This window comes from Panicum hallii, chromosome 4 (assembly GCF_002211085.1).
Source record: "Panicum hallii strain FIL2 chromosome 4, PHallii_v3.1, whole genome shotgun sequence".
Classification (NCBI taxonomy): domain Eukaryota; kingdom Viridiplantae; phylum Streptophyta; class Magnoliopsida; order Poales; family Poaceae; genus Panicum; species Panicum hallii.
In genome coordinates, this window is record NC_038045.1 from 5,436,434 (window position 1) to 5,577,088 (window position 140,655).

Consider the following 140,655-nt stretch of genomic DNA (forward strand, 5'->3'; position numbering starts at 1 on the left):
CTTTATTTCTTGGATGCCAGTGCAGCAGGATGTGTACCAGAAGTTATACTAAGGTTCCCCACAATGTACCTGATGCTATGAAGATTACGCCATGCCACCTTTGCCGATGCCGTCAAACGCTAGCACACAGTGTCAGCATCAATGCCAAGTTCATGTGGGACCGACTCGTCAGGCTTAGAACCACGCCTTCCGCAGTTCCGCATCTGCTCCCTTCGTGCCAGAACCTGACTGTGAAATATTACTTTATTTGGTCAGCACCGATGCATTGCAGATTGCTCTTGATTCCAACATCGGCCCCTGCAGTGGCATGCATTGATGAATTGCAGCTCACAGTAGGTTGTCTAATGGTTTCTCGTAATCATATCATTACATACCTAAATTATATAAGAATAACAACAACATCGGTTGCAGCCATGATCCATTTCTCATAATTTTAGCATGTGTAGTTTAAGAATGAGGATGACGACAACATCACTTGCATCCATGTTAGTCTAGCGGTTTCTCGTAATTCTAGCATATGTAGTTCAGGGATGAGGATGATGACAACTTCGGTTGCATCCATATTGTATGTAGTCTAGCGGTTTCTCGTAATTCTAGCATGTGTAGCCCAGGGACGAGGATGGCGACAATATCCCAGTTGCATCCATGCTGTGAGTAGTCTAACGGTTTCTCGTAATTCTAACGTGTGTAGCCTAGGGATGAGGATGACGATAATAGCGGTTGCATCCATGCTGTGAATAGTCTAGCGGTGTTTCGTAATTCTAGCATGTGTAAACCAGGGATGAGAATGACGACAACATTGGTTGCATCCATGTTGTGAGTAAGGTGCTGTTCGGATCCAAGAGCAAATGGCAAAAGGGCAAATAGCAAAATTTTTACTCCTGTCACATCATATGTTTGGACGCTAATTAGAAGTATTAAATATAGTTTAATTAAAAAACTAATTACATAGATGAGGACTAAATGGCGAGACGAATCTATTAAGCCTAATTAATCCATAATTAGCAAAATTACGGTAGCATTTGCCCTTTTGCACTTTGGGGTGTTTGGATCCAAAAGTGCGAAAAAAGTGCAAAAGAGCAAAAGTTTTGCACTTTCTCTTTCTCTTTCCATTGGATCCGAACAGGCCCTAATACAACGGTTTCTCATAATTTTAGCATGTGTAGCTCAGAGATGAGGATGATAACAACATCGGTTGCATCCATATTGAGAGTAATCTAGTGTTTTTTTTTCGTAATTCTAGTATGCTGAGTCGTAGAGGATGAGGACGACGAGGAGGAGTGTGTTCCCTCGTGCTCACAAGACAGGGTGCATGCCCACAGGATCCCCTCCTCCAGTGCTGTACGCGTGTACCCAGTTTGGGCCAGCAATCCACACCACCTCACCGTCACACCGTGTCTTTCCAGTGAGCACCTGTAGCTGGCTGGCACAACCTTTTGTCAATTGCAACAGCTCAGTATCTTCCAAGCAATGTTTCGTATTATCACTAAACAAATGCACCAGACTTGTAAGCAAACTCCAAAGCTGAGACACTTTGTCTGAACCAGCCGATGGATCCGTGGCCTTCCTATATACATCGACGAGTGGCTTCAATCGATGGATCTCTCGAGTTGTACTTAATAAAACTGTTGCATCTGTAGCTGTGCTCATTCCCCAAAACAAAGCACCTGCAGCCGATATCTCGTTGCCATCACTCATCAGTATCTATAGGAGATCCATACTACTAAAAAAATAAAATCAATAGTCTTAAGACAGAGACATCGCCGCCGCCGCCGTAACTCTTGCGTAGCGCAGCAATGGCCACGGCGATGACGGTGTGCGTGATCGGCGCGGGGGGGTTCGTGGGCTCGTGGCTCGTCGAGCGCCTCCTCGCCGCCGGCCGGTACACGGTCCACGGCACCGTCCGCGATCCCGGTAACTTTTCTTGATACGCACAAGCCTGGATAAATCGAGCAGTCTGCTCATGAATTCTCGTTCTTGTGAACATGCTGCTTGAATGAGTGACCGCATGTGACGATGACCGATTCGATCTGTGCGCAGGCGACGCCAAGAACGCGCACCTGGCGGCGCTGGACGGCGCCGGCGAGCGGCTGCGGCTGTTCAGGGCCAACCTGCTGGACTACGGCAGCTTGGCGAAGGCCATCGCCGGCTGCGACGGCGTTTTCCACGTGCCGTGCCCCGTCCCCGACTACCCCCTCGCCGACCCAGAGGCACCTCATCACGCCACCCTTCTCTTTTCTCGGCTAATTCTCTACGCCTTGCTGCTTCGTGTGCGATCTCGATTTCTCATCATCAAACGCCGGACATGCCGATGCGTTGTCGTTGCAGGTCGAGCTGCTCGCCCCCGCCGTGTCGGGCACCATGAACGTCCTCAAGGCGTGCTCCCAGGCCGTGGTCAAGAGGGTCGTCGTGGTCTCGTCCCTCTCCGCCGTGATGGTGAACCCCGAGTGGGGTGACAAGGCCATGGACGAAGGCTGCTGGTCTGACGTCGACCTCTGCAGAACCACCGAGGTGAGGCCGACGTCACCCATGCTCCACTTACATGAAGGGACACTGGCTTGACTGACATGTAGGTGGTGGATGGATCTCAGTGCAAATCTCTCTCTGTCCATTGATGAAACTCTACTGTTCCGCAGCACGTGGCACACGTGTTCAATTGGAAGGGATCTTTCATGTCTGAGAGAGAGAGAGAGAGAGAGAGGAGTCCACCTATATTTCTTTTTTCATCCACTCTAATTGTGTTTCCTGCCATTTTCACTCTGCTAGAACTGGTACTGCCTTTCCAAGACCCTGGCAGAGCTCGAGGCATTCGCCCACGCTAAGAGAACTGGGCTGGACGTGGTGTCTCTCTGCCCATCCCTGGTGATCGGGCCCTTGCTGCAGTCCACAGTGAACGCAAGCAGCTCGGTCCTGGTTGATTTCCTGAAAGGTTACACTGCTTTCCTCTGCACTACAATCCATTTAATTGATTCGAACCCTGATGTGGTTTGTATTGTCTTTGCGCATCAGGAGAACATTTGGTGAAAATGAAGCTCAGGAATTTTGTGGACGTTCGTGACGTCGCTGATGCTCTCCTCCTGGTGTACGAGACGCCGGAGGCGTCCGGGAGGTTCGTCTGCAATTCGCATCCAAGGCGGGTGTCTGATGTCATCGAGCTACTCAAGACCTGGTACCCGGCTTACAAATATGCCACCAAGTCTGTTCTTGATGCTTAGCTACTTCCAGTGTTACATGTCTTATAAATCCATAAGTTGTTGGGTGCCAAAAACGCTTCATGTGCCTCACGAAATAGTTGTTTCATGTAGCCCTACATTGAGGGATGAGTCTCCTCTGCAGTACTGCGGAGGGACTCACCTGCTGACTCGTAGATCCGAGTGCAGTGGGGCCCACATGTCAGTGAGAGAGAGTTCCTCTGTAGTACTGCAGAGGAACTGCTTCCACATTGAGAGGGCCGAACTCTTCAACGTACTTTGGAGTGACTTTGAGTCACTGATCTATGCACCCTATATGTCATAGACCCTATGGCCATAAAGGTGTGTCATTAAAGTCGCTCTAACATACACCAAAGAAATTATGCCCCTCATGCAGAAGGACTCTTACAATGTTTTTGATAGTTCTATTGGGAAAAGATAACATAAAAGTATTGCTTTCTATCTTATGGTATAGGTATATATTTTGTGATGTGCATGTCTGATAAAATTTGTACATCAAAGTTGGTGAGGCCAAACAGCTTCCACGGAAATAGTGTTCCTCTCTAGGGCATCCTTTTTGTTATTTGCTTTTCATTTAGAAACAGGCATTTGTAAGGATCTTATCAACGCCATGTATTTGAAATCCTATATCTCAAACTGCTAAATTAGCAAAATTCGGTGATGTCATAGTATGAACTAAAGTTCGTGTTTTTACATCAGACCTTCATTTCTTTTGGTGCATTGAGAATTTGAAATAGCATGGCATTATCACTTGTGACCTGATGTATTTCGATCTGTTCCAAAACCGATGGCAGGTTCGTCCTAGTGAGCGATGAGCCTTCATTCAGTTCCAAGAAGTTGCAGGCGCTGGGCTGGAGATCCAAGACCCTGGAGGAGACCCTCAAGGACAGCGTTGAGTCCTTCAAGAAGGCAGGCGTCCTGGATTGACCAACCAAACGGTGCCCTTCATCACATTTTGAAAAATCAAAGTGTGTTGTTCGTTTAATAGGCGGCAACAAGTATATGCACGACTTTCTATGAAGAAGACATGCTATGGTTTGAAACTTTGAATGTCAAGAATTGAGATATGATCGCATCACAAATACAATTTGTGAATTAGGCTGAGAGAAGTTTGATGATGATCGGAGTCGGTAGATAAGGCTGGATACTGTTGGCCGCCCATCCGGTTCGTTAACTACTCTAAACACTGCGATAAAACACTGCGATAAGGATATAAACGGCTCGCATACGGTCGGATATCTATGGACACGAATACAGGTAGGTATTTTTTTTCGAAATCGAATCGGGTATGGATAGCGTGGAAATGCGGACACCACCGTGTGCATTGTTGCCGCCAAAGTGCTGTGCGCATAGGATCCGCTCCAGTTCTCTACCCAAAGTGCAAGACGTCAACACTAGCGCCTCATTGTCAACTGCCACAATTTGCACGAGCTCAATATCCTCCAATCACCCGTGTTTATTAACTCGAGATCTTCTGGAGAGATCCGAATCAGTCTACGGCGGCAAAGACTAGGCCATCGTCGTGGTACCGTACCAATGGAGGAAGGCGCCGCGGGGAGGACGAGGACGGCGGCGGTGTGCGTGACCGGCGCGGGGGGATTCGTGGGCTCCTGGCTCGTCCAGCGCCTCCTCGCCGGCGGCCGGTACATGGTCCATGGCACCGTCCGCGATCCCGGTAACTTCTTGATCCATATGCAGCTCAGCTGCTCAATAGAATTTGAAGCCTGGAGGAGTGCATGTGACGAATCGCGATCCGTGCGCAGGCGGCGCCAAGAACGCGCACCTGGCGGCGCTGGGCGGCGCCGCGGAGCGGCTGCGGCTGTTCAGGGCCGACGTGCTGGACTACGGCGCCGTGGCGGCGGCCGTCGCCGGCTGCGACGGCGTCTTCCACGTCGCCTCCCCGGTCCCCTCCCACGCCATCGCTGACCCCGAGGCACGGGCACCTCACGTCACCCTTCCTTTCCTCGGCGTCGCCATGCCTTCGTTCATCAATCTTCACCCGACACCAACGACTTGCTCTGCTGCAGGTCGAGCTGCTCGCTCCCGCCGTGACGGGCACCGCGAACGTCCTCAAGGCGTGCTCCGAGGCCAAGGTCAGGAGGGTCGTCGTGGTGTCGTCGCTCTCGGCCGTGATGGTGAACCCTGCCTGGCCGCAGAGCCAGGTCATGGACGAAGCCTGCTGGTCTGACGTCGAGTTCTGCAGATCCACTCAGGTGACTCCAAAAAAAAAAAGCTTCGCACCCTGTTCCCCTCAAGCAAATTCGATGATGAGAAATGCCACCAGCGTTTCTCTGAAATGTAGGACCAATTTTGTCCCTGACATGTAGGCCAGTGCAGGCGCCAATTAGATTCGTGTTGATCTTAACCCTCTCCCTCTCGACAAAGTACAGACAAATCGCACAAAAAAGCCATGTCCCCATTGCTGTCGAGCAACAGAAGGCGACATGGTTGGTAACTCAGGCTGGACCTTGGTAGCTGGTAGCGACGCTGTCAGAGTAGCATTTTCTCCAGCTTTGCAAACCTAATCATGAGAAAATTCCAACTTTGATTTCTGTCTCCAACCTTCACTCTGCCAGAACTGGTATTGCCTGTCCAAGACACTGTCAGAGCTCGAGGCGTTCGACCACGCCGAGAGGTCCGGGCTGGACGTGGTGTCACTCTGCCCGTCCCTGGTGATCGGCCCCCTGCTGCAACCTACACTGAACGCGAGCAGCTCCGTCATCGTCGATTGCTTGAAAGGTAGCTCGAGCTCTTGCCTCACTCGCTTTCCTCCTGTGCTCCGATCAGAACTGAAGAAGCCTGGACTGAAACCTCTCTCTGCAGGGGATCGCGAGGTGAAGCTGAAGCTAAGGAACTTCGTGGACGTCCGCGACGTCGCCGACGCTCTGCTCCTGGTGTACGAGACTCCGGAGGCGTCGGGGAGGTACATCTGCGATGCGTACGCAAGTCAGATGTCCGACGTCGTGGAGATGCTGAAGAGCTGGTATCCGACTTACAAGAATGCCACCAAGTAAGCCTGCTCTTACTGAGTTACTGAACATTTACTTGCTGTGTCATGTATGCTTGTACTGGTAGATCAGGTTATCAGTGCCTGAAACTTGAATTGAAGCTGCATCTTGATCCAAACCAAATTGCAGATTCGTGCGAGTGAGCGACGAGCCTTTGTTCAGCTCCAAGAAGCTGGAGGCGCTGGGCTGGAAATTCAGGCCGTTTGAGGAGACCCTCAGGGACAGCGTCGAGTCCTTCAGGGCGGCAGGTGTCCTGGATTGAACAAACAGCGCCCAGTCCTGTACGCGTATTAGCTTCATCAAAGTTGTTTGTGCTTCTGCATCCTTTGACTTGAGAATTGGAATGGGGGAAATGTATAAAAATCAAAGGGACAAAGTTTGTCGGTGTAATGTGGCGCTACAGTTACTCACAATGCTCTTAGTTTCAGAGTTTATAAAAACTCGGCCGGGTGGGCTATGATGGCCCCAACTATTTTTCACTAAGAGAAAGCAACCAGCTCGTCGGTTGAGAAAATCTCCTGAACCCTGGCCGCGCTTGCGAGGAGAATTTTTTTTATCCTTAGCCTAAAATTCACTCTCACGAGGAGTTGAACTCAGGGACCTGAGAAGTCGCAGTTTCAGAATTTATAATACTTATTACTTTTAGTACTGATGAAAATGCATGGTTTGAATATCGAGAATAGAACTTTTTTAGACGAATCGGGACTAAAACTTAAAACTCATGTTTGCCGAGTGGAGATGTAACTGTCAACTCGGCAGTACACTAGTACTAGGCTCGACTCTGTTTTACTTTCCAGGCTTCAAACCCGTTGGTATAAAGCCCAACTATCCAACCCAACCAAACAACCTTCTCGTTTCCTTCACTCTGGCCCCAGAAGCCCATCAGCGCGGCAGCCTCCCCACCGCCGCCAGCCTCCTCCGCTGCAGCAATGGGCCCGGATCCGGGCCATGGCTGGAGGTGCGACCGCCTAGGGCCAGGTCGCGAGGTGATCAAATCAAATACGTGCAGGTCCTTGCGTAAAAATTCAAGGCCCACCGGCCACTGGCCCAGGCCCACCGGCCACTGGCCCAGGCGATTGCAGCCGTTCACATGAGTGCGGCATGAGTGTAAACTGGGATGGTAAACCGAAACCCGATAGATTTTACGGGTATGGAATTTGGGTCAACCTTTTTATCCGTGAATTTATTAATGTACATGAAGTTCTGGCTGTTGTTGGGTTTATGGGCACGAATTTGTTACTAAATCCGAATCCATAAACCTATGAGTTTTTAAACCTGTCCAATCTAGTGTTATTGTCATTTTATTTTATATATTTATAATAAATTTAATATCCTTTCTCCATCACTTCTTATTTTGGTAAACCCTGAATATTTTGGTGGCTGGTAGAGATGGTGTTGCTATTGTAATGTTTGTGTATGTATATGCTGAATTTTTGACATTGTATGGTGTCATGATCACTTGAATATAGGACTTGTTATTTATACTTTTATTCCCTCTAGTAATATTAAGTGAACATGAACTTCTTGCCTATCATATATTATGTGCACTATAAATTTGATGTTTATTAATATTAAACCCCGTGGATAACCGTTAACCCGACGGGTATGAGTTTGGGCAAAATTTGAAACCCGCTATGGGTGTGGGTTTTTAATGGGTTTTGAAATTTTTCATGGATTTGGATTTGGGACGGCAAAATCCAGTGGGCGCTTCCGCTTCCGCATACGACACCTCGAGTGGGGATGGCGAAGGGTACCCGAAATCCGATACTCAATGGATTTTTATTCTATTAGGGATACGAGCGTTGGTCAATTTTTGTATTTTTGTACCTGTGGGTTTATTAATAGACACAAGTTCTACCCGTCGGATTTATGAGTACATAGTATAAATTTGTTCCTATAATATTCGAACCTATCTCCTCTACAAAGGAATTAGTATTCCTAAGTCTACCATCCCTTAGGGAGGCCCATGGTCCATGCTTGTGCCCGACAACCATAGGGAGGCCATGGTCCATGCTACTACGAAATCATTGTAGATAAAGCCATGACGAGGAGGTTGTGTTGCTGCCAAGGAGAAGATGGGTTGATTGGGCCGTTGCACGGGCCTACCGTGGGCTGAGCATGGGAGGCCTCAGTACCAATCCTATACATCCTCCGGAAGGTGGGAAGCCCACCCACCTTCCAATATTTGAAATTTGTGTAGTCCACGGGGCCTGCACAATCTCCTCCTCCTCTCAGCGTGCCACCGGCTGCTTTGGTCACTAGGTTAGAGTTTCAGGTTAGGGGTGCACAGGGGCAGGCAGGAGGTGGGGGAAGCTGCCGGCGGCAAGGTCGCCACCGGCCAGGGTGGTGGTCGAAGCCGGCGGCTAGGTTAGGGTTCCGAAGTTGCCGAGGCACGGGAGCTCCAACGGTCGGCGGCGTTAGAAGATAAGGTGGGGGGAGGGATCGACAGGCGGTGGGCTGTGTGTGGGCGGGCGACAAGGCGGCTGAGCGTCGCCGGGCGGGGTGGTGGTTGCTGGTGGCCGGACCAGGTCCTGGGTAGGGGCGTGATGTCGGAGAGCTTAGGGAGGGTGGGGATGTGCCAGCATCAAGTGGACGGAGGGCGCGATCGAGATGAGCAGAGCGGCGGCGGTGGTTGGGGCGAACGGCGAAGGGAAGGAGAAGGAAGGAGGGAGGGCGAGCCTCGCCGGCGCCAGGGACGGTGCCAGCAAGGCAGAGGGTGGTGGCGCGTGATGGGTGGGCGGGCGCCGCCGGCCTAGGAGGAGGACGGAGGTGGTGGGCCTGTTGGGCCTTACCCCGGCCTCAGGCGGGGAGTATGCAAGCAACGGGTCCCCCCACACGGCCTCCATGCCGCACGAGTGGCGACTGGCGGCGAGGCGTGTGTGTCTGGCTCTGCACGGGAACCACGCTCCACTTGTCAGGGCCACTGGGCCACGTGCGGCGGCACGCACGCCAGGCGCAGCCACCTGCCGGCGCGCTGTTATATAGCTGGACAAGAGGCGGCGTGTACGCTGGCGAGGGCCGAGGTGCAGATAGAGATCGAGGAGGCCATGGACGACGGCGGCGCGGGGAAGACGACGACGACGAAGACGGTGTGCGTGACGGGCGCCGGGGGCTTCATCGCCTCCTGGCTCGTGCAGCTCCTGCTCTCCAGGGGCGGTTACGTCGTGCATGGCACTGTTCGCGACCCGAGTAAGCTTCTGATCTGATCTGTGATCTGGTCCCCTCTCGATCGATTCAGGGCGGCGCGTGTTCTGCCCATCGGTCGATCCGCTGCAGTAAATCGGGCCAAACAATTTGCGATGTCTGCCGCAGGTGATCCCAAGAACGGCCACCTGATGGCGCTGGACGGCGCCGGGGAGCGGCTGCGGCTGTTCAAGGCCGATCTGCTGGATTACGACAGCGTGGCGGCCGCAGTCGCGGGCTGCGAGGGCGTCTTCCACGTCGCCAGCCCCGTCCCGGCCGTCAACCCGACGAACCCCGATGTACGCAAGAGCTAGCTAGCAGTTCAAATGCAAGCAAAAATCACAGATTCGTCGGCCTCTGATCCGTGCGTGCCATGCGTGCAGGCGGAGATCCTGGCGCCGGCGGTGACCGGCACGCGGAACGTGCTCAAGGCCAGCCACGCGGCCGACGCCCGCCGCGTCGTGGTGATGTCGTCGGTCGGCGCGGTGATCATGAACCCTAAGATCCCCGATTGCGCCGTCGTCGACGAGGACAGCTGGTCCGACGAGGACTACTGCAGAGCCACCGAGGTGCGGCGGTGGTCAGAGCCTTAATTGGCATTCGATCCAAAAATATTTCTGCAACCGTAAAAATCGCTGCTTTCCTCGGCACACGTTCAGCAACCGCACGAACATCAATGTTGACTCGCTTCTGACTTTGGGGGCTCGTCGCCGCTTCTGTCAGAATTGGTACTGCCTCTCCAAGACGCAGGCCGAGCGCGAGGCGCTGGCGTACGGCGAGAAGGCCGGGACGACGACGATGGACGTGGTCACCGTCTGCCCGCCGTGGGTCCTGGGGCCGCTGCTGCAGCCCACGGTGAACACCACCAGCATGCGCCTCGTCGCTTACCTGACAGGTAGCTCGATCTCTACTAGCTTACTAGCAGCTGATGAACATCTAGATAGTCAGGCAGGCGGAGGCAATAGCATGATCAGAGCTGATGAGTATGCAGGCGAAAACACCGACGAGAAGATGAGGAACATGGTGGACGTGCGCGACGTCGTGGCGGCCCTCGTCCTGGCGCTCGAGACCCCGGAGGCGTCCGGCCGGCGGCTCATCTGCAGCGCGCACGCGATGAAGGTGTCTGAAACGGTCGGCCTCGTCCGGAGCCTGCACCCGGACCTGAAGCTGGACTACCCCAGGAAGTGAGAACCTGATCGATGCGCCCATGAATTAGTACCATCAAGGCAGCATGTATTGCAGTTTGCATGTACTCACTATTTAACGATGATGGATGGCTTTGCAGGTTTGTTCAGGTGGAAGACGAGAAGAGGGTCAGCTCCAAGAGGCTGCAGGCGCTGGGGTGGAAGTTCAGGGCGGCGGAGGAGACTCTCAGGGAAACCATCGACTCGTACAAGGCTGCTGGAATCCTGAACTGACGGCTGATGAGTGATGACTAGGAGACGTGCAGATTGGACTTGAGTGTAGCAAACAAAATGAAGGGGAAAGTGGTGATGATGGCATAATACAGCCACCAGAATGGAAACGCCTTTTCTTAGAATAAAAATACTCCCTCCGTTTCAAATTGTAGATTGTTTTGGCAGATCTAGATATATATCTTTTGCTATGAACTAGATATACGATATGTGTAGATACATATCACAAACTATTTATCTAGATTTATTAAAATGATCTACAATTTGAAACGGATGGAGTAGCCCACTTATGCCACCAGCATCTGTCACTTATTCACTGATAAAATTACAGATCAAATAACGGGGACAATTAAACAAAAGAAAAAGGGATAGGTGTCTCAAGAATACGGACTTCAGGGGGAGAGAGAGAGAAGCCCGTTTCGGACCAGTTGCGTAAAAAAAGTGCCCAAATACTGCATCTTTGGTGCTCTTCTCCAAAATCTTGCATGCATAAATCAGCATTACGCCATGATCCCCAGCAGGGAAACAACAATGTGTCAATGTCACCGTACCGGTGGGTCCCGCTCCGGCAGCTTCAGTTCGATGCAGGTGCACCACGGAGGCATCGTGCGAGTTTTTATAAAAAAAAAGATAAAAAATTAAATTTGAAAAGGGTACCGCTTTGAAAATTTTCGAAAAATGGGTGCCTCCACCTGTTGATCGGGCGGGAGCCGATCTCCTACCCATCCAACGGGCGGGAGGTCCGAAAATTTTTCCCAGGCCCCTCCCGAGGGTCTCTTCGCGAATAAGAAACTTTTTCTTATTCGCGAAGAGACCCCTGAAGCATCCCCAACAGGCGGGGAGTTCCCATTTTCTCAGTTTCTTATTTTCTGTTCGAATTCTTATTTTACATACTATTTTAAATTCATACTTTTTCAAATACAAGATTTATTCACCGTACTCTTTTGTATACATATTAAATTTTAATTCAATTTTACGAAGAAGATTTCTATATCTAAAACTCGTATGAAGATGGTTAAACGATAATGTTTTGCAACGTAGAATACAAATATTACGATAATACGATACATCAACCCATTAAAAATAAAATAGTATTATACAAAAACAGTTTAAATATATAGAGTCCACCGAATCAGGAGTATCTACCCCACCTGTTCCGGACCTCGCGCTCTCTTCATCCTCCCCCCTAGTCCTAGGCCGTCGGCGTATGTGGTCCTCCGAGTACGTGAATGCATCTGGAGCACGGTGAGGACGAGGCGGAGGAGGTGCTGGCGTGAACGGGTCATCCTGGGACTGTGCACTTGGAGCATCATACGTTTGGGAGGGACCAATGATGTCAGGCCTAGCGCCGCCGCCCACCAACTCTGACCAAGTGACGGAGCCGCCCTCCCAGTCGTCCCAGTCCGGCATACCGAATAGACGACCGTGTGCAGAAGCTCCCATCGACCATGCATGCTGAGTATAGCCCTGAGAGTACGGAGCAGCTGGCGTCGAACTCGACGGGAGAGACGTTCCTGGAGCATAGTCGCCAAACGTCTGAGGCTCCATTCTTGCAGAAGGAGGTCCCATTGCCGTCGAGTGCATGACTATAAAAACAAACGAAATTAATCGTGTAAATCAAAGTTGATCGAAATGGCAATTATAAAGGACTTACAGCTGCAACTGGCGGCAGTACCACTGGACGCTGCGTGCGGTGCAGCAGAGATCAACAGGCCAGCTGTGTACACGTGGGCGGACGCATAAGATGAACTGGAGGCCCCCACGTCGTCTCTGCCGTGACACGTCAGTGCACGTAACGCTCGCGTCAAGTTGTCTTGAATCTTACGAAAGCTGTCTTTGTACTGTGCCTCCGGTACACGTACTCCACGTTCAAGCAACGTGATATGAGATGTAGCTTCGACCTCCGCGCAGTTGATCAGATCGATCTGCATACGTAATGGGAAGCAGAGTAATATTGTTATCGATCTTTTATAAAAAAAGATTTAATAATTGAAGTTGCGAAAGACGTACCACGCCACGCTGCGCCTGATCACGGTACAAGGGATATGTGTCCGAGATGGTCGGCTGGTGCTGATGCTCCGCGTCATCAATACGTGAAAGAGTGACGTACGGACGCGTGCAAGTGAGGTACCAACGGAGGTATGCGCCGTAAGACGCCTCCGTGTGTGGCTGTGGCTCGTCCCACACATCGTCAGGTGCGTCTAGCCACCCTCCTACGTACTTCTGCAGCTTGACAACCTAGTTGACCTCGTTGGCATGATATCCCCTGTGCGAATATCTGTTGCAAACATTTGAAAGACAATATTATTTCATGATAACGATTATATAATTAATACAAAATGAGTTATCACAAACTTACTCGTGTACGGTGCGCGGCACGGCCTGGAACGCTCGAGGTAGGAGAGGAAAGTGTTGTCGTCACCCAAACTGCCTCATCAATCGCTCGACGCAGTACGGCTCCACGACAATATCGAACACTAGGTTTGGACAACCCGTGCGGCGCACGTGTTTGGACAGCCGCAGCGGTGTACGGGGTCCAGATGACATCCTGTGGCCGCATCCGATCAAATTCGGACACAAACTGCGGGTATGCTTTTCGGACCTGCCGATGTGCCCAGCTCATCTGCAAAATTACACAACTACGTCGGTACTTTGCATGTACAAAAATGTACACCAGTAAATTAAAGAGCTTACCCGTCGATCGGTCCAAAGCGAACCCATCGTGGGGCTATCCTCAGGCCACATCCCATACATCTCGGGCGGATAAGGCTCCTCGCTGATTAGGAGGCGTGCTATGGCGAATCGCTCGTACGACCATAGCTGCAGCAGAAGTGGACAGGCTGTGATGACGGCGGTCCTCTCCGTCTTGAAACAGGCCTGGCAAAGGCCTCGGTACGTGGCAGCAAGCACTGCCGATCCCCAGCTCCACCCAGGTACCTGGCCCGGCTCCGCATCGGCAATCGCGCGCGCGTACTGGATGAGAATCTTGTCCACATAATTGCCACTAGAGTTGCAGAAAAGACTCCAGCCGAACAACCACAACAGATATGCCTCCAGACAGCGCGACACCTCGTACTACCCAGCCAGAGGTGTCAGACCCGGGGCCATCGGGCTGGGTACGTAACGTAGTTTAAAGTGGTCTAAGAGATTAAGTCCGTCTTATCTCTTATTCATCTGGTTTATCTCTTATTTATCCCGTTTAAATAGGAGATAGAGCTAACCAACACGGAGAGGATCTACTCGAGATATGCTCCGGCATGATCCCTTGACGGAGGTTGGTTAGCATTTTTGTAACTCTAACCTCTCGGATATATAAGGGAGGTCAGGGACCCCCCTCAAAACAGAAGATCATTAGGTCATTCTACATCAAAGGCAATACAAACCATACAGGACGTAGGGTGTTACGCTCCGTGCGGCCCGAACCTGTCTAAGTCTTGTGTTCGTTGCACCTTCGAGTTCCTGATCTCGGCGTCTCCTCACCCAAAACTTACCACCTTGGGCATATCCCTCGGTGGGCAGCCGGTTAAACACCGACAACTGGCGCGCCTCCAGTGCCGCCTCCAGAGTTCTACCCGCACCAGCCGTTCTATCCACCGCCTCCTCCTCCACCGCCGATGGATTGATCCTTTTGGAAATTGATGCCAAAGGGGGAGAAGGAGCTTTGGAGTGCCTTGATCTAGGGGGAGCTCATGGATTTCTCATGGAACTCATTCGCTTTTGCTTCCGCTTGCCACTAATATTTTAATTTGTGTTGAACCTTATTGGATGGACTTATGTTTTATATCTTGCATGGATTTGGCTTGTCATTTGTGATGAACTATGTTGATGTACGCTACTTCTATTTACTTATGATCATCTTGTGGTTGTGAGGCTATGGTAATCAAGCTAAAATTCATGTCATATATATTGTGTATCTTGTATGCCTCGATTTCCACTTGTAGGGAAAACTCCGTCAAAATGCTCATATATAAATATGTGTGCTCTGGATATTCATTCTAATTTACATGCACATATCAAGGGGGAGTTCTCTCTACTCATCGAACTTGGTGAACTTATTCGTACAATATTCTGAAATTTTCAAGAAAAATGAGTAAGTTTTTTCCAAAGTTCAATTTCAAGTTCACCTTATGCCTAGCGTATGAAGTTGACTTGAACACTTTTATCACTCCAAAACTTAGTGTTGTCATCAATTACCAAAAAGGGGGAGATTGAAAGCATCTAGGCCCCTAATTCGTGTTTTGGTAATTAATGACAACGGTTTGTGGATTAACAATTCTTTTTGAGAAAATGAGTATAGGTTGATCCACGGATGAATGAGAGTTATTTGCGAACGTGTGGATTTTTGGAGACGATGAGAAAAGTTTGGGCTCAAGGCGAAGGTATAAAATAGGGTCTTTTGAATTTTACCGGTCACAAGGTGTTTAGTGGATGATAAGTGACCGGATTTGTTGGATAGATAGCCGTACTATTAAGAGGGGTCATGTACTCGTGCTTGACAGGTCTCTAGTGCCATTTTGCTCAAAATATCTAAGTGCATGCATGAGGGCTAACTACGTTTTGCCGGGTTTTGAAAAAGAACATGTTTGAGTGCTGACTGCTCAAGCGCGGACGGTCCGCCACTTGGGTGCGGACGGTCCGCTACCGTTTCAGAAGGCTTAGTGGAAATATCGTGTGGCTGGCGGACGGTCCGGCTCTCCTGGGCGGACGGTCCGCCACTCTAACTCTTTTTCGTTCCAGAAAGGATGTTCTCTGGTCTGTCTGAATTGTGTGGCCCGCGGACGGTCCGCTTCTGTGGTGCGGACGGTCCGCGGGCTCTCTGATAACTTGATCTAGAAACATTGCTGTTTCTGCCTGTTCATCTAGGATGAACGGCGGACGGTCCGCCCTTTGGTGGCGGACGGTCCGCAGGCTAATTTCATGTTTGTTCCAGAGACTCTTATGTCTCTGGAGTTGTGGAACTCTTAACTGCGGACGGTCCGCTGGTTGGGTGCGGACGGTCCGCCAGGGCTGTAACGGCTAGTTCTGACACGCATTAAATGCTCTCTGACTCTCTGGTTTATAACGGCGGACGGTCCGGTTTTTAAAACCGGACGGTCCGCGATCTCGCAGAAAAGACTGTAACGGCTAGTTTTTGATGGGATGTCTATATATACCCAATGCCCGGCCTTTGGGTCTCTCTTTTGGCCATTTGGACTGCATTCTTGACCCTCTAGAGCTAAGACATCTCTCTTTCACACACACTTGCTAAGGATTTGCATTTTTGAGAGTGAGAGTGCTTCCTAGTGCATTGCATCAAGAGTTTGAGCTTTGTGGCACTAGGGAATCTTCAAGCAAGGATTATTGGCTTGTTACTCTTGGGAGTTGCCGCTCCCTAGACGGCTTGGAGAAGGTGATTTCGTGGAGCTTCTTGAAGGAGATTGTTGAGAAGTCCCGATTTCGGTTGTGAGAGGTTTTGTGCTCACCTCACCGGAGTGGTGAAGAGCAACTCTAGTGAAATCGAGGTGTGGAGTGGTTCCTTGTTTTTAGCCGGCTCAAGATCAAGAGGTTCTTGATAGAGGAGCGGTTGATTCTTGGAATCCACCTCAACATGGATTAGGGGTGACCGGCAAGTCATCGATACCACGGGATAAATTTGTGTGTCAAGCTTGGTTATTTCTCTAGCTCTCTTTAATTGTTGTTATTTTGAGAAATTTACTTTACTAGAGCTTGAATTGTATTTTGTCACCCTAGGTTGCAAACCTTTCTAGACATAGTAGTAGCATGACATAGGGATTTCTTTTATTACTAATTAAATTTCTCTAGTGTTGTTGATTTTAGTTTTAAACCGCCTATTCACCCCCCCTCTAGTCGGTGTTCTTGATCCTACAGCCGCAATATCCGCGCGCGGCAGCAACGTGTTCGACTACTTCGACTTCGCGAGGACGATCGGCAGCTCGCCGACGACTACATCAACTACTCGTCTCGACTTGAAAACTAGTCGGAATCGGTTCCAACTAGTCGAGCTTCATCAACAAATCGTCGCAGCTTCATCAACGAGCTCCACGGCTTCGTCGACATTCGTCCACGAATCAAGCTAAGTGATTTATACCTTTTATGACTTGTTCTTCACGAGATCGGCTACCTTTTTTGGTACGCCTCTCAACGGGCATGAAACCCTCGGGGGCTATACCATGATCGATTACTTGTCCATGTACGACTCTCGATGGGCATGAAACCCTCCAGAGTTACACTTCGCCGACTATCTTTGCGCACTGCGCATCCTCTTTGTCGCATGACGACTTCTTTGTCTTCTCTTAACGGTTGCTAAAGTACTCGGGTAGCACACGTCTTAATCCGTGAAACCTCGGCTCTTCTATAAGCCTATGCTCCTACGCGTGCATGCGGCTAAGCTCCCTACGCTATGGTCTACGGCCATCAGGGATCAGGTGCTTAAACGTAACAGGCTAACTGACCGGGGAAATTACATGGCCTAGCAAGAGCAAGACGCGAAATTTTTACACCGAATAAATTTTGGTGTATTTATATTATTACTGAGTACTACTCGGTATCTTCGCATTATGCTACATAATGTGTGCATTGTCTTTTTTCAGGTCAAGCTTCAGCAACAACCCTCCAGGCAGCGCGGCGCGCCATCGCAGTTTCGCTAGTTCCCAGGCTCGAGGGCTAGACGATGCGCACTACTCGACATGACTCATTCAACTCTCCTGTCTTGTAAGCTCGGGGGCTGGACGCCGTAAAACTACTCGAAAACGATTCATATGAAGACTGAGAGTGTAGAAGAAACTTTAAGCCACCGCACGGTTAAATAAACCAGCGGGAGGCTTAATTTCACTATGCAGAGGCGAAGAGTTTTTTCAGAATTCCAGAGTAACACCAATGCCACGGTTTTTAGATCCTTATCTCCATATTTGTGGGATTTGGATTTAAGACTCGGGGGCTGCGGGGTACGTGGCATCGACTACTTATTTTTCAAATTTCTTTGAAGGATAAGGAGGATTACAGACTAATGGGACCCTCAGCCTGATTCTCCAATTCAACCTAAGGCTCGGGGGCTACTCCATATGGAGTGCGATTTTTAAATCGCACACCATAATAAAAATTCGGGGCATGAGCACCTCATAGTTTCGATGCAGCCAAGCAAGTACTCGAAGAAGAATTTCAAGACGAAGCTTCAGAAGAAGTTGAAGACTGCTTCAGAAGTATTCGATAAGCCTGCAGTACTCAGCTACGAAGAGCTCGGGGGCTTGTCAGACCCGGGGCCATCGGGCTGGGTACGTAACGTAGTTTGAAGAGGTCTAAGAGATTAAGTCCGTCTTATCTCTTATTTATCTGGTTTATCTCTTATTTATCCCGTTTAAATAGGAGATAGAGCTAACCAACACGGAGAGGATCTACTCGAGATATGCTCTGGCATGATCCCTTGACGGAGGTTGGTTAGTATCTTTGTAACTCTGACCTCTCGGATATATAAGGGAGGTCAGGGACCCCCCTCAAAACAGAAGATCATTAGATCATTCTACATCAAAGGCAATACAAACCATACAGGACGTAGGGTGTTACGCTCCGTGCAGCCCGAACCTGTCTAAGTCTTGTGTTCGTTGCACCTTCGAGTTCCTGATCTCGGCGTCTCCTCACCCAAAACTTACCACCTTGGGCATATCCCTCGGTGGGCAGCCGGTTAAACACCGACAAGAGGGTGGAGATCCTGAGACTATATTTCTTCAATGCTTAGAGGTAGTCACATATGATTCAATTAAATTAATTAAAAATAATTGTACGTACCCTATATTGTATTACCCAACCCTTGGCGGGGCCGGGCGCGTCAGGTACGTCCACAAAATGTGGCGGGTTCACTGGAGCAAACCGCTCCTGAAGCTCCGCCCTCCAGGTAGGTGGCACGGCAACCGGGCTAACAGCTTCACCTGCAATGGGAAGCCCAAGCAGGTACGACATGTCCTGCAACGTGGAGACCATCTCCCCACATGGCAAGTGGAACGTGTGCGTCTCCGGACGCCACCTGTCCGCCAACGCCGCAAGTAGAGAGCGGTCCAGCTGCATCCGCTTCTTGGCGCCACCGTCTTGGCCGTCGCCGGCCTGAAGCATACGTGCGAGTGGCAGCAAACCAGCCTCACGTAACCTGTATATTTTGCATTCTAGTTACAATTGTCGTACAAGCTATACATTCATTCCGTACAAAAATACAAAGTATCACCTGTCAAGCCAGCGGTCATCCAGGTGCAACAACTCCTTTGCTACACGAGGGCGCAACTCGTGAAGCTGCTGACCCTCCACCGCTGCCAGGTACGACCTGTGCCGTTCGTCGGTGTTCGCGTCAAGGAGCTCCGGTGTCTGTGTCATATCTGCATAAAAAATATAAGTACCCTAAGACATATTCCTACAAACAATTGAAAATACTAAAAACTATTCAAAATATAACTACCCTAAGAAATATTTCTAACAACTATTGAAAATACTAAAAACTCCTCAAAATATAACTACCCTAAGAAATATTCCTAAAAACTATTGAAAATACTAAAAACTATTCAAAATATAACTACCCTAAGAAATATTCCTAAAAACTATTAAAATTACTAAAAACTATTCAAAATATAACTACCCTAAGAAATATATCTAAAAACTATTGAATATACTAAAAACTATTTAAAATAGAACTACCCTAACAAATATTTCTAAAAGCTATTGAAAATACTGAAAACTATTTAAAATATATCTACCCTAACAAATATTTCTAAAAACAATTGATAACTATACGACTAGAACGAGAATGTACCTCCAAACGACGTGTGAACAGGGCTTCGCCGCTTCCTCTCCTCTCTTCCTCTCCTCCCTTTCTTTTTTCTTGATTTTTGCTGAATAATATGATAATTTGGGGATGGTTGGGGGCTTAAATAGTCGGGGGGGGGGGGGGGACGTCCCGCGCGTTGGGAGGGCGGGATGCCCCTCCGGGTAATCTCCCGCCCGTTCGAAGGGCGGGATGCCGCGTCAGGGACCTCTTCGCGAATAAAAAACTTTCTTATTTGCGAAGAGGCCCTCAGGAGGGGCCTGAGAAATATTTTTGGACCCCCCGTCCGTTGGATGTGCGAGAGGTCTCCGGCCCCACACCTCCCGCCCGTTGATCGGGCGGGAGGCACCTATTTTTTGAATTTTTCCAAAACGGCACTAGTTTACGGAATTTAATTTTTTTAAACCCCTTTTTTCGGCATTGTGCCGCGGTTCTGGCCCATGTGCTGGCGGGCTGCCGGTGTGGACCGTTTTCTCATTCCGTTCGCCGGTAGTCTTTGCGACTAAGCGAGCCACATGGGTTCTTTCTCGTATTATTAGAAGTTGTAGTTAATGAGGCTCACAAAGTCAAGATGGCCGAGTTGGTCTAAGGCGCCAGTTTCAGGTACTGGTCCGAAAGGGCATGGGTTCGAATCCCATTCTTGACAATATTTTTATGATACCTTTTCCCTTTTTGGTTTATGCTGTCCTGTACAGTACAAGTGCCTCAAAATTGGAGAGATCAGGGGGAGGCGGGAGTAGCTCTTTTATACGTCACCTTGTTCCTCCTCGTTCACCCCGTGTATGTCTTTTCTCCTTCTTTTTTTTTTGTTTATGATGTCCTGTACAAGTGCCTGAAAATTGAATCAAGATTGTCTTTTAAATGTCGCCATGTTACCTCGTTCACCCGTGTATGTTTGCACAATTGCATGGTGATGCGGGTTCTTTTATCCGACTTTTTGTAGCAAATTCACATTGGTCGAGCAGAATTGAATCAGCAAGTGGAAAACTGCTAAGTTCTGTCTTAGCAAAACGGGAAATGAAAACAAGTTTCCATAATATTTCTAGAAACAGTGAACTTGTCAGGTCTTTTATTGGGTGAATAGGTGGCAGATGGGTAGCAGCGGCGTTCGTATCGTGTGCGTGGAGACGAGCATCAAGGGGAACGAGACGGGGTAATAAAAGGAAGAGATGGTTCTTAATTTGCAAGCTGTGATTAGGTGATCGTGGTTGGTCCTGTTGTGTTCCCGCCACGCACACCGTGCTGACATGGGCTTCATCTTCTCCACATGCGTCAACGGCTTCAAGATCATGGCTGTAGTTGTAGCTCATGGGATGCAGAGGGGAGGGACGGAGCCGCGGAGGACCGGGGCCGCAGCGAGGGGCGCGGCGCGGCCGCACGTGGTCGCGGTGAGGTGCGCGGCACCCGCCTGCCTGCCTGCCTGGGCGGCCGGGAAGCGGAGGGACGGGGCTGCAGCGACAGGCGCGCGGTCACCGAGGTGCGCTGCACCCGCCTTCCTGTCTGGGCGGCCGGGAAGTGGAGGGACGGAGCCGCAGAGGACCGGGGCGATGGGGCGGAGTGCCGAATGCGGGCGGCGTTGCCGGTGCTGGCATCCTGGATGGGCGACGAGGGGAGAGTGGGAGACGGGGAATCGAGATTCGAGAGGGAGAGGGGGCTGGCCGGGTGGGTGCTGGGAGTCAGGGTTTCAGTCGTGTATAGACTAGCGGATTGGGCTGGACCGACTGCTATTTCGGGCCGTAGCGTTGGGCTCGATTGGCTCGCGAGCCAGCTCGAGCTGGGTTGATAAAATACCGAGCTAAAATCTTAGCTCCGTTTGGTAATATTTTTCAACGAGCCGAGCGAGTTAGTGAGTCATAATTTTTTTCCAACCTTACTCAAGCCCTCAACCCCCCCCCCCACCCTCTATCTCATGATGCCCATGGAGCCCCGAGGTCCCTCCAACATTTTCCAACAATGAATGAGAAGAGGAAGAAAATAAGAATGAAGAAGAAAACTAGAGGAGAGAGGAGGAAGAAGAAAAAAAATAAGCCCCTAATTTCAAATTTTAAATCCGCCCTTTAGCTAGGGAATAGAATATTGGGGAAACTCACTAATATTTTAGGAAATAGGGTATATGGACCTGTGTTATGGATTTTCTTTATGTCTTCTCTGTCCAAACTGTTATTCCCAAAATTTTCTTACATCTTGCAACCATTTGTTTTGCACCTGTCTTCCTATCGAAAATCTTATTTTTAATCATGTATTTTTCACATCCTTGTGTTGAAAAGGATCGCAAGTTGCTCAAGTTTTCATGTGCATTCTCTATACATTGCTGATAACCCCATCTTTTCATTAACCTATTTTTCTTTGTACATGTCATGTCATCCCTCAACGGTGCATATGTATAGGTGATCTGATATTTATTTAAAGGATAAGTTTGACACTATTCCCTTCATTCATAAATGCAATAACACGGTCACAAATAGGTATTGTATCCATTTATATTTAAAATTGATAGATTGAAAGTTTGTACAACTGCTATATCATCATGACATAAATATCGTACATAAATATTGTACGTACTCCATCCATTTGAACAGTTCAAATATTATTTTCTTAAATTAAAGGTCCAAGATAGTAAGTTTTGACCAAATAGTTATCTAGAATGTCATATGTTTACGAATGGATATATTTCAGGTATTTTTAAGAGGTACGGGTAGAGATGCATTGGCACTTGTATTTTTTCTTTCTTCGAATAGTTTACTCAAATGAGTTTTTGACTGTCCCAATAAGGCAATAGCACTGATAAATCAAAACTTTCCCGATGCGTCTAAGGCCGTGTCCAATGGTTAGAGCCAGCAATAGCTCTAAGCCAGCACCAGCGCAGTAGGACACAGGCTAAACAGATGCCAGGGGAAACGCGCCTGTGAGAGGAAGATGCAAGAAGTGTTAGGCCATCTCCAACCGTCGTTCTCTATATTTTTCTTCTCTGTATCCTTCATTTACAGAATTCTCTATAAGATTCTCTCCTCTATATCTCATTTCTCTCCAACAACATTCTCTAAATCTCGTTATCTATACATTAAATCCTATATTAGAAACGTATTTTATTCCAAATTTTTGTACGTACGTATTTATCATACCTCGAATGCTATGGACATATTTTATTTTTATTTAATTCAGTGTTTAAAACGTAAAGAAAAAATAGGGAATAGGAGGAAACCTGTAGCATTCTCTATTTTAGAGGACCATTTAGAGAACGCTGCTGGAGCAATAGAGAACGGAATCTTCTCTATATATAGCGTAGAGAACGGTTTAGAGGGCACCATTGGAGATAGCCTTAGAGTCAGGCGACGAGCAAAGCACTAACTCGTCAATTTTTCCATATTATATTAATTAAAAAACTCTCTTAGCTGGCTTAGAGGTACCCCGTTGGAGACGGCCTAAGATACCGCGCTGTCTGCGCACCCCTCCCTCCCGCGCTATTTATCAGGCCCAAACCGTTCCAAAGGCAGGCCATCGCCGATCTGAGGTTCCACTCTGACTCTGATGATCCGATCCGATCCGATCATCCGCGGCCCGACATTAGACATAGGGATAAAAATATGAATGTGGATATCTGAAAAATTCGATACCATATCCGCTTAAACATCAATATGGATATCCGTATTCGTATTTGAATTTAATGTGGTAGTAAAGTGGATACCTCTGAATCCGATTTTTATTATTTTTCTCTATTCGACTCTACATCTGTATTCGATAATATCCGACACTATCTATATCCGTTTCAGTAAAATTATTTAAAAAATTATATTTATTTTCCATAACTAATGTTATTAATTTTTATAATAAAATTATAAGAAGACTAAGTTTACTTGTAAATATTCTTGTTTTATGGATGAAATTACTTTTATATTTTTTTATTATATATTAATAAAAATATTTATATATTTATTAAAAATAAAATTTTATTTTCTATATATTTATTTATTAAAATATTTGTTGACCAGCTACCTGAATCGCCCTTCGTCTTCCGTCGTCCGAATTGTCGAAAGCAGAGCGCACGGCGCGAAGTGACGCGACAGCCAGGCCCCCGCACGCGGGCCCCACGGCGCCGTCCGTGCACGCGCCTCGCTTTATCCATTTCTCTTCTCCCGTCCCTTCCCACCAGCCCTGTGACGAGGAGTTTAGTTGACCCATGCCGCGATGGCCTCCACGCCAGAAAGCCCAAAAGCAAGCTTTGGAGCCTTCCAGGTCCCGGCGGCTCTGCTCTTAACAAGCACCTGAAACAACATTTTGGCAAGCGAACCAATCTCTCTCTCTCAGCAAGCTAAAACGTTGCATGGTTTTATGATGCAACATCTTCTGCTCATGTCCTAGGCTCCTAGCCCATTCGGAACACGAGATCAAAAAGAGAATTTATGAAATGACTACTGTGTTCTAAAGCAAAAATTATGAAAAAAAGTTGTGCGATCGGACGTCTCGAACCAGCCCTAAGATTTGTAGAGGTGGGAGAACGATATGCTTGCCTGCTTGGCGAAACAAGGAATAATGATTGAAGCATAAAGCGAGGTGAGTTTGAGCAAAGAAGAAGCTTCAAACTTTTCCACGGATAGATACTGTGGCTCTGGATAAGCATGGAGATGCAACAACTGGGGGGCCACCCAGTGTTTCCTCGCAACAGCATAGCACCCGCCCCTTTTATGGCAAGTAGGGAGGAGTAGGACGATGCCGATGGAAAGGGAGCTCCCTCCCTGACTAACCGGGTAGCTTCGCTTTTTGCCCTTCCGATGAAAACATGGCTGTGGCTTCTCCTGCTACCAGTTTACCACCTGCAGGTCTGATCCGCCACCATGTTCGGGCCGTCGGGCGGCAGGTGCACAAAGTTGAGCTTCTGCATATTAGAATATTCCATGCTACACAATATCATAAGAATTAATCATCAGTTAATCGGCGATCTTCGGTATAATATTCTTTTTAGTTATACAGTACAACTTAGATACTCACAACGTATGCATACTCATATGTATATATGTATGAACACATATATGCAAACCCTATGATCATCGGCAAATCCTCGAGATTGCCGTCGACGGGAACGTCGCCAACCACTGAAAGCATAACGCCATTAAATTTTAGAAAATTTGCTCCCATGGGGAGTCGAACATAGGACCTGAGGTGCTACTGAGGCTCCTGTAACCATTAGCTTACCGGCTCTTTCGCGGGTATAATATTTGCCCATAAATAATCGGTGAGAAAAAATCTTGGAAGCTTGTAGGATGTTATGTTGGGCAACCCATTGAAAGATGAAAAGGCATAATGGATTGAAAAGTTACAATTATTTTCTTTAGACTATATAGGTTGTTGCAGTGACAGTGAGTTTCATTATTGTTCGTCTTTCTCTCTAACTAGTTATACAACTGTGCATATAGATTTCTTTAGATGGTGTCTTTTCTTTACTCCATAATTGATTATGCATTACATAATGTACATAAAAAATTCTGCCGCTGTAAGGTGGATCCTAATTGAGTACAAGTAAATAATTGAGAAAAATCATTGAAACCGTGGTTACATGTAGCTTTATTAGGATCAAAAGTATACAATGTTTACCTTTGTGTTTAATATAGTGTAGGGGTTTATTCATCGATCAACAGTTTACCACAAAAAGCTTTTTAAGTTTTCTTTTTTAATAAGAAGCAATAATGGGTAAGCATTAATCTTCTACACCAAGGTGATGAATCTTTAACTGATACAGCATGTAGTCACCGACAACGACCTCAACGACCCGTACAAATAATAGCGCATAAGTGAAAGGACCACAAACATATATCCAGCTATGATAATATCGATGGATACGCTTGTACCTCCACCCTGCCCTAATGGAATGCACCAAAGCACGTAAACCTGCCTGAACATATGCTTATTACACCTTTTGTGTTTTTATAGACATATTCTTGATACCATATGTTACCAATCAAAAGAAATTAAGCTGGCACCACAATAAAAAAACAATATCAACTAAATTCGTTCCATACTTATGCAAGCACAAACCACCTTTGATTTTTTGGATAGATGGAAAAACTACGGCGGGAACACAAACCTTCCTCGGTTTTTTGATAGACAAAAATCCTATGCTACCACCTTTATTGTTCGAAAAATTGAGCCAGTCACTAAATAAGAAGGGTAAAAAGATAAGCCGACATTAAATATTCTACTTAATCCATGGCTGGTATAATCCTATACTACTTAATCCTATACTACCATGATGACAGAAATATTATTCGCTTTTTACACTTTCATAGATGGAAAGTCCCGTACTCCCAAATACGCCAACACTCGAAAACTTTTTTAATAAAAGTGATGAAAAAAGGCAGGTGCATTCTAGCTTATAGATGGATTATTGTGCAAAATGAAGCACCTCACCCTCATCGCACCTCTCATTGATAATATATGCCAGAATCATTTTGGCGCAGGCCATATCACCTCAAACCACCTTACAGATAAAACCACATGCTTTCAGACGCCGCATTCGATCACTTTCTAGCTCCAGCCGCCGTCGCGGGCTCACGGCTCACAAAGAGTGCTTAGGGGCCACTACAGATAAAACCACATGCTTTTGGATACCGCATATGATCGCTTTCTAGCTCTAGCCGCCATGACAGCTAAAAATAAGTAAGTTAACAATCATTACGTATAAAACCATATACTTTCAGACGCCGCATACGATCATTTTCCAGCTCCAGCCACCGTCACCACTCGCCGAGAGCAGTTTAGCGACCATCGAAACAGAGAAACACAGTGAACTCTAAGTCACAATACGCTAAACCGCTCTTATAATACCAAAACAGCGATCAGCCGCAGATGGTAATATACCCGTTTGGCTATATATAGATAGCCGTGGGGCCGGAGCGAGGAGGCATACCCCAGTTGCAGTGGTGCCCTCTCTCTCCCTTCCCCAGTTCTCCCCGAGCCCCCCCAAGCTCTTACGGTCGTCCCCTCTCCTCCCGTCCGGCCCGTCCCCACTGCTAGTCTCTCTCTCTCTGTGTGTCGCGCGGGTTCTTTCGCGAGCACCCCGCGGTTCCTCACCAACATCCGGCTCCCTTCCTCCCCCCCGCCCCTCTCCCGCGTAATCCAACCGCTAATAATAACCGCTCCTCCGATTAGGGCCATCCCCACCGCTATAATTACGCCCCCCGCCTGCGCGCGCGGGCCTATCAGCCCTAGCTAAGCTAACCCGGCCGCCTCCGCTGCTCGCCTCCTCACTCGCGCGCGTGTCGTGGTCGTGTCTAGTCAGCTGCTAGCTAGGGTTAGGGTTTGCTGCTGCTGCTGCTGCGCGCGCGTGCATGCGCGTGGGCTGGGCGCGGCAGGGATGACGCCGCAGCGGTCGCCGGCGGGGGCCGGAGGAGCCGGAGGAGGAGGAGGAGGAGGGGGAGCGGGAGGTGGCGGCGGGGGCACGCCGGCGCTGCACTACCTGAGCGCGCCGTACGGGGACACCACCTTCACCAAGGTCTTCGTGGGGGGCCTCGCGTGGGAGACGCGCAGCGAGGGGCTGCGCGCGCACTTCGAGGTGTACGGGGACATCCTCGAGGCCGTCGTCATCACCGACCGAACCACGGGCCGCTCCAAGGGCTACGGATTCGTGAGCACGCCTTCCTCCTGTGCTTCTTTTTTTTCTTGTCCGTATCTGCTGTGCTGTCTTGGGGGTGCTTGTCCCGTACGTTTTTTTTCCCTTTTCTGTTGGGGATCAGGGGTTCGGTTCGGTTCTGGAGCTAGAGGATGCTATTCTCGGTGCGAAGATGGAGTGTGTGGGTTGAATTTGGAGGTTCAGTGATCAGCGATTTCTGTGGCCGCTGCTGCAATTGGCCGCGAAGGTCTTAGAATTTGGCAGTTTTGCATTCCGTGCCTGGAAATTTGGTGGATTGTTGACTCAGTAGTGATAGAATCGAGGGGAGGAGTTAGATTCTGTTACAGAGAGGAGTGAAAAGTTCCCCTGTTAAGCATTTCTAGGGTTTATATTGATTTTTTTTTCAAGCACTTGGTTATTTCCCCCTGTGATTCAGGGAACTATTTGTATTTTTGATAGGGGTATGCTGAAATCAGTGCAACCTTTGGGGTTTCGAAATTCAGTTCAGATATTTCGTCTTTTTCCTACTTTTGATTCATCTTAATTATGTTTGGAGGTATGTACAGGTAACCTTCCGGGACCCAGAATCCGCGAGGATGGCCTGCATGGACCCGTACCCGGTTATTGATGGGCGGCGCGCTAATTGCAATCTCGCCATCTTGGGGAGGCCTGGTCCAGCTGTGCCTTTCGGTAGGTCTGCTAACTTTCCCTGTTTTCCTATATTTTTTTCTTGGACACCCTGTTTTCCTAATTGCACAGCTGTCAAATTTACATATGATTCTTTCCAGCTGTTTAAGCTCTTGGTGGAATGTAATTTTTTAATCAATGCCCAATTCCCAATGTATTGGAGTCATCACAATCATACATTTTCAATGATTTCGTAGTTACAAAACTTGATGCGGTTTGTGCACTGCCCCTTCTTTTCAACCACAAACCAATAGTCTTGTCACTAGTTCTAAAAGAAGGAAAAGGACTTGTCAGCAGAGGAGCAGTAGATATTTAATTCCTTGCCTGAACATTCATAGCACCAAAGAAGGCTGTAGGATCTTCTACAAGCTCATGTATAAAGAAGCATTAGCTGTTAAATAAACAAACCAATACAGCCACTAGTCTCCTCTGGCAACTATGTTTGGGCCTTTGCGGTTAGTGTTGGACTTTGAAGGGAATAATTGATAACAGAAAGAGTATGAGCTGGTGGGTGGTAGAAAGGGTTGGCGATCATCACTGTTTTTCGGTACATATTGGCCACTTACATGTCAGACATCTATTTCATAGTCTGCAACTTGGAATGGCAGATATTAATCATCAGAAGTCAATATCTTTGCTTGTGATCGAATGCAAAGCTTTTGCGATGTTTACTGTTTATTTATGGGCCTTCATGGATATTTTGCTATGCACACTGTTACAGAGGGAGAGGGTAGTAAAGTAGCAAAGGTTTCTTAAGTTTAGTAGAAAATTATTGGCTTGCACCTTTTCTCTCAGAAGATTACTGACCAAACCCATCATTAGAAAGTCTAAAGTGCAATGTAACTCCACGATCCATGCACCAACAAGTTTCCCTTATACTTGATACCTCTGCTTAATGTAATGCACACATGTTCACCATTTTAGCATCTGTTTGTGTGTATTCAATTATCATGATAAAATTTCCCCTGCTTTTCTTTTCATTGTGGTAGTAGCACCTGTAAGGCCGGTCATCCCATACAATGGAGGTGTGGCGGTTCCAGGGGGCATGTATGTGCAAAGCCCAACATATCAGCAACCCCCTTACAACTACTCACAGGCCTTTGTATATCCTTCTTATGGGTAGGTTAACAGTTCATTCAATGCATTGTTGGCAAAGATCATGCCCAGCTATGAATTTGATCTCCTGTTAGGCTGTGAATATCTGGCATGATGATTAAAGTTGTAGCTAGCCTGGAACTTATGATTTGCAGGATGTAGTGTAGAAAATTTTCCCACTTGCAAGAATACCTTTTTTTTTAATTTCCAAGTGAACAGCCTAGCTGTTTAAATACTGACCAATTGTTTCTTGATGCAGGCCATCAACATATGGACCTGAATACTTATATCAGCAGGTGGAGAACTCCAGAACCTTTAAACCGTATTTTTTCTTGTATAATATAATAAATTGAAATTGTTGCTCATTTGTTTTATTTTTAGCTTTGTAGAATGCATATGGTCCATATGTTGGACAACAGTATGTTCCAGTTTATGGTGGTCCCAGGACAGTAGGCCCAGCAGTCTACCCGTATGGGCAGTTTGGCCAACCTGTACCAAGTGATCATGCTTATTCTCCTGGTTATGCACCAAGTCATGTTCTCCCACTATCAAATCAGAATGTTAATGCTGCAAATGTTGTGCGCATGCCACCTGTTCAGCAACAATTTCCTCCAGGTATGAAGTCCACTGTTGTGTCTCATCAAGCATACTTGTCCAAGAATATCTGTTCTATTGCTCAGGACCATCTTATCATTCTCTTCATATAATTCGTAAAGTACTTTTGTGAAAACAGGAGGCCCACACCCTCAGCAACAGATTTTGGTCCCTGCTCGTGCACCACCATTCCCACAGAACAACATTTCTGAACAAGCATCGGGCTGACAAGGATGCCAGAAAGTGACAATTTGAGGTGTGTTTACCTCTCAAGTACTCCCACACATGTTCCCATTATTCTGTTGTAACATTCTGTTTCCCTCTGTAGGTATCCTATAGGCTGCAGCAGGACTAAGAACAGCAGAACCGCTAAATTGGGCGGCATGCTTCTTTTTCTTGCAAACTGTTTTCTTTTGCACTCTAAAGGTTAGTTATTGCATTTATCTAACATCTAAAATATGCCCTTCTATTAAAGAAACTAGGGCATCAGAGTATGTTGCATCGTGACTGAATCAATCTATCTGTTTCTCACTATATTCCAGGTTGTCCGTATTCATGGTTACCTGAATTGTTATAATGTGAACGTCTGTGATCTGTCCCGCCGGATGGGGCAGGAAAATGCTGAGAAACTGAAGATGAAGCCACTCTTGCTCAGCTTCTGTCAGTGTCTGTACATTCCCCATCTCCTGCCAGAAATTCTGATAGCTGGTGGTCTGTGCCCGGACCAAGTGGATGCTGGAATTGGAGTCCGGCCTCCAACCTGTGTATAATATAGGTCATGTAGGTCCAAATCGTAGAGCAGGTCCATTCTTTCGAACATCTGGTTGTGTATATACATTCCTCTTTGTCCTTTTCAGTATCTTCAGTGCATGTTTTCATGTCGCATTAGGGTATAGGTCTTTCAGCGTCATTGTATCGTCGGTGGGTCTTAGTACATTATTATCCTGAAACTGTAAAATTATATATCACCTATGTCAACTGTAATCAAATAATGACAGCCCTATCCTGGGAAAGAATGTGATTTGTTGCAAGGATGCAACGACGAAAAAACAGGGGAGTATTTCACTATATTGTCAATCCGTTTCTATGAGTAAAATACAAATATATGACCAATATATGAGCTAGAATGAAAGCCATTCTGGTGACATCTACCTCTAAATTGCACAAAATATTATGAAGTAGCAAGCCAGTAACGTAAAACGATTCCAATTATCTCATGTTATATACACTCGATCTCGGCCACCTGCATTTTGGGTCAAAAATTGCCTAGGTGCAGAACATTGGTTCCATACCCATCAGTCATTCTGTCTGCCCACGGTTCTCATTGAAATGGATGCTACTTAGACTTATCCCAGAATCTGCAGCATTTTTTTTGTAAGCCTCCGAAGCAAGAGAGCTAGCTCAATTGACAATTGACATTCAGATGTTACAACACAGTAAAAGAGCACCTGGAACCAATGAGATATCCAGCTTGTATTCGATCATTCCAAATGTATAACCAGTTGTACCTGGGGTGTGCAGGCCTATTGGCTAATCCCTCGTAGGGTACTGGACTGAACTACAGGGTCAAATGGGTCACAAAACTGTACACTCTGTGTGACAATCTGCCATTATACTCGTATCATGGGGCCTATAACTGATTGGAAGATATTGTAGAGTGCGAGCTGAACTTCTCCCGAGCTATGCTCGCAGCGGATCAGATCAACTAACAATGGGAAAAAGGAGGGCAATATTCTGCCAAAAGAATCCCTCTCCAGATCGCCCAGTAATTTCATGACTTGGAGGACCAGCAAAGTCCTAGCAGCCAGTTCCTCTTTCTTAGTAGCGCTCAGTGGCACTGCACAATTTAAAGATGGATTTCTGTGAGACGATTCATCACATGGTTCGTGTCTTGCGCACTTCAGATAGGTTTGCAGTATTTTCTCGCAGGTATTTAGTACTCGTGATTCTATGTCCATTTCTTCCGACAGGGATGGACAGTCATGTTGCAGAGCTTGTAGAAGTTTAAGGTAACTCTGGTAGGATTCATTCTCAAAATGGACAACAGCTGGCTCAGATACCTCCAAAAGGGAGCATGCTTTATGAAATTTCATCTGCAAGGAAGATTCAGAGCTCACTTCACTTGAATATCTCGCAATATCTGACACCATCTCCAAAAGAATGCTCATATGCTCAGCACAAAGATATTTTCTGTATTCCTCGTATAATTTAGTAATGCTCTGTATGAAAGAAAACAAAACACTGTGATGTTAAAATTGTCTGAAAATTTAGAAACAAAGATTGACACTTCCCTATTACTTATCCATTAGTTAAGAAGTTTTATTGTGTGACCTAAAAATCAAAATCTAGAATCTATGACATACATAGTGGTATCTTAACAGAAACAAACTGCCCCATAGAGGCAACTGGGGAAGGTTCAGTTAAAAAAGTAATCAGGATATGCCAATGGCAATGTTACAGTTGGACTGCATTGCCATCATCACAAAAAGGCCCAGTCAGTCACAGCTGATAGCCTGACAGTCTGAAACCAAGGGCGACTAGGATGTACTCACCGGCTTCAAACAGAAATCTGTTAGTTTTAATTACACTATTCTATCTCCAAAAGTTTGGGTTCTTATTTCTAGATTGACTTTATTAAAGCCAGCCGCTACATAAGGGTATGCCTGGACTTTTGCCAAAAGAAAACAAAAAAAAAAATTCATACCTGAATCACTACAAGCAGTAGGGCCATATGATTCTTCAGTTTGACAATAGCATAAGAAGCCGTCTCCATATTAGCTTCCTCTTCATCATTACTGTACATTTCATGATCCAAATACTGCTCGGTTTCTGAATAAGAATCAAGCCTATCTGGGATTTCAATATCTTGCATCATCCTTAAAATTTTAGAGAATATGACAAAGGTATGTTTCACTGATACTTTGAAGCAGACCAATATCTCTTTCCATTCCTCCTCGGAAAGTTTGTTACCAACCCCCTCCGTTAAATGTATAATTGCAGATACACCAGTGGTAGCACAATGCTTGTAGGGGCTTCTGACAAAATTTGTGACAATGGATGCAGTTCTAGCAAGTTCTGGTCGTACCACATCGAAGAAATTAACAAACAAACCCACCAAGCATTTCATTGCCAATGTTTGTGTTTCAAGATCAGGTAAATTAGATGTTGAAATCTGATCATTGGGTGCGGACATTTCACTGTCAAAAAGAGGATAAACAATACGTTCAAAGATGTCGATCCAAATCGTCTGTGAAAACAAGTGTCCATGGTCCTTTAAAATGTCAAAAAGTACTCCTACAGCACTCTTCTTAATAGTCATTCGTGGATCAGTTGTCAACTTGGCTAAACCTGAAATGGCAAAAAAGGGGGCATTGATTTAAATGTTCATGTGCTTCAGAGTATCATCAACAAGAAGATTCAGCCTGCACGATAAAATAAACCAAATATTATAATTTCGAGGAGAAAAAGAATGCTGTACCTGCAAGGAGAGGCACCCAGAGGGAAACAAAACCATCTTTGTGCACAGTGGCATTTCCAACTGACATGTCTGAATTCCTGGGTTGTTCAGCACCTCTATCTTGACAAACAAATCCTTCCTCAGCAAGTTTAACAGCACAGAATCGGAGAAATGCGATAGCATTGAGATTGGCATCACTGTTAAACTGGCTACTCGTAAATGCAATAAGACAAGTAACACAATCAGTGAATGTTGTTGTCTCTGTTTCAGTTATGTGATGAAAATAATCTCGAATAATTTTTTCTACAGTCTCAAATGCCAATAGAACTGTACTTATTGTATCATCAGCGGCGGCAGAAGTAAAAACCTGTAAGGCGATGAAATTTTAAAAGACAGGACACAGTAGCACTAACTTGCAGATAAATTTGAAAAAAAATCAGAATAAACTAACAAAAATATCAATACGTACCATAAAAACACCTTTCCACCCAGATTTTATGTTATGAACCCGACTCAGAACCATCTGTGAGACACACCTAACAATAAGTTCTCGTACTTCTGGAGCATTACTCCTCTGCATGACAACCACAAAAGGTCTAAGGAATTCATTTTGAAAGTTATAGTTTGCCAATTCCTCCCTTTCTAGAAACTTCATGGCCAGCTGCCTCAGAGAGTCCATCACAAATATAGAGACAGAAAGATTTTCCAACAACCCAACAGAAACAAAAAAGTCTGACAAAACTTTCCAAATACGCGACCACACGAGACGTATGCGGTTCATATTGTAGTGCCTGCACAAACAAAGTTCGGAATTAGAGTAGCCAAAAGGCATCAAGTCATGGCTGCTGTTGCCATAAGTAAAGATATGATCTTGGGTGGGTCTGAGAAATTTCTTACGCGATCTCTACTATTTTTGTAAGGCAGAAGATACGAGGGTCCATTGGAGACTGCAACTCAGTCATTGAGACCTTGCAAAGAGCCTTCACAAAAGCAACAATAGCATCACTGTTTAATCTTTGGCTATGGGCAAAGATATGATTTAACTCAACAATGCCAATCTGATCCAACAAATTTATGTTTGATAGGAAATTATTGATCTGCTCAGGAGTGACCAATGCTGACACACTAGCCTTTGCCACTGTGCTGTCATAAGTGCCTCCTCTAACAGCAGCCATCACAGCAGGATTTTGAAGAGCATTGGTTTTCTTGGAAGATAAAACAGAAGTAGACTTCTGAGTTTTATCTTCTGACTCAAGCAGAGGAACTGTCAGAAATGAAGCATCAGTGGGAACCCCTTCTCCAAGCAGATGTAAATGCTCAAACCGTGATAAACAAGTCAAGACATGCTCCCAAGCTTCCTGCAAGTAATTGCCATCTTCGATTGCGATAGATATCATAGCCTGTTCATGAACATAAGGAAAAATTATCATCCCTGTTAGAGTATATTAGGCAACTCCGGATATGGTTAGTTTAGGATTTATTGTAATCCCGGGATAGCCTTCCTTATCTCTAGGAGAGGCTACTTGCCCTCCAAGCCATGTACTCCTATATATTCGCCCTAGAGGCTCAATGCAATACATCCCACGCATTATACAAAATCTTACATGGTATCACGAGTCTAGGTTCAAGCCCTAGGCCTCCGGCTTCCGCTGCCCTCGCGCCACCCCCGGGGAGATCGGTCTCCGCCGGGGGCAGCGCCCTCGTAGGATCTGCGCGCGGATCCCTCTGATCCGCCGCGCCGTCGTGGTCAGGCAGAGCAGATGGACCTACCTCCCGTGGTGATTCGATCTCGTCGGGCTGCCTCGGTTCCGCTTCCCCTCGTCATCTCCCCCGGCGCATCTGGCCCAGCGATGCCCCTCCCTCCTCCTGCGCTGCTGCTACCGCTGCCTTGTGTGCGACCGCGTGGCTGCGGAGGAAGCACGAGGGGGCGCCAGGCTGCCGCGCCATTGGAGCCGCTGGGATTAAGCCGGGCCGCCGTGCGCCGCCGGTCGATGCTGGCGCCCTCCGTCGGGATCCGCCGCCGGGACGGGTACTCATGGTCTGTATGCTGCTGTTTCTTTTTTTTTCCAATCAGAGATCGGATTGCGTCACCCTGCCGTTCGTCACTGCATCGTCATCGACACTCCCGAGGACGAGGTTGTCGCTGCACCCGCACAGGCTGCAGCGCCGATGCTCGTGATCAGCCACCATTGCCGGTGTTGCCGCCTTTTCAGGTGGTGGCGCCACCCATACTGCCGGTCCTTGTCACGCTGGCTCTCGATCCAAGTCCGCGTCTATTGCTGTATGCTCGCGGACACTGCCGTCCATGTTGCTGAAGGAAGACGAGTCACGCTCTTTAGCTGCACCGTCTACCAGCACCATCCGTGGCTCATCGTCCTAAGAAGCTGCTGATTTTGTGCACTTGTACGCCTTCGTTGACACTTCGGACCTGCGCCCTCCTCCACGGCTTTGTTCACGTCCACCTCGACCTCGGCTACTTCGGCACTAAGGGGCTATCATCTGCATGAGCTACTCCAGTCGAAGCATTTGCACAGGCGTTCCGACTGCGAGGGGATATCTCCATTGTTCTCCAGTCTGCCCGTTCTTGTTGCTACCGCTACGACTGCGGGGGATGTTAGAGTATATTAGGCAACTCCGGATATGGTTAGTTTAGGATTGATTGTAATCCCCGGATAACCTTCCTTATCTATAGGAGAGGCTACTTGCCCTCCAAGCCATGTACTCCTATATATTCGCCCTAGAGGCTCAATGCAATACATCCCATGCATTATACACAATCTTACAATCCCACTACTTTGAAACAGCCAGATCTGCCAAACATATGTGTCAATAAAGTATAGCATAAAAAACTATTGCAGTGGCTCAACTATTCTGTATCAAAAAAAATATTGGATAGATTCTCGCCCAAAACAAAAGGAACCTCAGATAATTATTAGTTTGCCCCTACTTTGAGGCCTAACTATGAGTTTGCCCTCCTTTCTTCACTTTGCCTGATCGCCCCTGCTGTTTCTGAAATGTTTGAACCATTGCCCCTGTGGAAACAGCAGGGACAATGGTGCAAAGTGGAAAAAAGGAGGGCAAATTCATAATTAAGCCTCAAGTTGGGGCAACCATGCAAATGCCCAGAGGAACATTCAATAAGTTCAAGAATCAGCAGATTCATCTTTTTTTTTTCGTTTTAGACATGAATAAGCATATTTGTTGATAGCCATTTGTTACATATTGGAGAAAACATCAGAAAATCCAAAATATCACTTTTTGGATTGTTTGAACCCCCACTGTGCTAGAAAGTAAAGCATCATTATGTTTTGCAACAAGGGCTTACAGGGACAAATAAGACTTAATAAACCTTACTTACTAAAAACAGACTGCTCAGCAACAAATTATCAGTAACCTTTAAATTAGACAAGCGAATATGCTTTGTGTGGCCTCTTACCTTCATAGCATCAACATTTTTTTGCTTCATGTCTGCAGCAGAATGGAGGGATGTGAATTTGGCTATGGATGTTAAGAAAGCATCCCTTTGTGTCTGCATGCACATAACAGAAGTGATATGCACAGAAAATCTTAATCCCTTCAAACACTGTGATGTGGCAGCCTTATCATCACACTGATCCAAGAGGACACTGAATGCAGCCATCATAGGAGCCCAACAGGACTCCATCATGAATCTTAAAATGGTTGCATCAGAAACAACATAAAATGTGGACCTGTATTATGCACAATCTCAAATTAGTAAATGCCACTGAGGGCATAAGTACTCAAACTGACAAAATCATGGTGATCTTACTCTAATTTCCCATGCTTTGCTTTGAATCTTTCCTGTATGTGCTTAATGAGCAAGTCATTGGCTCCTACTGCCTTGTCTTCCGCTGGTCTCCAGTTGACAAAGTTGATAATATTGTCTAAGCCTAGAAGCCTACTTACGCTATTGGATTGCTTGGTTTGTGCAACTGATGAATCAGCACTCATTTTGATTTCATTGTTGACAATCTGGTCATACAGTGCACTCAGATAATCTTCGGGCAAATCCTTCCCATCATCTATTCCTCTGTTGTTGCGCATAAAATCTGCCTTAGACATCTGCACAAGAAAATATACATTACTTCATGAACCATTGCCAGATGCTAGAAAAATTATCATTAACTTACCTTGTTCTTCACCATTGGATTATGAGCATCAGTATTTAGCAAGATCACAGAATAAGCAAGAACATATGCCGTATCTGCACTAGTAAAAGCATTTGGATTGCATTTACAGTAGCATTGAGCAAACTTCTCCATGATCCGATCAATTTTTTGAGCTTCTCCTGGTAATCTGAAACCTTGCAAGAAGAACCTAATTGCCTGACCAAAGTCCATCCCTTCGAAGTTTAATGCATCCACATAAGCATGCATAACTTTGAGGGGAAAGTCATCTCTTTCACCCAAATAGTCGCCTACCATTGTTGCATTTAAGCCAGCAGTATTTCTCAAGAAAGAAGCCACATGTTCTGGAGACTGGCCTATTTTCTTGCTTCGCATGAGAAAATCAATACCTTTCGAAGGTTTTTTATTGAACAAGGCGATTCCTTTCTGCAAAAAGAAACTTTAGACCTATCAGTAATCTCAAAGACAGACATAGTTTAATTGAGGAGAAAACCAAATTCAAGTAAGCAACCACACCTGAAGTTCCATCTTGTAAGCACGTCGCTGCTCAAGCGAGGAAGAGTCAGTTACGTCTGAATTACTAGTGTCAAGCTGCAGTTCATAATCCATCCCACTCCCTTCTTCTCCATTATGGATATTTTGGTTGTCCATTGAATTTAGATTTTCAGAACTGCCAGGAGAAAATTCACCAATTCGAAGTTGTTGGTCCATCCATGCGCTCATCGACTTCATAATAGTTGCAAGGCACTTTACAGACTCAATCCTAAATGTTTGGTCTTGTGCAACAGTTAATGTTGTTGTAGATCCAGCAGGGACACCTAAAGCAGTCTTTAGTAGTCCATTGACAATCCTGTGAAGATCTGATAGAATTAGCATGCTTCACTGTATACTTAGGGAATAGCAACTGGTGCTATAGCAGTACTAGAAGAGAACAACTATGCTCATTGTCAAGTGGTTCGTTATATTTGATAAGAAAATTAACCAGTATACTGGTCACAAAAAATGAAACTGAAGGAGAATGCCCATCTGGAAAAAATAATAACGTACCTTTCAAAAATATTTGGTGCGTCAACATCACAATCAAAGTTCACAAAGATATCAATAATAACCTGAGGTTCTTTACATATCTTCTCCAGAAAGTTTAGAACTGTCATCTTCTGCAGAAAACTAGGCTGGAGGACATTTTCAAGAACTCTTAAGATAAGCATAGGAAAAAACATTCCAATTTCCTCTTTCAAACCAGATCTAAACCTTGATATTAGACTCATAAAAATGGAACACAATAACTGAAAGACACTCATCGCAGACAAGGCACTGTTCTTCAACAAGGATAAGCAAAGGTACTGCTTAACTGCTTCAAGATATCTGCATTAATAGGACAAAAAAAAAGCAGTATCAGTGATCTGTACTCTGTTAGGCCCATAATCAATTTAGCATTTCCATATGAAATGACCAAAACAACTTCCACTTATCCACTACGAATTCTTTCGGGTGCTGCTGCTTGATGTTTACATCCCCACATGACAAAGCGGCTCTATCATACTGTTAGTAGCACTATGATATTTTGCATTAGTGTTACCAATTAGTTATTTCTTCGATTCACTCCACCAGTATCAGTTTAGATCTGCAGATCTGAGAGGGTGTCAACTGTCCATGCATGTACTGTTAGCAAGCATGGGGTATGTACACGGTTGGAAAAATCTACCTGGTTAAATATCCATCAGTACTTGCAGCTCTCATTCTAGTTATATGAGAAAACTAGTTGAGTATCAATAGTTGGGAAGCTTTAGCACATACATGAGTACATCAAGGGTATCTGATATAGACACTAAATCTGTCTTTGGACACACAATCGTTGCTCCTTCACCAGCTACATCCTTGCCAGAACAACCTATATGACAGCTAATTGCACAAAAATGGTGAAAGATAACCTTATTACCTGACCCAGTGACTAAGTGAAAATCATAGACCTTGCTAACGCTCTCATGTGTATGCTGGGAAGGGCTGGGATTCAAATCATAAGGGTTTAGTTCAAATTCAAGTCCTAATTTCCTGGACAATGCATCTCGTTCAAACAGGCCATCAGTGTTGTTATAGATAGCAGTAAAATGTTTCTACATATTCCACTTTACCCTTCCTGGCTTCCACAGTTCTACCCTTATCACTTGCACTGTTCAAGACTTATTGCAGCAATAACACGAAAGAAGATAGTTAATGGAACATCGCTATAAAATAGAAATCGATGATCAGAACCGTCTTGGTATGGTACATACTTTTCATTTGTCTTCCAGAATGGTCCTGCATTGTCAACAACCATCCTAACCAGCTCAAGTGACAAAACCTTCCCCCGCAATAGCATTGGATCATCAGGGCTATCAGGCGTACCAAACTTCATGGATAACTTGCAAATGTTCTTGAACAAAGCCAGGCCATCCTCCCTGATCTTGCTCATTCCACCATCCTCCCCACTGCCTTCTCCCTCAATTGGCGCCGCATCCACAGGGGGTGCCTCCTCTGGCAAGTCGCTCCCCTCCATGGCCTCATTTATGAAAGCCTGCGCCGCCTGGACGACGCTGGAGTCGTTGAGGCTGCGGTCGGAGAGGTCCATCATGTCGGCGGCGGAGACAGTGCGCACGCGCACGTCCATGGCGTCGGCCTCAACGCGCGCGAACACGATGGCCAGCACCTGCGCGATGGCGAGCTTGGCGCAGAGCTGGTTGCCACCGCTGGCGCTCCCGAGGTAGACGTTGTAGCACGCCTTGACCACCTGGCCCAGGCACTCCCCGCTGACGGAGACGGCCGGGCACCGCGCGAACGCGACGAGCACGCGCAGCACGGCGATCTCGAGCGCGTCGTCGCCGCCGCCGCCGAGCGAGACGCAGGAGAGCACCGCGGCGAAGAGCCTGGAGACCGGGGAGGGCGGCGAGGAGGCGGACGGGTCCGCGGCGTCGACGTCGCCATGGAGGAGGCGGAGGGAGAGGAGAGCCGCGACGCACTCGAGCGCGGGCTCGGCCACCTTCGGGGACCCCGGGTCGAGCGCGAGCAGCAGCGCACCGAGGGCGGCGTCGGCGGCGGGCGCGGGGAGGCCCGGGACGGGGGAGGCGGAATCCGAGGGCTCGTCGGGCCCCGGCGCGGGAGCGGAGGAGAGGAGGTCGAGCGCGGACTTGGAGGCGGCCACGAGCGCGGCGTGCCGGCGCCAGGAGGAGTGCTTGATGACCTTGTCGAGGGCGCGGGCGAGCACGCGGGCGGCCTGGGAGGCGCCGCCCGGGGCGCCCTCGGCGTCGGGCTCCGATGACGACATTGGGGCGGTGACTGCGGCGCGACTAGGCGGCGGTGGCGGGTGGAATCATCGGAGGTGGGGGTGGGAGTACGGGAGATCTGGTGTCCGGTGACGCGTTGCTCCGCTCCGCTCTGCTGCTGTCTGGTGCCTTGGTTCTGGAAAGAGCGTGGAAGCGGAAGGGAAGCAGCGGAGGTGACTTGGATCGGATCAACGGAGTACGCTGCGAGTATCGGAACAGTGTCGTGCTGTCCGATCTCTTGTTGACACAGTTTCCTCCAGGTTCATTTTGATCTGCTAGCTTATAATTTGAACGCGGTATATATCTAAATACATTGTAAAAATTACGGATCTAAAAAATTTTAAATAAACTGTAATTTGAAACGAAGGGAGTAGACGAGTAAAGACAAAGGAAAGGCCATGTCGCCCGCTCATATGAAGGAAGCAAGTCAGGATCAGTTCAGTTGATTAGTAAGCACTAAGCAGTAGAAAAATACTAATAGATGCGTGGGTTATTAGCTTATTATGTCGTACTCTAGTCGTTGATCCCGACTCTGAAGCCTGAAGCTACGCCGCCGCCTGCCAACGTACTCAAATTCATCTGATCTTTTCCTTTTTTAAAAGAAAAAATGACGCTCAAGACAAGCTAATGTATTTAAAATAAACTGATTGATTTGCATTAATTATTATATATTTAAATGCAACTAGAGTTCTAATTGATCCGATCTTTACTAAAGGATATAGAGATAGGTTCCAAACAAAAAGAGGAATTTGCAGTCACCTTTTCCTGCTGCTTAAAACAGATTCTAGGCAAGCCGCATGCGGGTGACACGAGCACTAGGCGATCGTTTGCGCAAGGATGCTCGGACATTCTTTTTGGCACTGAGTTTGGATTTTGAAAGTTGAGCGTGTAGACAGCAAAGTTCATTAAATTAGTGGTTGTACCAGTAAATGAGCCAGCAAGTGGAAAGTCCGTAATGAAGACACTCGCGATCAAGGGTCTGTTTGCATCCAACGGAAAGAGAAAGTGCAAAACTTTTGCTCTTTTGCACTTTTGGATCCAAACACCCCAAAGTGCAAAAGGGCAAATGCTACCGTAATTTTGCTAATTATGGATTAATTAGGCTTAATAGATTCGTCTCGTCATTTAGTCCTCATCTATGTAATTAGTTTTTTTAATTAAACTATATTTAATATTTCTAATTAGCGTCCAAACATCTGATGTGACAGGAGCGAAAATTTGCCATTTACCCTTTTGCCATTTAGATGGATCCAAACAGGCTCTAAGCATAAGATTCGATGTGTTTAACCCTTCACCTTACTACCTGTACTTCCCCGTCAAAATATCTGCCTCAGGAAACATCGATATGCTTCTTCCATCGCGCCGCTCCACTGCATCGCCGCATCACCCGTGCGGCCGTGCCCCCGTCTGCTTCCTTCTGAACTTGCAAATCCTTCCACCGCGCCGGCGCTGCACATCGACTCCACTGCCCCCAAAATTGCGCATCCGGGCGCAGCGTCCCGGGCGGACCACATGGCCAGATGGTGGCTGCGGCGGCCACAGCGGCAAGCTGAGGCAAAAGCAGCGTCAGGCTCACAGCAGCAGCAGAAAAGCAGCGGCGGGTTCACAGCAGAAGCAAAATGACGGAGACAAACAATGCAAGCAGCATGATGCGGCGGGGATGTCCATCAGTATCTCGTTGCGGTGACTATGGATGCCCCTCCATCCCACTCTTCTCCCATGAGTCTCACGGGATTTGACACCCAATTCGCAAGCCTTTCAGAATTTGAGTCGCTCCGTGCGTGCGGCTGCAGGGCAACATCGCGCGGCGGCGGCGAGCGAAGACGGCGGCGAGACGCAGGGCGGCGCTTCGTGCTGCGGCGGGCCACCGGTGCAAAGCGGGGGCGGTGCCTCGCGCTGCGGCGAGACGCGGGGCGGCGCTCCGCGGGCGACGGCGGGCCACGGGCGCGGTTCAGGCGGCGGGCGGGGCTGCATCGTGCAGCAATGCCGAGCTGCATCTTGCCGCGCGGGCAGGTAGAGGACGGCAACGAGCGGCGGGCCACCCCAGGGCTTCGATTCAACTAGCGCTGGGTAGCCGGCCAGCAGCAAGCAGTCCTTGCGACTCAGCAACAACGATTCAGGTACGCATATTATTCAGATTTCTAATACATGCTTGCACAACTTTTTATTTATGCATGTAGACAGAGCTCATATGTTATCAGATTTTATGTATTTTAGCTCCTCACATATATCCATATATTTGCAACAAAATGTCAAATTCTATGGGTATAAACCAAAAGAGAGAGATCATGAAGGTTGCAGAATTAAAAACCGAGAAGCAAACTGATGATCAAGCATTGAAGCTTTGATATATATATAATGTAAATACTATCATGTACTCATCTAATGTAAATACAGACATATTTGCAATAACTAGCATCCTGAACTTCATTTTTATCCCTGTTATCATGCTTGGTAATATATGTACAACGATATTTTTTAAAAAAACCTATATTTCTTTTCAAGTTCATTTTCCTTGCGCGCATATATATAGGCGCGCCAACTACTAGTATCATACTACACTAACACTTGCAAAGATTCACGATCACAGGAACCTCAGATCCAGGAACAACAAGATGCCAATGTACAAACACAAAAGCCCATATTTTAAGTACTCTGGAATTTGGATAAGATAGGTGCTATTGAAACCAAGAAGAACAAAAAAAAAGCCAAATAGAAAAGAAAAGGCATTCCGTGGATATCAACTGGCTGCTGCATGACACATATATAGCAGGCATGCTAAGCTTGACAAGTACACTACACACCGCATGTCTGCATGCTTGCAAGAAGCCTACGGAAAGGCTAGCAAACAGCTTCTGCATGAAATGGTAATGTATCTAGTTTGATTTTTGCCCTTGTGCTCTTGCAGCGCCTTCCATGGAGGATGAGTTCCAATATCTCTGGGTTTTCACTGCTTGTCTTTCCGGCTACCATCCCGAGACCTCTTCCGGCGCTGCTTGGAGCAGCTGGACTTCGGTTGGGCAGACCGGGCATCAGGAACAGGCACACGATGCTCACTAGCCAAAGCAGGGAAACCAACGGCAGGGTTTCTGCAAATATGAGATTGTATTAGCATCAGGATAAGAACCAATCTGCATATAGCAAAATTCTAATAAAAATCTGATGGCTCTTGTACTTCCAAAGGTTCCCTTGCTTAGTAATTATCGACTGTGTTTGAGGAAAAATAGTAATCGACTGATCATATCCATGACTCAAGCCAATATGGTAACAATGCAAACATATTCATCTAACCTCAGAGAACGATAAGAGGATGACAGGCTTGATGTGTCTTACCCGTGAGTACGGCAGACTCCTGCATGGCTATGGGAGCACCAATAGGCCTATCCTTCAACAAGCTCTGGCGCAGTACCATGTTCTCAGCTGCATAGCACTGAAGTGCATAGCTGAGGCGGCGGCACTCTGCCTCCAAATACTTGCTCTTCGTCTCCAAGTCCTTTATGTACGTCTTCTTCCTCTCCCTCGACTTCATGGCGGAATCTCTGTTCCTCATTTGCCTGATAAATTCACAAGGCAGATCCCCTTTTATATACGAGATAAATTGCACAACTAGTCTTGGAAAGAAAAAAAATTAAATGAAAAAAGGATCCTTTCCATCTAGTGATCAAATTTCAAACAGTTAACACTTGACAGTGCAACCGAGGCGAGTATTTGTGCAAAAATAGCCCTTTTCCCAATAGGCCATTATCTCTGAAACACTAACATCATCTATCAGTTTTTGGAATTTACACTCAGATGGAAATTTGAATATTTCTAGTGATCAATCGCAGAAATCTCTTTCATTAGGTACAGTTCACAATAAAACCCATATACTAGAAGTTTATCAAGTACTGAAATTTTAAAACCTAATATAATTTATGAATTGGCTTGAACACGATCTCTACGCACAACCTAAGCATATGGTCTACATACAACCTAAGCAATAATCCACACGAACTTATAGCAGACTCCTAAATTTCACAGGAAGCAGGATAAGAAGGATACAAAACATAATCAACATACCTCCTCTTCTTCTTGTTGACGGGATCATCGCCGTCCACCTCCACCGTCTCGGCCTCCGGCGTCCTCATCCCTTCCGGAATCCTCATCCGTGCTTCCACCCGCCTCGCTCTCCTTCCCCTCCCGCCCCTCTCCCCGCCGTCGTACAGCGCGTCGAAGAACTCCTCCACGCTGATCCCCTCGGCCTCCCCGCTCAGCTCCGCCTCCCCCTCCTGCATCAGGAACTTCTCGATCTCCGTAAGCGCCTCCTCCCCGGGCGGCCTCGCCCGGGAGGTCACCGACTGCGGCGACCCCGCCTCCGCATCGCGCGCCGGCGCCAGCGCCGGCGGAGGCGGGGATGGTACGATGAGGTCGGAGACGCCGGCGGGCTCCCCGGAGAAGGAGGCGAGGAGGGCGTCGAGGTCGATGTCGTCCATGGGAAAGCGAGATATTTTGTCGCGGTGATCACAGTTCCGCGGCTTTATAGCGGACTCTCGCATTCAGATGCTTTGCTTCGCAAGGAAGGTGAGGAAGGTTCCTCGCAGTTTAACGGGGTGGGGCCCACGCGGGGTGGTGCCGTGTTCTGGCCAATGGGAGAGGCGGAATGCGAGAGGTCAGCCTGCGGGATCATTTGAGGGGCTGGGTTGGGTTTGTGGAATGGGCTTCCGGCTGATGGGCTGAGGAAGAAGTAGCCACTGCGGCCTATATGAGAAGGCCCATCTTCTAGCGAAAAAGGCCGAAGCTGATCCAATCCAACGTTCACATCTCGCACGGCCTGCTACTGACACCCGGTCCCGCCGTTCAGAGCCGAGACCATGGTCCGCCTGTCAGCAACCTCCTCGGCGCCTACCAGCTCGCACGCCGCCGCTCGCGACGCCAGAGGCGCACGCCGTTCAAACGCCACGGCTCCACACGCACACCCACGGGACGCGCTCGTTCGAATCCCCAATCCAAATTGCATCGCACCCAGCAACCCAACCAGGAGCCTGCCGGATTCAAACGTCCGATTCAAACGACCCTCCCCTGCTGCCTGCGCCTGCGCTTCTGCCACCACTGCCTCCCCTCGCTCTCGCCCGCGCTCGCCGCCGCCGCCGCCGCCGCCGCCGGGCGGCGATGGAAACCCTAATGGTTGACCGCGTCCGCAGCAGCCTGCGCCTCTTCATGCACCGCAACGCCGTCTTCCTCTGCGAGCGCCTCTACGTGCAGTACCCCTCCGAGGTAGCTGCCCCGTCCCCCGCCCCTCAGTTTAGCTAGTGCGGCTAGATTCGGCATGATTGCTGGTGGGAATGGTTCGTGCGGGTTAGATCGGGAGTGTGGTCGGCGTGAGGCCGCGATTTGGCGCGGGGTCTCATCTGCGGCGCTTTGATTTACCGTCCTTTCGTGTGTGTTTTGACGTGGCTAGGATGCATTTGAGCTAAAGCGGTGGGATTTGGGTGTAGGGCATACGGGTGACTTGAATCAAGTGGCTCTCTCTAGCTGTTTCCTAGAGTGGTTTGAGTTGTGAGGAATTGGAGTATTTGTGCGCGATTCGTCTAGGGTATATGGATAATTTTGCTGGAGAATGGAGTGAACCCTGAAATTGGGAGCAGTTTCTCAAGTACCAGCTCTAGTGTTGTTAGTCTGTAATGACTATACGCTCTGCTAGCCGCTGGGTGTGTTAACTTATCTAAATCTTTAGGTGGCCACGATTGAAGCCATTCTAAGGTTTTCAATAGCCTAGGTCCTATGTCGTTACATGAGGTATTGACCCTCTCTTCTATCTTCTTAATCTTATAGTTGCCCGATCCGGGTTTAACTTTTTATTGGGTTCTCGCTGTTGTTCTCGGTAATTCATGAGGGGCGAGGTTAGTGGAACTCTTATCCACTAATTTTGCTGTGTTGAATGTTTTTTTATGTGTGTTTGGTTTCTTAGCAGTCGAGTGCCAATGCTGACTTTCCTGTTATAGGACATTTCTTATACTAGTTTTCCACATTAAGTTAGAGTGTATTTTATTTTGTAAGCCTGTTTACTTCCATGGCTGATACACTAAATGTTATCTTGCTCTGTACCTTCTGTGCAGACCAATGTGCAGTTGCTAGCAACATGTTACCTCCACAACAACCAGCCATATGCTGCATATCATATTTTGAAAGGTAATAGAATCTGCTCTCCATATTACCACTCTGCAGTTCACGCTCCCTACTGTGTAGTAATGTCCTTAAGGTTTGACTGTTTGAGAATCTAAACAATTGGAATATATTTCCCATCTTGTGGGGATATTTCTTATTCTGCATGTTGGACTATTTTTCTCCTTTTATGTTGGCATGAAAGTAGTGTGGATGATTTATGGATTTTGTTTCTAATGTAATATGAAGGGAAGAAGCTGCCGGAGTCCCGGTACTTGTTTGCTATGTCATGCTTTCGGATGAACATCTTGCGGGAAGCAGAAGATACTATATGTCCAGTCAATGAACCAAACATTGAGGTACACAGTGTATTTGTTAAATGATTTGTTTATGTTGTTGCAAATTAATGTATAAAATTTTAGTGTTGTTTTTGTGTAGAGGGTAATGTAGGTATTGTTCATGCAGTACCCTAGCAACTGCGCACTACTCATGTGGGACCCAACTGAACTACTTTAGTTGGAAAATATAGGCATAATTTTTTGTCATTGGGTTTGATTCTCGTTAAACACATGCATTATTTGTATGTATTTCTTAAGTTTATAGATTACTTATAGGGATAGCATAACTTAAATACCCCTCTAGTACTTTTGATACAATTGTAGTTGTAGACAATGAGTTTCACAAAGTAGCTTGTTCTAAGAGAATATTTGCTCGATGATGTTGCGTGGACTTGTTTCTGCAAACCAAAAATTCGCGCAGGACACATATTTCCTATTATGCTTACTAGGGCTGGTTGATCTACCTTGCTTGCTAGGCACATCTACCAATTATGTTCTTAAGTTCAGAATATGTGTATGTACATTCTCCTATTGTGCTTCTATTTTGAGTGTTGTGCCAAAGCCTGAAGGAGCATTAAGCCATTAATAACATCACAAAATTAATGCCTGTCGCTGCATGGATTGGGGAGGCAACTTTTTTTCCTTATAATTTTCTTTTATGGGCCATGACATATTGATATTCATGTGAAGTTGCCTACTGCTATTGATTCCACAGAGGTGAAGTATTAAGTGAGAAAATAAAAGCGATCACATCTTTGTTACTTCTACTGGTTTCATCCTTTATGCAGGTTCCCAGTGGAGCTACAGGACACTACCTCCTTGGAATAATTTACAGGTTTGTTATTCATGGTTACTGAATCTGTGCTGCTGCAAATTCTCATATTGGCAGAGTTCACTACATTTGTCTCATATATGATTGCAGGTGCACGGGCAGAATGTCAGCTGCATCTGAACAATTTACACAAGCGTTGACTCTAGATCCTCTTTTATGGGCAGCATACGAGGAATTGTGTATACTTGGTTGGTTCATTGTACACTCATTTTTGAAGTTCTGTAGTAGGTCTATACTAAATGTGATTTATTACAGTATCAGAAGTACTTAAGTGTCACCTCATCATATTATAACTTTTGAAAGGTTTAGAAGAAGAAATGAAAACAATGGTGATTACAGCTTTAAAAAAAAAATAATGGTGATTTTGTAGGATGTACCTTCCAAAATATGCTACTTCTAGTGAGTCTTATTATTTTCTTTATGTACATCATCTCATAGATGACTGTCTTCTATTTTAACTTTTTTTTAAAAAAGAGAGAGACTCCTCCACTTGAGTGTCACTGTGCTAAATTTTGTGTACAAATGCATTCAAACTTTATCGGCAAGCTTGGTGTTTGTTCTTATTGGTTGATTCCTAGTGTGCTAATTGCAATATGGTCATTTGCCTTTACCTGGCGGTTATACTATATGGCTCAATAATCATGATTCATCCTCATTTAAAGCGTGAAGTCATAAACTTAATTCAAAATGTGTCACCATCTTGTAGGTGTTGCTGAAGATGCAGATGAATGTTTTAGTGAAGCAACTGCTCTACGTCTCCAGCAGGAACACACATCTACATCCGCTCTGGAAAAGTCAAACTTTGCTGATGAAAATCGAATTGTAACTTCCAGTCTTCCCTCAAGCCTCGGGGATCTTATCCCTAAGCAAATGAAACAGCTTCATGCTAACAACACAGCAGAAGTGCCTGGTAATTAGTGTACTGTTTTTAGTTCATGCTTTTAAATTTTTGCTTATGATGATATTAGAGCTGAAGATGTTTTCCAGGTTTATGGAAGGCTTTTTAATCTGAGTAGTGATTCAATGGCTCGAAGAAGGGCAAGGCTTTCTCGAGACATGATAATAAATTCAAATTCAAATTCAAATATCACTCAGTTTGGTAGGAATGGAACAGATCACTCGTCAGGTAAATTGCGAGTAAACTCGTTCACACCATCAAAATTGTGTTCAACAGCCGTACGTTCCGTGCAAGTTAAAGGGAAACCACGAGCTACAGAAAATTTTGATGAAGGTGATTATCATTTCAATGTGGATGATTCATCAAATTATAAAAGTAGAAAAATGTGTTTGATGTGTATGTGTTGTTATGTACCTGTGTGGCTGTGTGATCAAGATCTATCTGCATATTTGCTTGATGTTCTGTTCCATTGAGTTTACATCAGTTATATCTTATGTACTCATATTATTATCGTTTTTGTTTCTTCTGGCCATATCAATACGGTGGCTGTTATCAGAATATTGTTGTCTTTGTTGTTTCTTCTGCCCATATCGATATGGTTGTTGTACTTCTTTTTGAAAATCGTAGTTATGATTCCAAGTTGCAAAACATTATAATTCTGTTTTACTAATAACCGTGCATGAATCTGCTTACTGAATTATAGGGATTTCTCCTAATGTCCCTTCAAATGTTCTAAAAAGCTAGAATAATACTACCACAATTATCTGCTTTCTTTATTTCTTCAAGTATATTCATGTCTTTATATTCTCAATTCCGTTTTTTCATAGCATATGAGCTGCAGGATTACTTGCCATTTTTCTATGATGTGATTTCTTACAAGAAAAAACAATTGAATTTGAAACATATAAGGTGTGGCCCGAAAATTTTATGTTTTCTTGGTTCTATGCTAGTGTGAGCTTACCGTTCATACTTTAAAACATTGCTCTGATTGCTACGATTAAATGTTGATGGCGGTTTCTTTTCACTACAAAATCCTCTCTCAGAAATTCTGGCATTTAGTTTTCTCCTTCACTGGACCATCCCCAATGCTTTCACCTTAGCCTTTGCTATAATACTCCCTCTGATCACAAATATAAGCAATCTAGGACATCAACATGTTCCATAGAGTGAAACTTTGACCATCAATTTGTGTACAAATATATAACTGTTAATTTCACAGAACTACATCTTTTTTTACATTGGGCTAGCATGACTTATAACATCTGGGATCAATTTCACATAGCTACAGCCCTTAGTTTCACAAGCCTACGACATTTTGCATGGACCCGCATATGGACTTGTGTGGCTAACATGTGGGTGCATGCAGAATATTGTAGGTTTGTGAAACTAAGGGTGCAAGTAGTTGTAGGTATGCGAAACTGATCTAAAAAATTGTAGTTCCTTGATAGTTTAGTGCGCATGGTTGTAGTTTTGTGAAATTAATTCAATATTATTTCTTAAATACAAAAATTACTGTTCCTGATGAATAATATCAATCTTAAGTTGCACTGTTTGTTTTTTTTTAGTTATTGATGGTCAAAGTAAAAAAGATTGCTTAGGACAAACCTAAAAGTACCTATATTTCTTATCAGAGGGAGCATTGTTTAGTGGGATTGTATTTTCTAGGTATGATTTTTTGCATTAGCTATTTGCTGTATAGAATAGCATTTTCTGCTCTCCAGGAATGACAAAAGTGATTTCTCAATTTTAGGAAGCAGATACGAAGTTGTTGATGAAATGTGGACAGATAATGTGCTAGCAACCTCATCTTCTGTAAGTACAACTGAGGGAAGATTCTTTGAGCAAGATAAAGCTGAACGAATTATGTCGCAAGACTCCAAAGTTGCAATTGGAATCAGGAAGCTACTGGGACTTTTGCGAACACTTGGGGAAGGTTTTAGGCTTTCTTGCTTGTTTAAGTGCCAGGTATGATATAGGGTGTTCAACTTACAGACGATAACCTTCTATCCAGTGATGTCACTAAACTGATTTTGTTAACTAAATGGTCAGGAAGCATTGGAAGTCTTCTGAAAACTCCCTGAATCGCAATTTAACACTGGATGAGTTCTATGCCAGGTACAACTGATGCAAGATGAGTGGAGACTTACAAAAATGCAATTGATTCTTTTAGTGAAAAAAAAAGTCTTTATGACCTAAAGTAATGGTGTACATCTATCTGCATCCTAATGTGGGAACTTTTGGGGGGACTTTGTTTTCGTCGTTTGTTTTTGACCTTGTAACTGACTCTTAAGTGAACCTTATGATATAATGAGTTCATGACTGAATATTTATTGGAAAATTATAGTCTATGCTGCTTTTTAATTTAATTATCGAGTTAATTTTGGGATTGGCAATGTTAATCGTACATCTCAATAATGAACACGATGAATCCCTTAATGTCCACATATTTTGCCCACTTTGATCAAAAGTGCTCTACTCTTTAAACCCTGTAATTTCTTAAAATTAAAAGATAGTTCTTAAACTTCATTTCTTTTTCTTTTCTTGAAAGGGCAGTAATGAAGCAAGAAGTACCTTTTAATTTTAAGAAATTACAGGGTTTAAAGAGTAGGGCAATTTTGAACAAGTGGGCAAAATATATGGTGACATTAAAATTAGAAAATATTTCTAAACTTCATTTCTTTTGGTACAAAAAAGTTTGTGTTCATTCTGGTCAACCATGCAGGTTGGTAAGGCATATTTTGAATTGGTTGATTATTTGGAAGCTGATCATTACTTTGAGTTAGCGCATCGACTGTCTCCTTGTATATTGGATGGAATGGACATCTACTCCACTGTTCTTTATGTAAGTGAAGTCATTGCAGTTGGACTTTTGGCTACATTAACATTTATCTACAAGCTTGCATGTTTTTGTTATTTTTTACAGCATCTGAACGTGGAAATGAGACTAAGCTACCTTGCTCAAGAGCTTATTTCTATTGATCGACTATCTCCTCAAGCATGGTATGCCTTTGTTCTACTTTGTAAAGAACAAAAGTGTTGCATCATTTTCTTGTCATAGTATCTCAATCTTTTTTTTTCACTCCATCTTGTAATGATGACATTTTTGAACTAGCACAAGGTGTCCTGTTTGTATGAGGGTCGAGGGGTAAGGGGGGTTTGGGGTAAATAAGCCTGTGTTGTTCTTGGCTTGACAATTTCAGATGTAGTCCTGTTGTCATTGCAGTGCAAAACAGGTGGATTAGTCTTTTAAATCTTTAGTGGGATATGCTTTTAAGCTGGCCCCTCTCATTACATTACTATAATGTTACATAGTCTAATATATCTCTCTGAAATGTGCCAACAGGTGTGCAGTGGGCAATTGCTTTGCCTTTAGGAAAGATCATGAGACTGCTTTGAAGAATTTTCAACGTGCGGTACAGCTTGACTCAAGATTTGCCTATGCGCACACTCTATGTGGTCATGAGTATGTTTTTGCTCCCATAATTTTACTTATATTGATTCATATGTCTAGTTAATGCTTGAGTACATCCTCTGTCCCTAAACATAAGGTGTGATCTGACTTGGCAAGGTCTCCAAAATAAGCTTGACTATTAACTCTTCCTATACTACAATGTTTATAGCAACAAAACTATAATAATAATAATAAAATACCTTTAAATGTCATTCTAATGATATTATTTTTTGAAAAATAAAATTTACATCATGTGAGGTTAACTGCTCGTCAAGATTACAAGGTTTGAATCTTGAAATACGTGCACACCTTATATTTTGGGATAGATGGAGTATTTTTTTGAGGTGCAAGTTTGAACTTCATAAAAATCCATGTCTGAGATTTCAAATTTTCTAATCAAACACCATTCCTTGGAACTGTAGGTATTCTGCACTGGAGGATTATGAAAATAGCCTCAAATTCTACAGATGTGCACTTCAGGTAGATGAAGGCACTACAATGCCTGGTATGGCCTTGGAGTGGTCTATCTTCGGCAGGAGAAGTTTGAGTTTGCTGAGCATCATTTCAGGAGGGCATTTCAGATAAATCCTCGCTCTTCTGTTCTTGGGATGGCCTTGCATTCTCTAAAGGTTGATATCATTGATTGACCACAATAAACTACTGCCTCTGGTTCCAAATATAGGTTGTAGTAGCCCTTCTGGAGTGACTCTGGGTAATAGTATAGGAGGTTAAAATGACTTACATTTGGTATCTGATGGAATTGTTTTTGGTTTGCATTTACCCCTGCTAAATCATCTGTGGGCAATGGTTAAATGAAACCTTTTTTTTCTGGATGCAATCTTGTCAGAGGAATGAGGAGGCATTGGAGATGATGGTGAAAGCCATAGCTGCTGATAAGAAGAATGCACTGCCCAAGTATCAGAAGGCTTTAATCCTTTTAGGCCTACAAAAATACACAGAAGCTCTGGAAGAGTTGGAGCGGCTAAAGGAGATTGCACCTCATGAGAGTAGTATGTATGCACTGATGGGAAAGATTTACAAGCAACTCAACATTCTTGACAAAGCTGTTTTTTGCTTTGGCATTGCCCTGGATTTGAAACCCCCTGCTGCTGATCTTGCTATAATTAAGGTATAATACAATCTTATTTCCTTACCTCGCATACCTCCATCTACCTCATTTTCCTATCTTCTTTTCCAACTAATCTCTGCGTCTCTTCCTAGAACGGTCTAGCAACCATTGCTAGTTGATCAGTTATTACCTTATTAGGTGCCACAAAGCGGAATTCACTTGTTATGGTTACTGCAATGCTTGTGTTATGCAGAATTCATTTGAGATTTAATGGCTGACGTTCCTTGTCTTGTATTTGGCAGTCTGCAATGGAGAAAGTACACCTTCCTGATGAACTGATGGACGATGACCTATAAGCACATTGGCAAAGGAACATCTGCCTGTGCTTCAGGACTTCATGGCCAGCTTGTGCTGTCCAAGTGGAACTCGGATGCTCAAGAAGAAAAGGCTTCATGCTGATCAGAATCTGGCGATCCAACAAGACTTCCTTGTGTCATTACTGTACCATTAGCCATCCAGTTTTGTAGCTCTAGTTGCAACCTGTAATCAGAGAACACATGCACGGCAGCTGCAGTAGTTTAGGACTGTGCACAAGCTGAGCGTTGGCGAAACGACTCGCCTGTACCATGGTACAATTCTCAGATTAGCAAAAGGAATCATTGCTGAATAACAGAAAGTTTCAGAGGATCAGGATCCTGCTGACTCAAGCAGATCGCATAGCACGTCGACTGACCTTTCTTAATTTTCAGTTGTTATCTCAAAGGTTGAAACCATTTCCGCGCGAGCTAATCCATTTGGAGCCCGTTCTCTTGCTCGTAGCCTCTATCATTGCTTGCTTGCAGCATATCCAGGCATCGTTAAGAAATTATTCTTAGAGGAAAGTTACAGCGATGAGGCGATTTCTGGAAACTTTTACTTTTGGCATAATGCAATGTGATAACTTGTCTTATTTCGTGGTGACATGGAAATGATCCGGTAGGATCTGTTTTGGTCCCCCCCACCCCAACAACATGGTGGCTCTCGGGTGCACAAAACACGAGGTGTCTCTCCATTATTTTGCATCATGAACTCAACGGGTAGATCCCAACCCATGTTTTTGAGCAATCCACTGGTTTTATTTTCTTCCCTTTTTCTTGTGACCTGATGGAACAGTAAAATTCGGACTTGTGACTGTCAGTTGTTTCTCACCTCTTTACCGTTGGATTCATTTTGGGCAACCTTTCTCCTGGAGAAGCTTAAACCAGTCAGCACTGCCGATCAAACTTTGTGACGTCGTGTCGATCTGCTTATGCACGAGCATGATATGGTCGATATATTGGGCGGCGTCACCATCCATATTGACTTCGCAAAAGGTCTTTCGTATTAATCATATATGTATCAATCTGAGTAAATAACCTAACGAATACACATTGTGCCATCGCTTCCCACCGGCAAGCGGATCTATGTGTGTGTGCTGACAGATAGGAAGGCTGTGAGCAATAACGATTCCGACAACGATGTGGAACAGAAACCACGTCGGCTTGGCCTCTTTCTGCCGGTACGACGCCAGTCCCCATCAGATTTTTGTGTGTGTATTTTTTTTTCCTGTTCTTAGATTAGGTTTCCGTGTTTCTAACGGCATGGTGCGCCTGGTTGGTGAATGCGCCGCCTCCCTGTCCTTCAACTTTCGGTTTTGCCTTTTCTTTCCCCTTAAAATGCCATGCATGGTTCACGTTACGGTGCCGCATCCTCTTCGTTTCGGTGCGCTCTGCGTTGTGCATGTATAATTATATACGCACTCTCCTCATTTGAAATAACAGACGACTTATTTTTCTCTTGTAAGGATGATAAGCCTTTGTCTAATAATTACTCTATCAGTATATAATTATTGATGCAACACTCATATAACAATTATTTGATTATGATTACAGTTTTATATCGCATGAATGGATGCTAATTGAGTAATAATGTCGGTCAAAAGGCTTTGTGCTAACAACATAAAGTACGTCTTGTAAAAGAAACGGAGGAGCATTCTTTTTGTGTAGAAGTACATTCTACGTATTCATGTGGTGATCATTAGTACGGCATGTGGTGGCTATGCCATGCTTTCCCATTCGACAGTTCATGTAGCCATGTGGGCATCTTTGCTTCATTCTGAAGAGTAACCACAGTATGCTTGAAGTAGGAGCCCGTTTGGATGAGGGGATATGAAGCGAGCCTTCATGATCTAACCTGTCACTGATAGTCTGATGGAGCAATGGATCCGATATCACTGCACGATGCATATGATGCAAGCTGCCACTGCACTGTCAGTCTGCCACGTGCAAATATCATCGATCGCTTTCAACGGAAGCGATTTAGACTCACTCCATTTCTGCAGTCCGCCCCCACTTGCCCTTGTCCCCATCTTGCATCCGCTTGGTAGATGATTTCTTCTACAGCGCTCGTCGCCATGAATTCACCCGCTGCATTGCCCTCTAGCAGCTCCTATTTATACCTCACCCCATGCATGGCAGTGATAGGCAACTCAGCGAGCGCGTAGGCGGTCGATCGAGCAGTGAGTGATCGAGCTTGCATTGAGGGTGTGGTGAAGATGGCGGTGCCGGTGAGGAGTAGGAGAGCCCCATGGCTGGGCCTCCTCTTCCTCGCTGCTGGTGCGTTGCTCCTGCGGCTCGCCTTGGCGGAGGAGACGGAGGGAGCTTCTGCGGCGCCGCTTGGGCATGGTGCCGTGGCGCTTAGGAACGACAGCGTCGTGCACAGCGATGTGGTTGAGAAGGATGTGGGCGTTGTTAGTCGTCAGCAGAGGGTATGGGGACGGGGGCCGTGGGGTGGAGGCGGCGGCGGTGGTGGTGGAGGAGGAGGAGGAGGAGGCGGCGGCGGAGGTGGTGGTGGAGGAGGTGGCGGTGGCGGCGGTGGAGGTGGAGGTGGAGGTGGAGGTGGAGGAGGAGGTGGTGGTAGTGGTGGAGGTGGGGAGGACGGCAATAATGGTAATGATGACGGTAACGGAGGAGATGGAGGAGGTAAAGGTAAAGGTCGGGGAAGAGGGATTGGTCATGGTCGAGGTCGAGGAATTGATGGTGGAGGTGACGGTGGCAAAGGAAGAGGTAACCATGGTGGGCATGGCAATGTCGTAATAGGAGGTGGCGGGGGTGGAGGTGGTGGTGGTGGTGGTGGTGGAGATGACGGAGGAGGTGGAGGAGGTGGCGCAGACGGTGGAGGCGGAGGCGGCGGAGAGAATGGTGGCGGTGGCGGCGGCGGCGGAGATGACAGTAGCTATAATGCCAAGCACATCCATGGGCGTCTCCAGGACGGGAAGGAGAAAGGCCACCTCACCACTGCAAATAGAAACCCGGGCACCGGCGGGCGTGGCAGCAGCCGCATCCCAAAAGAGAAGCCTTGAGGATGACAGTTCACGTCGCATGGTAAGCTGGCATGGGGCGTGATCTACGCAGCACTCGGCGAAAAACAGTGTTGCACCAGGAAACAAGCATGTTCTTGTCCCGGTGTCTTCTCGTGTCTGTCGGTTACAACAGCGTATCATGTATGAATAATGGTCGTAGCTCATGTTCAAGTTCAATGCTAGAATGGCTAGCATGTTTTCAATTCAAGACATTTCTGATGGTATGTATTCACAAAAAGTGGGAGCAACAGCTCATTGTTTTACGACTCCGATTTATAGCAAGTACAATAAGTTTGATCTCAGTGATATGGACACGTACTCCTGCAGAACAGAGTTGAAAATTTCAGCAAATAATGTATAGGACCAGACAATCCTCTGCAGCTGCAAGCATCAAAGCATTGTTACAATCTATTCTTACAGAAGCTTAAACCTGTAAAGATATTGTCCTGAAAACAACATATAAACCAACAACCATTGTTCCTCAACAGTCTTCCATGACGCTACCTGTTCAGCTAGTACCGGGGCACACAATGGAGTATAGACTGTTTGACCATACATGTTGAATAGCATTGAGTCAGGCAACAGTTACATACAATGAATCTACCTGTAACATGTCTACATGTTCTGATAACTCAAATACTGAGAACAAGCTACATGCTACATTGCTACAAACAGTACACTTTATGCCGGTTAAATTGAAAAGAAAACATGAACATGTTGGGCATCAGGCTATTAACATTCTAAACTAAAAGGCTTTTAGTAACTTAGCTTTAGCTACAAATCACAGCCAATGGAGACAACCAAATTCAGACAGAACTATGTCAACTAATGAGTTTAATTGATACAGGAGAGATCTAGCAAGGAAGGAGTCTTGAAGCATTAGAATCAGCAAGGAACTAGTTTTCGACGAAGATTAGGGTGAGAACTTCTAAGCTCATGTCACAAGCACATAATCCCACCCATAAGGCAAACCTGCAGGAGAGATGAAAGTTGGTTAGGCATGTGCTAAGTAGGAAACAAGTGCCGAATCCACAGCTAGTTAGACAGGTGTGAACTCATGTGATGGTATTAGTTTAACTGGAGCCTGACAGAAGAAAAAAGAAAAGATACTCTTGTACTCAATACAAACAATAACTCAGAACATGAAATCCATTGCAAATAGTTTTCTATTTCAAGACTAAGGAACAAACAGCAGCAGACGCTTTTAAAGCACCAACACAACCATCTTTTTCTCGAACATACAGGAGAGTTGTGTATCTTTATATTAAGAAGAAAAGGGGGCAGAGAACCCTTACAACACACCCAAGGCCACAAGCATCAACACGACCATCCATATATGCGGATTTTAATTTTACTTAAATCCTGTTTTAGTTTCCATTCTTAATAGATGACAGCTTCAGAGTGAAACAACATAGAATCAATAGCGCATCATTATGAAAAAAATGGGTGCATACTTTGTATTATTGTGCTTCATGTGGCATCATTGTTTTGATTGCTCAAATGGTGCACGCACAAATAGCTGCCCATGGAGAGTGACAACTGCAGAGGTTTGGTGAGGATCAATGCGGGAAGGCAAACTAATGACCTGCAAAGGGTGTGCCAGTTTCAGTCCCAATGAGCGCTCAGGTAACACCCCATGGGTTATACAATTCAAATGGTTAACAGACCTTCTTGAATGGAGTAACACCCCATGGGTTATCTAGTTGCTCAGGTTCTCCAGTAACTATCAAACGACCAGCAGGATCAGACTGAACATGTACCTGCATCAAAACATGCATCAGCATTCTAAAAGCAGCTTCAGCACTCCAACATATTGCAGCACATATGAGAAAATCATGATTAAGGAGCAATAAAAACCAGTAAAAAAACATTTGCATTTACTTACCTCTTCCCGCAGAAGGCCAGGCACCAATGCATAGACTTCATAGCAATCTTTCTGCAAGAAAACAGAAAACCTCTTTCACAAAATGCCCACAAGCAATCAGTGTCACGGATTTCTTCATGACCCATGGTATTTTTTAGAACCTCCATAACAACCACAAGACCAGGTATTTATTCATTTCATGAAGAATAAGCGGTTCAAGTAACACAACTTTTAATGCTGTAAAATGTCCTTTTGGAATTAGTGCAAAAGAGAACTGGGGAGAAAAACAGCAAAGGCGTACCAAACAACATAGAGCAGTAAGATTTAACAGATAAAACTGAGATATAGATACTCACAGTTCTCCTAACGTTTATCTTCACCCAATCAGCAGGAGGGCCCATGTCAATAACCATAGAGTCATTTCTGCCAGATAGCAATAATTCATCCAATCAATTGAAGTCCAAGGAGCAAGAAGGAAAGAGGACTTCGTTCTTATGCAATGCCAGGCATAAATAATTATTCAAGTGGATATTATGCCCCATAGCGCTATCGTTTGCGATGCAAAAGAGCAGAATGTAGCCTTTGCTGTGAAGCAATGTTGCAATTCTTGCTTATTTTTGGCAGCAACAGCAAGGAAAATGAACACAAGGTTTGCGTGAAGATTTATATAAAGAAGTGCACAAGGGATTTACTGTAGCTTATCGGATTTATATGGCACCACCCTGTCATCTTCCAAGGATGGAGTCCTTTTCCTCTTGGCAGAACCTACACAAAATCCAACTATTAGTAAAGAATGGAACTAATGGAAGTTTAATGAAAGATAATGCAGAAGGTACCACTGCTTTTAGGAGTTTTATCCTTCTTCAAGACAATAGTGCCTTTATCCTGGGGAAAAAATAAAGAGTTTATTATACAACAAAATAAAGATTGATTGTGACACTTGACTTGAAAGCAACCAATACCTTAATTATTGGATCAGCAATTTCACCATTTCCTAGTAGACGCTGAGAATGCCAGCCTTGCATAGCACGAGTTGCAGATTCTCTTCTGGCCCTTCCAGAGCCAGATATATGGCTTCCACCCACCTGGAGAAACATATAACGTCAACTTTTAGGCTCCTTCCACATCTCAAAGGCAACATATCCTTCCCATGTTTTACCATAACTAAACGAGCATCCTGTTTGCACTTAGCAGTTCATGGAATGATCATGGATCTTAGATATAAAAAAATAAATTCCATTGCATTTGAAACAACTTTGTGTTAAATTATCTAAAAAGACTCGGCCGGGGGGGGGGGTGGTGGTGGGGGCGGGAACCCCCGAGCATTGAATAAGAGAAGACCTCTCACGTAGGCCAAGAAAACCCCCGAACCCTTGCCCCACCCTTACACGGGTTACCCGTGTGAGTGCGGGCCGGGACCTTCCTTTCATGCTTTGATGTGGTGGCAGGTGAGGGGATATTTTTTAACCCCGGCCTGAAATTCGCTCCCACCGAGAGTTGAACCTAGGACCTAAGGAGTGCTACTGAGGCCACCTAACCAATCCGGCTAGGCACCCGTTCGCTAAATTATCTAAAAAAAGGACTAATTTCTATTTGATTTCCATGTAAAACAACATTTTTCTAGACCAAATAAAACTGTACCTGGCTCTCAGAACCAATTCGATCTGCTAAAGTAGATGAAGCTACTTGGAACTCTCCTGTTTCAATTTTGTGTTTCTCATATTCAAGGAGTGCCTGCAGGAGAGAGATAGAGAATTGAAGATGCCGTAAACAGGGGGGAATCAGTGCTCACTAAATAATTCAAGAACTCTTGAAAAAACTAGCACTACACTTAGCAAAGGTACTGTACTCTCAATTACATCAATTACATCCCTGCTGAGAACAGTCCTTCGTTCTTGGGACAACCTAGGTGGATAAACTAGCAGAATATATTTACATCTTGCCCCAAAATCCTTCCTCTAAATAGAAATCTACAATGTTTTTTGCAGAAAAAAAAGGAAATTCACAATGTAGCCTCAAATTTGATCTGCTCTGAGTCAATTAAGGATATTAACTTAGTTTCAGCTTGGAAAAACTTTCAACGAACAGCATTTTGTGAGAGGGCAAGACTAATTTGATATGATCATGAAGAATGTGCTTAAATGAAAGGTTTTCTATTAAACCAACTGCCATAGCAGCTACCAAACATGGCAACACTAAGTGCTAAGAGAGTCTTGAAACTAGAGAGCTATTACGGCTGATCAGGTAGTCCCACAGACTGGGAAGTGTAAAATACCTTCTCATAGAAGTTACGGAACGTCCATGAAACAGTTGTGCATGTCCTGCATAAAACATGCCGGTCAAATCATGGAAGAGATTGCAGAAATAAGAGTTCATGTCAGCTATGTCCCAGTTTCTGTTATGTATAATGACAGATGATGGCCATCAATTGAGAAGCGATGAATGGAACGATTGCAGACTATTAAATTCGTACTTTGGAGGTTTGAATGACTCCCCCACTTGGCGCCACAGTTTGCATGACGTCACCTGTCGAGTGTCGATGCAACTAGTCAGCAAGCGTACTATTTAAAAAGAAGTATAAAACACGATTACACAATCAAAACCACTCTTAGAGAAACAGGGGAAAGCAATCACAACCAGAAATCAACAGACACATATTTTATAGTCCCACAAAGAAATAAAATAGATTAAATATCACATTTGTAGACAAAAGAAAAAGCAATCATGTCAATCCATTTAGTAGCACAGAGGAAATTTTCCACTTAAGAAACACAGTATTTGCTAGTTTATGTCTGTATATCCCATGGTTACATTTCAGTACTAAATTATGAGTATAGTTATTTACTCTGCAAATGGTGCTTTCTCAAATAGAAATATCCATGCCTATAAAGGTCAAGTTTTTGCAACCAGTTGAGATTTTCACCGCTACATGTAAACAAAAAACAATGCCAAGGAGGTTAATAAGAAGAGGGATGATATATCACCGAACACCTGAGGTGGATAGGAGCACCTAGTGGTTCATAGGCAGGCTACGCAACAGTCTTTTAGAACAGGCACTAGAAGATTTGAACACCACAGAATGCTACCAACAAGGTGAACAGGTTAAGCATATTCCACACCAAACAAAAAATAACAGAATGATGGTTGTGTATATGACTCTGGAAGAGAAAAGAGTGAAATCAGACAAATAGTAGGCCCAAGTCTCTGTGTAGGGTAAGGAAAACCAAGACAATTTGATGGTCAAATAAGACATATGTAAACAACATTGGCAAGCTAGTCAAAATTCTTAACTCCTAATTGAGGTACAAAGTTAAAGAAGAATGATATGCTAAGTACCAACAAAGGAAGCCAAAGGCACATAGGGTGTGGAAATTACTTAGGGCATAAGGGCAAAACTCTAGTAGGAGGCTCATTGCAACACATTTTCAGACACAGCGTGTTTATTACTAGCAGAACAAAAATACTAATGGCTGAGCATGTGCGATGCAAATGAACTCATAACTCAACCATCCCCAGAAAATTAAATCATTTACATTTTCTTCAACGAAAAAGAAAGGCATAAATAATGATGAGTACCTGATCATAGCCACCCAATCCAGTAACTTGTCTCCACAACCTAATGGTAGTAAAGGTACGGTTAATTCATTCAGCATAGTCAGAGGTCAATGAATAATACAAGAAAAAGTGTGTTGTGTGTGTGTGCTTACTTGAGGCAATTCAATCCTTCACCGTAAAACTTCGGGGGCTTGAACTCCATCATCTTCTCCCTGTAGAACCTCTCGAGCTCCTTCATGAAGGCAGCCTGCTCCTCCTCAGTCCCCGAGTCATCACCACCAGTGGAGTAATCGAACATGAAGGAATTATTTGAGATCTTGGACATGGCCAGGTCCTCATCAGCCGGCACCAGCACAATCTGGTTCTCAGCAGCCTGATTCTGACCATCCACGCCCTTATCATCACCGCCATCTGCAGCATCTCCCACCGGCGAGCCTCCCTTCTCCCCGCCCACCGTCACGGGCTCATCCCCGTTCTCCAATTTCTCAGCCTCGCCAACGGAATCCGCCGCTGCGTCACCCTTCAGCTCCTCCCCGTCCCCCTCCGCCGCGCCCGCTGCTTCGGGCTTCACCCAACCCTCCACGGAGTCAAAGGTGCCAGCCGCCCCGTCCGCGCCGCCTTCCCCAGTGACGGGTTCCTCATCATCATCATCATCCACCGCCGCAGCCTCGCCCATGGGGACGTCGGCGGCCGGCGGTGCCTCGCCTTCCGCCTGCGGCCGCGGCGGAGGATCCTCCCCACCTTGATCTTGCGACATCACTGGTCCCGGAGGTGGCAAGGGCGCGGTGTGGGTGAGGAAACCCTAGCCGGAGACGGGGAGACGAAGGGAGAAGGGGAGCGGAGGGAGAGGACAGGAGGAACAGTGGGGAAATGGTTTGAACTGAAAGTCTGAAACCGGTGCTGACGTGGGGGAGAGTGGCGCTCCCAGTTTTACCGTTTTTGTCATGCCACGTGCTTTTCCTCTGTTTTATGTAAATTTTATTATTTAGCTTTAAAATATAATTAGGTTTTATTTTTCAAACAAATAATCTGCTACCCACCACATACTAAGCATTTATGATAACAATTTAGAGATTTAATAAAGAGAACTAAACATATCTATATAGATGAAACCGTCTATGCACTCTTTCTAGCTCTTGATAAATGATCCAATCTTTTTTTTTTCAGGATATCCATCTAGTAGATGATATGGTAGAAATTTAATGAAGAGAGAGAGGACAGAATATCAATATGTATGATATGGTAAAAATTTAATGAAGAAAAAGAAGAAAGCATATCGGATGAAACCATCTCTCCACTTTTTGTAAGGGCATTTCCAACCCTCTATGTAGAATAGTTTTTATATTAATAATTGTACAGTTAAATAGGAATTTAGTTTAGATAATAGAGGGGAGATGGTAGTGTCAGATCTCATGCAAATCTTGGTTTCAACGTCAAATACAATGAAATAGACACTATCAAATTTGTACTTGGAGATGGTAGTGTCTTCATAGTACATGAAAAATATAATAGGTATATTTCGAATGTTGTTCGAAAGCTCTGGGCAAATCTCTTGCAGCAGTTGCAGCCGTTTTTTTCCCTCCACGAACATGTCATGCATCGAGCACAAAGAGCTACGAAGAAATTGGACATATGCTTGTGCCATTTTTGGACAGTTAGAGATGGGTAAGTCAGGCCAAACACTAGGAAAATACAATATAGATAATGAAGAGTGTCCGGTGAAAGTTGGAAGAATGAATGTAATACTACATGTGCTAGATTGAGCTGTTGAGAACCTCCAAGCAAAGAAATTGTTGTGTTTCTTGGGCTCTACCAATGTATAGCATCTTCTTTTTTTCATTTTCCCAAATGCTTTTTCCTTTTGTAGAAATGTGATATGAATATTGATTTTTCAAGAAAAAGAGATTATGTTGATATGACTAGTCAAAGAAACCATAAAAACCTCGGTCTTATGCATCCCATGGACCGGTCACAATTCTTGCCTGTCGATCCACCTCCCCCTCTTATTATTAGAACAATTAGGATAAATTGGATGAAAATTTTGCTTAAAAAGAAAATATGCTCATGAGTTACATATAATCTAGTTAAAGTAAAGTCCGGAGAAAAAAAATACACGTCCCTAAACTTTATCATACCCACAATTATCAATATTTATAAGGAAAAATTACATAAATAGCTATATTTTCCTTACTTGCCAAACCACGGTGGAAATGCTGTTGGTCAAATGCATACATACTGCCGATTTAATCATTTAAAGTGCTCGTAGTGTAAGATTATATACGTGACCATGAAGAATCCTGGAAGAGTGACAACAATAGCTCCAATCGTGGAACAAAAGAGAGCGAGGTTAATTAGCAAACGGTGCCATCATGTGTGCAGTCATCTTAATTCCGTAGCCTTGTTTTTGCATGTGCTCCGTATATACGAAGTACATGCTCCGTGTGATAGCCCGTGTTGGTCTCCGCGTGGATTCGTCCTGTAGAGGGAATCATGGCCGACGCGGAAAGATTTCTCACCCGAAGCCCGATGAGGCACAACCTAGACCCCTAGAGGTGGTAAACAGTTACTCCCTCCGTCAAAAAACTAAGGTCATCCTAGGTACCAGCCACCAAAACAGCAGAGAAAGCAAATGACCTTCTTACCCTCAATTACTGGTACCTTTTGGCACTGTTCGAGATTCATTTCTCTTTGCTACTCATTACAACACAGTCCGCATGCAGGTGTAATCAATATTAAAAAAAGTGCTTGGCGCCACAGAAAGCTAAAAGGCGCCAGAATCATGTTTCCACTGCAAATTTTGCTCCAAAATCACCCCACCGCGCCAAAAACTAGTAGTACCAGGCAAATTACAAATTGGCTGGACCTAGCCTATAAATACAGACTAATACTACAAATTGAACCGCCTAGCTCCATATCCTACCACACGCATGAACTCAGTGAAGCAAAATGAGATTGGACCTCAATCAACCACCAGACACAAATGGAGAGGCTTCTCATGGACATCAAGACAGAGAAGAAGAAGATGCACATGTTGGAGGTAGCCTTCGGCGAGGTGGCATCCAAGCTCCATCGGCTCTCCATCTTGCCTATGGCCACTTGCATGAGGTCAGCCAAGCTCCATGGGCATTTCCTGTCCAGCCTTTCCATCTCCACTTCCAGGCTGCACATGAACAAATTCATAGAGGTGAGATATTTTCAGTGAACAAAAGGAACACCGCTTTCATTTTTATCTTTTACAAAGGTGATGACCTTTAGTCCTTTGTTCTAGAGGATGGGTTGCAGGTTGAAGGACAGCTTGAGAGAGAGGGCTTTCATGGTGATCTAAACTTTTCTGCACATGTTCAAGAGGAAGGAACATTTGCTGGTTAGTGTGATCTAAAGTGTGTACAACATTGCTCTCAGTAAATTAAAGTCTAGGAGTCTGTAACAAAGTATAACTCTTTTGGGTTTTTATTATTGCAAAAAATAGCATTTCCACATGATTTGCCTAGACAGACAAAAAAAAACTCTACAATCACAATTTTGGGCAGAGTAATGAACAAATCTTTTATTTATTTTTTGTAGCAAAGGTCATCACCTTTATTTCTTTGTTGTAGGGGATGCCATACAGGTTGAAAGAGAGGTCCACCATGGTCACCATACCCTTGATCTAAACTTTGTTGCACCTATACAGGAAGCAAGATTACTTGCAGGTTAGTGTGAAAGGAAATCTTTGCGGTCCCTTAAAGCACTCAATGGTTGTATATTGTAAGTTTGTAACATGTTCATATTAGCAGAATTAATATAACAACAAACATGAAGGCCTTGTAGTGTTACTGCCCATGTGTGGACAGATCCTACATAATTAGAATCTGAAAAAAGGAATTTAGGACCTCAAACAATCAAAGGTTAATGTCACAACGACATAGATTAATGACATGTTTGCTAATTTATCTCCCAAATTTACAACTTAGTTCACTGCATGACCAATTTATCACTAGCATATCTGATTATTAAAGCATGATTTTTATATTAAACAAGATCACATGTCTATTGTAGATGATGATCCAAGGGAACAGGAGAACCCAGCTATGCATGCACTTGATGAAAACTATGATGTGGACCAAATGGAGTATGATTGGCATGAATATGGTGTGTACACCAATTATGTCGACATAGTTTATGATGATGCTGAGGTGCTCAACTCAAACCAGGAAGATGCAAATGAATGTAGTAGGCGCCCAGATTTGACAGATACAGAAAGACAAGATGTATATGAAGAGCTACTACAGAGGTATCACAAGGGGATACTGAAAAAAGGCAGCACAAATGCAGTCGCAGATAAATTTAACATTCACCCCCGTACCGTGCAACGTGTATGGGAAAGAGCTAAGAAATGTATGAAAGATAGAGTAGCAGTTGATGTATCTTCTAGGAAGCCTAAGAATACTGGGCGGAAAAAAGTTGTTGTTGACCTCTCAATGGTCACTAGTGTTTCGTTGCTCCAAAGGAGTACTATACGGTCTCTAGCTGGTGCTATAGGAATGTCAAAAAGCGCAGTGCATAGGTGTTACAAAGAAGGGCTTATTAGGAGGCACTCTAATACATTGAAGCCTTATTTGAAGGAGGCAAACAAAAAAGAAAGGCTGCAGTGGTGTCTCTATATGTTAGATCCACCTTCTTTGCCAAACAATCCCAAGTTTATTGAAATGAAGTATATCATCCACACAGATGAGAAATGGTTCAATGCTACTAAGAAGGATAGAAATTTCTACCTATTGCCAAATAAGGAGGATCCTTATAGAACTGTGCAAAATAAAAATGCAATGGAAAAATGTATGTTATTGTGTGGAGTTGGGCTGCCTTGATTTGATGATGAAGGAAATTGCATATTTGATGGCAAGATTGGCATCTGGCCATTTGTGAGAAAGGTACCACAACTTTTACATGCTGTCATTTCCATAACTTGTCCTTCAGATTTATTTGTCATGCTAACATGTGTTCTATACTACCACTGTAGGAACCAGCACAAAGGAGCAGTCATAATCGGCCTAGAGGGACGTTAATCACCAAGCCGATCAAAGTTGATAGAGATACAAGCAGATCATTCTTAATTTCAAAAGTACTGCCGGCTATTCAAGCTAAATGGCCTGAACAAGGAAGACACGAGACAATATGGATTCAACAGGACAATGCCCCTTCACATGTGCGACCGGATGATGAGCAATTTAATATTGCAGTACAACAAACAGGACTTGATATCCGTCTCATGAACCAGCCACCAAATTCTCCGGATATGAATTGTCTAGACCTAGGCATTTTTGCTTCTCTACAATCCTTAGCATTCAGAAGGGTCTCTAGGAACTTGGATGAGCTGATTGAAAATGTGGAGAAGGAATTCAATGAGTATGATCCATGCACTCTAAGGAGGGTGTTCCTGACACTACAAGGATGCATGTTAGAGGTGATGAAAGCAGATGGAGGGAATCGGTACAAAATTCCTCACAGGAGTAAGGAGAAGCTAGAGGCACTAGGCATATTACCAAAATCACTTAGTTGTGATCGTCAGCTCTATAAGAAAGTGGTACAGTTGCTGAATACTCCTACTTGAGTGGTGCTATAGTATTGTTGCAATTGGTACTGCATCTTTTGCCCATGGTTTGTAAAGGCTAAGTAGTATTAACAGTCGGAACTAATTATTATATAATCAGTACTGCATCTTTTGGCCATGGTTTGTAAAGGCTAAGCAGTATTAACAATCGGTACTGATTATTGTATAGTTAAGCTTTGATATATGCTTTTGCGGTTGCCAAACATTACGTATTTACTTTTTTTTAGTTTGAAAGCTCTAGCCAAACGAACGGAGCTCTAAACTTACCAGTTCGAGCTGGGACTCATCCAATGGCTCGTATTCTTCCTCTTGTGAATATGCTGCAAGGTCCAAGGACATTTCCTGCTCTTGTGAAGATGCTGCAAGGTTCATGGACATTTCATCCTCATTTTCCTTGCCCTCCTCTAACTATCAAAGGCATAGTAGGAAGTAGTACGTATTAAAATTACAGCTCCATATAGGCATAAAGGATTACTCTACTTATTTTAAATAAAGTTGTAAATAACTACAAACCTTCCTCTGCTCGGTACTGCTGCACTTGGCCATTGCGTAAAACTTTTCTCTTGACCATGGGATATATCCAGGGAGCACCAAGCGAACCATCTCCAACTCAAAATCACCCATGACCTTATATTCTGGCTCTTGTACAGCAAGGTTCATGGGCATGGTCTCCTAAAAAGATCAAAATCATTAGTGACTTTCAATTGACCTTGTGGTTCATAATTGTAGATAGAAAACTATACTATATTGTACAAATTAAGCACACACACCTTGCTCTTAACAGTGTCCTGGTTGGCCATGCCCATCACCGAAGGTGGATCGACCTTTGGTGAGTGTGCTCGCTGGTTGTTGATCTCCCCTTCATTCTTATCCATGGTTGCAACATCAAGTGGCTCAGTCTCTGGCACAAACTCGCCGTCATCTGTGCAAATTATGCCTTGAAACCTTCATCATCCGAATCAGGGATGAACATGTACTCATCACCTCCTCCTTCTTGCGTGTCCTGGGCAAAATCGACGCCCTCGACAGCAAGGCGCTCAGAACGTACATCCCACCATGAGCCTCGACGCCTTTCACGGCCGGGGACACGCCTCTGCTGGCAGCGACAACCACTTCGGTGGCGACGGTGACGACCCGCTCTAAACCTGCCACCACTTGTTGACGAGCTGCTGCTCCAGGAGCTATGCCAGCCACTGCTACTGCCACTGGTCCAAGAGCTGGGCCCGACACCAATGGTGTTCGAGATGGGGCTGAGGCTAGAGCTCCAGGAGCTGGGGCTGCCGACGGTGCCGAAAGAGTTCGGCCAATCGTCGCCGCTCCAGGACCTCATGTCTCTGCAGCCGCTGCCTTCCCAGCTGCCGAACGGAGTCATATCGCCGGCGCCGCCGCCCCAAGAACTCACACCACCGCTCCAGGGCCTCGCGCCGCCAAAGCCGATGCAGGGCCTTGTGCCACTGCCGCCCCCGGAACTTGCGCCACCGCCGCCGCCGCCGCTCATGGGCCTGACGCCACCATGGTTACCGCTCAAGGCCCTCGCGCCATCGCGGTAGCCGCTGCTCCATGGCCTGGCCCCATCGTTGCCACCATGGTTGCCACTCCAAGTGATGGCGCCCTTTAACTCCTCCTTCGTACCTTGCAAGCTCCGGATCCAGGAGCCCTCGGCATCGACGACGTCGCCGCCGTCGCTGGGAACGCAAAGCCGCTTGCCGCCGCCGCCATCACTATGGAGGAAGTCACCGCCGCCGCCGCCTTCCATTGCAAGCCAAGGACGAGCCTGGGGAGCTACAGGCTGGGGTCGGAGGAGGTGATGGCGGCGTTGGAGTTCGGTCAGATTGGGCGGGTGCGCCGCTGTTGGAAGCGACCGAGCGCCGGCATGGAGGTGGATTGGAGCGGCGCGACGCGGAGACGTGAGCAGATGGGGAAAATTGTGACTCTGTTCGTGGGGAAGGAAGGGGAAAGGTGCATGCCTGCCTCTATCCGTGGAAAAGGAATCAGGAGGGGAGAGAGAGGCAGGTTTGGGTAGTGGAGGGTCCCACCGTGGCTAGTGGGCTGGTGGCAGACTCGCAGAGATGGCAGCCGACGAGAGTTTTGGGACAAAATCCTAATCCTAGAACGACCTTAGTTTTGGGACGGAGGGAGTAGGCCATAATGACCCAAGTACCTAGTATACGCAGGTAGGCAGCGGACACAACGAGCAAAAAATTTTCAGGACGCCCCGCACCGTGAAAGAACACGGGTTTAACCAGCAACAGAGGCACAGAGCCCCAGCCGGCAGCCGATGGCAGCCATCCGTGGATTACCGCCAACCCCGAGGGCAATTCCGTCACGCACCGCCGTATATTATACCGTGGCCGGCCGCCTGGTAGCAACGGCCGCTCCGTCTCCCTCCGTATCGCCAGCACCCACCCCGCCCTCCCCCTCTAAACCCACTCGCCGCGCGTCGCCTCCGCTTCCGCCTCCGCCTCCTCCGCCGGGTAATGCCCCAACCCCCTTGCTCCGCTCCCGCTCTCCTAGTCCCCGTCCCATCCTCTCGCCGCGGCACCCGCGCCGTGCATTTCGTTTTGTTGCCCCGCGGGGGCTCGTGGGCGCAGGGTGCTTGGGTAGGTTTTCCCCCTCCTTGTTTGGGCCTTGGGGGGTGCCCCTCCCCCGCAGCGCGCGCTGGTGCTCTGCTCGGCCGCTCTGCAGCGCCGCGTGCATGGTGTGCCTGTCGCGGCGCTTGCTCGCTGATCCTGCTTGGGTTTGGGGGGTTTGTGGCCTACTGGCGGGGGTTTTCTGTGCGGGGTTCGGTGGCTTTCCCCTCTACGTCACAGTACTTTGCTTGCGTGATGTTCATTGTGTTATCGGGGGTTTATTCCCGCTCTAAAATAATCCGCTAATATCCGCGTTTCCGCTAATATCCATCCACTTTATTTTTTAAATTTCATGGAAGCATTATGTGTCTGTTCTTTTCATGTCTTGATGTATATGCTCTATAAAATCACAACTATGCTTTCCTTTTTCAGGTCGTTCAGGTTTATTTCATTTATGCCGACTAAAGCATACCAGAAGAGTGACCTCCCAAAATTTTCACTGCTTCCTGATCCCCAAGATGGCCGTCAAAAAACTGAATGGGGAAAGTTCATGCACTTCCTATCGGATTATAAAAAGGTAAATATTTTCTGCATTGTCCGTAAAGATACTGAATAAGCGCACATGTTGTTTGTGTTTTTACCGCGAGCCTATGTAGGGTAAGAGATTATTTGGTAAGGGATCGCCGGATCCGGAACTTGAAGGTAAAAGCGAGGACACAAGATATAGATTTAGACAAGTTCGGGCCGCTAGAGTAGTGTAATGCCCTACATCCTATTTGGGGTATTGTATATTGGGCCCTACGCTTAGGTGTTGAGTTGCTTCTTGGCTGCTTTGCCGATCTAGTATCCCTGCCCTCCTTTATATATCCTAGAGTGCGGGTTACTAGTCGGTTACAAGGTAGGAGTCCTAGTAGGATTACAGGGTAGAGTCATAGTAGGATCACAGAGGAATGCTAGTACGAGTCCGACTTCGTTTTCCCTATGGGTAGCTTTCATGCGGGTACCTGAGGATCTATCCCTGGTAACCTCCCGAGCTCTTCGTAGCTGAGTAGTGCAAGCTTCTGAGTACTTCTGGAGTCATCTTTAAATTCTTTTGAACTTCACCTAAAATGTGTCTTTCCGAGTACTTTCCTGGCTGTTTCGAGGCCGCGAGGTGCTCTTGCCCAAGTAGATTTCAAGTCTTCAAAAATTATCTTCTGTATGGGGTGCGATAAAAATCCCACTCCATATGGAGTAGCCTCCGAGTCTTAGGTTGAATCGAAGAATCAGGCTGAGGGTCCAATTAGTCTTGAATCTTCTTTCCTTTATCTTCCAAATAGATTTGAAAAATATGTCGCTGATGACACATATCCTGCAGCCCCCGATCCTTAAATCCAAATCCCAAATTTGGAAAAAGGATCCAAAAGAACGTGGCATGCGTTGTAGAATTTTGTAGAATCTGAATTGATGATTAAAATACCGCTCAAAACAGATTTTATTCCAAAGGACCCTTAGGCCGCCGATGGTTTTTTAACCACGCAGTAACCTAGGATTACCTTTTTCGCCTTCAATCTTCACATGAGTCAGCATCCGAGTAGTTTTGTGGCATCCAGCCCTCGAGCTTACGAGCTAGGCGAGCCATAGAAGCCATGTCGAGTAGTTATTGGTGTCCAGCCCCCGAGCCTGGGAGCTAGCGAAGCCGTGATGGCGCGCCAAGCGACCTTGAGAGTTGTCACCTGAAAAAAGACAATGCAAACATTATGTAGCATAATATTTAGTATTGAATATACCGAAATTTATTCGATGTAAAAATAAATTTGTTATGTCGAGCTCTTGTTTAGGCCATGTAAATCTCTCAAGTAGTCCGCCTATTACGTTTAAGCACCTGGTCCTGTTTTAGCTGTTGCTCATAGCGTGTATGAGATCTTTGTCCCGTGTACGCGTAGAGGTGTTAGGCATGATAGAAGAACCGAGGTTTCATGGATTAAGACATGTGCTACCCGAGTAGATTAGCGACTGTTAAGAGAAGACAACAAATGCAGGAAAAAGTAGTCGTTACAATAAAGAGAATGCTCGTTGGCATGAAGTAGTCGGCGAGAGCGCGTATTGCAGTGAGCATGTCCGTAGGGTGTAGCCGCTGTGAGCCCGACACAACTCAGTCTTCCAAGCGCGTGGGCGGTTCGTCAGCAAACTCTAGAAGTAGTCGATCACGGTGTAGCCCTTGAGGGTAATTCCTGTTGAGAGGCGTACCCAAAATAGTAGCCGATCCTATGAAGAACAAGTCGGAAAAGATATAAGTGACTTAGCTTGATTCGTGGGCGATTGTCGACAAAGCCGTGGCGGTCGTTGATGAAGCCGCGACGGTTGTTGATGAAGCCCGACTAGTCGGAATCGATTCCGACTAGTTATTGACGGTGTGAGGCTCGTTCCCGACTAGTTTTCTAGTCGAAACAAGTATTCGAAGTAGTCGGCGGCGGTTCGCGGAGCGTCCTCGCGAAGTCGAAGTAGTTGTCGGTGGGTCGCCGACCGTCCTCGCAAAGTCGAAGTAGTTTGAAGATGAGGTCCTTCAAGCTCGCCCAATGATCTTGTTAATCTGACTCACGGTGGGCGCCAACTATTGGTGTTTTTACTGCCAGCCTACCTGGGGATACTCTAAGGTAGGAGATCATTTGGTGAGGGATCGCCGGATCTGGAACTTGAAGGTAAAAGCGATGACACAAGACACAGATTTAGACAAGTTCGGGCCGCTAGAGTAGCGTAATGCCCTACATCCTGTTTGGGGGTATTGTATATTGCGCGCTGCGCTTGGGTATTGAGTTGCTTGTTGGCTGCTCTGCCGATCTAGGTATCCCTGCCCTCCTTCGTATATCCTAGGGGGCGGGTTAATAGTCGGTTACAAGGTAGGAGTTCTAGTAGGATTACAGGGTAGAGTCTTAGTAGGATCACAGAGGAATCCTAGTAGGAGTCTGACTTCGTTTTCCTTGTGGGTAGCTTCCTTGAGGGTACCTGGGGATCTATCCCTAACACAAGTAGCTTTTGGTATCTTCAATGAATCTCTTAAAAAATTGGGGTCGGGATTACGATCAACCAACTTACTATCTTGGGAGGGAGTTCTCACTTTTTTTTTGGTGTGATGTAAGTAGCTAAGTTGTTACAAAAAGTGTATATTAGCAGGGACATCTGGATTAAGAAGGGTAAGGGAAGGTGGGAGGGAGAGGGGCTCGGTGTGCTCAGAATTTTCTGTTCAATCATCTGAAACACTGTAGGCAGGTTTATGTGCTGTATCTTTTTTGTCACACAAGCTAGTAAATCTGTTCTTGTTTTGCTTCTGAAGGCTGCTATTGCTAGATGTGGATCCTCAACCTTCCACATACTTCCTCCTCAATCTGACGAATGTTCAAACTTTTCACATGCGGTGCTCTTGTATGAGTGTGGACAAAATGGCCCTGGAGATTGCAATCAGATGGCAGGAACATCTGGTGAGGGGTTTTGCTGTGCTGTCTCTTGAAAACAACTCTTTATGCTAAGATAATTCACTAGCCCTACATAGGTATATTCTATAATCTCGATTTCATCATCACCAGTTTGTTTGTGTGGATGATATCATGCCATTTCATAAAGATTGCACTATTGAGCTATCTTTTGTTTACTTCCCCATTTCATGGTGTTGGGTTCTACATGCTTGAAGTTGATGATATGCAACTCAATATACCATACATTTCTTTGAACTTTGATGATTCAAATTTTCCAGTTGACCATTCTTTCTTAATTATCATGACAACAGGGAGACATGTGAATGATCCTGCAATGAATTCTTCAAAGAGGTCTTACAAGAGTGAAGTTCATTATGGCTCAAGGAACACTAAGCCACCATACTTTAAAGAGGAGATTTGTGATAGTGGGCCGGATCCCAAGGAGATGGAAACTTCACCTAAGCATCGTAATCCACATGTCACAGAAGTCCATAGACCAGTTCCGGAATCCTCACCATGCGAGTCCGTTGAAGACAGCCCTAGAGTTTTGAATCCAGTAGTAAAAAGGAGAATGGCTTCTCCTACAACAAATTTCGTCGTTGCAGACCCTAGTTATCTGCGAACACTTAGTCAGACACATGCTGGCTGGATATTTGGAGCAATAGCCGAGCTCATTGACAACTCCAGAGATGCTGGTGCATCTAGGTATGCTCATATCTTCAGGATGTTGTAATCATAATATGGTGATTTTTATTTTTGCAATCATTTTAGGTCCAGGTTGCAATCTGCTATGGTGTGTTGTGTTGCATCATGAAATCTAGTTGGTTAAGAAAACATCTACCAATTTTAATAATAAGATATTCTCATGTGGTCCTAAGAAAGGTTCACAGTTGGTTAATATTTTCAAAGAAAAAAGGAAAATTCTCTGAACAGAAAAATTGAACTGTAGATCACAGACTAAAAGTCACCATGGTGTCACCCTTCTTTTTGTAGTTCTCAGAATCCTTTTGCAAGATATGTTACACAGTTTATGCACTGCTTTCAGTTATTCCTCATTGATCATGCTAAACTACCTGTTTCTTGTTTATTGTTGTTTATCCCTATTGAAGGTTGAATATTTCTGTTGAATCTTTATTTTCAAAGAAAGCACAAAGGAAAATTACTGTTTTATCTGTAATTGATGACGGACAAGGAATGACTTATGCTGATATGATGAGAATGATCTCTTTTGGTCACAAACGACCTACTGATCATCGAGAGGATCAGATTGGGAGATTTTGAGATCGGATTTAAGGTAGACACCTCTCAGTTGTAGAATAGCTGCATCTTTCTCTATTTCAGTATTTCTACTCACAGTCACAGTGTTAGATTGCACTCTTATTCTATCCTCATTGTTGATGAGATCTATGCTTTAGGTGTCCTTCAAATACTTAAAATCTCGAAGCCCCAATAATGAATGCAATATGTTACATTGGTATGGTGACAACTGAAATAGTTTTATCTGAAGGCACTTATTCATGTGATGCTGAGAATTTGTTTTTATGTTATTCAATAGCCCCAGATGGTCTGTTCATTCTGCAATGACAATGATAGAGATCTACAATCAATTCATCATTGTTGTTGCTAGGTTTTTTCTGCCAGTGTTACCTCCAAGCTGATATACACAATACACCTCGTCATTTCTGTCATAAAAGCTTTAATGAATGAAATGCGCATTGTTTAGATATAATACTTTAAGATCAAATTGATATTAGTTCTATTAGTTCAGAGTTCCTGATTCAGGATTCATAGGCATCCTTCCTAGTCCTAGTGTTGTAAACAGTACTTCAATCATGCGTGCAGTATTGGCCAATCAAAATTTTGCATACACAGTTATATCGTATGAAGATTGTTGTAGTTGTTACTAACTTTACTATTTTCTTTATGCTGCATGTAGACTGGTGCTATGAAACTTGGAAAAGATGCAATTGTGCTCACACAAACTTCATCATCCAAATCAGTGGCCTTTCTTTCTCAGTCTTTTAATGAAGAAAAGGATGTATGTATTGTTCTTATTGCTTGCCCTAGTATATCACATTCTATTGTGGATCTATAAATTGGATAATTTTCTGCAGAATCTTGTGATCCCTGTGGTGGCGTATCGAAAAGAAGGGCAATACATGGAAGTTGATTTGAGTGTCCAATCTGAAGCTAAACAGAATATAACCTGAATGCTATTAAGGAGTTTTCTTCCTTTAACGAGTATTTCATAGTAGAGAAATTAGGCCTATTTGGTGAAGAACGTACTGGGACACAAATTTACATATGGAATTTAGACAGATGGGGTAACGATTACACTTTGGAGTGGAATTCTGGCAAGTCTTCTGAAAATCCAGTGCACAATGGTCGTGGAGACATATTAATTCGTTCAAGAAGAGTGAGATCACGTCCAGTACAAACAAGTAACAAGGTATGCTCCGTGACTCTTCATCAATTTATATTTTATCTCTTTGAGGCAAGAGGCAGCCATACTAAAAATGACTTTAGAGAGTTATTTTCAATTTTACCGTGTACCAGAAGTTTGTTGTAGCTTTCTGATGGAGTACTGTACCTTTCATATTTTTGTATACTGCCTGTAAGCTTTGCTTTGGTAGTTTGATTCTGAGGTATTTCTATGAGTCCTCAATATGGGATGACGTAAAAACTTTTTGTCCAAAAACTAATTGGATGTATTAGCAGACGATGCATATCACTTGCACATTAAGTACTCTAAACCTTGTGCATGACTGATTTGGACCCTAACCATTTTCTTCGGTCATGTCATGGTTATCAAGTTCTTAATTTTGCATTTCCAATTCTTTCTGTGCATTGGATCACTTCTTTTATGGATTGTATTCATAGGTCCTGTTGGACTATTCTCTTCAGTCCTATTTGGAAGTTATGTTCCTGAATCCTCGGATGAAGATATCTGTCCAAGGGTCTTTGGTAAATATTCTTGTGTCATTTCTTTCTATATCACAGTGCATCTATATTCCTGTTTTCATTCGTTGGGTTTTGTACTTGGCAGGTCAAAAGCCGCCCTTTGGCAAAGACCCTTAACAAGACATCTGTTATTTCTGGTGAAATTATGTGAAGGACTATTCTATTGACTCTGGGAAGGAGCAAGGTAGAATGGGACAGAACAAATTCTGGAATTTTCTTATATTGGCATGGTCATCTAATTGAGGTGAGATTATCTATTCTGGTTTACTGCTCTGCCTTCTAGATTAGAGGTGGTGAGGGAATTGTAGCTTGAGCATGGAAATACATGTTAGATTTAACAGCTATTTGCAGGAATTTCATTGACCTTTTCATGTCCAAGTTTGAGCTGAAAATGTTTGTTTTGTTGTACTTTTGATCATGTATTTCGCTTTTCAGTCTTACAAACGGGTTGGAGGCCAAAAGCATAGTGTTGACATGAGACATGGAATAATAGGAGTTGCAGACATCGCAAATCTCATTGTAAGCTTCAAATACCATGGCTTTCCTATACTTCGTTTTTTGTTTTCAGTGCGAGAAATTCAGTTGTCCTTTCGTTTAGTCCATAGAATTAACTTCTCTATTCTTTTGCAGGATGATGGAGATGGTAATTCTTGGGTTTTGAACAGTAAATAGGGATTTCAAGATTGTGAAATGTATGCTAAACTGGAGGAGTGGCTTGGTAGGAAAGTGGATGAAAACTGGGACACACATTTTGACAATCTCGAGTTGGTATGGATTATGATTTTGTTTACTCTGAAATATATTATTAGATATGCGTTGCTGCTCATGCACACCGGGCCATGAAGTGCTAAATGTTCATATTTGTTTCTTCTCTTGTCGTTAGGTGCTAAATTTGCATGTTGTATATGGACTAAGTTCTCATTGTGGATTACTTTATGTTATTCTGAAAAGATTATATGCACTCTCTTTTTTTTAAAGTGTTCACTCTAGTTAACTTTCTTTATCCAGAGAAAAGGGGATGAGCGCCACAAGCCTGATTCTGAATGGGTTCAGTGCTACAGCTGTCGTAAGTGGAGAATGTTGAATGCAGGCTTCAAAACAGACACTCTTCCGGAGGAATGGTTTGTATCAGGCAATCATAAAGGAGTTTCATACATGATAAAGTCGTGATTTTAGTGTTGTGCCCTTCTTAGCTGCAATAAGGCAACTGATTGATTTACATGCTAGCTGTACAAGAGCAGTTATTTTTATTAGCAGCCATCTTACTTTACATGTTAACCAGGCAATTATGCTCTCTTTAATCATATACTATGTTGTATCCATATGCAGTAGTTTTATCATTGTTCACTCCCGGTCCATTTTTATAGACTACACTAAAGTAATCAAATACCTCTCTCTCCACCATTACTGCTGTCCGGGCCCACCAGCACGCCAAACTGGGCGAAGCGCTCGTCGAGTGCATGAGCGACAAGCTGCGCGCTCTCTCCTCGCTTCTCCGCGCCACCTCATCAACTAGGATGACGTGTCGGTCGATACGAGCACTATTGAACCTGCTCTAATTTCATTGCAGTTTTTAAGACTAAGAATTTGATAATTGTATCAGAGAAGTGTTATATAGGGATAAAACTTATCTCTTATCCTATAAAATTCTTTTACATGGTATAAAAATTTAATGCTATGATATTTTTATGAAATCTCCACTCTCCATTGAGACTGATCTAAGGCAGCATCCATTGATACAGTTTCAGCTTGATATCTAATATTAATCGTGTATAATCATTGCATATGTTAACATAGATACAATATAATGCACGAAACTACACCGAGAACTATTGGACGTGTGGTATACTTGTATTTATTCCGTGTTCTAACCTCGAAAAGGATGCCACTATACAGTGCCTTGGATCAACAGTGGCTGGTGCCTGGGTTAACGCCATGTCCATTCGTTTGCCCTCGCCTCGCTAAACCATCAAAATAGCTGACCGCTAGAGCAGTACTACTCCTGGACGTACTCTCCCCCTTCCCTAATGCAATTCTCGCTTTCGGAGAAGTTAAAATTAAATTTAATTAAATTTCTATTTTAAATAATTTATATTTTTAAATATATTTATTATAAAAATATATTATATAATTATTCTAATGATACTTATTTATAATATAAATATTAATATTATTTTATATAAATTTAATTAAATTTTAAATCATTCTACTCATTGGGAAGCAAGAGTTGTAATTTTTTTTAACGGAGGGAGTAGAGGTAAAGCCGGAGCCGGATACAGCAACGCGACCGTAACCGCGCAGCACGGCTGCCGTGTGCCGAGCCATCACGTCAGGTCAGGCCAAGTGAACTCACCACTTCACTGCAGCCAGCGTCGGCTCGCCTTGCTTTGCCAGGTTTTCCAGTTTTCCACCACTGGTGGACGCCGTCGGCCGCCTCGACGGCCTCGGCAGACTGGCTCGGCGTGGAGATAACTCGTGCAAGGCAGCCCGCTTGGCCTCAATGACTGAAACGGAGAAAAGAACATAAAAAGAAACACACAGAGAGAGGTGATTATAATGCGAGCCGTTTGCACGTTGCATTTTTGTGGGCTGCGTCCTTGTCACGTTAACATCTTTTTCTTTCTTTTCCGCGTGAAGGATAATTTGGCGACAAGATAAGTCACTTACTAGAGATCCAAACAAGGAGAAAACTCGGAGTGTCTTGATCGTACGTTACGATGCGCAATCAAACATGCATGCCAGCATGTCGTTGTTCGCCGTATGCTAGAGGAGGATTGCGCGGTTCAGAAGATTTTAATCTAATCCCGCGTCTAATTAAATGCTTTCACATCATATATGAATTAAACATATGCTGCCTACTCCGTTCCAAAATAGTTGCTCTTCTGTTTAAATTTTACCCATCAAGAATGCAGCTTTGGTTTTTAGTGAGGCTCATTTAAAGGATACCTCATCAATCCATACTATAAAAAATAAAATAATCGAAACTTTTCTTCTGGATTAGAGCATCTCTAGCAGTACTCCAATAAATCTTTCCTAATAACTAGTTAATAGGGATGTCTCGATAATTCTTTTATAGTTATTGGAAAAGTTGCTTTTGCAGTTCCCTAATAATCTCATCTCGAGCTAACTACCGTATCGGGAGGCTTCAAATCTTCCTCTATTTGGGGGGAGTTTGGGTGGATTATTGGTTCGTCCCAAAAATTATTGGGAAAAAAGAAATATAAAGGGGATCCGCTGGAGCATATATTTTACACAAATTTAATATGGTAGTTGGATTGGGGAATGGGGATTCGCCGGAGATGCTCTAGATCCACTGTTTTCTTCGCAAAGAATCCACTTGTCAGAACTAAAAGTTACCAACGTGTGGAGTATGATTCAAAACACCACTTATAAAATAATTCTGTCCAAACAGCCAAACTTTTTTACATAAACTCTCACCACCGCCCCCACAACCTTCCGCACGCCCCCCTCCTTGATTGCCTCTGATTTCAGTAATTGCTTGTCATTTCGGTAATTGACTCTAATTTTGATATTTATGTTTTGAAATTTAGAAAAAATGACTTGTTGCGTATATAGTCACATTCACGCATCAAGACACGTTCCATGTATAACATAATTTTCTTGAACTTTAAAATCTTTTGTATATATGATGCACTTTCCATTTATTTATTTCTTTATCAATCAAGGTACACTTTTCATTTATAATGATACACTTTCTATTGCCAATTGCAAATCACATTTGCTAAACGTTAATTTATGCCTATTTGAATTACATTCCTTGTGTCATAAATGTATGTAACTATGGTTTTCAAAATCAGTGGACTGAAAGCAATGATTGAAATAGTGATATATGCAATCAAGGATTGATACCTACACGTATTACTTTTCTTATTTTATAGATATATGTTATACACACCAAAATTTTCAAAATTGGTGGGTTAAAATTAAGAATTAGATTAGTGATTTAAACAATCAAGGATGGATACCTGCCTAGATTATTGTTTCTTATTTAATAAATGTCTAAGGTCAGTCCCAAACTCTCAATGCATGTTTCTATTGCGCAATTATCAAGAGTAAAATTTTGGTAATCCAACCGGACGAGTGTCATGGGAATGAAATTTCTCTCCGATCCTACGAAACTTTCTCTTTTCTCTCCTTACCAATACCCTGCCACATCAGGAAAGGAAAATTTAATAACGATGAAACTCTTATGAAACTTCACTGAGACTGTGCTAGCATATGCACCAAAGGTTTCTAAAAACAGCGGGCTGAAGTAAATAATTGGATTAACGATTTATGCTATCAAGGATTTATAAAATAAATTAATAAAATTTTCATTGGAAATAGCTATGCTATGGCCCATGTGGAAGGGCGAAATTTACCGGAGGAGTCAAAAGTTAATAAATGCATGAAGTGAGGGATAAACCACACGGGTAAATTGGTACCGGTACTCAGTACGCAACCACCGTGATTCGACCGGGTCCCAGGCCGACCCGAGTCCAGTGGCAGCCCCCCGTGGTTCCGCGCAAACCCGAGGGCGGTTCCGTCAGATGCCAGTCCAAGCATCGAGGCTTGCCATTGAAGCTTCACATACCGCTCCTCCGCCTGCTGCGCCCGTGATCCTCCGCATTCGAGCGCAAAGCCCCCCGCCTCCCCCCCCTCTCGTCTCGCCTCCGCCTCCGCCTCCGGCCGGTTCCCCCGCCGGGTAATGCCCAGCGCTCGCTCTCTTCCTCACTCTCCGCGCTTGCTTGCTTGCCGCGTCGGCTCATTATTCGTGTTCGAGGCTGCGGTTTTAATGGCCGATCAAGTTGGGGTTTTCTGGGTTGGGTTTGGGCACTGTGTTCAGTAGTTCTCTTTAAAGTTGACATTAGATGATTTGTTGAAAAATGTTGAGATCCCAGTGGTTACATATCGGAAGGAAGAGCAACACATGGAACTTGATTTGAGTATCCAGTCTGAAGCTACCGCAAAATATCATCTGAATACAATTAAGAATTTTTCTCCCTTTACCAAGTATTACCTTGGAGAAAAGATAGGGCTATTTGGTGAACAAGGCACTGGAACTCAGATTTGTATATGGAATTTAGATAAATGGGGCACAAATTACACCTTGGGGTGGCATTCTGGGAAGTCTTCTGAAAATCCTGTGCGCAAAGGTCGTGGAGACATACTAATCCGTTCAAGACGAGTCAGATCACGTCAAGGACAGTTAAGTAACAAGGTATGACTATAACTTTTCATCAATAATCTTTCAACTTCATTACAGTAACTTGTAATTCGCCGTAGCTTTGTAATGGGTTGCTATTGCTATGACATTTTGTAAATATACTGCTTGGAAGCTTGGTTTCTGGTAGCTTGTGAGGACTTAGTGATAAGCCTATTCACACTGTCACATTGAGTACTCAGAATCTTTTACATGACTGTGATTTGGAAGGAACTGAATCATTATCTTCTGCAGAAGTCATGACCAGCAATGATTCTTAATTTCGTATCATTGATTCTTTCTCTGCAATCAGATCACATCTCTTTCATGTCATATTCACAGGTGCCATTGGATTATTCTCGTCAATCCTATTTCGAGGTTATGTTCCTGAATCTTCGCATGAAGATATCTGTCCAAGGGTCTTTGGTAAATGTTCATGGTCCATATTTGTTTTTACATTATGTTGTATTTACATTCTCGTTTTCATTTGCTGGGTTTTGAATATGGCAGGTCAAAAGCCGCCCCTTGGCAAGGACCCTTAACAACACTTCTATTATGTCTGGTGAAATTTTGGGAAGGACTATTGTATTAACTCTGGGAATGAGCAAGGTAGAACGTGAGAGAATGAACTGCGGATTTTTTTTGTACTGGCATGGTCGTTTAATTGAGGTGAGATGATCTGTTCTAGTATTAATAGTCACAGTGCATGCTACAGTAGCTTTGGAAAGTGAATTGTAGCATAGCCTGTGTTGAGCACGGGAAATACATGTCGAATGTAACCCTTATTTGCAGAATTAGCTTGAGCATTTTTAGTTGTAGATCTTTTTTTATGTTGCATGCTATTTGCACTCTTTGGCTTTTGTATCTACAGTATATAGTTGTATGATATCTAACCTCTTCATATGTACACATTTTTTCACCTCGACTTTTGATTGTGTTTTCATTTTTCAGCCTTACAAACGAGTTGGAGGCCAAAAGCATAGTGCAGACACAGGACGTGGACTAATAGGAGTTGCAGATATTCTCATTGTATATCATGGCTTTACTACACACTGTTTTTTTAATGGCTGTTAAGTTCAGGTGTGTCTATGGAATCATTTTTTTTTTGCAGGACGAAGAAGATGGCCATCATGGGTTCTCAACAATAAACAAGGATTTAAAGATTGTGAGATTTATGCCAAACTGGAGGAGTGGCTCAGTAGGAAAGTGGATGAATACTGGGATGCAAAATATGATAATCTCGAAGTGGTATGGATTTAAGATTTTCATTACACTGGAATCTTTTTAGATAATTATGTGCCTATATGTTCATATAAGTATAAAAAGAGCATTAGTGGATCAGGTGTTTCTTTCCAATCCTTGCTTCTATTTAAGCATTAAGAGCTAAATGATTTATACACATGTACTAAGTTATCAGTGTAGATGATTTCATATCATTCTGAAAATACTATCATGTTTTCTTTGAAAATATTTTTCACTTTAGTTAACTTCATCCAGAGAGAAGAGGGGCAGGACTACAAGGATAAGGATGAATGGGTTCAGTGCTACAGTTGTCGTAAATGGAGAGTGTTGAATGCTTGCTTCAATCCAGAGACTCTGCCAGAAGAATGGTTTGTATCAGGCAATAATGCAGGATGTTGATACTACATATCTGAGAAAAATGTTATAATTATATATCGTGCCCTCCTTGTATATCACGAGTTTTTTACATACTAAATGCACTAGAACACTTTTACTAGTGATACCTTTTCTTGTACATGCTTTAAAACAATTTTCTGCTCTTTTATGATTTAGCATACACAATGCTCATAGATGATTAAATCTACTGTTTTTATTTTGGCATTGCGTATTTCTTGGCTACCAATTGCTTGGAAGTCATTGATCAATTCAAGTTATTTGTTAAGTACTCTTGTACCAGTACAGTTACAGAATTTTCTCTAAAGGACAAAATGCAATATCTAGCCTCAATAAAGCTTGTACATATGCATGACCTATTTATTTTGATATTTTTGGACATATTTAAGCATTGTCAACCTCAATTTCAGGTTTTGCTACATGCCACCCTTCAATGGGAAATGTGAGATTCCACAGCAAAAAATGGGACACGGCGCCATCGTCGTAGGCGAGAAGAGATCTGGTTATGAAGAACAAAGTAGGGTTGCCCTGAAAGACAGTAAAGAAGGAACCGTGGTCTGAGAACATTGAGGTTGAAAGGACTACTCAACATGAACATGTGAAGGTAACTAAAAACTGAGACCATATAATGCAATTTTTATGGTAAAAACCATGGAAGTAAATAGCTTAACCATGTTCGGTAGAGTGTCCAGGGTATCCCAGCAACTGTCAACAAGGGAAAAGATTCTTCAAATGGCACCCTAGTAGTGCACACAATCAGCGGTGAGGATGGTATGAACTTTGTGAAGTTGAGGCCCCATAAGTTTTTTTAATTGATTATCTTGCATGAACTTGAATCCGGTTTCTGCTTTTTTTTTTAAGAATTCTTTCAGATGATCTTGAAGGCACCTCCTCGCAAACCGAGGATAATGCCTCTCGCCCTATGTGAAGAGATTAAGAAGGGGGCCTCCAAAGTCTTATAAGGCCTGACGGCAAATGAAAATGCACGGTAACTAGACCGTCTTTTTTCGGGGTCAACCATAGGCCTTAAAATTTTACTAGAGTAATTTTCACCCAGCTTTGTTCTCCTAGATTTTTATCTTGATCTAACTTAGTTCCTCTGTTTTTTCACTCCCAGCTGGTAAATGCTTTTGCTTGGAGGCTGATACCTGAGGAGTTGTTGAAATGCACTACTGGAGGAGCGCAGCAGCAGTTTGTAAATATTACAGGCTTTTGAAGTGCACCCTGCTTGTTTAAACATTGCAGGCTTTTGTGTAGTCCCAAAATTCAAACAATTATTATGCTATCTTGTTTGTAAATATAGTGGATCAGCCGTTTCTTCATGCTCTCATTGCAGTTTCTCGGGCCGAAAAATGTGTATTTCTGGTTTGTAAAGCCTGCATTGTTGGATCAATGGATGGAGCTTGGACGCAAAGCAAGTTCTTTTGGTGTTCAGGTGTTGCAGTGTCCTCTCATTCACAGGCAGGACCATGTACCTAGGTTTTTTTTTTGACTTCATGCCAGAACTGCCATTGCATTGCCATTTGCTGCTTTTATAGTGCTGAGCTCAAATGCTTGCTGTACGGCGTGATGTCTTAATGCACATATTTGGATTGTCACTTTTCTTAAAAGCAAATCTTCAAAAGATTTTATAGTGACATAGAAATTCTTTTGCCATCCAATACATTTCATGTTCTTGGGTCACAACACATCAAGAACCCACCCGTATAACTCTACTTACAAACGCCGCCGGCGCATGGTTTTCCGGCAGCGTCTACTCGACGAACTGCTTGCCCTCGAACGTCTGCGCGAACATCCAGTCCGCCGACGCGACGCTGTACGCGGTGACCGTCCGGCCCCTCCCGCCGGTGACCTCGAACGACAGCGGCTGGCCGCGGAGGTCGGCGTCGCACTGCCAGTTCTGGCCCCAGTTCCGCCCCATCGGGATCCACCCGGTCCTCGACCCCTTCACCTTCACGGCGGCCACCTCGCCGTCGGCCGCCACGTTGGTGATCAGCACCTGCAGGAAGTGCGCGCTGCCGGTGATCGTGAACCGCATGCCGCCCGCCCTGTCGCAGCTCACCCTGCGTCACCAACATTCACCAACTGTTCAGCTGCATCATATTCAGAAAAAAAAGTTTTGCTTTTTTTTTAAAAAAAGCACCATTTGTTCATGGTGGCGAGTGGCGATCATAGTGGAATTGCCCCCTTTTTTTTTTCTGAAAGTGATGAGTGGGCGATTTTCAGAATTAAAAACAATGCTATTAGTACTGTAGGTGCTAATGGCAGGATAACTTAAATTTGTATTCTGAGACAAAAAGGATCCTTGCTGTATACTCTTGCAGCAGTTGGGACACACTCATAGCATCTGTCTGAAAACGGGGAGGGTGCTCATAATGGACAGCACAGGTCAGATTCGAAAACAAAAAGGAAGCACTGACTGAAAGCTGATGTTTTTCTCCGTGCTTTCGAGACCCTGACGCTCCCTACCCATCGGCCAGCATCCCAAAGTGGGGTCTTGTTTAGATGCTCTCCAAATTGCAAATGTTATAAACCGGAGTACTGTAGCGTTTTCGTTGGTATTTGACAAATTTTATCTAATCATGGACTAACTGGCTCAAAAGATTCGTCTCGTGATGATGGAGAGAGAGTGTAAAAAGTTGGAATTTGAAGGAGATCTAAACAGGCCCTGGCTCGAGACACCCATCGCATATCCTACGATCCAATTCTAATCATCAACATCATTCTGGGCTTTCTCAAAAGGCAGTGCAGCCGCAGGCTTAAAAAATACACACTGAATGCGCTGCTCAAGAATGATGGCGAGCCATGTGCCATGGCTTTGCATATTCAGGTTCAAGCAAGTTGAAGTATGATAATTTGCCGGGACAGACCAATGAGCAGCGAGCAGTCCAATGCTCTCTCGAAATTTGTTTGTTGTCTCCTATATTTGTGAACTTTTTTTTAAAGGATTTTGGAAAAAGAAGAATTGAAACAGCGAGCAGATCAAGATCAGGCATGTAAGGTACCTACGGAACTGCACCGGCACGATGTCTGCCTTGGCCTTGGCGACGCGGAGGAACGCGGCCTCCGACAGCTCGAGGTGCTCCCGGGGGAAGTTGCACCAGCCGCCGGCCTCATCGGCGAGGCCCATGTTGGCGGGGCAGAAGTCCGTCGCCGTCACCACCACCGTTGGGCTGCCCCGGAGGCACCACTGGATGTGGTTCACGCACCGGAGCTCGTAGCAGCCACCGCAGGCGCCGCCGCGCCCGAACAGCGCCGCGCTCAGCCCCGCCGTGTAGCGCCCGTACCTGAAGATGTCCAGGTCGCCGTACCCGCAGGCGCCGCCACCTGAAGGAAACCATTGCATCGGACATCAGGCACTACAATAAGCAGCTTGTCTTCTTTTCACTCGTAGTTCATTCAGCAAAGAAAGTAAACAGAGAGTGATGCAAATATGAAAATTCTTGAATCCAGAATTTAGTTCTTGAATCCAGAATTTAGTTCCCCACCTTTTCCAAAGAAAAGTGTTCTCCCGTTTGGAACACTGGATAACTTTCTAAATTTTGTGAGAATTGAAATGTTTGAAGCGAAATCGCTGTGAAATTATGGCGTTCCAAACAGGCGTTTAGCCTGGATCAAAAGGCAATCTTTCAAGAGCAGTTGCAATGAATGAATTGTCTGCCAATGCGCTGTTTCATTTCTATAGTCATGATAGAAATTACTCTAGGCAAGCACCCTTCATGAGCTGTGTAAACAATAACAGGATAGCAGTAAAGAAAACCTCGCACTGTACTAGCTGTACTTGTACGTGCTTGCCTCTCATAAATTAGAATTTGTCAAAGCACCCATTCAATGTGCCTCAACTACAACTTTCTGAAAAGGAGGTCACAAATTTTCAAAGCCCATTTAGCGCAAGAATTGTGCTCCACCACCCCTTTTCTTTTGGCCGTCAAGGACAGCATTAATGCTGCAGTACCTTTCACAAATCAAGACAGTGCTGCTCTCATCTGCTACTCCTGAACATGCTTGGGATGTCCAGTTCCAAGAAGAATCACTCAATTCTTTCCGAAGAAAAGGGAGGGAGGAAGTAAAGTTCCACGATTCCATCCCTGAATCTCCTCCTCTGCTACTTCTCGGTATCAGTTTCTAGCCAACTAGGTGGGATCTGCACAGCACTACGCACTATCTCCTTGCCCATCGATTCGTGTTCGCAGACGGCATTCACCTTCTCCATTCTTTTCAGAAAAAAAAACAAAACAAAACGGGAAGCATTCGCCAGTCACTCACAGAAATGCAGAAAGGCCGGCAGTGGGAGAAGGGTGAGGCCGAGGAAGAACCGACTGACTGACTGACTGACACTGCTGGTTTCCCTGATGCTACACTGCTACTGCTACGATTGCGATGCTGAGAAAACGCAAGAGGCGCGTACCGTCGTTGAGCGGGTGCGGCTGGAACTCCTTGACGTAGGTGGCGGTGCCGAGCCTCCAGTCCTCGTAGCCGCCACTGCCGAGCCGTACGCCGCCGCAGAAGCCGGCTCCGGACAGCAGCAGCAGCAAGAACAGGGGCAGGGAGCTCGCCATGCCGCCCCCAACCCGCCTGCCGGCCTTTGCGCTTTGGTGATCGATCGGTGCCTCCTCTAGTCCTCTCCTGTCTCCTGAACGCCGCAAGACGAGCAATGGCGAGAGGGAAGAAGAAAGAGCCTTTTCTTGGAGCTGTTCTTGGACTGCCTGAACTAGAACGTGCAGTGTGCTTGGCCGGTGGTGGGAGGGGAGGAGACCGGAATGGGGGAGTCAAAGGTGACAGAGCCGGGCGCCAGGGGAGGAGGACCGGGTGCTGTGTAGAAGGGAGAGGGAGAGGGAAGGCGAGGCCGCTTTTGCCCGCTTCCTTTCTGCACAGGCTTTATTGGGATTTGCAGCAGTGGGTCAGGTTGGAGGAGGGAGCAGCCGCGGAGGCTGCCCTTTTGAGGACCTGCCCTGACCCGAGAGAAGACGGGACGGGACAGAGGAGAAGAGGACCGACTGACCAAGGAGAATGTCTTTTGCACCAGCGCCCTCCCCAAACATGCCGTTTCTCACATCGGCACCTCGCTGTCTGATTGACTCGATGAGTTCATCATCAGATCGAGATTGCAATGTGCAGTCCTGTCTGAGTTGCATTCCATCCATGATCCATTGGCAATTTGGCATCCTGTTCTTCAGTGGCTACGTGTACAGCTGCAGTCTGCAGAGAGGAGCGTGAGGGAGGACTCCGTTCCGATGGAACGGAGAGGTTGGCTACGTGCCGTGCCTTATTAGGTTGTGTGTTTGTCCTTGAGCTTGGGAGTGATTGCTGAGCTCGTGCCGCCGGTGCCGGTGCCTGGGTAGTGGCTACGGACGGGACGTGAGCCAGAGACTGCGGCGAGATACGCCTGCCTGATCCAACGCGATCTCCGCCTGGGCGAGTGAGCGTAGCAAGCAGCAGGAGTACTCACTCTGCCTCACATGGTCCAGGACTGCCGGCACGTACTGATGCGCTCGCTCGTACTGATCCGTCATCGCAGGGCCTTTCTTCCGTTTTTGTTTTAAAAAGAAAAAAGCTACAGTATAATTTAGGAGGTACATATCTTTCAAAAATTAGAAGGTTCATGCTCCCCCAATTCTAAATTGTAAATTATTTGGCAAATCTAGGTATGTGGTTTTTCTATATACCTAAATATACAATATATCTAACTACGTAGCAAAAATAATATACCTAAATTTATCAAAACGACTTGCAATTTGGAACTTTATTGCAAGGTAGGGAACAATCAACATGAGTATATATTTTGTATAAGGGTAACAGATGAGAGATTCTGACTGAACAAATGAGGTATTTGATGACATGCAGAATGGGCCGGTTTTGCCGTCACAACTTTACCTCATGTTACAGTGAGACTTGCCATGCGTTTAACCAGACCAGGTGCCTCGTCCAGAAGAATAGGCTCAGCTGCTTCACGTGTCCCCGCGAATCATCTCAAAGTACACACCGATGTCCATCCCCTTCGAGAAATTTTATTATCTAGATCTCAATTCGCGCATCTTTCATTATTTGACACTCAATTCGTATACCTTCAATTTGCACGTCTTTCATTATTTGACACTCGCCTTATAGGATTGCGAATTCTTCATTTCACGTGTTTCTTCATATTTTTCTTTCCTTTATTTTCTTTTGCTGCTCCAGCTCACATGAACAAGACAATGTTGCTCTTTGTCCTATCATCTTCTCCATCTTCCTCGCTGATGGCGATGAGCCGGCAATGTCCTGGCCTTGCAACGGCGTCAAGCACAGCCAACCAAGCTTGTTCGCGTGTGCAGGCGTTGATGTCGAGCGACAGTCCAAGCACTTGTTGGGCTGCTCAAAATGGATTGAAGTGCATTGCACGTGGTCCAATAGTTAATGGTCCAAGGAATAAGTCAGACGTTCAATTTCCGCACCGGCCAGACACCGTCTTCCTTCCTTGGTCCATTTGTCCGCGCTCCGTAACTACGGGCGTGTTAGTTTACAGCCCTCTAAATTTTAGACCCATCACATCAAAAAGAATCTTGCTATTTAAAAATATTAAATAAAATCTGTTTATAAAATTTTTTGTACAGCTGGGTGCTAATTCGCGAGACAAATTTAATGAGCCTAATTAATTCATAATTTGCAACAGTGATGCTACAGTAATCATCCGCTAATCATGGACTAATATACCTCATTAGATTCGTCTCGCGAATTAGCACTGGGTTCTGCAATTAGTTTTATAATTAGACTTTATTTAATACTTATAAATGATAAGATTCTCTTTGATGTGACCCCCCTAAACTTTAGACCCCAGGAAACGAACACACCTATATGTTCCGGATATGTCATCCCAGTTATTCTCGAACCAAATATGGAATGTTCCGGATATGTCATCCCAGTTATTCTCGAACCAAATATGGAATTCTCGAACCAAATATGGAAGAGCTATATCCTCTGAAAATCGGGAACTTAAAATTATCACGTTGGCGTGGACACGACGACGGCCGGGCGACGCTACAGGCGCAAGAACAGACGAGAGAGAAGGGCCAAGGGGCGGCACCGCCATTCAGATTCGCCGTTGTTCTGGGCTGGCCGGGACAGGTCGGCCGCGCCGCCTCCTCCCTCATGACCATGGCATCGGCTTCAAGCTGGAGGCGACCAACTCGGTCCCACGAGCCGAATGTCGTTGCCGACGAATTGGTGCAGGGCTGCAGGCATGGTCGCTGGCCGACGTCTTGGTAATGAAGGTGGCACCAGCGAGCTTGGGCGTCAAGCAGTCGCTCGACATCAGCGGCACAATAGGCGGCAACTGGTAGCGGGCAGCTGAGGCAGGGACATCCTCAAGCAGCAATAGCCGGACATGAGGAGGATGGTGTCGATAGCTAGGCAATGTCTGATTCGGCTGGGAGGATAAGCCTAGGGGCAGAAACGTGCGTTCACATGAACTGAAATAATAAAATAAAAGAAAAGGAATAAAAATACGAAGAAATATCTGAAATAAAGAATTTGCAGTGCTAAGTGTTAAATTTGAAAAGGCATACAAATTAAACGTCAAATAATAAAAAGCTTGTGAATTGAGATCCAAATAAAAAATTGGCTATTCTCGGTCTTGGATTCTGGATTGCGTTCGTGTTCAACCCTAATGCAGCCGGAGGATCTTGATTGATGCTCTTGGTGGATGCACCGAGGGATCAGAGATCAGATGTGAGAAACTGAGAGTCGCCAGCGTAGGAGATGCCTGTTTCTGGTTCTTTACTTTGTGGAAACAACCTGGTGCTATTGTTCCTACTTCTGTGGCAATCGAGTAAGGGAACGAAGCAGAGTTGCAACATAGTTCATTTTCTCTTTTTGCATCCTAGGTTTCCCGATTGGAGATTACACTTTGATGAGATCAACCGTCGACAGTACTTGAGTGTTTTGTCAGAATTGACTTGCACTAGACTAGATTTCCCCATCTCCTGGTTCCTGTTGCAAACTTTATAGATGAACTCTTTGAGATTCAGTTAACTCTAGTTGGTATTGATAACTATGCTCATAACTACTTTGCCATGATTTTTTCACTTGCTGTTCATCTGTAGAAACTTCGACATGTTTTACTTTCTGTTCATCTATGAAGAAACCATAGTCTCCTCATTGATGCATTTACGTTTAGAGTACTATATTCATCCAATTGTGTTTATTCATCTAGAATGGCAGCAATACAGTGATCTGAGAGGACTGGCAGGCATAATTAATAGTACTTCACAATGGAATCCTTTTGAAAGTGCTATGTATGGAGCTGGACCTAGACCTACCTGAAGGGGTAAGTAGTATGTCAACAAAATTTTAGATTCAAGATCTGAATTATGCATATTATTGTAAGTCATTGATAAATTTCATTCAGTAAGAAGTTCCACTCAATTTTCTGTACTATAGGTGCAGTATATTCTTGCTCCAGTGATGCATATATAAAACACATTTTTCCTGAATGCAGATTTATTGTTAGGCTGTTTCGTGCAAGTCACTCAATCAGAATTCAGCTATGCCCCTGTACCCACTGGAAAACTGTGAAGCACAATTGCTGGACGCTATGTATTTGCAGGTACATCACTCAGGATGCTTCTCTGTATCTTCTAGAGCTTCTCATACTATTTTTGTACTGCCGCAGTTCTGTACCAGCGCTGGAGTGTTCCTGGTTAAGAACATGAAGAGGGTTCTTTTGGGCATGCTGTTCAGCTAAAAACATCCTATCCAGAATCAGATCTTTTGTCTTTCCTTGCGGTTGTGCAGTTGCCCATGCTGATTTGCCTAGGCGATATGAGTGCCTGATGTTTCAGTCTTATACTAGAACCATGTTACTTGGTTTTACTTTCTTCCATTGAAGATGGACACCGAACTTTAGTGGAATAGATTTGAAATTGCACCTCAATATGAACTTCTTAGTTGCTTTTACTGTGCTTAATGCTTTGCCAAAGTGGCAAATTTCTTTCGAAGGATTTGGATGGAACTATGAGAAATTAACAAAGATGTACTCGACATATATATCTTTTTGGTGCTGAAGATCTTCCTCATCATCTTTGATTGGCCAAAGACTGACCTATACATTGAATAGTTACAGTTGAATTAATTTTCTTACATGTGACAACATGTTCATTTATGCATTTGACCTCTTCATCTTTCTAAGGTTTCTGGCATGCTGGAGAGAACTTAAATAAGCTTATTCCAGATTGCACAGGTACATGACTTATTTTAAGTGGCGTATCAAAGAAACAGGTATTTTTTGTAGTTTCAACAAAGGCTGTTGAAACTTGATCCAAATTCATCCGGCTCAATGAGATTTTCCAAGAAAGATACCGGAGTTTCACTAAGAATATACTATCCAAAGTCCGTAGTATCACAAGCATGATAGCATGACAACTAGACACAAATGTAGCCACACTAGAAATCTGGGCTGCTATCCACACAAGTGCAATAGCCATGATTAAGCAAACACACAGCAGTGCATGGCAATAGCTAAATGCTATCACACTCCAGGGCTGTCCCACGAACCCATCAGTTTTTGTCTAGGGAACACAAGTAAATTAACATCCAAACAGAAAATAACATATTTGTTTCCACAATGAAGTAGTCTTCACTGAGTATAGCATAAGATTATTATTTGACCTGCAGGGCATGCACCATGCTGCTGGAGTGATGGATCTCACTACCCGTGGGGAGTATTGTAGAGAAGCTTGGAAGCCTTGGAGGGTCAGGTAGAGGGTCAACTTTTATGACACCTTCTAGCATCTGCACCACCTTGTGCATTGTTGGCCTGATTGAGGGGTCCTTCTGTAGGCACCAGATTGCCACACGAGTGAACGTCTCCACACTCTCCATGTCTGCCAGCGCCTCGCTCTCTCCCTGCACCAACAGCTCGGTCCTTCCACTCCTGATCAAGCTCTCAGCCCAGGCTCTCAGGGAAAACATGGTGCTAGGTCCCTGATTATCAGGCTGCCAGTCCCCTGCAGCCTTCTTGCAGCATATCATCTCTAGCAACACAACACCGAAGCTGTACACGTCCACCTTACTGTTCACCTTGCCGCCACCATCAAACCATTCAGGTGCAACATATGGCCTCGTACCTGCAATCGTGGTGACTGTGTGCTGAGTTCTTTGGTCTCCAAGGAGCTTCGCGATCCCCAAGTCTGTTATCTTTGCAATATGATGGTCATCGAACAGTATATTGCCAGGCTTGATGTCGCAGTGGATAATCTTAGATTTGCAGCCTTCGTGTAGGTACTCCAGCCCTTTGGCAATGCCTATTGCAGTCTCAGCAAGGCAGCTCCAGCATGGCCTCTCCAACCGGAAGATGAAATCTGCAAGGGTGCCTCCTTGCATGTACTCAAACACTAGCATCCGGTGTGCCCCTTCTTTGCAGTACCCGATCATTCGCACCAGGTTCTTGTGGTGGATCCAGCCAATGAATTGCACCTCATTTTCAAAATCCTTTTCACTGTACTCTTCTGAGGTGATGAGCTTCTTTACTGCAATATAAGGTGGCTGTACATAACTTAATTTACCTTTGTACACTTCGCCAAAGCCACCTTTCCCCAATAGCTCTTTGAAGCCATTGGTTGCTCGGTAAAGCTCCTTGTGAGTGAGAATCCGGAGACCTGATAAGCTCCTTTTGGCCTTGTTACGGACACAGCATTGCCATAGGGTACATGCTATAGAGACCATGGATACTATTGCCATGATACAAATGGCTGTGTAAAGCAGTATGCTTGTCAGTGATGCTGGGACTGGATGGCGGGTTTCTCGTACTTTGATCATTACGGTCATGTTGGTATCGGGTGTCAGCTTCCCAGCTGTGAGCATCCCCACAAACATGCAATTGCTTCTGTCGATCAATATGGCTATGCAGAAGCAGTCCTTCAAGCAGGCCTCCCTACATTTATCTTCTGTGGTTGTGGATGTTACTGAAAATTTCTGGTATGCTGATTGATTACTCCAGGCAGTGTTGGGCATTATAAATACCTTGAATTCCGTCCAGTGGTCTCTGTCTTTCCCTTTGCAGCTGTGGGGGACAAAGTTGGGTCTGCAACCTTTGTATTGGTGCTGTTCGTCCATGAACACATAGTTATATGGGCACTCACAGCTTACACGTTGCTCTTTGGTGGTGGATACCGTGCAGTATGAATTCGGGCCGCACATACCTTGTGAACTGTACATGGTTTTCCTGCTGCAACCATCAACTGGGAACTGACTGAGCACCTCCCACAAGGTGTGACTGCTGCCATCTGTGTTGTTCTTTGAGCGTACATAGATGCGGACGGTGCCGTCTGGATCCAGTGCGGTGTATTGGTAGTACCTCTCGGCGGAGTCCGGTGGCCGCAGGGCTGTCAGGTTGTGCATCACGCTGCCATTTGCCGCCCTGCTGAGGTTGTAGTAGAGGGTCCCGGAGTCACTGAAGAAAAGAGTTGGAACCATGCCAATTTCATTCGTCCCAGTGGCCCAGTATGGATCGCGTGCATCGATTGGGAGGTCCGGGTCCCTCATGTACATGACAATATTGCCATCATCTTGAACCATCAGAGTGAAACGCCCAGGGGAGAAGTCTGCATCTGTGTTCTTTGACTGAAGATATCTTTCAGGCTGATTGGTCATGCTTTGGCCTGGGAGGAGGGTGTCAGATGGATAATCGAAGCTTTGCCACAATACAGCACCACCGTTGGCAAGGAGTTGGAGGTTGCCGGAGTCCTGGAGTACGAGATCAGAGCCGAATTGTTTGGCATTAGTCCATAATAACTTCTGGTCGTCGTGGAGGAACAGCTGGCCATTGTTAGTAAACGTAAGAATAGTATGCTTCCTGGCAATCACCACACTGTTTGAGGTTGGATCTCTCAGAAACCACACCACTTTCTTGTTTGTGGACTCCGGTGCATCAAAGTTGAACCATATGGCGAGGAGGAACTGGTTTGGGCTGAGGCTTGGATTGAAGTTGCAGAAACCAAATGCAAAGGTGCCTGATGAGCTGGTCAGGTATTCAGTGGTTCTCATGTCGGATCCTGCACGGAGCCGATTGGTTTGAGAAGCAGCATCCGTAAACAAATGAGGTTGCACTAGTAAGATGAGGATGGGAGCCAGGTAGAGCACAAAGGGAAGCCATGGCTCCATGATTGGTGGTTAGATGTTCTTGCGTTTTCCACTTTCGTGATCTGTTCCCATGTATATAGAGCAGTTGGCTGTCAGTAAGTTGACTATATTTGTCAAGTGTAGGTTGAATATTTTTTATCTCTGGATCAGTTTTCAAATATCTGTGTCTTGTTCTATTTTTTATGCAATGATTAAAAGGAACTCGACATCTTATTAGTTAATACTTGTCAAAAGTCAGATGATTTTTGGTCAGAAACCAAGGCCGTTTCTCTTTCTTGGCAATGGGGCATCACTGAAGGCTAGATTCACAAGCTAGAGTTCTCTTCACAAAAGGGGGGTACAGTAGAAATAGTTACTAGCAAGCAACAAGGGACAATATTAATATAGTGCAAGACCAAGAAGAGCCACCTTTTAGTGGGACGGTGGGCTTGCTGAGTAAAGCTCTACCATATTTTACACACAGGCAACTTCTAGTAATTGAAAAAGAGTATTGTCACTTGTCAGTCCTATATTTCTTGAAATGGTCTCTTCTTGCTTTGCACAGTTTGAATGGGACATCGTAGGAAAACCTCTCTAGTTTAAATAACACAGTCGCTAGGATTGCTCTGTCAGATAGTAGCATTAAGGGTTTTTCGCTGTGAGATCAACATATAAGCATTTAACAAGTTACTTACCCTTCAATCCAAATAAGAAACTAATGACAGCTAAAATAGCTTACAAAATTGTGACTTTTCCTGTTCTGGTCAATCCAAATGCTATGCTAATTAAGGGCAATGTTTGGAACTTACGAAACTTCACATGAGACTCTTCGATTCATGTAGGAAAACAAGAAAGTCTGTGGTCCAAACAGGCTCAACTGCAATTTGTTTAACAGGAAGTGGCAAGTGTCACCTAAGTTTCATTTCTGTGGGGAAGCTGTTTTCTTTTTGTTCTTTTCTTTGCTATATACTACCAAAGTATATGAGACCACGTTATTAGGTCCAGGATTTGTATTGGGCGAAGATTTATTTAGCTTCCTGACGATTATCAAATTCATATTTTTGTTATTGATGTGGTCTTATGGACCACTTAAATACTTATAAAATTTGCGTACTTGGATAAGAAGCCAATTCGTTGACCTGCTGAGGTGGGTATCTTGTGCATTCTCTTTCATCAAATCCTGCGCAGGCTTTTTGAAGGAGGAATAGAAAGATGTGTTTCAAACTAATGAAGTTCTCTCGGAGGTGCTCATAGAGTAGGGTTGCGTGCGTATATTCATAGGGATAAGTGTGCGTACGTTTGTAAGTGTCTATGTCTGTAGCGTGTTTCGGGAAAAAAACTAATGAAGTTCTTGAGGAGGCCCTAGGCAAACACCAACCAGTATCTTCCGGTAATCTCACCAACTTGAAGGCCTCGAGCAGACGGTGGATATGCATGGTACCTAGTCCCAACGCATGGTTGTTACTTGTTAGCCCTATGTTTCTAGGACAAGTCAAACTCCTTATACTGTTGTTCAGATGCCTTGCTATGCTATTAATAAGGTGAAGTTATTTGCTCTGTATATATGTTAGTTTGTTGCTGCTGTCAGTTGCAGAAACAGTTCAGCGTGTGGTCGCCAAAAGAATTATGTGATCTAGAAACTTACTTGTTATTCATTATGGACTAATAAGTAATGAAATCCAAGAATGCCTCATGTTAAGAGAAAAAGCAACATCATCATCAGTAAATTCTAAAAGCTTCATTTCTTCAACCTGTCCTTTTTTTTATTTGGCGCACCAGAAATTACCACTTCATGTTTCCATCCATAGAATGTAATATAATGATGTCGCACTGTAAAATATCAAGCAAGTGGAATGAAGATATGAACTGCAAAATCACCACAATAACGAACCTTTATCTGCTTCACCCTTCTAAAATATCATCATAACTAATAAAGTTCTCTATTATTTCAAGAACTGCACTTTCTTTTTAGGTGGTGACATGGTAATAATTCCTAGTTGCCATAACATGAAGAAGAAGCTATACAAACTACAAGCTACCTAATCAAACAACTATGATTCAAGTAGTTAATTAGTATGCAAACAGGATAAATCAAAGATAACAATACTATAAATTACTCATATGCAAGCAGGATAAATAAAAAATGACCATATGGCATGCACTACTTGCTTCATTTATTTTTCCTTTTGACCTTCTTCAGATGAGTATCATTGGAAACAACTAATATCTACATGTGATGCCGTGCAGTAGAAGTTACACCATTTCATGCAAAGTAGCTTTTTGTTGAATGGCACACACAAATTTGACCCACTTAATTTAGCATTGGTAAAATGACGATAATATGATAGGGCGCTGCACAATTTCTTACTATATCCGTCCGTCCAAGCGCGGACCCAAGACCCGGCGACCCTGGGCGGCTGCCCGGGCTCCCAGAGCGCGGAAGTACACCAGTTGCATGCACACAATTAGACCGGGCAAAGAAACAATACCATGAGCATGGGCCAATAGCAATCGGACAAGGCACAAGAAAGGCAGGCAAACAGCACGTCTCCATATTGCTCGTAGTATCTGGGCACCAGTAGATAGATCGATTAATTTGCTAGTTATAAAATCTCATGGAGCCGAGCAGCTTATTGAAAATTTGTTTTTTTTTTCTTTTTGATTTCTAGTCAATAGTTTTCTCTTGATTTCTAGTCAATAGTTATACTTAATTGTTAAGATCCTAGAAAGATAATTAAATTAAGCTAATGCCATCAAATTTACTTTTGTTGTTGATTGTTTGTGTAAATTTGTTATCGATTGCTATGTTCGCCAGGCTCTATAAAATCTCTGGGTCTACCACTGTATCCGTCAACCCAGTTGTGCCCGCCTAAGCATCGATAGATTGGTTGTTGCATTGCAAAATAATAAGTTTAATGCATCTTACCATAGAAGGAATAATGCACCACGCTCTGTAAAACAGACCATGCATGTTAGAGTTAATATGTGTGATTGTCTGGTTGAAAAAGAAATTAAAAATAGCTTTTGTTTAAGCTGCCTTAACACCCTAGAAATTAAATTAATTTCAAAAAGGAAAAAATATAAATTTCCAACAACTTGATCCTAAGAGAAAAAGCTTATGATAGTCTTTGCAACACATTGTACATATCCTTCCTGGGAGATAACTCCATGCACCATATAGCACCCCTTTTTGTCTATTTTTTTAAAAACAGATACACTTGTTAAAAAAAATGTGCTAAAAGAAAACCTTGTAATCCATGGTCTTTCATGGGCCACCAAAAATCTTAGACAAGCTTAGGTCTGTCGGTACATACAGACAGGGGTACATCCTGCCAATGTGTCCAACTCAAGGAGCGCGAAGTTATTCGTAACCTCGCACTAAGCCTTTGGGTGACAGGGCGTACGGCCCGGACCTGACAGCTTGGGTCACGGTCTCCGGACCTCACCCCGCGCTCTAGCAGGTCCGACGCCTCCACGTGCCCACGAGGACAAGATGCTCAGGAACGGTTACCGTGGGTCCGGACCACCGCGGGGTGGTCCGGGCCCCTACGAGTGGAAGCCGGACCTCTAGGGGGCCTGTGCGCCTGGGCCGGCCTGGGGGGCCCGGACCTCCCTTCCCATTGGGGAGGAGGCCCAGTGCCGCCATGTGCCCCTGAGGAAGCAGCCGCTAAACCAGCACCGCCACGTGTCCGGTGGCAGCCAGCCTTCTGCGGGAAGCCAGCCCAACCACCGCATTAAATGTGGTAGTTGGGGTGCGCGTGCCCGAGACAGGGCATGGGCTGCCCACTGACACATTGAGCATGTATGCTGACACCACGGTAAGCCCGTCTGTTACCGAGGGGGCGCTTCACATCACCGTACCGCGCGCGCGAACGAGGAGCGTGTAGTCACATCACAGAGCCACGCGCGTGAGCGAAGGGCAATTATGACCTGCTGCAAGAGGGCCGCGGCGTGCGCTGCTATAGTGCATGGAGGTTACAGCACGGCAGGTCAACATAGCCCCTTCGCCTGTCAGTAAGAATTGACCCTACAGTGACAGCACGTCTCTCACAGCACATGTCACTGACAGCAGGCACTGTGCTAGCAAGACGGCACATGACCAAACTCTGGCAAAGGTTACGCACGGGGGCCGAAGAGGAAGATTTCCGAATCTGTAGCATTTAAGGCTCCAATGTGTATGTTATTTAATATATCGCCGGGTCCACCTGTCGGGATCCCGCTCAGTGTACGCGCTCTCCTTGAGCCTATAAAAGGGAAATGGCGCACGTTAGAACACAGGTCTTACAGACACACATAAGTTCCACATACTCACAGGCAATACAACACGCAGTGGACGTAGAGTTTTACGCTCCGGCGGCCTGAACCACTCCAAAACCCTTGTGTGCTTTCCGTGTTCTTACGCCTCTTGATCAAGCAATTCTTGACTTTCCCCAAACTCATCCTAAATTAGGATTAGGCGAGTGCACTCCGCCACCCGGTTGGAGAAATCCTCCGACAAGGTGAGTCCAGGACTGCTATCTAAAGTTATAAAGGGAGAGAAGGGAGGTGTGTTATCTAGATAAAACATGAATACACTGTTTTTAAAACCTGGATTCCACATCTGCTTTGGGGACAAAAATACCATTTCGTCGTCTGACAAACCCCCAATCCTATGTGTCGAAGGGGCTTGTTTCATTCAACAAAAAGCACACATGACGTCGCACTCTTAGAAACAGCAAAATAAAACTCCTATTGGCAACTAACCTCGTAATCCGTGGTCTTCTTGAGATCAGCTAGGCTTGCATTGGCCCGGTAGACGGAGATTAGACAAATCCCTCCATCAGATTAATGTATAGCAGGAAAGCTCTTTACGTTGTTCGCTGATCCTATCCATTCCGAAGAATTATATATGCAACATGCGCCTTATCTCTCTCTCCCTACATACCCATGTTCATCACTTCAAAGCAGCTGCTGCTACTCCGGATTGGTTTTCGGTGGACTATACTTCTGTGGGGGGTGCAGTCGCTTACCTGCAGGTTGATGACTGCAGACGCGACTAGATATCGTTTTGGTGTCATATTCTCCACCCGTCAGGAAAAAAAATTGGCTAAACGCTTAATGTAAATGGACAAATTGCAATTTCTACAGAAGTGATGGCATAAACTATGGTATGTGCTCTAAAAGAGGGGAGAAAAGGGAAAACAAGAACATTTACACTGACCTTATCACAGGCCACAAAGGAACCTGTTTGGCGCATGCAATCTTCCTTAGTTAAATTGGTGCAGTATTCCTTTAGCTCAGAGCCACCCTTTGTTTTAAACTGAAGAATGAAACCAGAGGTAAGGAAAAGAGGTGACAATCAAATAGTGAAAGGCATACCAATAACCTGAATATTAGGGTATTTTAATGTGTCAGGCTCAGAGGCTACAATTTTCGCAGAGCTAACAACACACAGATGATGATTATGAAAGCACTGAATGCAATAAATCAAAGTGTTTTGACTTTCACATTAACCTAGTTTAGAAAAAAGTGTTCAGGGTGCAAGAATTATGAAGCAGAATACTCTATGATTACATTAACCGTTCAGAAAAAAGTGTTCGGAGGTTCATTCAGTAGTTTCAGTTTGACAGGGAAAAATGCAGGCATGACGTTAGTGGTTTATGCGCGTGGAGCCCACCAATGCAATCTAATCACATCAGGCACCTTAACTTATTGAGCATACTGATTATATTTTTAGAAGAATAATTTATTATACAAAAAAATAGATTATCCCCTAGCTAGAGAACTGGAACCAAGCATGATAAGTTAAGGTGGAGACATTGTCAGACCCGGGGCCACAGGACTGGGTTCATGGCGTAGTTTAAAGAGGTTTAAGAGATTAAGTCCGTCTTATCTCTTATTCATCTCGTTTATCTCTTATTTAACCCGTTTAAATAAGAGATAGAGCTAACCGATACAGATGGAATCTACTCGAGATATGTTCTGATACGATTCCTTAGCTGGTGTTGGTTAGTATCTTTGTAACCCTGGCCTCTCGGATATATAAGGGAGGTCAGGGACCCCCCTCAAAAGGGACGATCTCTACGTCATTCTACACCAAAGGCAATACAAACTACCATACAAGACGTAGGGTGTTACGCATCTTGCGGCCCGAACCTATCTAAGCTTTGTGTTCCTTGCACCTTAAAATTCCTGATCTCGGCGTCTCCTCACCCAAAACATACCACCTTGGGCATATCCCTCGGTGGGCAGCCGGTTAAACACCAACAGCTGGCGCGCCAGGTAGGGGAACGCGTCGAAGATCCATTGGCGAGCTCGACGGCGACTTTCAAATTCTCCAGGTCAGTTCCCTCTCAGGGCACGACATTCGTTTTTGGCTCGTGGGTCTGCATCGCAGATGGTGTGGGCAATTTTCAGCGATTCCTCGTCGACATGAGGCCGAAGACCTCGCTGCGGATCCTCGCAGCGACCTCGACAAGTTCGTCGACGGGCTCGATAACTTGCCGCTCCATGCTTCCGCAACTCAGATCGGGATAGAGTCTGCTCCAGGCTCGACTTCTTCCAGTATTGCGGCAACTTCCCCTGGTTGGACTTGTTCCAATTTAGGGATCTGCATAGCCGATCCCAACTATGCTCATGCAATCCGGCCACTGATCTTCAGGAGGCCAACGTTTCTGGATCCTTCTCCATGTTAGAGAAGGACCTGGACTTTCTGCTCCAGGATGAAAAGCCTGAAGCCACCGTGTGTCAGGGGGCTTCGGGTTGTTCCGGTACCGGTGATCTGGTGATCACCTCCTTGCCGGAGGGGCGCATTGTGCATTGGAGGGGCATGATGCTCTCCGATCTACTCGAGGCAAAAGGTCGACTTGTGGCTCACCTCGAGCCCTTGCCCTTTCAAGAGGGCAGGCCATTGGCTACCGCGGCGGAGGGGTCGACTGAACTAGTCGACGAAAGCTCTCATGAGCTTTCCTCCCGCCAGGTGCTGATGGCCGAAGAAGGCGAGGACGATGGGGATCTTCCCATCGTCAACTTTGAACCGGTCTCCGAAGATGAGATCACGGCCAACGCCGGCGACGAGAACGACGCCGATCGTGAGGCGCGGAGGGCCAGGAACAGGGCCCGCACAATCTGGCGGAGGAGGGCCAATGAGCGTAGGCTATCTATGAACCGCGAGCTTGACCCTGAGTTCGCCGCCGTAAGCGAACGGGGTTTCAGGACTCCGGTGGCCAACATCGCCAGGGTGACGGCCATCCTCAAGCGCAGTCATGATCCGGAAGTGCGTCAAGCGCTCCTTTATGCGCAGAGGGCCTGGATCCAGCTGGATCAGCACAACCCGGCGTCCACCACCAGGGAGGAGCGCGTGGGCGAGAGTCGGAGTCAGGCTTACAGCCAAACGGCTGGCGGCCGTCCTCGACACCAGCTCAGCAACGACAACGCTCGCGGAAGCCAGGCCCCTGGCGGCAGGCAGCAGCCACCACCAGGGGGTCATCCGCGGCAGGCCAATCATCGACTTCCTCCAGAGGACCTGCGCCAACACATCAATGAAGGTCGCGACGCGCGGACCGTGATCTCCTCCAGGCGCAAGGTCCGCGAAGAAGTCAAAACGGAGGGTACTGACTGTAGCGACCGATTTCCTGCTTTTTCTGCATATTTCAGCAGCTACAAGTACGACGGTAAGCAAGCCCTTCAGCAGTGGCTCCATTGCTACTCCACGGCCATTGAGGTTGCAGGGGGTTCGAATATCACCAAAGTCGTCTACTTCCCGATGGCTTTGGACCCTGCGCCGCTCACTTGGTTGGAGAGCCTCAGCAACAACTTGATCGACTCCTGGGAGCGCCTCAAGAGGGTCTTCATCGACAACTTCCAGGGAGCGATTGCTCGTGCAGGTACTCATCATGATCTTGCTCAGTGTAAGCAGGAACGTAATGAGCTTCTGCGGTCCTACATGTCAGACCCGAGGCCACAGGGCTGCGTACGTCAAGGAGTCCGTATTGGGCTAAGGGATAGGACATGTCCTGTACCTTATTTATATTGTATTCTACCCGCATGCGGAGTAGAACTAGTCGATACAGAAGGAAACTACTCGAGTTGTACTTGAGTACGATTTCTAAGTTAGTATCAGACTAGGATTCATGTAACCCTGTCCCCCCGGATATATAAGGGCGGGCAGGGACCCCCTCAAGACCAAGATCACCAGATCAACATCAAGGCAATACAAACTATCATACAGGACGTAGGGCATTACGCATATTGCGGCCTGAACCTGTCTAAATCTTGTGTTGTCTGCACCTTCGAGTTCCTGATCTCGGCGCATCCCAACCGAAAACCTACCACCTTGGGTATACCCCCGGTGGGCAGCCGGATAAAACCCGACAGCTGGCGCGCCAGGTAGGGGGGCGCATCAGAGATCTGCTGGAGAACTCGATGGCTCTTTTCAAGTTCCCCAGTCCCGTGCTCCCTGAGGGCACAACCTTTGTTTTTGGCTCGTGGGTCTGCGTTGCCAACGGTGAAGGTGATTTCCGTCGGCACATCGTCGACGACACCTTCAAGCTAAAAACACTTGCCTCAAGGCTCGACGACTTTGTCGACAGTCTCGACGAGTTGCCGTTTTTTGACTCTGCCAGGGAAACCGAGGCAGAGTCTGTCTCTACTGTTCCTTTTTCCACGTTGGAAAAGGACCTGGACTCTTTGCTCCAGGCTGGAGGTTCCGAGGCCACCGCATGTCGGGGGGCTGAGGATCACCTGGCCACTTGTGGGCTGATGATCACCACCACCTCCGAAGGACGAATTGTTCATTGGAGGGGGATGAATCTGTCCGATCTACTCGGATATGAAGACCGCTTGGTAGCCCATCTTGAGACTTTGCCTTTTGAGGAGGGCAGGGCGTTGGCTACCATAACCGAGGGCTCGACTGAGCTAGTCGAAGCCCCCTCTGAAGAACTCGCAACTCGCCAAGTCCTGGTGGCGGAAGAAGGGGACGATGCTGCCCTCATCCCCATTGGCGCACTTGAAGGCATATCAGAAGATGAAGACACCGCTGAAGCCGAGAACGAGAACGACGCCGAGCGCGACGCGCGACAGGCAAGGAACAGAGCTCGTGCGGTTCGCAGAAGGCGAGCCAACGAGCGCATACGTTCTGCACAGCGCGAACTCGACGCCGAATTCGCCGCGGCAGATGAACGTGGCTTCAGGACTCCTGTGGCCAACATTGCTCGGGTAACAGCATTACTCGAGCGAAGCAACGACCCCAACGTCCGACAAGCACTCATCTATGCCCAACGGGCGTGGGTCCAGTTGGACCAGCAGGCTCCGGCATCGCTTGTCAGGGACGAGCACGTCGGAGACAGCCGAAGCCAGGCCCCAAGTCGAACAACAGGTAATCGCCCGCGACCCCAACGCAGCAACAACAATGATGGCGTGGGTGGAAGCCAGCTCACCGGTGGGCGGCGGCAGCCACCTCCGGCAAACAACCCGAGGCAGCCCAACCCTCCACGTCAACAACCTGATCTTCACCAGAAGATCAATGAGGGGCGTGATGCCCGGTCAGTCCTCAACTCGAGGCGACGGGAACGCGAGGTAGCCGAGCGAGACGATGCTGACTGCAGCGATCGTTTCCCTGCGTTCACTGCAAGATTCAACAACTACAAGTACCCGGAGGGTTTTAAGCCAATTGGTATTACCAAGTACGACGGTAAGCAGGCCCCCAACAATGGCTCCGCTGTTACTCTACTGCCATTGAGGTGGCTAGCGGCTCCAACACTACCAAAGTCGTCTACTTTCCGATGGCTTTGGAGCCTGCACCGTTGACTTGGCTGGAAAGCCTCCCCAGCGACTCCATCGACTCCTGGGAAGGCCTCAAGAAGGTCTTCATCGACAACTTCCAGGGGGCGATATCCCGAGCAGGAACCCGGCACGACCTCGCCCAGTGCATGCAAGAGCGCAATGAACTCCTCCGATCCTACACCCGCCATTTTTTCGATGTGCGGGCCACCATCGCCAACATCTCGGAAGAGGACATTATCGACTGCTTCTACAACGGCCTCACAGACCCAGGTATATATCGTGATTTTGGGCGTAACAGGCCGAAGATAGTTGCAGGTCTACGCGACATGATGCACGACTGGTCTGAACAAGAAGAAAAGATGCGCGAGAGGTTTCCAAGACGCACTGACCTCAACCAGAAGCGCAACAACAACAACCGGGCTGACAAAGGCCAGCGGGACTTTTCGGGTTCTTCCCGAAAACGCAAGCCAGACGATCTCGTCGCGGCTGTGGACCGTCCTCCGCGGGGCAAGAAGTCGACCACGCAGGAGCAGTTTGAAAAACTCCTGCAGAAGAAGTGCCCGTGGTGTGTCAACTCCAAACACGCAGCGATCGACTGCTTTCAGCTCAAGCGCACCTTTGGCTCTCCTGGAAACGGCAAGAAGAACAAGTCGATGGGCAAAGAGCCCGAAGACGAGGAACAGGATGACAAATCTGAGACGCCCAAATTCCAGGATGCCTCCAAGACCGTCAACGTCATCTTTGGTGGTGACGAAGATTTTTGCTCCAAGCGGGAACAGAAATTGCTGCTACGGGAGATTCTATCAGTTGAACCGTCGGTACCACGACCACTCCGATGGTCGGAGGTCCCCATATCATTTTCCCGTGATGATCAATGGACCAGCTTTTCCGAGCCTGGGAAGTTCCCACTGGTGCTGGATCCCGTGGTCGCAGAGGTCAAGCTTACTCGGGTTCTTATCGATGGTGGGAGCGGACTCAATCTTATCTTCGCCAGTACGCTGAAGAAGATGGGTCTGGACCTTACCAACAAGCTCACTCCGAGCAAAGCTCCTTTTTACGGTATTGTCCCTGGCAATGCCGCGCATCCGCTTGGAACAGTCGTTCTCCCAGTCACTTTCGGGACGAGGGAGAACTACCGAACCGAGTTCATCAAGTTCGAGGTGGCCAATTTCGAATCTTCCTACCACGCTATACTGGGGAGGCCGGCGCTCGCCAAGTTCATGGCGGTGCCGCATTATATCTACTTGCTTCTCAAGATGCCAGGACGCAGTGGTGTGCTCACGCTCCGAGGCGACTTGAAGAAGTCTTATGATTGCAATCAAGAGGCCATCCAGTATGCATCGACTTCCCGCATGCCAGATGCTTCCGCTGAAGTACTCGCGGCCGCACAGCAACTCTCTCAAGCCGAGCTAGACATCCCGACGAAGAAGGCGAGCCAATCGGGCGTCAAGTCGACGGGCGAGATAGCTCTCAAGACGATCCAGCTCCAAGAAGGCGACTCATCCAAGACAGCCATCATCGGCGCAGGCTTGGGTGACAAATAGGAACTCGAGCTCGTCAGCTTCCTGCGGGCTAACCGAGACATATTCGCATGGAAGCCATCGGATATGCCAGGGGTGCCTAAGGAGCTGATCGAGCATAGTCTCAACGTGTACCCACAAGCTGTACCAAAGAAGCAACGACTTCGCCGTTTTGCCCCTGATAAACAGGAGGCTATCAAACGGGAACTAGCCAACCTCCTTGCGGCTGGATTCATTAAAGAAGTGATCCACCCAGAGTGGGTAGCTAACCCCGTCCTTGTATTAAAAAAGAATAAAGAATGGAGAATGTGTGTCGATTATACCGATCTCAACAAGCATTGCCCTAAGGATCACTTTGGGCTCCCTCGCATCGATCAGGTAGTCGACTCGACTGCAGGTTGTGTACTATTATGTTTCCTTGATTGTTATTCAGGCTACCACCCGATTGCTCTCAAGGAAGAAGACCAGATCAAGACCGCGTTCATCACCCCGTTTGGGACTTATGCCTACAAGACGATGTCCTTCGGGTTGAAGAACGCTGGCGCCACCTATCAGCGGGCAATTCAGATGTGCTTCGCTGATCAGTTACACCGGAATGTGGAGGCCTACATGGACGACGTGGTCGTGAAAACCCGGAGTCCCGAGGGCCTGATCACGGATCTGGAGGAAACTTTTGCCAGCCTAAGGAAGTACCGATGGAAGCTTAATCCGACCAAGTGCGTTTTCGGTGTTCCATCAGGCAAATTGCTCGGGTTCATAGTCAGTAGCCGAGGCATCGAGGCCAACCCTGAAAAGATTACCGCCATCACTGATATGGAGGCACCTGCCACGATCAAAGATGTGCAGAAACTTACAGGGTGCATGGCAGCTCTCAACAGGTTCATCTCCCAGCTCGGGGAGAGAGGACTACCTTTTTTCAAACTCTTAAAGCGCCAAGACAAGTTTTACTGGACAGAGGAAGCCGAGCGGGCTCTGCAGGATCTCAAGCAGCACCTACAGTCGCCCCCGATCCTCACAGCACCATTGCCGGGTGAGACCCTTTTGCTTTACATTGCGGCAACTACCCACGTTATTAGTAGTGCTATTGTTGTCGAACGCTCCGAGGAAGGCCATGCTTTTGGCGTGCAGCGGCCCGTGTACTTTGTCAGTGAAGTACTCTCGGAGTCTAAGGTGCGGTACCCGGCGGTTCAAAAGCTTCTTTATGGCATACTGATCACCTCAAGGAAATTACGCCACTACTTTGAAGAGTACCAGATCACCGTGATCACAGACTACCCGTTGGCGGATATCCTACACAACCAAGACGCCACGGGTCGTATTTCAAAATGGGCAGTGGAACTGGGGGCTTTGTCGATCGACTTCAAGCCACGCACTGCAATCAAGTCCCAAGCTCTAGTCGACTTCATGGCAGAGTGGAGGGAAAATCAAGTTCCAAATCCAGTTGACAAGCCAGAGCATTGGACCATGTACTTTGATGGTTCTCTCAAGCTCGATGGCGGCGGCGCTGGAGTTTTATTCATTTCCCCAAGAGGCGAACAACTCAAGTACGTCCTCCAAATTCTCTGGGAGGTATCCAACAATGAAGCCGAGTATGAAGCCTTGCTTCACGGGCTTCGTTTGGCGATATCACTAGGGATCAAGCGACTACTTGTATGCGGCGATTCACTTTTGGTCGTTCAGCAAGTCAACAAGGAGTGGGACTGCAACAAGGAGACCATGGAAGCCTATGTACAAGAAGTACGCAAGCTAGAAAACAAATTTTCTGGCCTAGAAGTTCATCATGTGCTGCGGGAACACAATGTCGCTGCCGATGCCTTATCTAAGCTGGGATCAACCCGAGCACGAGTCCCAGCAGGGGTATTCGTTCAGGAGTTGAAGCACCCGTCCGTCAGCCTTTCACCACAGGTTTCCACCGCCACTGGCTCCGTACAGCCAGAACGGGAGGTTCTGCTGGTCGGTGAGGACTGGAGAGGAACTTTCATCGACTTCATCTGAGATATCGTATTACCGGCAGGGATGGACCCCAAAAGCGCTGCTGCCGCCCGCCTCATGCGACGGAGCAAGGGGTTTGTCCTAGTCGAAGACAAACGTTATCGGCGCGGCGCACGATCTGGAGTACTCATGAAGTGCGTCACAACAGAAGATGGTCTGGACATATTGAGGGAGATACACGAGGGCGTGTGCGGTAACCATGCCGCGTCAAAGTCACTGGTCGGCAAAGCATACAGAGCCGGTTTCTGGTGGCCTACCGCCGTGTCCGACGCCGAAGATCTGGCGCGACGATGTCAAAACTGCCAGTTCTTCGGTAAGCAAACTCATGTCCCGGCCCACACCCTCATCACTATACCGCCTTCCTGGCCGTTCGCTTGCTGGAGCCTCGACATGATTAGGCCCTTCGCAATGGCGCCAGGAGGTTTTACTCATGTTCTGGTGGCTATCGATAAGTTCACCAAGTGGATCGAGTTCAAGCCGATCGCCAAGCTTACTCCAGACAGGGTGGTCGACTTCATCTCCGACATCTTACATCGTTTCGGCTTCCCCAACACTATTATCACTGACTTGGGTTCAAATTTCACGGCCAACCAATTCTGAGAATTCTGTGAAAACTCATCCATCGAGGTCAAATATGTTTCGGTAGCTCACCCAAGGGCAAATGGGCAAGTCGAGCGGGCGAATGGCTTGATCATTGATGGCCTCAAGAAGAGACTTTACGATGCCAACAGCAAAAAGGGCGGGAAGTGGATTCACGAGTTGCCAAACGTCGTCTGGGGGCTCAGGACTCAACCTTCAAAAGCCACAGGGCAGACCCCGTTCTTTCTTGTCTACGGTTCCGAGGCGATCCTCCCAGCAGATATCATGTGGAAATCCCCAAGGGTCGAGATGTATAAAGAAGGCGAGGCGGACGAAGCACGACAGCTGGAGTTGGATTCTGTCGAAGAGGCTCGCTGCTCTGCTCTCATTCAGTCAGCCCGTTACCTACAGGGAATCCGGCGATACCATGATCGCAACATTAAGGAAAGGTCGTTTAGCATTGGCGACCTCATCCTTCGTCGCGTTCAGGACGAGTCGGGCTTGCACAAGCTTAACTCAAGATGGGAGGGACCGTTCATCGTCAAGAGGGTTACAAGTCCAGGATCTTATCGACTTCAACACCCCGACGGTCAGGACGTACCCAATTCATGGAATATCCAGCACCTGCGATGGTTCTACCCCTAAGTAGATTCGTCTCCATTTTCTGTATGTGTCAAGGGCAAGTTTTACTTTTCCGGGTCGATTTGGCGGCTTTGTGCCACACAATCCGAAATGTAAATTCTTGAATATAACTGCGGCGGCTTTGGCCACGCTCAAATTTTATACAAAATCGACTACTTGCTAGTGGCACATGGGTCGTCGCGATGCTAATCGTGTTCTTTCAAACTGGTTAGGCCCGTCTGGCTCGGGTTCTATCTAACTTGTTTAACACGTCCGCATGATTGGCTACTCCTACGGTGGTTACACCTCGGGGTAGTTTTCGACTGTTTGCCATGTGCATCCTAGTCGTCGCGCCACAGACCGCACGTTCCGGGCACGAGTGGATCCCTTTTGGCGGGATCTTATCTAGCTCACCCGATGAGCTCTCGCGAAGGGCTAAATCGACTACTCTCTGAGTCGTTGCACTCAGAAGTCGCGTGTCCCTACTACAGAGCGGATGGAGCTCCTAAACTTCACACAAGGCTACAAGAGAACAAAGGTAGTTCCTTATATTACAAAGTCATGTACACTAACGGTTCAACCTTGGACCATGTCTCCCATAATTTTTTCAGCCACCGGTCGGACCTCTAGCAAATACTCGCGGAAGTTTTCGTCAGTGCACTCAGCAGCTGCACCCTCCGCGAGTACTTCTAGCCGAGCCTTTGGCCAGAAGGACTTCACAAGGCCAGGGCATGACCCACGTAAGATGTGGCCGCTTCGGTGACAAAGTTGAGGATCTTTTGTGGCGCCCCGCGAAGTCGATCAAGTAGTGGTGGCCCATCTTCAGCGCCGTCTTCCTGCGGATCCACCATCTCTACAAGTTCTTGAGCCGCCGTCTTCTAGTCATTAAGTTCCTTCTGGCGCTGCTCTTTCTCCTCGCCCAAAGTCTTGATCTGCTGGAGACAGTCGGCGAATTGCTTCTCCGTGTCGGCCATCACCTTCCGCAGACCTTCGACTTCATCTGCGCGGTGATACAGCATGTTCTTCAAATCAGTAAGCAATCCCTCTTTATAACTTAAGAGTTGTTTAAGTTCTGCATGATAAGCAGGTTTCAGACCATGAAGTTATCGGCTACGGGTACGATTTTGAGAGTCAAATTCAATGTACCTTGATGGGTTTTCCGCTGCTCCTTGAGTCGGCCTTGGAGCTCGATGATAGTCTGCTCGAAGCCGGCTCGCTCCTGCATCAGCTCATCGATACGCCTGGTGGACTCTTCCAGCTTCATTGAAGTTTTTTGGTTCATGTCCTACATGTTCCTGGGCGTCAGAGACAAGCGACTTAAGCATACAGTTACCAGCGGTTTAGACAAGATTTACCAGAGCAAACGAGTCGATCGCCTTGATCATTTGGCGCAGGCGGCTCAGATCGTCCCCTTGGAGGTGCATCTCTTGGAGTATATCAGTGTTCTCCCCTCCAGGGGTTGGCAACCCGGTTGCCTCGCACGAAGCACCCGCACCCTCCAAGGCTGACGGCTGCGGGGTCTCTGCAAAGGACAAGTGTTAATATAGCAACGATTGCGGCAGAAGGCAGTGGGATCATTTACCTGCAACGTCGACGGGTACGGCAGTGGCGGCCTCGACTTGCTCATTGCCAGGGGCTTCGGGTTCCACGTGCTGGAGCTCGGGCAGTGGCGAGTCAAGCACGATTACATCTGCCCTCCCTGCTGGCTCCAGCGCGTTGGGTTGCCCAGGCGAAAGCTCGGGGGCTGGTGGAGCCAACTCGAGTTCTGGCGCTACCGCCGCGGTCGACCTGCTTAAGACAACAGCACAACACTTTTATTGTGATTTCATCGCATGGCCAAGGGCAGGGTCCAGGGCGTCACTTACACTCGGGATCGGATCATCGTTGGTTTTTTCCACACCAGCTTTAAGGGTTTCTTCACCATTGTACTCGTGGCCGGTGGTGCAGGCGTGCAAGTCGATGAGGCTGGCAGCGCTGGCGTGGCGATGGCCGCAGCACCCACTGATGGTGACAGGGCCGCTTCAGTCGAGGGCGCGTGTGGCCCCGATGCAGGGCCCGCCACGGCAATCGTTACGTCCTCGGCACGGGACGGTGCCGGTTTCACCCCATCGGCTTCTGTGGATCTGGCCTCTAGTGCGTCATTCCCGGTGAGGGGCGTTTCAGCTACCCTCTGGCGCTGGGGGCTGGGCAAAGAAGACGATGGAATGCAAAGCAGAGTTGTCATCAATATTTCAACGAAACAACTCGACACTTTATAGCTTGACAGATACTTACCCGGCGAGGTCAGCGGTGCTGGCTTTGCGTTTCCGCATCTCCCGGCGCCGCCGGGGAACTAGAGGTGCGTCGTCAGATAACTCCACGGATGATCCGGAGGAGTTGTTTGCTTGCACCCCCTCCCCAGTTGCCTGGCTGCCCGCGGCTGATTCGCTGCCAGCAATTTTTTCCTTCTGTGCTTTGGCTGCGGCGCTGGGCAGCATATGGTAAGGCCGGGGCAGATCGGGTTGTGGTGGGTAACTCCGATACAACGCTGTTGAATCCTGTGTTAAGACAATCAGTTAGTATTAACTCTTCAGATCGAGGGAAGAAGTCGAGAAGTCGAACACTTACTGCTGGTGGTCGATTCTGGGCTGTAAATCCCGCTGGAACATACGGGACGGCATCCACATCTAGCAGAATTCGCTTGACGCGAACAAGTGCAGCATCGTCCCCATGTACTCGAATCCTAAGGTATGGCGCTGCTGAATGGGTTGAACTCGGCGTTTGAAAAATGATAACATCACTGATGCCCCGGTCACCCCCATCTCTTTGTGCGCGGCAATCAACTCGAGCAGCTCTTTTACTTGGTCCATCTCGGCTTCATTGGGCTCCAATGTCCATTCGCCGCGCTGAACAGGGGGCCTGCCGGACCGCACAGGGAGTTGGGGGCATGGTTCGCAATGTAGAACCAGTGTTGTTTCCACCCAGGGACATTTGAAGGAAATTTGTATGATATATATTTGTCACTAGCGTGTTGCCTAAGCTGGATACCAGTGCCCCCTATTACAGAAGGATTTTTTGAGGTGGGCTAGGGCTTCACGCGGAAAAGATAGCGGAAAAGAGCCCAATGGGGCTCAATTCCGAGGAAGGCTTCGCAGAAATGGATGAAAATGGAGATATGGCAGATCGAGTTGGGGTTGAGATGTTGTAGCTCAATCCCATAGAAGAAGAGAAGGCCACGGAAGAACGAACAAGTGGGGAGGGCAAATCTCCGTTCAGAAAAAGAGCAGAAAGAAACGATCTCATCGACGCTTTCCATGGGAAATGGATCGCGAAAGGGAAGGCGCCAATTGATGAGATCCCTCTCCTGAAGCAGACCTCCCAACACTAAATTTGCTAGATTATGGCGAGAACACTTACTAATTGACCATTCGCCGCTTGCTGCTTGCGCTTCTTTCAAGTCCTTCTGGTCGGTCTTTTTCGGCGCCATTTCAACTCTTTTCAGCCATGAGTTGTTCGCTCAGTGCTCGGGGGCTATGGTGGCGGGCTCGAAGATTTTCGACTACGCTGGGCGGCGGAAGGGCTCAGGCAGGTCACACTCTAATTGGGGTTTTGTTTTTCTCTAGTGGCAGCGTCAAATCTGAAGGCATAGGAAAAACCCTAACTGACCGCGGGGTTAAATAACCAGCGTTCAGGCAGTGGTTTACTGTGTGAAAGATGAAGCGTCGCGCAATGGGATTAATTGGATACAGGCAGTTTTTTGGCAAATTTTTTGGGCCGTTACTTGATTCACCATTTTTTCTGGGTTAGTTGTCCCGAAAAAAGAGGTTTTTTGGGTTTCGAGTCTAATTTCTGCTAATTGCCTCCTCTTGGACTTTATTTTTTCAAAAGGAACATTTTTGCCACGATCTTTGGGATCCTTTTTTCCAAAAAAAAAATGGATTCAAGGCTCGGGGGCTGTGAGACACGTGGCATCGACTACCTATTTTTCGAAAGTACTCGAAGGATAAGAAGGAAAGATTCAAGGCTAGTTTGACCCTCAGCTTGATTCTTTGATTCAACCTAAGGCTCGGGGGCTACTCCATATGGAGTGCGATTATTCATCGCACCCCATATAAAAGAAAGAATTCGGGGCATGAGCACCTCATAGCTTCGATGCAGTCAGAAGAGTACTCGAAGAAAAATTTCAAGACGGAGCTTCGAAAGAAGTCGAAGACTGCTTCAGAAGTACTCGAAGAGTCTGCAGTACTCAGCTACGAAGAGCTCGGGGGCTTGTCAGACCCGGGGCCACGGGGCTGCGTACGTCAAGGAGTCCGTATTGGGCTAAGGGAGAGGACATGTCCTGTACCTTATTTATGTTGTATTCTACCCGCATGCGGAGTAGAACTAGTCGATACAGAAGGAAACTACTCGAGTTGTACTTGAGTACGATTTCTAAGTTAGTATCAGACTAGGATTCATGTAACCCTGTCCCCCCGGATATATAAGGGCGGGCAGGGACCCCCTCAAGACCAAGATCACCAGATCAACATCAAGGCAATACAAACCATCATACAGGACGTAGGGCATTACGCATATTGCGGCCTGAACCTGTCTGAATCTTTTGTTGTCTGCACCTTCGAGTTCCTGATCTCGGTGCATCCCAACCGAAAACCTACCACCTTGGGTATACCCCCCGGTGGGCAACCGGATAAAACCCGACACTACACACGTTGCTTCTTCGACGTCCGCGCCACCATCGCGGACATCTCGGAGGACGACATCATCGATTGTTTCTACAACGGCATCACCGACCCGAGCATCTACAGGGATTTCGGGCGGAATAGGCTGAAGACTGTTGCGGGCCTTCATAATATGATGCATGATTGGTCCGAACAGGAGGAGAAAATGCGGGAGCGGTTCCCGCGGCGTCAAGATAGCAATCTGCGGCGCCCAAACGACAACCGCAACGACAAAGGCCAGCGGGACTTTTCGGGTCCACCCCGGAAACGAAAACCAGATGATGTCATCGCGGCTATCGATCGTCCTTCGCGGGGCAAGAAGTCGACGACGCAGGAGGAGTTTGAGAAGCTCCTGCAGAAGAAGTGTCCGTGGCACCCAGGTGCCAATCATGCCGCCATTGACTGCTACCACCTTCGGAGGACATTTAGCAACTCCGGTGGTGGAAAGAAGAACAAGAAGCCTGCGGACAAAGAACCCGAGGACGACGAACAAGAGGACCACGGGCGCAACCCGAAGTTCCAAGACGCTTTGAAGGTTGTCAACGTCATCTTCGGGGGAGATGAGGATTTTGGTTCCAGGCGGGACCAAAAGTTGCTTCTCCGGGAGATTTTGTTCATCGAGCCGGCGCTACCACGACCACTTCGTTGGTCGGAGGTCCCCATCTCGTTCTCTCGCAACGACCAGTGGACGAGCTTTTCGGAGCCCGGTAAGTTCCCCTTGGTCCTGGATCCTGTGGTGGTGGCGGTCAAGCTCATCAAGGTCCTCATCGATGGCGGGAGCGGGCTCAATCTCATTTTCGTCAGCACTTTGAAGAAAATGGGCCTGGACTTCAAGAACATGCTGGTTCCTAGCAAGTCTCCCTTTTACGGCATCGTCCCAGGTAACGCGGCACACCCGCTTGGTACGGTGGTCCTTCCAGTCACCTTCGGCACGCGGGAGAACTATCGTACTGAGTTCATCAAATTCGAAGTGGCTAACTTCGAATCTTCTTACCATGCCATATTGGGTCGTCCGGCACTCGCCAAGTTCATGGCAGTGCCGCATTATGTCTATCTGCTTCTTAAGATGCCAAGACTCAGTGGAGTACTCACCCTCCGTGGCGACTTGAAGAAGTCATACGACTGCAATCAGGAGGCGATCCAGTACGCTTCGACTACTCGTGTGCCAGATGCTTCGGGAGAAGTACTCGCGGCCGCGCAGCAGCTTTCCCAGTCCGAGCTGGAGATTCCCTCCAAGAAGGCCAGCAAGTCGAGCATCCAGTCGGCTGATGACGCGGCCCTCAAGACGATCTAGCTTCAGGAGGGAGATCCATCTAAGACCGCCGTCATCGGCGCGGGCTTAGGTGACAAATAGGAATTCGCGCTCATCAGCTTCCTTCGGGCTAACCGAGACATATTCGCATGGAAACCAGCGGATATGCCAGGGGTGCCCAGGGAGTTGATCGAGCATGCTTTGAATGTACACCCGAAGGCTACGCCCAAAAAGCAACGCCTGCGAAGGTTTGCCCACGATAAGCGTGAGGCCATTAAAAGGGAGATCGCTAAACTTCTCGCGGCTGGATTCATTAAAGAGGTAATCCATTCAAAGTGGGTAGCGAACCCCGTTCTTGTAAAGAAAAAGAACAATGAATGGAGAATGTGTGTCGACTACACTGATCTCAACAAGCACTGCCCAAAGGATCATTTTGGGCTACCGCGCATTGACCAAGTTGTCGATTCGACGGCTGGTTGTGTCCTTCTCTGTTTTCTTGATTGTTACTCAGGTTATCATCAGATCGCGCTCAAGGAGGAGGATCAAATCAAGACTGCATTCATCACCCCGTACGGGACTTATGCCTACAAAACCATGTCCTTCGGGTTGAAGAATGCAGGAGCGACCTATCAGCGTGCGATCCAGATGTGCTTCGCGGATCAGCTGCATCAGAATTTTGAAGCTTATATGGACGACGTGGTCATCCAAACCAGGGCGTCCAGCGACTTGATTGCAGACTTGGAGGAAACATTTAGCAATTTGCACAGATTTCGATGGAAACTCAATCCTACCAAGTGCGTTTTTGGAGTACCTTCAGGGAAATTGCTCGGGTTCATCGTTAGCAACCGGGTCATCGAAGCCAACCCTGTAAAGATCACGGCCATCACTGATATGGAGGCTCCGGCCACAATCAAGGATGTGCAGAAGTTAACAGGTTGTATGGCGGCCCTGAACAGATTCATCTCCCGACTCGGGGAGAGAGGACGGCCCTTCTTCAAGCTCCTGAAACGCCAAGATAAGTTCCAATGGTCGGAGGAGGCCGAGCGGGCCCTGCAGGATCTGAAACATCATCTTCAGTCACCTCCGATCCTTACAGCACCGTTGCCAGGGGAGGATCTACTACTTTACATCGCGACAACAACTCATGTTGTCAGCAGTGCTATTGTAGTCGAGAGAGGCGAGGAAGGCCATGCGTTCGGTGTGCAGAGGCCTGTCTACTTCGTCAGCAAGGTCCTCTCCGAATCCAAGGTACGGTACCCAGCTGTTCAAAAGCTTTTATATGCAATCTTAATCACATCAAGAAAGCTACGCCATTATTTCGACGAGTACAAGATCACTGTGATCATGGACTTCTCGTTGGCGGATATTCTCCATAATCAAGATGCCACGGGGCGCATATCCAAATGGGCAGTGGAACTGGGGGCTTTGTCAATCGATTTCAAGCCACGTATTGCAATCAAGTCACAGGCTCTAGTCGACTTCATGGCTGAATGGAGGGAGAATCAAGTCCCAACTCCAGTAGACAAGCTAGAGCACTGGACCATGTACTTTGATGGGTCCCTCAGGCTCGACGGCGGCGGCGCTGGTGTTCTGCTTATTTCTCCACGAGGTGAACAATTGAAATACGTCCTTCAGATCCTGTGGGCGGTATCCAACAATGAAGCCGAGTATGAAGCCTTGCTTCATGGGCTTCGTTTGGCGATATCACTAGGGATCAGGCGACTACTTGTATATGGCGATTCTCTTCTTGTCGTTCAACAAGTCAACAAAGAATGGGACTGCAACAAGGAGATGATGGACGCTTATGTGCAGAAAGTGCGCAAGTTGGAAAGCAAATTTTCAGGCCTGGAGGTTCACCATGTGTTGCGAGAGCACAATGTTGGTGCGGATATCCTGTCCAAATTGGGGTCAACACGTGCGCAGGTCCCGCCTGGAGTTTTCGTCCAAGAGCTCAAGCAGCCATCCATCAAGTCTTCTCCACAGGCAACCATCGACACGGGTCCCCAACAACCCGATCGAGAGGTTATGATGCTAGGGGAGGACTGGCGAGAGGCTTTTATTGACTTCATCCACGATCAAAGGCTACCAGCGGGAATTGATGCCAGGAGTGCAGAGGCGGCACGCGTCCTGCGCAGAAGTAAGGGTTTCGTCTTGGTCGACGGCAAGATCTACCGGCGCGGCGCTCGGTCAGGAGTTCTCATGAAGTGCGTCATAAAGGACGATGGTTACGACATACTGCGGGAGATCCACGAGGGCGTCTGCGAAAATCATGCAGCTTCAAGAAAGCTGGTGGGGAAAGCATACCGGGCTCGTTTTTGGTGGCCCACTGCAGTGACCGACGCGGAGGATCTCGTGTGCAGGTGCCAAAATTGTCAATTCTTCGGCAAACAGACTCATGTTCCAGCTCACAGCCTCATGACCATACCGCCATCCTGGCCTTTCGCTTGTTGGAGCCTCGACATGGTCGGGCCCTTCACAATGGCGCCAGGCGGTTTCACCCATGTTCTGGTGGCTATCGACAAGTTTACTAAGTGGATTGAGTACAAGCCGATAGCCAACCTCATGCCAGAACGGGTCGTCGACTTCATCTCAGATATTTTGCACCGTTTCGGCTTCCCCAACATCATCATCACGGACTTGGGATCAAATTTCACGGCACACAAGTTCTGGGAGTTCTGCGAGAATGCTTGCATCGAAGTTAAATATGTCTCGGTTTGCACACCCAAGGGCCAATGGACAAGTCGAAAGGGCGAACAGCTTGATAATTGACGGCCTCAAAAAGAGACTTTATGATGAAAACAGCAAGAAGGGAGGCAAATGGGTGCATGAGCTGCCACATGTCGTCTGGGGGCTTCGGACTCAGCCGTCCAAAGCCACAGGACAAACGCCTTTCTTCCTCGTCTACGGATCTGAAGCTATTTTACCAGCCGATATCATGTGGAAGTCTCCAAGGGTCGAAATATACAATGAAGGCGAGGCGGATGAGGCGAGGCAGTTAGAGCTCGATTCTGTGGAAGAAGCTCGCTGCACCGCTCTTGTTTAGTCAGCCTGGTACCTGCAGGGGATCCGGCGATATCATGATCGCAATGTCAGGGAGCGGTCATTCAGTGTTGGTGATTCTGTGGAAGAAGCTCGCTGCACCGCTCTTGTTTAGTCAGCCTGGTACCTGCAGGGGATCCGGCGATATCATGATCGCAATGTCAGGGAGCGGTCATTCAGTGTTGGTGATTTGATCTTACGTCGCATTCAGGACAAATCTAGCCTACACAAGCTCAACTCAAGGTGGGAGGGCCCCTTCATTATAAAGCAGGTTACAAGGCCCAGGTCATATCAGCTACAATATCCTGAGGGTCAGGAGGTACCGAACTCATGGAACATTCAGAACCTGCGCAAGTTCAACCCCTAGGAAGATGCCCGGTGATAGTTGAATCCCCGGGGGCTTAGAAGACCTCTTTCCCTCGAATCAATTTGGAGGCTATGTGCCACAAGATTCGAGTTGTACATTCCCTTCTGGGAGCACGGAGGCCGCGGTCACGTGCAACATTTGTATAAATCGACTTCCTGTCGTAAAGGTTACGGAGGCTATGGCCACGGTCATGTCTCATTGACTTCATTTTTTAACGGTACCCTCCGCTCCGCCCAAATTCTCTACATATCGATCTCCGCCGCGACCTTGGATGGTCGAACGCGACAGCAGTCGCATTTTCCCAACATAATCGACCCGTTCGACTGGTTTATTCCCAGTTTGTTGGATGAGCTCGTGCAAAGAGCTGCCTCGACTATATCCTACGTGGTTGCACCCAGAGTAGTCTCGTCCCTGCCAAGAGCACGGCATACCAGCGGCGACGCCCACATTCGCTCCCAGCAAGTTCGATCCGTCCATCCGGGTCCTATCTAACTTGCGGAGCGCGCTCATACAAGGAGCGACCCTAACTATGTCCAGAGTCGATGCACTCGGGGTAGTTTTGCCTTAAGCCCGGCATTCGCGCGACGTCGCTCGCGTTCTTTTCTAATAGTTCTGGACCCAGAGTTCGGGTTGTGGACAACTTGTTAGATAAGTTTCTACATGGAGCTATGGCTACCTTTAGGGTCGTTGCACCCCGGATAGTGTCTACTACTTACGCCTTGTAAGCCTAGATACCAATTCAGCCTGGGCACATATACAAGTAGAGACATCAAAAGACACCATATATACAAGGAAGCGAACACTTGTTTTTAGTACCCTAATCCTGCACTACACTTTGAACTATACATTCTGATACAGGTTGGGCTTCCAGGAGGTATCTGTCGAATTGTTCCTCGGTGTAGTCCGCCGCCATGCCTTGAGCGAATATCTCCAGTTGCGCGCTTGGCGGGAAGGACTTCACGATTGCGAGGGCGTTGTTGACGCACGTGAGAGGTGTCTCGAAAAGGAACTCCATTACTTTCTTTGGGGCCACACGGAGACGCTCTAGCAGGGGCCAGGGGTTTACTTCGCCTTCTTCTGGTGGATCCACCACGTCCACCAGCTCCCGGGCGGACCCGCTGAGGTCTTCGAGTTCTTCGCCCAGCGTCTTGATTCGCTGAAGGCTATCGACGAACTGTTGCTCAGTGTCGCCGATCACCTTCTGCAACCTCTCGACGTCATCTGTATGGTGATAGAGCAGGTTCTTCACGTCAGTAAGCAGCTCTTCTTTACTCATTAAGATTCTCCTAAGCTCTGTGGTGGAAAGCTTTTCAGAATCCAGGTTGAGTCATTCAGTGCAAGTACCCGAGGGAAGCAATGGTTTACCTTGGTGTGCTTTCTTTTGCTTCTTGAGCTGCTCCTGGTGCGCCTGCTTATGTGCCTCGAGCTCCTTCTTCTGTTCCTCGAGTTGTCGCTGGAGCTCGGTGTTGACCTTCTCAAGATGCACATTCTCCGTCTTCTCATCGTCAAGGCGCCTCCTCAGGGCAGCGAGTTCCTTGCGGTCGCAGGCAAGGGTCTTCAATTCTTCTACTTGCTTCCGGGAGTGGGCGATCACACTCTGCATAAACAAGGGGAAATACAGATTAGCAACTCGATATAGCCGCTGGCAGAAAGGTTCTCAGGTCTTACCATGGCAAAATCATGCGCCTTCTTGAGGTTCTCTATGTTGCCATCCGTCAGCAGCAGGTCACCCGCCAGGTCGGTGACAACGGCATCCAGACAACCTGACCCGGCCAGCAGCAGCTCAACGGGTCTCCTGGAGGTTCCCACGACTTCTTCAGTAGTCAGCTGCTGCGCACCTGCAATCACAAATGCTCTCAGCGTACAGCATGCGGATCCCGGTAGCTAGCCGGGGCGGTCAGATGCTCACCTGCGCCATCCGTAGGAGCGGTGCTAGGGGCCTCGACTTGTTTCTCCCACTGGCCCCGACCTCGACTTGTCGGGGCTTGGGAGGCGGCAGGTAGGGCAGCGTCGCGTCTGCCCCAGGGGCTTGCTCCATGGGTGTTGACCCTTCCGGGGCCGATGGCTCGGGGGCTGACGCAGCCGTGACTGGCCCAGCACTTGATGATTCCTCTTGGGTCGACAACCCAGGGGCTGGGGTAGTCAAAGCTGGCGTCAGCTGGAGGTCCGCGGCACTGACAGCACTAATGAAGTCGAAGTTAGTCAACACATATGTCGAAAGATCAAAATATTTGCTGTGCAACCAGAGGCAGACTTACAGTATAGATTTCTTCTTAATGGCCCTTTTCATCCGCATGGCCTGACGCGGCGTCCCGGTCCCTGGCGGTGGGGTTTCACCAGCCTATGGTGTGATCCCCGCCACGGCGATGGTGACGGCCGCGACGGCCGATGGGCCTGTTCTTTCTTCTTCGGGCTCGGCTCGGGAGGAGGAAGCGGAAGGACTACAGGACAACATTGTGAGCATGGCATAATCTCAACATATAGCAATGCATCAAAGCAGTAAGCTCTTACCTGGCAGACTCGAGTTCTTGCGTCTTTCGCTTGCGCACCAACCGACGGCCTTGCGGCACCAACAGCAAAGCGCCGGTCAACTCCACGCTTTGGTTGGAGGAGTTGGCCCGACGAGCTTCTCCTTCAGCTCCCTCCTCCGACCGAGAGCTCACATCCTTGGTGGATCCGCTGCTGCGCAGGGCCGCAGCGATGCGAGCCCTCTTTGCCTCAACAGCGGCACTGGGGAGGAGGTGGTCCGGCCGGGGGACGTCAGGCCGCGGCGGGTAGCTGCGGTACATCTCTGTATGTCCTTGCAGAAGGTCCTTCAGTTCAGTATTGGAGTAAACGAGGATATTTTCAGCAAAAAAGAAGTCGAATACTTACTGGTTTGGGCGGATTTCGTGCGGAAAATAATGTGGGCACGTACGGCACGGCGTCCGCATCTAGCAGCACCCGCTGGACTTGCTGGAGCACGGCTTCATCTGGCAATTCCTCTACGCACATGCGAGAAGGATCAGCGGGGCCTGTGTACTCGAATCCCAAGTGATGGCGCTGCTGGATTGGTTGGACGCGGCGCTTGAAAAATGCGAACATGACGGAGGCACCGGTCACTCCCTTCTTCTTCTGTGCCTCTATGATGTCCAGCAGCTCCTTGACCTGATCCATCTCCCCACCGGAGGGTTCAAGATTCCACTCGGACCTCACTATAGGTGGTCTGTTTGATTTCGTTGGGAGGTGGGGAGCATGGTTCTCGATATAAAACTAATGGTTTTTCCATCCAGAAAGGTTGGAGGGGAATTTGTATGTGAGATATTTGTCGCCGGCCTGCTGATGCAGTTGGATGCCGGCGCCCCCCACAACAGAAAGATTCTTGGATGTAGGCTGTGGTTTGAGGCGGAAGAGGAAGCGGAAAAGATCCCAGTGGGGTTCGATTCCAAGGAAAGCTTCGCAGAAATAGATAAAAATTGAAATATGGCAGATAGAATTGGGGTTGAGATGATGAAGCTCAAGCCCGTAGTAATACAGAAGGCCTCAGAAGAAGGAACAAGAGGGGAGGGCCAATCCCCGTTCGGCAAAGTGGAGAAATGTGACGATTTCGTCAACATTCTCCATGGGGAAAGGCTCACGGTAAAAGGGGCGCCAGTTGACAAGGTTCTTTTCTTGCAGCAACCCCTCAGAAACTAGGTTGTTCAGATGGTTGAGGGAGCACTTATTGTGTGTCCACTCCGTGGTCGAAGGCTGCGCCTCTTTCTTCTTCCCCTCGATCTCTGCCTTCTTGGGCGCCATCTCCGATTCGCTGGCCATGAGATGCTCGGGGGCTGCGGGGAGAGGGGCGGGGAGGTTGGAGCGGGAGGATTTCTTTGGGGGGGAGGTGGCGGCGTTTGGCTCTAATTGGGGATTTTGGCGGTTCTTGGCAAATACAGATTGCACAGCACAGTTTTTTCCCCATTGTTGCCGCGGGGTTAAATAACCAGCGGGGTGGGGAAAAGTTACTGTTCTGAAGTTCAAGGGTCGTTTTTTGGGAATATTCTGAAGATGAGGGGTCATTTGGTGGACTGTTTGGATTAAATATCCGATTAATCATTTTTTAGGACTAATTAGCCCGAAAAAAGGGGGTTTTCGGGTTCACGATCTCATTTCCATCATTTGTATCATCAATTTGGTAATTCCTTAAGGTTGTCATTTTTTAGCCTGCCTGCCATGGTTTCTGGATCCTTATCTCCAAATTTGTGGGACTTGGATTCAAGGCTCGGGGGCTGCGGGATACGTGGCATCGACTACTTATTTTTCAAATTTCTTTGAAGGATAAGGAGGATCACAGACTAATAGGACCCTCAGCCTGATTCTCCGATTCAACCTAAGGCTCAGGGGCTACTCCGTATGGAGTGCGATTTTTAAATCGCACACCATAACAAAAATTCGGGGCATGAGCACCTCATAGCTTCGATGCAGCCAAGCAAGTACTCGAAGAAGGACTTCAAGGCGAAGCTTTGGAAGAAGTCGAAGACTGCGTCGAAAGTACTCGATAAGCCTGCAGTACTCAGCTACGAAGAGCTCGGGGGATTGTCAGACCCGGAGCCACGGGACTGAGTATATGACGTAGTTTAAAGAGGTTTAAGAGATTAAGTCCGTCTTATCTCTTATTCATCTCGTTTATCTCTTATTTATCCCGTTTAACTAGGAGATAGAGCTAACCGATACAGATGGAATCTACTCGAGATATGTTCTGGTACGATTCCTTAGCTGGTGTTGGTTAGTATCTTTGTAACCCTGGCCTCTCGGATATATAAGGGTGGTCAGGGACCCCCCTCAAAAGGGACGATCTCTAGGTCATTCTACACCAAAGGCAATACAAACTACCATACAAGACGTAGAGTGTTACGCATCTTGCGGCCCGAACCTGTCTAAGCTTTGTGTTCCTTGCACCTTCGAATTTCTGATCTCGGCGTCTCCTCACCCAAAACTTACCACCTTGGGCATATCCCTCGGTGGGCAGCCGGTTAAACACCGACAATGTCCCTTGGGCATATCCCTCGGTGGGCAGCCGGTTAAACACCGACAGATATTGTCGGTGTTTTACCGGCTGCCCACCGAGGGATATACCCAAGGTGGTAAGTTTTGGGTGAGGAGACGCCGAGATCAGGAACTCGAAGGTGCAAGGAACACAAAGCTTAGATAGGTTCAGGCCGCTAGATGCGTAATACCCTACGTCCTGTATGGTGGTTTGTATTGACTTTGGTATAGATTGATCTAGAGATCATGTTTCGAGAGGGCTCCCTGCCCTCCCTTATATATCCGAGAGGCCAGGGTTATAAAGATACTAACTAACACCAGCTAAGAAATCGTACCAGAACATATCTCGAGTAGATTCCTTCTGTATCGGTTAGCTTTATCTCCTACTTAAACGGGATAAATAAGAGATAAACGAGATAAATAAGAGATAAGACGGACTTAAGCTCTTAAACCTCTTTAAACTACGTTACGTACACAGTCCCGTGGCCCCGGGTCTGACAAGCCCCCGAGCTCTTCGTAGCTGAGTGCTGCAGGCTTATCGAGTACTTTCGAAGTAGCCTTCGGCTTCTTCTGAAGCTCCATCTTAAAGTCCTTCTTCGAGTACTTACTTGGCTGCAATCGAAACTATGAGGTGCTCATGCCCCGAATTTTGTTTCCGATATGGTGTGCGATTAAAAAATCGCACTCCATATGGAGTAGCCCCCGAGCCCTAGGTTGAATCGGAGAATCAGGCTGAGGGTCACTGTAATCTCGAATCTTCCTTACTCACTTTTTCAAGCAAACCTGAAAAAAATAAGTAGTCGATGCCACGTACCCCGCAGCCCCCGAGCCTTGAATCCAAATCCCTCAGAATTGGAGATAAGAATCCAAAAATCGTGGCATGCAAGCTAAAAATGTTGACATGGTAAATTACCAATGTAATGGTACAAATGATGGAAGTTAGATCATAAATTCGAAAAACCCCTTTTTTCAGGCCAATTAACCCTGAAAAATTATTAACCGAATATTTAATCCAAACAGTCCACCAAATGACCCCTCATCTTCGGAATATTCCCAAAAATGGCCTTTCAACTTCAAAACAGTAAACTTTTCCCCAACTGCTGGTTATTTAACCCCACGGCGATAGTGAGAAAAGACTGTGCTTCCGATCTGCAATTTGCCAAGAGCCGCAAAAATCCCCAAATAGAGCCACACGCCGCCGCCATCCTCCCGGAGAAATCCCAACCCCCCAGATCTCCTCGCCCCTCTCCCCGCAGCCCCCGAGCAACTCGTGGCGAGTGAATCCGGAGATGGCGCCCAAGAAATCAGAGGCAGAAGGGAAGAAGAAGGAGGCGCAGCCACCGACCGGGGAGTGGATACACAGTAAGTGTTCCATCAACGATCTTAACAGACTTGTATCCGAGGGGTTGCTGCAGGACAAGAATCTTGTAATTGGCGCCCCTCTTACCGTGAACCTTTCCCTATGGAAAATATTGACGAAATCATCACATTTTACCATTTTGCCAAACGGGGATTGGCCCTCCCCTCTTGTTCTTTCTTCCGCGGCCTTCTTTATTATTACGGCCTTGAGCTCCATCACCTCAACCCAAACTCTATTTGCCACATTTCTATTTTTATCCATTTCTATGAAGCCTTTCTCGGAATCGAACCCCACTGGGATCTTTTCCGCTTCCTCTTCCGCGTCAAGCCACAACCCACCTCGAAAAAACTTTCTGTTGTAGGGGGCGCTGGCATCCAACTACGTCAGCAGGCCGGCGAAAAGTACCTCTCGTACAAATTCCCCTCCAACATTCCCGGGTGGAAAAATCATTGGTTCTATACCAAAATCATGCCCCCCAACTCCCAAAGAAACAAATAACCCACCTGTAGTGAGGCCGGAGTGGAATATTGAGCTTTCCAGGGGGGACCGGGATCAAGTCGAGGAATTACTAGAATTCATAGAAGCTAACAAGTTGATGGGGGTGACCGGCGCATCCATCATGTTATCTTTCTTCAAGCGCCGAGTCCAGCCGATCCAACAGCGCCACAAACTTGGATTCGAGTACACGGGCTCTGAAGATCCGTCTCGCATGTGCGCAGAGGAGCTGTCAGACGACGCCGCACTCCTCTGAGCCAAGCGGGTGCCGCTGGACGTGGACGCCGTCCCCTACATCCCAGAATTGTTTTCCGCACGAAATGCTCCGATCCCGGTGAGTATTCGACTTCTTTTTGTTGAAGAGAAACTCTGTTCTGCCGCTGCTAACTGAAAACCTTCTGCAGGGGCACACAGAATTGTACCGCAGCTACCCGCCGCAACCCGACATCCCCCGGCCAGACCACCTCCTCCCCAGCGCCGCTGTCGAAGCAAAGAGGGCTCGCATAGACCAAGCTCAGCCCAGCAGCGGGTCCACGGAGGACGAGGGCCACCTGGTGGAGGAGGAAGCTGAAAGGGAGGCAGGAAGGGATAACTCCTCCAGGCCAGCCGTGGAGTTAACCGAAGCCCTACCTCAGGTGCCGCAAGGTCGTCGAGTAGTGCGCAAGCGAAAGGCGCAAGAAGTCGAATCTTCCAGGTACTGGTTTGCTGCTTTGATGAGTTGCCAAATCTTAGTTTTTTATATGCTGACAGTATCCACTTGTAGTCTTCCCGCTTCTTCACCCAGGACCGAGCCCGAAGAGATGGGAACAGTTCCATCTGCCACCGCGGCTGTTACCATTGCCGTGGTGGAGACCACACCATCAGCTGATCAAACCCCACCGCCAGCAACGGAAACTCCATGACGGGCCTTGCGGGTGAAAAAGGCCATCAAAAAGAAGTCTAAACTGTAAGTTTGCATCTGGTCACATTATAAATATCCTGCTATTTTCGACTTGTATAACAATGACCTCGACATCATCAGGGCTGCAAGCGCGGTGCAGCTCCAGCTGGAACCGGACACGACTACCTCAGCCCCCGGGTCGTCAACCCGAGCTGAGGCCTCCGGCGCAGGGCCAGCCACAGCCGCTCCAGCCCCCGAGCCATCGGCGCCTGGTGGGTCAGCGCCCACAGAGCCAGCCCCCGAGGCGGACGCGATGCTGCCTGACTTGCCGCCTCCCGGGCTCCAACAAGGCGAAGCCAAAACCGGTGGCGAGGAACAAGTCGAAGCCCCTTATGTCGCTCCTACAGATGGCACAGGTAAGCATCTGACCGCCCGCGGCTAGCTGCCGGGATCCAGGCGCAATGCACTGAAAACATTTGTGCTTGCAGGTGCCCAGCAGCCACCACCTGAAGAAGCTGCCAGGATGTCAAGGAGTCCTAGTGAGATACTGAAGGCCGGGCCCGGGTACAAAAACGTCATCAACACCGACCTGGTGGATGACCCCATGCTGACGGCCGAGAACATAAAGACCTTCAAGAGAACCTTCAAGGAACTGTATGATTTTTCCATGGTAAGACCTGAGTATTGTTCTGCTTGTACGTATTGACAAGTTGTTTTGACTCAATCTCCCCCGTTACGCAGAATGTGATCACTCACTCCCAAAAGAAATTAGAGAAGCTGAGCGCGGTTGTGAGTGGTCACCAAGAGCTGGCTGCCCTGGACAAGCGCATCTCCGACGAGCAGACGAAAAACTGCTATCTGCAGAGGGAGCTTGACATGCTGAAATAGGAAAGGACTCGAGAGACTTGGCTGCTCAAGAACGACCTACAAAACCTCAAGAAGGCAAACTCCGAGCCCCAAAAACAGCTCAAGGAACAACAGGCGGCGCACCAGGAGCAGCTCAAGGAGCAAAAGAGAGCGCATCAAGGTAAGTCCTCGCTTCCCTCGGGTACTTTCCCTTAATGGGTTCCCCTGGTCGCTGAAATATCTTCACCGCAGAGCTTAGGAAAATCATAAAATACAAAGAAGAGCTGCTTACTGATGTGAAGAATATGCTGTATCACCGTACAGATGACATCGAGAGGCTGCAGAAGGTAGTCGCCGATACTGAGGAATAGTTCACCGACTGTCTTCGGCAAATCAAGACGCTAGGCGAGGAGAAGGGACGGCGGGAGAAGGAACTGGAAATTTTGAAGGAAGCCGCCCAGGAGCTGGTGGACATGGTGGATCCACCAGAAGAAGGCGAAACAAGCCCGCGGCCCTTGCTAGAATGACTTCGCAGAGCCCTGCAAAAGGTGGTCAGATTCCTCTCGGAAGCCCCGGTCGCGTGCGTCAGCCACGCCCTCGCCTTCGTGAAGTCTTTTTTGCCGAGGGCACAACTAGAGATATTTGCTCAGGGCATGGCTGCGGATTGCACCGAGGATCAATTCGACCAATACCTCCAAGAAGCCCAACCTGTAGCAGAACAGATAGTACAAAGTGTACTGCAGGATTAGGGTGTAAAAAACAAATATTTACTTCCTTGTATATATACTTTCTTTGATGTCTCCACTTGTGTGCCTCGGCTGAATTGTCATCCAGTTTTAGAGGCTAAGTAGTAGGCGCAACCCTGGGTGCAGCGATCCTAGCTCCAAGTAGGAACTCGACTAATAAGTTAGCCATAACCCGATCGGGCAGGCCTAACCTGTTAAGAAAGAAAACGCGAGCATCATCGCGGGATTGCCGTGCTTAAGGCAGAGAAAAAAGCAAAGCTACCCAGAGTGCATCGACTCTGGATGTAGTCGAGGTCGCTCCTCATGCGAGCGTGCTCTACAAGTTAGCTAGGAACCAGACGGACGGATCGAACTTGTTGGGAGCGAATGCGGGCATCACCGCGGGTGTGCCGTGCGTTGGGCAAAAAATGAAACTACCCTGAGTATGACAACTCAAGATGTAGTCGAAGTAGCTCGTCATGCGAGCCCATCCAACAAACTGGATTTTAACCAGTCGAACGGGTAGATCTTGTTGGGATAAATGCGACTAGTGTCGCGAGCGACCATCCCAGGTCGCGGCAGAAGTCGATTCGTAGAAGATATGAACGGAGCCGAGGCTTCCGTCGGGATGTGAAGTCGACAAGATATGAACATGGCCGGAGCCTCCGTAAAATTCGCGACAGGAAGTCGATTTCTTATAAATGATACACGTGGCCGTAGCCTTCGTATGTTCACAGAGAGTTTTACAACTCGAATCTTGTGGCACGCAACCTTCAAATTGATTCGAGAAAGGAAGACCATCAAAGCCCCCGGAGATTCAGCTATCTCCGGACATCGCCTCATGGGTAAAACTTTTGCAGGTTCTGAATGTTCCAAGAGTTCGGGACATCTTGACCCTCGGCATATTGTAGTCGATATGACCCTGGTCTTGTAACCTGCTTGACGATGAAAGGGCCCTCCCACCTTGAGTTGAGCTTGTGTAGGCCGGATTCGTCCTGAATGCGACGTAGGACCAAGTCACCGATACTGAATGACCGTTCCCTCACGCTGCGATCATGATATCGCCGAATCCCCTGCACGTATCGGGCTGACTGAACAAGAGCGGTGCAACGACCCTCTTCAACGGAGTCGAACTCTAATTGCCTCGCCTCGTCCGCCTCGGTTTCGTTGTACATTTCAACCCTTGGGGATTTCCACATGATATCGGCCGGCAAGATAGCTTCATTTCCGTACACAAGAAAGAATGGAGTTTACCCTGTGGCTTTGGACGACTGAGTCCGAAGCCCCCAGATGACATGTGGCAATTCGCGTATCCATTTGCCTCCCTTTTTCCTGTTTTCATCATAGAGTCTCTTCTTGAGGCCATCGATGATCATGCCGCTCGCCCTTTCGACTTGTCCATTGGCCCTTGGGTGTGCAACAGAGACATATTTAACCTCGATGCATGCATTCTCACAGAACTCCCAGAATTGTTTGGCCGTGAAATTTGATCCTAAGTCCGTGATGATGGTGTTCGGGAAGCCGAAGCGATGCAAGATATCAGAGATGAAATCAACAACCCGATCTGGTGTGAGCTTGGCTATCGGCTTGTACTCGATCCACTTGGTAAACTTGTCGATAGCCACCAACACATGGGTAAAACCGCCTGGCGCCATTGTGAAGGGCCCAATCATGTCAAGGCTCCAGCAAGCGAAGGGCCAGGATGGCGAGATGGTGATGAGGTTGTGGGCTGGAACATGAGACTGCTTGCCGAAGAATTGACAGTTTCGGCATCTGCGCACCAGATCCTCTGCGTCAGGTACCGCCGTGGGCCACCAGAAACTGGCCCTGTACGCTTTCCCCACCAGCGTTCTTGAAGCTGCGTGGTTACTACAGACACCCTCGTGGATCTCCCGCAGTATGTCGTAGCCATCTTTCTTTGTGACGCACTTCATGAGAACGCCTGACCGAGCGCCGCGCCGATAGAGCTTGCTGTCGACTAGGACAAAACCCTTGCTTCTGCGCATGACGCGTGCCGCCTCTGCGCTCCTGGCGTCAATTCCCGCTGGTAGCCTTTGATCTCGGATGAAGTCGTTAAAAGCCTCTCGCAGTCCTCCCCCAGCACCATAACCTCTCGATCGGGTTGTTGGGGACCCGCGTCGATGGTTACCTACGGAGAAGACTTGATGGATGGCTGCTTGAGCTCCTGGACAAAAACTCCCGGTGGAACCTGAGCACGAGTTGACCCCAGCTTGGACAAAGTATCTGCACCAACATTGTGCTCCCGTAGCACATGATGAACCTCCAGGCCGGAAAATTTATTTTTCAACTTGCGCACTTCCTGTACATAAGCGTCCATCATTTTCTTATTGCAGTCCCACTCTTTGTTGACTTGCTGAACGACAAGAAGAGAGTCGCCGTACACAAGTAGTCGCTTAATCCCTAGTGATATCGCCAAACGGAGCCCGTGAAGCAAGGCTTCATACTCGGCTTCATTGTTGGATACCTCCCACAGAATCTGAAGGACATACTTCAATTGCTCGCCCCGTGGAGAAATAAGCAAAACCCCGGCGCCGCCGCCATCGAGCTTGAGGGACCCATAAAAGTACATGGTCCTGTGCTCTGGCTTGTCGACCGGCGTTGGGACTTGATTCTTCCTCCATTCAGCCATAAAATCGACTAAGGCTTGAGACTTGATTGCAGTGTGTGGCTTGAGGTTGATTGACAAAACCCCTAGTTCCACTGCCCACTTTGATATACGCCCCGTGGCGTCTTGATTATGAAGAATATCCGCCAACGGGAAATCCGTAATCACAGTAATCTTATATTCATCGAAATAATGGCGCAGCTTTCTTGATGCGATTAGGATTGCATATAAAAGCTTCTGGACCACCGGGTACCGTACCTTGGATTCGGAGAGTACCTCGCTGACGAAGTAGACAGATCTCTGTACTCCAAATGCATGGCCTTCCTCGCCCCGCTCGACTACAATAGCACTGCTGACAACATGAGTTGTTGCCGCAATGTAAAGTAGTAGATCTTTCCCGGCAATGGTGTTGTAAGGATCGGAGGAGACTGAAGGTGATATTTCAGACCTTGCAGAGCCCGCTCGGCCTCCTCCATCCATTGGAACTTATCTTGGCGTTTCAAGAGTTTGAAGAAGGGTAGTCCTCTCTCCCCGAGTCGAGAGATGAACCTGTTTAGGGCTGCCATGCAACCTGTTAATTTTTGCACATCCTTGATTGTGGCCGGAGCCCCCATATCAATAATGGCCGAAATCTTTACAGGGTTGGCCTCAATACCCCGGTTGCTGACGATGAACCCGAGCAATTTCTCCGAAGGTACTCCAAAACCGCACTTGGTTGGGTTGAGCTTCCACCAAAATCTGCGCAAACTGCTGAACGTTTCTTCCAAATCTGTAATCAAATCACCGGAATCCCTGGTCTTGATGACCATATCATCCACATAGGCCTCAACGTTCCGATGCAGCTGATCCGCGAAGCACATCTGGATCGCACGCTGGTATGTTGCTCCTGCATTTTTCAACCCGAAGGACATAGTTTTGTAAGCGTGTGTCCCATACGGGGATGAACGCGGTCTTGATCTGGTCCTCCTCTATGATATCCCGAATAACAATCAAGAAAGCAAAGAAGGACATAACCAGCCGTCGAGTCGACGACTTGATCAATGCATGGCAGCCCAAAGTGATCTTTTAGGCAGTGCTTGTTGAGATCAGTGTAGTCAACACACATTCTCCATTCATTGTTCTTTCTTCTTACAAGGACGGGATTAGCTACCCACTCTGGATGGATCACTTCTTTAATGAATCCAGCTGCGAGGAGTTTAGCTATCTCCCGTTTGATGGCCTCACGCTTATCATGGGCAAACCTTCGCAGTCGTTGCTTTTTAGGCACCGCCTTTGGGTGTACATTCAGACTATGCTCCATCAACTCCCTGGGCACCCCTGGCATATCCGCAGATTTCCACGCGAATATGTCTCGGTTAGCCCGAAGGAAGCTGACGAGCGCGATTTCCTATTTCTCACATAAGTCCGCGCCGATGATAGCGGTCTTAGATGAATCACCCTCCTGGAGCTAGATCGTCTTGAGAGCCACGTCGTCAGTCGACTGGATGCTCGACTTGCTGGCCTTTCTCGAGGGGATTTCCAGCCCGGACTGGGAGAGCTGCTGCGCGGCCGCGAGTACTTCTCCTGAAGCATCTGGCACACGAGTAGTCGAAGCGTACTGGATCACCTCCTGATTACAGTCATACGACTTCTTCAAGTCGCCTCGGAGAGTAAGTACTCCACTTAGTCCTGGCATCTTGAGAAGCAGATAAACGTAATATGGCACTGCCATAAGTGCCGGACGATCCAATATTGCATGGTAAGAAGATTCGAAGCTGGCCACTTCGAATTTGATGAACTCAGTGCGGTAGTTCTCCCTCGTGCCGAAAATGAAAACTAAATAAATGAACATTGAATATTCAGTTAATGTCACAAATGATATAGCACTAACTAAATTGGATAATAAATAAGACTAAGATGGCGGAGACAGAACACTGAATAAGATTAAATTGACTGAAAGCTAACGGAATATGGTACTTAAAGTTGAACCATAACAGTGATCAATTAACTGAACCACCTTTAGTACTGGATGATCCATGTAGTTAATATATGTGCTAGGATCGTGGGGACTACAAACTGAACAATGAATTAGACCCAAACAATGTTAACTGAAAATGAAACTCAAAATTGATAACACTTGAACAAGCATAGGTGATAGGTGTATTAGAAGTGGTTTGACATAGAGCATAGCAGCTTCAAATACATGGTACTGAATCAGCACTCAGGATACAAGAGGAGACCAAACTAATTATCACAGGAGTTGTGCCAATAAAAAAATCCCCAAATTAGAGTTAGACAAGCTAATAGTTTGTTAGTAGATTGTGTTGCATACATGGATCAATCTTTCAAAGCCAGTATACGTGTTAAGGATATATTTAATCAGTTAGTAAAATCTTCAGACCATGATGACCTCCACGAAAGCCTCCACGCATGTTGCCGCCGCATCAGCTTGACCATAGTCGTTTACTCGCTTGCCCCTGATGATTCCTATGCTCAAGCAAAACACGAGCAAAATTCTTCCTCAAACCCCCATCCCCTTTTATCTGTTGCATCGATCTTCTCAGGAAGAGATTGGGGAGGGTCAGAGGGGAGCTCGAGGAGATGCACCTTTCTGCTGGAAGAGGCGCCGATAACAGTGGAGGTATGTGACAGCGACTAGCGGGGACGGCCTACGAGAAGGGAGGCCGGCAGGAAGGGCGGCCTACGGGGATGATGGACCGAGCGGCCGCCGCTGCTCCTTGCAGCCTCCTCGAACCGCCGCGGATCTAGCAGGAAGATGAATGGGGTAAGCCGATGAGGAAAAGGAGGACTAGGGAGGGGTGATGCAAAGGAGATAGGGAAGGGGGATGGCGGAGGTGTACCTGTAGGACAGGTGGAGGTGGCGATGGCCGGTGACGGAGGCGGAATCTCCCCAGTCCTGTGCAGGGGCTCGCGAGTCCCGTGCGGCGGCGGAGTCGAGTGGTGGGGGGCCAAGTCATGTGGTCAACAGGAGTCATGACCGACTCGCTTCTACCCGCTCCAGTGCGCAATTCCATTATATCCAACCCGCTCCGACCTGCAAATCCCTGCAACAAATTCCCACCCACCCAAACAAGCCTCATCTAAATACCCGACCCAAAATACCCATTTCGACCCGCCCCACTAGCAGGGCTAGTCTGAGTTGCATTTCATCCATTGGCATCCTGTTTTTCAGTGGCGACGTGTGCAGCTGCGAACAGAGAGGAGCGTGAGGGAGTGATTGCTGGCGTGTGCGCCTGTGTGTGTGTCCCCTTGACGTTGGGAGTGATTGCTGGCGTCGTGCCGGTGCCTGGCCAGTGGCCACGGATGGGGCTCATTACGTGAGCCAGAGACTGCGGCGAGATACGCCTGCCTGATCCAACGCGATCTCCGCCTGAGCGTAGCCAGGACCGCCGGCACGTACTGGTGCGCTCACCCGTACTGATCCGCTATCGTAAGGCGTTTTTTCCTTTTTTTTGTTAAGAGCAAGTATTATATAAAACTTTGTTGAGGTCAAGAAGAAATGAGAGGAGAGAGAGGAGAACCGGGCACAGCCAGTTTCGATATAAGAACAAACAAATAAAAATTTTGTGAGAGAGATAAGTGGGTCATATATTAACGATGAAGAGCTCATCACTGCACGCGTGGGCTGAGAGATAGATGTAAATATACTTACGGCTAACAGCCATCTGTATTATTAACGAAGGAGGTTTTATTTACTGCATGCGTAAAATATGGGTAGGCTATGATTGTGTCGTGCGATTGGCAATGCGTTCGACGTGTCGACGGGCCTGGTTTTGACGTCACGAGTGACTTGCCGGCCTTTGGGGCAGCTCAGATGACTTCATCAAAAGAGCAGCTCGGTTAGTTTCCGCAGCTGGGCCTGCTGTTCTGCTGGAGTTCCCTCAGAAGAGCAGCCCAGCTGCATCGAGAAGAGCAAGCAGGCCGGGGGTTCCTTCAGCCCTCCGGCCTTTTCTTCCTGAGTGCGCGCGGCGCGCATAGTGTGGTGGGCCGGGCCTTCTAGCATCTGAACCACCCACCCTGCGCATTTCCGGCCCATAGTGGGCCCACTCTGGCCCAAAATGTACATATGAGCCCTTGGCGAATGTGCTGACGATTCAGAGATTACAGATGAGATATTGAGGATCGCAGCGCTTCAAATGAAGAACTTGGCTGTGTTGCTTTCAAAAAAAACGAACTTTTTTTCTGAGGTCAAAAAAAAAACAAACAAACTTGGTTGTGTTGTGAGGACGGGTTCAGGGACCAGTATCCCTGAGCTTGCAGTAGCACGTCCTTGGGGAAGAGGACGTATCGATTTGTTAGGAACTTTGCGGTTTTCAAGAGAAATACGAGTAAAATTGAAAGTAAAGATATCAATGACATAAAAAAAATACTAAATAATAGCCCCAAAATTCACCCCTCATAGAACCTTATCTAATACATTGGAATTTTATAACATAAAAAATGTAAACATCAAGGGGAAGCCTATATATGCAACCATTTCCTATAGCTAGTCTCTTCGATAATAAGATAACTGCGAATCCACGATAAAGCTCATTCCACGCAATGGTTTTTGTTTGGTTTAGGATATCATAAGTCACATCTCTAAGTCCACATCAAGGCTTGCACCAGCGCCAGCACACCACGATCTCATTTTGCACGTCTGCTCGCCATCTCCTCACCCAAAGTCCTCCTAAGCTCGGCAACTTCCTTCTTATGTGCATTCTGGTGCCCACCACGAGCTTGTGGACTCTTGAAAGCCTTGGAGCAAAATGAGCACTTGTAGAGCGTTTCCAGGTTTTGTGGCTGCATGGGAGGCACTGTGGTAGGCCATACCACTGATCCCAGGGAGGCTAAGGCATAGGGGTAGCATTCTTTTGGGTCTGAGGATGCCTCACCAGCCATAGAAATTGAATCGTGTTGCCTTATCTCTCTTGTTCTGAGATATCTCGAAAGAGAGAACACCCATACTTATAGGCAAGCAGAAGGAGCTAAACTAGGATACAAGTTATTGTTGTACAATTAAAGCTTTTTAAAAAAAATAGAGACAATTGTAGCATCATTTGCATAAATACCACAAAACAAAGAGCAATATGCATGTCTCCAAAAAAAGAAGAACAAGATATGTGGATTTTTAAGGACTACCAAATTGGATGTCATGTCCAGTAGAAAATACAGCTCATCAAGGATATCTTAGCCACAGCTACTAATATCATATAGTCTTCCTAAGGGAGTATGAATTATTCGCCTCTAAATTAGAGATGTAACCAAAAAAATAGATGAGAGGACTGTGTAAGGATGTAAGTGGATACCCAATAGTTTTTTTTTCGGGGTCATCTAATTAATTACGATGGCATGCCACTACAATTCATTTCTCCTCCTAAATTATTTACGCAGAATACCATTCTAGTTCATTTTATCAATTTTTTTAAGGACTGCGCAAGCTGCGTGCGCATATCCTTGTAGTCCCAATGTTAACTTCTGTGTGTCCACCTCACTTGGGCTCTCCTTTTTCACCGGGTGATCGAGCCAGCCCTGGCCTTGGGTAGGCAAAGACGGACAAAGCAACATCCTCTCTCTCTCTCTCTCCATCGATCGATGCCACCCCCTACGAAGCTTGAAGTTTGTCGACCGATTTCCATACGGTGGCTCTGTAGTATAAATGGCAATTTGCAGTTGTTATATATATAGGGTACGAGAGATAAGTGCAGGGTACTTGGACCATTCGATCGATCACGATAAGCTCGCGTGAGCCAGTGGGCGTACGAAGTAATTGGGGAAATGGATAGCCTTCGTTTTCCATATGTTGACCCTGCGGCTGCGCGCGGCATTAATAAGAAAGCCCAGCTTGCCGGGAACGTGGACGCCACTGAATTGACCATCCTCCAGCAGTCTCCGCCGATGATGGGGAGCAGGTAGCTAGGAAAAGAACGGCGGCCCGGCCGGATCCATCCATTGGTCACGCGATCCAGCCACGAATGATTCGGCTGTTCTGTTTACGCGATGCTAATGGAGATCGGAGTGAATGGGCCGAGGAAGTTGACGCGAGCCGCGCGGGCCGGCGGGCGGCCAGGAGGATCAGCCGCACATGAGCCCACAGGTGAGGGCTACGCATGCACCTGCACGGTTGCACGTCCTGCGCCGGCGTATAGTAGTGCTCCGTGTCCGGTTCGTTCGACGGGAAGATGTTTCCGTGGCCGTGCACGCTGCACACACCGGTATGTGCAAAAAGTCGGTCCGTAGGCTAAGTGGATGTGGCTGGCGATCAAGACAGGTAGCTGGTGGCCAAGTGCATACTAGTGCAGAGAAAAGAAAGAACAAGCGTCGCCGTCTTCGACTATTCGCGACTACGGACTGCTCGATCGGTCTCCCCATTTGCTTCATACGATCGACAAGACATAATTTGACTTTTTTTTAAGGGAAAAAAGGACATAATTTGACTATCCAAGCTCAACCCTTTTTTTTACCAGAAATGTAGTTCAATAGTATGCGAGTCACTTCCATAAAATTGGTACTGTTGAATTTACGCTTAAATGCACTGGCTAATTAATGTCTATGACTCTGTAACTATTGATAAAATCAAATTTATAATTTATTTATTTAAAGTTGAAGATTTGATTATACGACCGATCTGCACCTTAGAAGTGGGGGCCTATTTGACAAACCTCCCAGAGCGATTCTAGGAAAGCTTTGCAAAACGGTGGTTTGCGAGGAATTACTCGCGGAGTGATCCCGGGAAGGATTTTCTAAAGATGCTAGGAGCTGGAAAAAATATAAGATTCTCCTAGCTTATTACTTTTCCCAAGAAAAACACTTCCTACGTAAAGTTCATCTTAGAGAATTACCAAGAGCTCTGCTCTCGAAACAAACGGAAGCAATACTCACCTTTACTTGTTTACATCATTACACGTGTATTCCAACACATGTCATCTGTCTATTTGGGTCCCTATTTTTTACGAGATCGACCTTTTATAGTGACAAGTGACATCCATTCCTCTAAAAGTCACAACCACGGCTACACTGCACGTACTGCACCGGTGTAGCGCTTAGTTTATTTCCATGTTTCCATATCAGCATGCCTGTTCCACGAGACAATCAAGAGGGGCAGCTAGCAGCTAAAGTACATGGTAGTACAACAAGGCTCGAGCACCAACATCTTAATTAGTGCCTATTTAGGAGCACTGCACTCCGGAAACATCGAAGCCACTTCTAAAACTTCAAGCATAACTACTCCTAGATACTCTTGAGGCTCCATATATACTAGAAAAGTACACCCACTCTGCTGCCTTTTATGGAGGTGTGCCTGTTCTAACACAAGTATTTCTGGGTGTGCCCCTACAAGTAGCATACACATGCTATCGTGACATCCCTTCTAAGTCAACCATCCCTCTAAACAAGGTGATTCTTTTTTATGCCAAACAGAGAGAGAGTTTAGTTTTCTCCTTGCCTGCCCAAAAGCACAGCATCGTCATCTGCATCTACATCTCCACACATTTCACACTTCTCGCCATCCTCCACGCTTGCCGCGGTTCAAGCAAGTTCAGCATAGGCACGAACCTGCTGCTAGCAACCCTGCCAGCGAACAGGGAGGGCCGGGCTCGCAAACGGCGCTGCGACAACGCAGCTAGAGATGATCACCATCCACATCGTTGCTCACCTTAAGCTAGCGCTAAACTCATCTGTATGACTGTATGTGTCGATGGTGGTGGCACTTCATTTCCAACAACTCATCAAGCAACGGGCCTGGGGGCGAAGCTTAAATAACTGAGCCGTCGAAAAGAGAAGCGAACAATAATTACAATGATGATAATTTGATGAGCGAATCGGCGGGATAAAGAAAGATGATCTCTTGAACTGCCTCGGTTCCTCCTGCAAGGTGCGCGGCGAAGCATAGTACTCCCTCCGTCCTAAATTACAGTTCGTTTTAGTTTTATTAAATACATAGTTTTTATTATATATTTAGATATAGTGTATATCTAGATGCATAGCAAATATATATATATAGAAAATCCAAAACGAATTGTAATTTGGGATGGAGGTAGTAGCATATATTATCGATCCTATATATTCAATATTCCTAGGCAATGCCGAATTTCCGCGTGAACCATCTCGGCTCAACTTGCTCCCTCGAACTATCTCGCAACAATTCACTCTGTCCTATTAACCTGTAAAACCGTTCCCTTTTCGCTAAAACTTATTGACGATTGGATCGCGGGACCAGATACTGGAGCGAACAAGCGACGACGACGTTAAATGCGAGGTCAGAGCGAGTGATCGTTCCCTAGCCAACGTATGGATCGCTCCTGCCTCGCTTTCGCCTCCTGTGGGATGTGGCACGAGTTGCATCGGATTGGATCGATCTGATGATCTGATCTGATCAGATCAGCAGCTAGCACTCCACTAGAGACGACGGGAAGCGAAGATCATTACAGTACTCGCTCCGTCGCCTGGTTGGTACTCGCCGGCGAGAGGGCGAGCGTGACGCGAGCCGCTGGGCCGCCGCCGTCCCCAGCCGCGTGGGAAGGACGGCCGGCCTCTTTTTTTTTTCTGGCCGCATCGCACGGCCGCGCGCGCGGAAACCATCCTCCGAAAAACCAGCGGAATGCACCCGCCCCCCACCCCCCAAGCACTCCCCGCCGCCGCGAACCAACGAAATTAAAACGAGGCCGCCGGGGAAGAGTCGCTGCCTTGCGCGGCTGCTGGTGGACACGGATAGGTCGAGCGACGACGGCGACGCTGGAGAGCTACGCGCTCCTTGGATCGGAAAACTATCCCTCGCCACCAGCGTGGGGCGACCTCGTGAGAGCTACGCGCCTGCCGGTAGTACTCTTCTGGCCTGGTGCGGTGGTCAGTGCCGCTGAGTGTTCAATTTCATCGGAAAAGAGATTTTCCGTGCTTCCACCTCCGCATCAGCACGTAAGCATACCACTGCGACTGTAGTCATGCTAAGTGAGACGAGCTAGGAAAGATCATGGATAATGCAACGAGATACGCAAATACTAAGGCCCGTTTGGATCATCTAGAATTCAACTTTAATTCGGACTAAACTTTAAAGTTTAGTCTGTGCACGATTGAATCCATAGATTAAATTTTAGATGGGTGACTTATAAAAATATAGAAATATCCCCTGTTGTGTCTAAATGCGCAAAGTGAGGTGAGGGGTGATTTGGGCTTTCACAATTCGAAGATTGGTTTAGTCCAAATTAGGCGGGTTTTAAGAACTAATGGACTAAACTTTAATTAGGGTGGAACTAAATTTTTATCTATATTTTAGTCCACCTGTTTGGGTCACCTGGATCCAAATAGGACCTAATGTATACTCCTATGGGTGTATGTATACAGCACGTGTGCAAGTCAATCGGCTACCTAAAATCCACAT

General features: G+C 46.7%; 9 protein-coding genes, 1 non-coding gene and 2 pseudogenes across 12 annotated transcripts; 8 read left to right on the forward strand and 4 right to left on the reverse strand.

Moving 5' to 3' along the window:
• Positions 1 to 1,796: 1,796 nt before the first annotated feature.
• LOC112889525 (cinnamoyl-CoA reductase 2-like) lies at positions 1,797 to 4,139 on the forward strand. Its single transcript, XM_025956214.1, has 6 exons — positions 1,797 to 1,914; positions 2,041 to 2,210; positions 2,329 to 2,511; positions 2,767 to 2,929; positions 3,013 to 3,196; positions 4,007 to 4,139. The coding sequence occupies exons 1-6, from the start codon at positions 1,797 to 1,799 to the stop codon at positions 4,137 to 4,139; spliced, it is 951 nt and encodes a 316-aa protein (XP_025811999.1).
• Positions 4,140 to 4,693: 554 nt separating this feature from the next.
• On the forward strand, positions 4,694 to 6,599 carry LOC112889524 (cinnamoyl-CoA reductase 2-like). The gene is made up of 6 exons (XM_025956213.1): positions 4,694 to 4,887; positions 4,976 to 5,145; positions 5,240 to 5,425; positions 5,789 to 5,951; positions 6,036 to 6,222; positions 6,350 to 6,599. Exons 1-6 carry the CDS (start codon positions 4,749 to 4,751, stop codon positions 6,480 to 6,482), a joined length of 978 nt encoding a protein of 325 aa, XP_025811998.1. The 5' UTR covers positions 4,694 to 4,748; the 3' UTR covers positions 6,483 to 6,599.
• Positions 6,600 to 9,267: 2,668 nt separating this feature from the next.
• On the forward strand, positions 9,268 to 10,821 carry LOC112890251 (cinnamoyl-CoA reductase 1-like). Its single transcript, XM_025957158.1, has 6 exons — positions 9,268 to 9,409; positions 9,533 to 9,702; positions 9,787 to 9,972; positions 10,127 to 10,298; positions 10,395 to 10,587; positions 10,689 to 10,821. Exons 1-6 carry the CDS (start codon positions 9,268 to 9,270, stop codon positions 10,819 to 10,821), a joined length of 996 nt encoding a protein of 331 aa, XP_025812943.1.
• Positions 10,822 to 20,186: 9,365 nt separating this feature from the next.
• TRNAL-CAG lies at positions 20,187 to 20,267 on the forward strand. Its single transcript has one exon. It is a non-coding gene; the product is annotated as a tRNA-Leu (tRNA).
• Positions 20,268 to 26,633: 6,366 nt separating this feature from the next.
• LOC112889063 (RNA-binding protein 38-like) lies at positions 26,634 to 30,613 on the forward strand. 2 transcript variants are annotated; one of them, XM_025955546.1, is made up of 8 exons: positions 26,634 to 27,239; positions 27,791 to 27,914; positions 28,904 to 29,030; positions 29,266 to 29,302; positions 29,396 to 29,621; positions 29,740 to 29,856; positions 29,929 to 30,026; positions 30,143 to 30,613. In XM_025955546.1, exons 1-6 carry the CDS (start codon positions 26,970 to 26,972, stop codon positions 29,826 to 29,828), a joined length of 873 nt encoding a protein of 290 aa, XP_025811331.1. In that variant the 5' UTR covers positions 26,634 to 26,969; the 3' UTR covers positions 29,829 to 29,856; positions 29,929 to 30,026; positions 30,143 to 30,613. The 2 variants fall into 2 exon arrangements, with proteins under 2 accessions (XP_025811331.1, XP_025811330.1); XM_025955545.1 differs by having other exon boundaries at positions 26,636 to 27,239; positions 28,901 to 29,030.
• A 31-nt stretch (positions 30,614 to 30,644) lies between these two features.
• Positions 30,645 to 40,651, reverse strand: LOC112889061 (brefeldin A-inhibited guanine nucleotide-exchange protein 1-like). Of its 2 annotated transcripts, none has more exons than XM_025955543.1 (11): positions 39,479 to 40,651; positions 38,253 to 38,570; positions 37,722 to 38,055; positions 37,209 to 37,631; positions 36,848 to 37,140; positions 36,494 to 36,767; positions 33,955 to 34,457; positions 33,527 to 33,848; positions 33,079 to 33,424; positions 32,305 to 32,948; positions 30,645 to 31,693 (listed from the first exon to the last, which is right to left on the reverse strand). In XM_025955543.1, the coding sequence occupies exons 1-11, from the start codon at positions 40,504 to 40,506 to the stop codon at positions 31,211 to 31,213; spliced, it is 4,968 nt and encodes a 1,655-aa protein (XP_025811328.1). In that variant the 5' UTR covers positions 40,507 to 40,651; the 3' UTR covers positions 30,645 to 31,210. The 2 variants fall into 2 exon arrangements, with proteins under 2 accessions (XP_025811328.1, XP_025811327.1); XM_025955542.1 differs by having other exon boundaries at positions 30,645 to 31,819.
• Positions 40,652 to 41,828: 1,177 nt separating this feature from the next.
• Positions 41,829 to 42,834, forward strand: LOC112889064. The gene is made up of 2 exons (XM_025955547.1): positions 41,829 to 42,187; positions 42,298 to 42,834. The coding sequence occupies exons 1-2, from the start codon at positions 41,850 to 41,852 to the stop codon at positions 42,566 to 42,568; spliced, it is 609 nt and encodes a 202-aa protein (XP_025811332.1). The 5' UTR covers positions 41,829 to 41,849; the 3' UTR covers positions 42,569 to 42,834.
• Positions 42,835 to 43,120: 286 nt separating this feature from the next.
• LOC112889062 (bZIP transcription factor 50-like) lies at positions 43,121 to 45,003 on the reverse strand. Its single transcript, XM_025955544.1, is given in 5 exon segments — positions 43,121 to 43,593; positions 43,838 to 44,058; positions 44,564 to 44,626; positions 44,628 to 44,682; positions 44,685 to 45,003. Coding segments are annotated over 5 exon segments (879 nt in total). The 5' UTR covers positions 44,977 to 45,003; the 3' UTR covers positions 43,121 to 43,345.
• A 389-nt stretch (positions 45,004 to 45,392) lies between these two features.
• LOC112889166 lies at positions 45,393 to 53,923 on the forward strand (annotated as a pseudogene).
• Positions 53,924 to 57,143: 3,220 nt separating this feature from the next.
• LOC112889928 (AT-rich interactive domain-containing protein 6-like) lies at positions 57,144 to 62,923 on the reverse strand. Its single transcript, XM_025956732.1, has 13 exons — positions 62,184 to 62,923; positions 62,053 to 62,092; positions 60,950 to 61,002; positions 60,752 to 60,797; positions 60,118 to 60,210; positions 59,439 to 59,561; positions 59,313 to 59,361; positions 59,169 to 59,241; positions 58,833 to 58,899; positions 58,498 to 58,548; positions 58,280 to 58,372; positions 58,067 to 58,197; positions 57,144 to 57,584 (listed from the first exon to the last, which is right to left on the reverse strand). Exons 1-12 carry the CDS (start codon positions 62,786 to 62,788, stop codon positions 58,093 to 58,095), a joined length of 1,398 nt encoding a protein of 465 aa, XP_025812517.1. The 5' UTR covers positions 62,789 to 62,923; the 3' UTR covers positions 57,144 to 57,584; positions 58,067 to 58,092.
• A 7,072-nt stretch (positions 62,924 to 69,995) lies between these two features.
• LOC112889167 lies at positions 69,996 to 84,411 on the forward strand (annotated as a pseudogene).
• Positions 84,412 to 85,012: 601 nt separating this feature from the next.
• On the reverse strand, positions 85,013 to 88,335 carry LOC112888379 (expansin-A16). The gene is made up of 3 exons (XM_025954585.1): positions 87,851 to 88,335; positions 86,448 to 86,769; positions 85,013 to 85,505 (listed from the first exon to the last, which is right to left on the reverse strand). The coding sequence occupies exons 1-3, from the start codon at positions 87,999 to 88,001 to the stop codon at positions 85,196 to 85,198; spliced, it is 783 nt and encodes a 260-aa protein (XP_025810370.1). The 5' UTR covers positions 88,002 to 88,335; the 3' UTR covers positions 85,013 to 85,195.
• Between the last annotated feature and the right edge of the window lie 52,320 nt (positions 88,336 to 140,655).

What these genes read in the sequence shown, in the direction of transcription:
- LOC112889525 (XM_025956214.1), top strand. Translation starts at nt 1,797, where the DNA reads ATGGCCACGGCGATGACGGTGTGCGTGATCGGCGCGGGGGGGTTCGTG. An exon ending in ACCCCCTCGCCGACCCAGAG is followed by an intron (nt 2,211 to 2,328) that starts GCACCTCATCAC and finishes TTGTCGTTGCAG; the next exon opens with GTCGAGCTGCTCGCCCCCGC. An exon ending in GCTTACAAATATGCCACCAA is followed by an intron (nt 3,197 to 4,006) that starts GTCTGTTCTTGA and finishes AACCGATGGCAG; the next exon opens with GTTCGTCCTAGTGAGCGATG.
- LOC112889524 (XM_025956213.1), top strand. Translation starts at nt 4,749, where the DNA reads ATGGAGGAAGGCGCCGCGGGGAGGACGAGGACGGCGGCGGTGTGCGTG. An exon ending in TGGCACCGTCCGCGATCCCG is followed by an intron (nt 4,888 to 4,975) that starts GTAACTTCTTGA and finishes ATCCGTGCGCAG; the next exon opens with GCGGCGCCAAGAACGCGCAC. An exon ending in ACGCCATCGCTGACCCCGAG is followed by an intron (nt 5,146 to 5,239) that starts GCACGGGCACCT and finishes GCTCTGCTGCAG; the next exon opens with GTCGAGCTGCTCGCTCCCGC.
- LOC112890251 (XM_025957158.1), top strand. Translation starts at nt 9,268, where the DNA reads ATGGACGACGGCGGCGCGGGGAAGACGACGACGACGAAGACGGTGTGC. An exon ending in ACTACTGCAGAGCCACCGAG is followed by an intron (nt 9,973 to 10,126) that starts GTGCGGCGGTGG and finishes CGCTTCTGTCAG; the next exon opens with AATTGGTACTGCCTCTCCAA. An exon ending in AAGCTGGACTACCCCAGGAA is followed by an intron (nt 10,588 to 10,688) that starts GTGAGAACCTGA and finishes ATGGCTTTGCAG; the next exon opens with GTTTGTTCAGGTGGAAGACG.
- LOC112889063 (XM_025955545.1), top strand. Translation starts at nt 26,970, where the DNA reads ATGACGCCGCAGCGGTCGCCGGCGGGGGCCGGAGGAGCCGGAGGAGGA. An exon ending in TGGTCCAGCTGTGCCTTTCG is followed by an intron (nt 27,915 to 28,900) that starts GTAGGTCTGCTA and finishes TCATTGTGGTAG; the next exon opens with TAGCACCTGTAAGGCCGGTC. An exon ending in CTGAATACTTATATCAGCAG is followed by an intron (nt 29,303 to 29,395) that starts GTGGAGAACTCC and finishes TTAGCTTTGTAG; the next exon opens with AATGCATATGGTCCATATGT.
- LOC112889061 (XM_025955542.1), bottom strand. Translation starts at nt 40,506, where the DNA reads ATGTCGTCATCGGAGCCCGACGCCGAGGGCGCCCCGGGCGGCGCCTCC. An exon ending in ATCCAATGGTGAAGAACAAG is followed by an intron (nt 37,141 to 37,208) that starts GTAAGTTAATGA and finishes TTTCTTGTGCAG; the next exon opens with ATGTCTAAGGCAGATTTTAT. An exon ending in TACTGCTTGTAGTGATTCAG is followed by an intron (nt 31,820 to 32,304) that starts GTATGAATTTTT and finishes TCTTTCATACAG; the next exon opens with AGCATTACTAAATTATACGA.
- LOC112889064 (XM_025955547.1), top strand. Translation starts at nt 41,850, where the DNA reads ATGCTTCTTCCATCGCGCCGCTCCACTGCATCGCCGCATCACCCGTGC. An exon ending in TCCATCAGTATCTCGTTGCG is followed by an intron (nt 42,188 to 42,297) that starts GTGACTATGGAT and finishes GTGCGGCTGCAG; the next exon opens with GGCAACATCGCGCGGCGGCG.
- LOC112889928 (XM_025956732.1), bottom strand. Translation starts at nt 62,788, where the DNA reads ATGTCGCAAGATCAAGGTGGGGAGGATCCTCCGCCGCGGCCGCAGGCG. An exon ending in GATTGGGTGGCTATGATCAG is followed by an intron (nt 61,003 to 62,052) that starts GTACTCATCATT and finishes GACACTCGACAG; the next exon opens with GTGACGTCATGCAAACTGTG. An exon ending in TCCGTAACTTCTATGAGAAG is followed by an intron (nt 60,211 to 60,751) that starts GTATTTTACACT and finishes TCTCTCCTGCAG; the next exon opens with GCACTCCTTGAATATGAGAA.
- LOC112888379 (XM_025954585.1), bottom strand. Translation starts at nt 88,001, where the DNA reads ATGGCGAGCTCCCTGCCCCTGTTCTTGCTGCTGCTGCTGTCCGGAGCC. An exon ending in GCCGCACCCGCTCAACGACG is followed by an intron (nt 86,770 to 87,850) that starts GTACGCGCCTCT and finishes GGTTTCCTTCAG; the next exon opens with GTGGCGGCGCCTGCGGGTAC. An exon ending in GTGCCGGTGCAGTTCCGTAG is followed by an intron (nt 85,506 to 86,447) that starts GTACCTTACATG and finishes TTGGTGACGCAG; the next exon opens with GGTGAGCTGCGACAGGGCGG.